This window comes from Chiloscyllium punctatum, chromosome 27 (genome assembly GCF_047496795.1).
Source record: "Chiloscyllium punctatum isolate Juve2018m chromosome 27, sChiPun1.3, whole genome shotgun sequence".
NCBI lineage: Eukaryota > Metazoa > Chordata > Chondrichthyes > Orectolobiformes > Hemiscylliidae > Chiloscyllium > Chiloscyllium punctatum.
Window position 1 is genome coordinate 51,827,184 of NC_092765.1, and position 144,179 is coordinate 51,971,362.

Consider the following 144,179-nt stretch of genomic DNA (forward strand, 5'->3'; position numbering starts at 1 on the left):
GTTGTACATGATGCCACTGAGCCCAGATGTGCTGTGGGGGTCAGAGAAAGATCAATCGTGGTTTGGCATTTATGTGGGTTCAAGAAGAATGTGAAGTCCCTGCCAGTAGGGTGAAGGTGCCTCCAAACATCTACCAACCCCAATTCAGCACACAAATCCATTAATTTTTTAGATCATGGGCCTTTGGACAATCTGTCCACTGTAAGGTCTATGAGATAACTCAAATCCCCTCCTATGATGATAGGTTGAGGTACAATGTAAACCAGTCTAGAAAGTGCATCTGTCAAGAATTTAAGGGAGTGGGCCAGGGGACAGTAAACATTTAATTTCCCATATTCTTCACCATGTATCAAAGTTTTAAGGATTACAAATCTCCCATGTGTGTCTTTAATGCACTCGAATAACTTAAGTGGAAAATGTTTCTAACTAAAATGGCCACCCCTCTACTCTTATTCAAAGATGAAAAATAAACCTGGTCATACCCATTCTGTTTTGGATGCAGGTTTGCTCGCTGAACTGGAAGGTTCACTTCCAGATGTTTCGTCACCCTACTAGGTAACATCTTCAGTGGGCCTCAGGCAAAGCCTGAGGTAACATTTTCGCCTGAGGCCCACTGAAGATGTTACCTAGTAGGGTGACAAAACGTCTGGAAATGAACCTTCCAGCTCAGCGAGCAAACCTACATCTAGAACCTCAACCTGAACTACAAATCTTCTCAAAAACTCGCTGATACCCATTCTGTTGCAAACCCGAACAGCTCTGTCCTCTACACCTATTCAGCCATTCGACTTAAATCAGCGCGCCCACAAAGTCCTACCCTTTCTCTGACGAGTTGAACAAATGTACGGATCCATTAGGATTGATCTAAAGCACTGCTGGATATCTTAAAGAATACTGGATCCCAACCTCTCTCAATCTCCTTTTGATGCCATCATAGGACTTCCTTTTCCAGACTACTGCTGCCAAGTAGTCTTGAAAAATCATTACCCTGGAGCCACCACATACCAATGCCTTCGGCCCCCTCCCCTGGGGTCTAGAGGCTTCCATGACCCTCTGCTTGTCTTTATAATGATGGAACCTGATCAGGACACGTCATGGGCACTGATCCTCACCTAGGTTCTGTGCCACAATCTGATGGCCTCTTTCAGTTGTTATCCTTCCCTTCTCAACCTTCAAACCAAGGAATTCCAGGAACCACTTCTCGAAGAACTCTACCAGCTGTTCACCTTCCATCCTCTCCAGTATGCCAACAATGCAGAGGTTCTTTCTTCTGCCCCTGTTTTCGAGATTGTCTACCAGGTCCAACAGACCATGGACGTGTGTTTCCAGGGATTCTGTCTGGCTCTTGGAGGAGTCAGTCTCTTCCTCTAACCCAGCAGCCCAGGGCTCAAGCTCATCGGTCCTTTATCCCAGGTCTTGCAGCAATGCAGATGCAGGAGCCAACTTCTCTTCAATTTTTTCCCTGATCTGCTTCCCCAGGACCTCCCAAGATTTGGCCAGCTCTTTAACCAGGGTTTGGTGAGTAAACAAGCCAGCTGCTTCAGTGGGCTGGGCTGTGGCCCCGGCCCCAGGCGAGCTTCCTCCTTTCTTCAGCATTCTCCAGCTGCAAGGACAAAGGTAAGTTGATTTTTTTCAGCTTTCTAGCTCCTTTACTGTGTTTTTATGCAGAGTAAAGTGTTTGGGAGGGATTTTGGCTCTTTCGGGTCGATGTTGTAGCGTGGAGTCCAGCAAACGCGATCCTACCAGGACACCGCCATCTTGGATCCTCCCCCCCCCAAACTCCATTTAAATTTAATCTTTTACCCTATCCTTTCTTCTGTTGTTTGTCATTCATTAAATGTTTAATTAGTGACACGGTGATTAGGTGGAGCTTTACTTCAAATAAAATTGAAATGCATGAGGGCTCTTGTGCAGTGGTAGTGTCCCCACCTCTGAGCCATGAGACCCAGGTTCAAAAGATATACAATATTACCTCTAAACTGGATGATTAGAAAATATTTCTTAAAATTAAACCAAAGTACTCCATCGCCTCAGCTGAACTGCTGCGATCAATGTGACTCTGGTAATCCAGTGGCTCACCTCTTTCCACTGGGTGAACCTGTTAGTTTGAATCTGATCTGTCAGCATCAATGGAGTTTCATTCATCCTACATGACTTTAATTAAAGAGATAATGGTTTCACTGGTGTTTTTCTGTAATGAGTTTCTTTGCTGCCACAGATCAGTGATTATATTTCTTCGAGCCTGAGGAAGCAGTACACAGGGGCACAGCTCCAGTTAGCTTATCCCATTGAGATACATCATGTATCAGACAAGCATCAAAGCCAATTCTCAGTTCAGTATACACTATTTCTGCATGTCAGGATGAATTTTAAGACATTAAAACTTCAGAATCTTACCTGGCTTCTTGAAAAAAAACTAAGCTTAAAAGTTAACAAGAAAGAAAGATTTGCATTTATACCAAATCTTTTGTGACTTCTCAATGCCCCAAAGCCTTTCACAGACAATGAATTATCCATGTCCCTTACAATTTTATAAACCTTTATAAGCTCACATCTCAACCTCTGTCACTCTAGAGGAAACAGCTCCAGCCTATTCAGCCTCTCCCTATAACTCAAACTCTCCTGTCCTGGCAATATCCTTGTAAATCTTTTCTGCACTCTCAAGATCTTTCCCATAGAAGGGCAACCAGGACTGTACACAGTATACTAAAAGTGGCCTCGCCAAAATCTGATACAGCTGCAACATGACATCCCAAATCCTATCGTCAATGGTCTGACCAATGAAGGAAAATGTATAGAACACCTTCTTCATCACACTGTCTACCTGTGACTCCATTTTCATGGAATTATGCATCTGCACCTCTAGATTTGTTTCTTTGGCAACACTCCACAGGCATCTACCATTAACTGTACAAGTCCTGACTTGGTTTGCCTTATTAAAATGCAACACCTCATATTTATCTAAATTAAATTTCATTTGCATCTCCTGAGCTCATTGGCCCATCTGATCAAGGTCCTGTTGTATTCTTGAGATACTCTTCTTATTGTCCACTACACCACCTATTTTGGTGTCATCTGCAAACTTACTAACCATCCCTCCTATAATGACATCCAAATCATTTATACACCTGACAAAAAGCACTGGACCAATCCTTGTCACAGACCTCTAGTTGGAAAAAACCCTCTGCCACCACCCTCTAGTTCCTACCTTCAAACCAAATTTATATCCAATTGGCTAACTCCCCTTGGACCTCATGTGATCTAACCTTATTAACCAGAGTACCATGTGGAACCTTGTTGAAAGCTTTGCTGAAGGCCATATAGGCAAGGACTATTGCTCTGCCTTCATTATTCTTCTTTGTCACCGCTTTAAAAAACTCAATCAAGTTTGTGAGACATGATATTCTAAGCACAAAGCCATGTTGACAACCTTAATCAGTCCTTGTCTTTCCAAATGCATGTAAAAAATCCTTTTCCTCAGAGTTCCCTCCAAAAATGTACCCATCACTGATGTAAGGCTCACCAGTCTATAGTTTCCTGGGTCTTCCTTCTTTTTGTTACAATGTGGAATAAACTCTTCTGCTAATTTGAACTAGACCCACAGAAATGCTCATCTTGCCTTGTAACCTGTCAAAGTATGAGTGACCCAAAACTACAAAAAGCCCTCTATTTAAAGACAAAGTTTAATAATTTATTCTTTAACACCAAGAGACACAGGAACATGAAGCAACAACTACCTATACGGGAATCCTCCTTTGTCTGATCAATTTCTCTACCTCCCACTCTACAATAATATACTGATCTGACAAAACCCCCGATTAAGTTTAACAAAAAAAATTAAATTTCAAAACCATCCAGTTGTCGTGGATCCCTTGGTATCTTTATCTGTATTTTGCTGGCTCTTTTCTATAGTCTTCTGCTTCACAAATTTAATCTGAAAAGGTACCTTTCGGAGAGGAATTCCGTAAGCCGTCTGTGTTTGTTGGTGCTCTTTGCTGCTCTGGCTAACTTTTCAAAATACCCAATTTTATATACTCCAAAACATTGGACTGTCTTATTGGTTTGTTGTCATCCAAAACAGTCAAACTCAAATTTGATTGGATTTTGGTATCTTGGGGCATAATTTGAACTGATCGGCCTAATTTGAATTTGTTGTGTACTATGGCAACGCATCTCCAGCTATTTGTTTCACAACCAAATGTTACATTTTTGAATTGTTCAGCACACTCTGTGCTTTCAGTCAACCCTTGCCAGCTTTCACTCTCTCTTAACGGAACAGAACACACATCCACCTTCATAACACTTCCTTAAATAATGGCACCACATTAGCAAATCTCAAGTCTTCTGGCACCTCACCAGTGGCTATCAATAATACAAATATCTCAGCAAAATAGCCAGCAATCTCTTCCCCAGTTTCCCACAAAGTTCTTGGAAATACCTGATCAGGTCCTGGGATTTATCTATGTTTAAGACCTCCAGCATCTCTTCTTCTGTAATATGAAACTCTTTTCAAAATTGGAATGGTGTGGAACATAGGAAATGCAGCAACCAATTTGTTCACAACAAACTTCTACAAACAGTGTTGAGATAAATGGGCAGATTAGTAGTGTTTGTGATGTTGGTTAAGGGAAAATATGAGCTAGAGCAGCAAGGAGAACTCCCTGTCTCTTTCTTGATATAATGTCATTGAATCCTTTACATCCACCTGAGAGGTCAGCTGGGACTCAGTTCAGTTCTTCTGAAAAGACAATCATATCGCAGTTCTACACCAGAGAGATGCTAGTGTGAGACTTGAAGCCACAACTGTCTAACTCAGGGTGCAGTGTATTACTTGGCTGCAAAATCAAATCAAATTATGAACAAAATTAGATTGGACTTTATTAAATTTATTAAACATTATTGCTATTCTTGTTAATACTTTCCTTAAAACTAAAAAGTTAAAAATCACACAACACCAGGTCATAGTCCAACAGGTTTAATTGGAAGCACACTAGCTTTTGGAGTGCCGCTCCTTCATCAGGTGTTGTGGAGGACAAAATTGTAAGACACAGAATTTATAGCAAATGTTTACAGTGTGATGGAACTGAAATTATATATCGAAAAATACCTTGATTGTTTGTTAAGTCTCTCATCTGTTAGAATGACCATTATAATTTCACTTCTTTCATATGTAAATCACAAGGCTTTTTTTAAAAGTTACATTCTCAGGTTAACTGTAACAATTGGTGTTAGCCTGGATAAGATGTTAAGATGTTGAAGGTGTTAGCCCCCTGTGTTCCCTGTCTGTGCCATAATGTTTAGACTGATTCTAATCTAAAAAGCGAGTTAACAGAGTCTTACATGGATTCATCTAGTTTTTGAGCAAAGTACAATGTAACTCTGCAAGTACAAATTCACCCCACAAACGTATATGTGTATGTGGGTTTTGTGTGTGTGTGTGTGAGAATGGGGTGGGGGGTTGTGAGTGCCTGTGAGACAGAGTGTATATGTGTGTGCGTGTGTGTATAAAGGGGTCTAAGTCTGTGAGAGAGTGCATTTGTGAGTGTGGAAGTGTGTATGTCTGTAGGAGTGTGTGTGTGTGTGTGTCTGGGGTGAGGGATTGTGAGTGTCTGTGAGAGAGTTTATATGTTGTGTGAATAGAAAGGGGTTTAAGTCTGTGAGAGGGTGCATGTGTGAGCATGGGAGTGTGTGTGTCTGGAGGAGTGTTTTTGTGTGTCTGTGTGCATGTCTGTGTATGTGTATGTATAGGAGTGCCTGTGTGTGTGTGTATTTGTGTGTGTGTGCATTTGTGTGTGTGTGCGTGTGTGTGTAGGAGTGTCTGTGTGTGTGTATAGTGCAATGGTGGTCACCTGTAGTGTGACATGAACCCACCAATGATCTGTTTGAGATTTGGCAGTTGTTTAAAGGCGAACAGTGGAGGTGTGGGGAAGGTCTTGGTGAGGTGCTCATCCTCATTGATCATGTGTTGCAGGTCATGAAGAACATGGCATAGTTTTTCGGCTCCTGGGAAGTACTGGACAACGAAGGGTACCCTGACAGTTGCAGCACGTGTCTGACTCCTGAGGAGGTGATTACAGTTCCTCGATGTGGCACGTTGGAACAAGCGGTCGATGAGTTGAGCATCGTACCCCGTTCTTATGAGGGCATCCCTGAGTAGTTCCAGGTGTCCGTCAGGTTCCTGTTTTAACATGTTTTGGGTGGAAGCTGGAGAAGTGTAACATTGTGAGGTTGTCTGTGGGTTTGTGGGGTGAATTTGTACCTGCAGAGTTACATTGTACTTTGCTCAAAAACTGCATGCATCCATGTAAGACTCTGTTAACTCACTTTTTAGATTAGAATCAGTCTAAACATTATGGCACAGACAGGGAATATGGGGGTTAACGCCTTCAATTACATCTTATCTGGGCTGACACCAATTGTTACAGTTAACCTGAGAATGTAACTTTTAAAAAAAGCCTTGTGATTTACATATGAAAGAAGTGAAATTATAATGGTCATTCTAACAGATGAGAGACTTAACAAACAATCAAAGTATTTTTCAATGTATAATTTCAGTTCCATCACACTGTAAACTTTTGCTATAAATTCTGTGACTTACAATTGTGTCCTCCACAACCACCTGAAGGAGCAGTGCTCCAAAAGCTAGTGCTTCCAATTAAACCTGTTGGACTATAACCTGGTGTTGTGTGATTTTTTACTTTGTACACCCCAGTCTAACAACGGCATCTCCAAATCATTCCTTAAAACTGTTTGAGCTCTGTTGGTTCCTTTGGTCTGTGCAATTTCCCTTTGAAGGTAGAAGGTTCAAATCGGCAAAATCTTTACCTGAGCTTGAGTGTTGGCCCAGGTGCCCATTTCAGGAATGCGAGCTGAGATGTTAACTATCAGAATGAGGTTGCAAACTCCATTGTCATTCTGTTTTCTAACTTCAACTTTGTTCCAGTTTCCTGATTGCTTGTGTACCTTTGGGTGGCACGGTGGCACAGTGGTTAGCACTGCTGCCTCACAGCGCCAGAGACCTGGGTTCAATTCCCGCCTCAGGCGACTGACTGTGTGGAGTTTGCACGTTCTCCCCGTGTCTGCGTGGGTTTCCTCCGGGTGCTCCGGTTTCCTCCCACAGTCCAAAGATGTGCAGGTTAGGTGAATTGGCCATGCTAAATTGCTCGTAGTGTTAGGTAAGGGGTAAATGTAGGGGAATGGGTGGGTTGTGCTTCGGCGGGTCGGTGTGGACTTGTTGGGCCGAAGGGCCTGTTTCCACACTGTAAGTAATCTAATCTAATCTAACAACTTCATCTGTGTGAGAATTTAGAACCACAGAGTGGGTAGAACACAGAGGGTGGTCATTCTGCCCATTGTATCTGTGCTGGCCCTCTGAAGGAGCAACACCACTCATCTACCTTGTCCCAGTAGCCCTGTAATTTTTTTTTCCCTTTCAGATAATGATTTTGTTCCATCTTGAAACACTGGATTAAATCTGCCTCCACCACAATCTCAGGCAGCACATTTCAGACGTGGAATTGGCTTCTTTTGCTGTGGCCTCTGAACCTTCTCACCCTGACTGTGCCTCATTCTGAGCTCTGTTTTAGTCTTACTTCATATCTGCTTTGGTAACTGACACAGGAAGTAGACATTGCACAGTCTGGAATTACTCAGTAGCACTCAGATTGATCGTTACTTACTGCTGCACATGCTCAATTCAACTTCTTCTCACTTCCCCTTCCCTACACTTGAAGTGATCTGATCACAAGTTTCTGGTTTACCAGAATAAATCCTGCTTCTGCCAAGTAAGTACTTAATTTGTTTTGCATTTCAAAGATCATTTAATTATGTACTTCATATGTTCAGCTTTGTTTAATTGTGATTACCTCCCTTCTATTTCCTGACCATAAAGGATAAACAAGAAGTTTTCCAAACAGTAAAAAGCAGGAAAAGTACAAATACAATGAGCCTTGGGTATCCAGGTGCATAGATTATTAAAAATTATGAATAGGTATAAAAGAGAATCCCAAAGTTGGTTGGAATGTTGCTCTTCATACTGAGAGAACTGGAAAACAGGGGAGTAAAAAGCTTGTTTCAGATAAACACAGTATTGGGAGATCCTGTGAACCATTCTGGATACTGCTCTTTAGGATGGTATTAGCCTTGGAGGGAGTGCAGTACAGACTTACCAGAATGACACTTAGACTTGAAGTGTTTAATTGTGCAGAAAGTTTACTTGAAGAGCACTGGAGTTTCGATGGTTTAAAGAGTAACTTGATCAAAGTGTACAGTATGTTAGTGGACTGTTGTGCAGAGAGAAACTGTTCCTTCTACAAATAGCAATTGATGCTAGATTTGAAATCTGAGATTCATGGAGTCTTAGCTAAAAGTATTAAGGCTTGTGGGGCAAAAATGATTTATTTAGTTAGTTTGCAGACCAGAAATCTGGAATTTCCCTTACTATCTTACCATTGGGAGCCCCAAAACTCAGCCATCTCTGTGTCAGAGTGATTTACAAAGAACTCTTCCTCAGCTTACTATAAAATTAGCTTAACTTGAAAAAAATCAAAGTTGCTGCAGGATTAAAATACCATATACCTATGTGGAAACGTCCTCATGATTGAAAGATGACATGTTCTTAATGGAGTGAAACTGGTTCAGGAACTGAAATGCTTTTCCTGGTTAATGATTTGGTAAAAGACATTGAACCTTTGCTGGAATCTACTTTCCCCAACTTAGTGCTGACTATTAGAACATACAAGGTATCACAGCTGAGCTCCTTCTTTGTGTCTGATCTATGAGGTCTGTGAGCAGCCATGGATTGGCGCTGGGTCCACTGCTTTTTGTCATTTATTCAAATGTTTCAATGTGAATATAGGAGGTGTGGTTCGTAAGTTTGCACATGACACCAAAATAGTTGGTGGAGAACAGTGATGAAAGTTATCACAGAGTACAATGAGATCTTGATCAGAATAGGTCAATGGATCGAGGTGTGGCAAGTAGAGTTTAATTTAGACAGATGTAAGGCAAACCAGCGCAGGACTTATACAGTTAACGGTCTAGCCTTGGGGTGTGCTGCCGAACAGAGAGATCTTTTGGGATGGGGTGGGGGGAGGTTGGTGTAGATGCGTAATTCCTTGAAAAGTGGAATTGTAGATAGACAGGGTTTTGCACGCTTGCCTTCATTGGTCAGAGTAATAAGTATAGGCGTTGGGTTGTCACATTTTACCTGTACAGGACATCAGTGAGGGCACTTTTAGAATACTGCGTACAATTCTGGTCACCCTTCTGTCGCAAAGGTGTTGTTAATCTTGAGAGGGTGCAACTTGTCACGGCTGGAGTGTTTGAATTATAGAGAGAGGCTGAATAAGCTGGGGCTGTTTTGTCTGGAGCATTGGAGGCTGAGGCGTGACTTTATAGAGTTTATAAAATCATAAGGAAATTGGAGAGGTTGAATATTAAAGGTCTTTTTCCTAGGGTGGGGGAGTCCAAAACTAGAGGGCATAGGTTTAAGGTAATAGGGGAAAGAATCAAAAAGGTCCTAAGGGGTAACTTTTTCACACAAAGCGTGGTCCTCATGTGGAACAAGCTGCCATGAAGTGGTGGAGGCTGGCACAATCACAACATTTAAAAGACATCTGGAGGGGTCTATGAATAGGAAGGATTTAGAGGGCTGTGGGCCTAATGCTGGCAAATTGGACTAGGCCAGACTGGAATGTCTGGTTGGTGTGGACAAATTGGACCAAAGAGTCTGTTTCCATACTCGATTACCCTATGACTCTTACACCTGAAGGCAAGATCATTGTGGGAGCATTATTGCAAAGGGTTCTGTATTCTCTGTTTTCTGACAATTCTTGAGCAGACCTCAGCCTAGCAGAATGATGCAATAAGGTAGGGAGAGCTGATTAAATCAAAAGGTGATTGTTGTGGGCCTAACATTCCAGCCTAGAAGAGCAGTTCCACCAGTGTTCATCATCAATGCAACATCTAGTCCCACCAAACCCAATTAAGGGAGCAGCATGGTGGCTCAGTGGTTAGCACTGCTGCCTCACAGCACCAGGGACCCGGATTCAATTCCCACCTTGGGTGACTCTCTGTGTGGAGTTTGCACGTTCTCCCTGTGTCTGCGTGGGTTTCCTCTGGGTGCTCCGGTCTCCTCCCACAATCCAAAGATGTGCAGGTCAGGTGAATTGGCCATGCTAAATTGCCCATAGTGTTAGGTGCATTAGTCAGGGGTAAATATAAGGCAGGGAAATGGATCTGAATGGGTTACTCTCCGGAGGGTCAGTGTGGACTTGTTGAGCTGATGGGCCTGTTTCCATACTATAGGGAATCTAAAATAAAAAAGCGCCAGGAAGGGGTTAATCTGAATATTCTTCCTGGTATCTATCAAGCAAATCACGAGTTTTGTTCTCATTTCTACTGTGGTTCCAAATGCTCTCCTCTTCCTTTGCTGCCTTTCACTGACGACATGGCTTTGCCCTTCTTTTCAGAGGTCATGGGAAGCTATTCAAAATTAACCATTCCCATAGCAACAAGCTGCTGTAAGGACAGTATTGTGCAATTGTCCATTTGTTTTAAAACTGGTTTTGGGATTGGACTGGCTCAAATCCAGCAGAGTGCCAGGCTAATCGATGCTTTAGATGACAATTGTCCCACTGGGGTTGATGCATGTGCTTAGAAGCAGATGTTGCTGCAGCAAGATCAGAATGGAAACCCCCAGCTCACTGAATTCCTGTTCAGTGGATAGCAACATTCACACTGAAAATATTATCAACATGTTAAGAATCTAATATAAATAAGTACTTTCTCAAATGAAGACAGTTGGAAATCTGAATCGGTCTCCTTCAAGAAGTGTAGATGCAGATAAAAACTAAGGTTAATTACATTTTGATTGGTATGGGTAATAATCCAGGTGGATAGAGAGAGGGAAGATACACAGCAGCAATGATCTAGCTGAGTGTCAGTACTAGCTGAAGAGATTGACAGGCCTCTTGATCCTACAGAGTCAAAAAGTGTGGTGCTGGAAAAGCACATCAGGTCAGGCAGCATCCGGGGAGCAGGAGGATTGACGTTTTGGGCAAAAGCCCTTCATCAGGAATGTTCTGCTCCACAGATGCTGCCTGACTTGCTGTTCTTTTCTAACACCACACTTTTCAACTCTAATCTCCAGCATCTGCAGTCGTCACTTTCTCCTACTCCTACGTTAAACGGAGTGGCGTATTTGACTTTGGAATGTGGAATTATTCAACAACATAGAGTGTTACATATTATCATGAAATCAATAAATGGAATTAAGGTCCAGCTAGTGGAGGTGTGATTAGCTTCTGTATTTCCAGCCTTGTTATTTTTTATTTTTCTGTATTATTTTAATACTCATGTCACAGCCAATGTTTATTCATCAAGCAACAACCAAAACAGATTCACAAAACTAAAATATTGCAGATGCTGGAGATCCGAAATAAAAACAGAAAGCACTGGAAACTCTCAGCAACTCTGAGAGCACCTTTGGAGAGAAAAAAATGAATTAATGTTTCAAATCCTATATGGCACCTTTTTGGAACTGAAGATTTAAACCATGCTGTTATCTCTTTGCTGTTTGTGTGAACTTGCTGAACATAAACCAGCCACTGCATTCTCTACACGATATTACAACGGTGATCTCAGTTCAAAATGACTCCAGTGGCTGTAAAATACTTCAGGGCTTCCTGGTTTTTGTGAAAGCCTTCACAGAAATGCAAATATGTTTTCAGAAAGCTTTTGGGGAAAGTTATGGTAGAAATTTCAATCTACTCCCAATCCCCCAACACATCTTATTACATTTCAGTCTTTGATCAGTGTTAATGTATATCCTCTTTCTGATGGTTGGTTGGGGTACATATTGCTTTACTTCCTGTAATCTGTGGTTTGGTGGTTTGGCTTTATGTTGTTTATCCCTTCCTCTTGCAAATCTCTTTACCAAAATACGAGATAGCTGACTGATTGCTGCAATTGATATGGATTTGAGAGTTGAGCTTGTATTCCCCCTGGCTTTAGGATCAGAACTAGATTTTCTGAGGAATTGCAATCTTACACACATTGCCACTCTTCTTGTTTTTTTTTTGTGTAATGAAAGAGCCCCTTCTGAAAGGAGATTGTGCTCAGGCTTCCTTCAGAAATGGGGAGCCATACTTCCATCCTGACAAGTCCCTGGTTGGGGGAAGGTGAGTTAACCTAATCCCTAACGCTAACCATATCCCCTTTTTCAAAGCGGAATCATATTCTGTGATTTAAATGTCCAGCATTATAATCAACCACTTTGACAGCAGCTGTCAAATGGTACATATAGAAGGCAGGTGTGAGGGTGTGATGCTGACAGGGTAGGATATCCAATGGGAAGGGGGTAGGGGTGCAGTGTGTGTCGAGGGTAGAGTGCCAGGTTAGAAGAGTACCTGGTGGGTAGAATGCCCAGTGGGTGGGAGTAAGATGCCAAGTGGGTAGAGTGCCAGGCACATAGGTTGCTAGGAGGGTCAGGTAAGTGATAGATTGTTAAGATGGGTGGGATATTTGGTCAGGTGCAAATCTGGCAGCGGGGCAGTTCAACTCTGAGGTTGGGGGATGGGGTGGGTAAGCCTTAAAATGGTAGAAGTCAGCTATTCAGCCCCTCATAGCTGCTCAGCCATTCAATATGAACATGGCTGACCTGACAATCCTCAACTCTATTTTCCTGGCTTTTTCCCAGATCCCTTGCTTCCCATACTGGTTAAAAATCTGTCCATCACAGCCTTGAATTTACTTAATGAATTCCAAAGATTCACTCCCCTCTGAGAGAAGAAATTCCTCCTCATCTCTGTCTTCAATGCATGGCCCTTTACAATGAGATGATGCCCTCTGATCTTAGACTCCCACAGGGGAACCAATTCTTCTGTATCTACACCATGAAGTCCCCGAAGAATCTTGTCTGTTTCAATAAGGTCCTGTCTCATTCTTTGACATTCCAATGCATTCAAGCCCAGCCTACTCAACATCTCCTCATAACACAATCCATCCATACCCAGGGTCAATCTGGATGAATCTTCTCTGGCCAGTTTATCTTTCCTTAGATAAAGAGACCAAAACTGTTCACAATGTTTTCGTTCTGGTTTGACTAGTGCCACCTGCAGATTTGCAAGACCACCCTCCTTTTATACAGTACTCCATTCCCTTTGAAATAAAGGTCAACACTCAATTTATCTTCCCAATTTCAGTATATGTGGAATTTGGATTCTATCTTTTTAATGTCTTAAAGAAGGGTTATACCCAAAACACTGACTTCTCCACCTCCTGATGGTCTCTTGCTGTGCTCTTCCAGTCTCCTGTTTGTCTACTTTTGTGATTCATGAATGAGTACTTCCAAGTCCCTCTGTACTGCAGATTTCTGTAGTCTTTCTCTTTTTAAATAATCACAGAATCATAAAATCATACAGTACAGGCCATTGAATCTGCATCAACAAAAATCTACTGTAAGTCTCCCCTAAAACCACTTTCCAGCATTTGATCCTTAGCTTGAATGTTATGACATTCCAAATACTTTTTCAGGAGTTGTGGTGTTTTCTATTTTTACTACCCTCCCAGGCACTGCATTCCAGATCCCCACTACCCTCAAGATGAAAACAATTTCCTCAAATCCTCTCTAAACCTCTTGGCCTTTTGCCTTAAAATTATGCCCCCTCATTATTATTTACCTAAGAGAAACACCCCATCCACACCCCTCATAATCTCATACACCTTATTCAGATCCACTGCCCCTCTGCTTCAAAGAAAGCTTATCCAGCATCTCTACAGAGCTAAACTGCTCCACTCCAGGCAAGATCCTAGTGAATCTCTGCAACTCCTCCAGTGTAATCACATCCTTCCTCCAGTCTGGAGGCCAGAACTGCACACAATACTCCAGTTGTGGTCTAGCCAAAGTCCTCAGTAGAGTTCTGACACAACCACCTGCTCTTTTAATCTACAGAGGGTGGTTCATTTGTCAAATGAACTTCCTGGGGAAGTGGTAGATGCAGGCACAGTCAAGTTGCCAGGGTTGGAGAGTTTGAGTTATAGGAGATGATTAATAGGTTGGGGCTATTTTCCCTGGAGTGTCAGAGGCTGAGGGGTGACCTTAGACAAGTTTATAAAATCATGAGGAGCATGGACAGAGTGAACAGCCAAGGGAATCCAAACCTAGAGGGCATAGGCTTACGGTGAAGGGAAAGATTTAAAAGGGACAAGATTTAAGGGGCAACTTTTACACGCAGAGTGTGGTCCTTGTATGGAACAAACTGGCTGAAGAAATGGTGGAAGCTGGAACAATTACAACATTAAAAAGACACCTAGATGGGTATATAAATAGGAAGGGTTTAGAAGGATATGGGCCAAATGCTGGAAAATGAGGCGATATTAGTTTATAACATCAGGTCGACATGGACAAGTTGGACTGAAGGGTCTGTTTCCATGCTGTACATCTCCGAAAGATATGGTCCAAACACAGGTAAGTGGGACTAGTGTAGGTCGGGAAATTTGGTCGGCATGAATGAGTTAGACCAAAGGATCTGTTTCCATGCAGTATGACTCATGGTTTCATGGTGTCCTGCCATCATTGAGTACCGTCGAGAGTGTGGTGCTGGAAAAGCACAGCAGGTCAGGCAGCATCCGAGGAACAGGAGAATTGATGTTTCAGGCAAAAGCCCTTCATCAGCCTTTCATTCATCGAGTACTCTCTTGTCTTATTAATAATATTCAGCTTTTCTATTTTTCCTTGCTAAAATATACAACCTCACATTTTCCCACATTACATTCCATTTGCCGAGATTTTGTCCACACAGTTAACCTCTGCAGACTCTTTATGTCATCCTCACCACTTGCCTTTCCAACTGCTATTGTGTCATGCACAAACATAAGCTGATGTCAGGTCAGGTCAGACCTGGGGCTGCAACAGGTCTGGGGAAGGTGTAGTTAAGGGTATATGTAGTTAATGTTGTCTCAGTTGAATAGTTATGAGTTAGGCCAGGTATTCAATAGTTTAAGTAAGTAACTGTTTATTTAACTCCAGGGGAACTGTCTGAATTCTCCAATTTAAATGGATAGTGCTAATCAAAATGGATTTTCAAGATTTTCGATAATAGAGTTCTTATGTTGAAAGACAGAGACAGTGAGAGTTAGGAACTCATTGAATTGTGCAACATACAGCTGAAGGAATTAGAGCAGAAAACTGCAGCCAAAGCAATGGTCCTTATCTGTCTCATCATTTTCCTTTTGATTTTCCATGCTCTTCCAACTAGCCATCTCCATGCTCTTCCAACAAGTCATCGACCTACCTCCCAGTAAACCATCTACTCACCACCCCCAATACACAATCGACCCACTCCCCCAATACACCATTGACCTACCCCCCCATACACCATCAACCTATCTCCCAACAAACTATTATCCCAACCCCAAATAAACCATCAACCCACCCTCCCAACAAACCTAATGCACTCACATGTGAGCCATTCTATCCCTTTAAATCTCTGACCCAGATTGCGATGATCTCTGCTTGGTTCATTCACACTCTTATTGTATTTTTCACTTTATCCTGTTGTATCAAACTTCCTGATGACTCTGTGAAACTGCGTCTGACTGTGATAGTTTGTACAGGAGTGTGTGTTGTGAGTGGGTTTTCTGTCAGTGTGGTTCAGCCGGTGTTGATGTGTGTTCTTTCCACAGCCAGACCATTCGCAGTACTATCCTAGCCATACTTCAGCAGCTGTCAGCAGTATGAGCTTGCCAGGTGTCATCACCCAGCAACCTATTACTGAACGTAACCCACTGATTGGAAAAGGCTCATGGCGCTCAGGACTCTGCGATCTGGCTGACAACATACCTGTCTGTAAGTATTAGCAACAGGGGCAGGGCAAAGGAAGTGGCAAGGGGTTACGATAGAGGGAGGGAGGAGGTCAGAGTAATGGCTGGAGGTGCAGGTCATTGAGATGGTGTCACAGTGAACTGTGGAATGAAGGCAGCCCTGAACAGTGTCAGGATGAGGAACAAGGCAGGGGTTCAACTGGGGTTTAGAAGGTGAGACAAGCATTAGAAGTCAAAGCAGGGCAAGGCATTTTGTTGGCATGGAGTAGTTAGGCCAAAGGGCCTGTCTCTGTGCTATAGAACTTGATGATTCTATGGGTCTATGACCCTCAAGGCCTGTTCATCCATTCATTAGGATTTGATCTGTTTGTGGCCTTACCTGTCTGCACACCCTGTCCCCATAATAATCCAGTATGCCATATCAATTAGAAAGATCTGTTGAACTCACCCTTGAATACATTCACCTTCCCAATCTTGAATAGTCTCTGGGGAAGAGATTTCCAAAGGCAAACAATCCTCAAAGAGAAGAAATTCTTCCTCATCTCCAAAACAAGAGACCCATTATTCCTAAACTTTATGCTTGGCTTGAGCCCCTCACTCTTTAACAACTGTCAAACCCCTTAAAGGGGGATTGTCTTCTGTTGCTATGTCGACAATGTCTGTAACTGGGTACATATATCATGTACTTCTACACATCTCCATAAAACCAGGAAGTCAGCATCTCAGTGTGCCAGTAGCTAGGTAAAGCCAGAGAGTTTTTCAGAGTTCCTGCATTTTCCGCAGTGCCAGGAGCAATCAAAAAGACCTCACTGTGAACTCAGAGAAAAAACTGCTTCCTAGACAGAGCATCCCATCCAGTGTTGAGGAGTGTAAATCAGGGCCCAATAACTAGAGCCCAGAGCACTCGGGGGGGGGGGGGGGGGGGATGCTGTTCCCAATTCAGGGAGCACTGGGTGGGTGGGTGGCACTGGTGGAAATCCAGGGGGAGCACAGTGCTGGGGTGGGGAGGAGGAGCAGCTTCAGGCCCTGGAGTTTTGAGGAAGGGTCACTGGACTCGAAATGTTAACTCTGATTTCTCTTCACAGAAGCTGCCAGACCCGCTGAGCTTTTCCAGCAATGTCTGCTTTTGAAGACAATGTTAAGCTTTGGTCATGATGCCTACTAAATATTGGATTGTGTAACCCACAGGTGTCCTGGGTGCTTTGTGCCCCCAAATCCTGAGCTGTCACTTGGCCCACAGTTATGGAGAGAATTGTTGCCTGCCACTGGTACCGGGGGGTATGATTGCCCTGAGAACTCACATGAGACTTTCCTACAATATTGAGGTAAGCTCTTCACACTCTTCCCCCGTCTTTCAGTCTAGCCTACACTAATTCTGAGACCACTTAAAATATTTAGATTAGATTCCTACAGTGTGGAAAAAGGCCCTTTGCCCAACAAGTCCACACCAACCCTCCAAAGAGCAACCCATCCAGACCCCCACACTCACCCCTTCACCTAACACTATGGGCAATTTAGCATGGCCAATTCACCTGACCTGCACATCTTTGGACTGTGGGAGGAAACTCACACAGACACTGGGAGAATGTGCAAACTCCACACAGACAGTTACCTGAGGCAGGAATTGAACCTGGGTCTCTGGCGCTGTGAGGCAGCAGTGCTAACCACTGTGCCACCGTACCACCCAAATTTTAGAGTCAACTACTGGTTACACTCTCCTTTCATCTCCACACCTAGACCACCTCTGACCCCCAATAACTTCTGACTCCCAACCACTTCTGGATCAACAATTGGCAAATAAAATCTGCCAGTGGAATGCTGAGGACCAGAATAAGGTCTTCATTTACAACAAAAGCATCTAGTCCTAACCCACCAATCATTGAAAAAAGCTTTCTTCACCAATCCCTGAAGAAATATTTTCCACCAATCACTGAACTGGCTTTCTCCACTGATTCTTGAGCAAGTTTTCTCCACCAATCATTGAACAGGTTTTCTTCATCAATTATCAAACAGATTTTCTCCACAATTCCTGAATTTCTGTCAATCTCAAAACAGGTCCCTGTGTCCCAGTTCCTTTCCCAAATTCTGAAGAAAGATCCTTGATTTTAAAATGTGCTTCTCTCTCCACAGGTACTGCCAGACTTGCTGAGCTTCTCCAGCAATGTCTGTTTTTGTTACTTTCAGCATCTGCAGGCCTTTGATTTATCCCAACAATTGTACTTTTTAAATTGTCAATTGTCTTTTTAAACTTGGTTTAAATTGTCATCCTTGCTCTGATGGGGTTTTCAGCAATGTCTTAAAGAGCCTAATATGCTGAAGTTGTTCACTGTATCACAAAACTAATCAGAATCATCTGACAGGTCAGCTCCATCGCCTCTCTCACACACACCACATCCATAGTGTTTTTGCAAGGTTTGTGAAGGTTTGTAGCTCAGGTTCAGGTTTAGGGTGGTTTGCTCGCTGAGCTATAGGTTTGATATCCAGACATTTCATTACCTGGCCAGGTAACGTCACTTGGAGCTTCACTTGGAGGTTCCCACTGATGATGTTACCTAGCCAGGTAATGAAACGTCTGGATATCAAACCCACAGCTCAGTGAGCAAACCTACACCCTAAACATCCATAGTGTCTGCATCCCATGTTACTCCTTCCAGTATCACTGGGAAGATAAGCTCTCCACATACCCTCTAGTTGACCTTTGAAGCCTTTACTGTAGCAAACAGTTGCTATGATTCACTTTAATTGTAATGTTTTAAGTAACTTGGTTAATTTCTTTAGCAGAGGTGAAAGCCTGATTTAGGGTTTTAGTTTGAGTGTGAAGAGAATGGGAGGGTGATACTAACCTTAACACTAGAGGGTAAAGAAGGTATGGAATAAGCTACCCACATCTAGAGGGACAGAGAGGTCAGATGAGATCTATTTATTTGATTGATTTATTGAAATGTTTATTGTTACAAAACACTAGTGAAAAGTGTTGTACAGTGGCCCGACTCTCTGGCGCCATCTTAAAACATAGAAAACTAAACCAAACAACCAAATATAAAGGCAGAAGAATGAGGAAAAACGTTGAGCGACAGGGTAAGAGGCTTCATGTTACAGGCTGAAATTCCAACAACAGCTTGATGAAACATATGGGCCAGTTTGTCATTATGTTTTGGCCATACAATCAGTTGTTTCACTCAGGGATTAAGGGTCTGGGCACAGAGAGGCTGGGGGGTGGTCTGGGTTCCTGATGCTGTGAGGTGCCAGTGCCTACCACTGAGCCACCGTGCTGTTTGAGAGACACTGAGGATCTCCATAACAAAGAGTTCCCATCATCAACGCCTCATCTTCCGCCTCGGAACACTTCAACCCCAGGGCATCAATGTGGACTTCAACAGTTTCCTCATTTCCCCTTCCCCCTAGTTCCAAACTTCCAGCTCAGCACTGTCCCCATGACTTGTCCAGACTTGTCCTACCTGCCTATCTCCTTTTCCACCTATCCACTCCACACTCTCCTCCCTGACCTGTCACCTTCATCCACTCACCCACTCACCCATTGTACTCTATGCTACTTTCTCCCCACCCCCACCCTCCTCTAGCTTATCTCTCCACGCTTCAGGCTCACTGCCTTTACTCCTGATGAAGGGATTTTGCCCGAAACGTCGATTTCGAAGCTACTTGGATGCTGCCTGAACTGCTGTACTCTTCCAGCACCACTAATCCAGAATCAGTATTCCCCTATCTCCTGCAGAATCTCTCAGCCATACATGTGCCACCTACATAATCAACTATTTCTATTTTCTCATTCCCTGCTCTGTGTAAACTTGTGTTCACTCGGACTCCTGTTGCTTCTATCAAGTCCTACTCACTCACAATCATTTCTTTGTCATCTGCAAGGTCCCAAACCTCACCATTGCATTTCACTCTCTTTGTGGCTACACCTCTCTATTTTAGAATATCCTCTTGCTTAACAATCCCTCCTCCAGTAAACTTCACGCTTCCGTTTCACCAGCCTTTTGTGTAATCCTTTCTCCCTTTGTGCTCTGATTGTGAGCCATGGCTGGAGTCCCAGTGTCTAGATTACACTGGGGATGGAAAAGCACAGCAGGTCAGGCAGTATCCGAGGAGCAGGAAAATTGGCATTTTGGGCAAAAGCACTTCATCAGGAATGAAGCCCTTCCTGATGAAGGGCTTTTGCCGAAACATTGATTTTCCTGCTCCTTGGATGCTGCCTGACCTGCTGTGCTTTTCCAGCAGCACTCCAATCTAGACTCTGATCTCCAGCATCTGCAGTCCTCACTTTCACCTGGAGTCCCATGGCCCAGTATCAGGAATTCCCTCCCATAACCTTGCTGTCTTCACTCATTCACTCCTTTATGAACAAGAAAAAGACAAAAATGAACAAGGAACAGGATGTTGCCAGGGTTGGAGAATTTAAGCTATAGGGAGAGGTTGAATAGGCTGGGGCTGTTTTCCCTGGAGCATTGGAGGCTGAGGGGTGATCTTTTATAGGTTTATAAAATCATGAAGGGCATGGATAGGGAAAATAAGCAAGGTCTTTTACCCAGGCTTGGAGAGTTCAAAACTAGTGGCCTTCGGTTTAAGGTGAGAGGGGAAAGATTTAAAAAGGATCTGAGGGGTAATTTTTCCGCACAGTGGTTGGTGCATATATAGAATGAGCTGCCAAAGGAAATAGTGGAGGTGGGTAAAGTTACAACATTCAAAAGGCATCTGGATGGGTTTAAGAATAGGAAGGGTTTAGAGAGTTATGGGCCAAGTGGTGGCAAAAGAGAGCAGGTTAGTTTGGGATATCTGATCAGCATAGACGTGTTTGACTGAAGGGTCTGTTTCTGTGCTGTGTGACTCTATGACTCTGGACACTGTGGGTTTACACAACAGCCAGAAACAGCTTTAAATGATGGAAACAGAGTCACATTGGATTTAGAACATTCAGTCTGGTTCTCTTTGCAGATGCTGCCAAATCTGATGAGCCACTCTAATGTTTTCTGTTTTTATTGAAAATGGGGATTGTGATGGCCCCTCCAGTTGAAAGCCCACTAACAGTAACTGTCCAAGAGACTGTTGAAGAATTGCCTATAATTGAAATGTTGGTGAATGTGGAGTATCCTCTACATTTTAAGTTTTCAATGTGTTTTTAGTAGGAAAGATTTCTTAAGTCTATGTAATATCTGTTGTGTTACAGGGAACGATTTGTGATGATGCCGTGATGTTGATGTTCTGTGGTCCATGTGAGATTTGTCGAATGACTCGTGAGCTGCGGACCCGCAATGGGTAGCACTGGTAAGAGGAGCAGCTACTTCCTCCTTAAGGGAAAACTCCTCCCTCTCTCCCACTCAATGTGTTCCTGTTGACCAAGGATTCATCAGCACAGACTGAAACTCTGAACCCTTCCCTATGATTTCCCCTGCTCTCCTTTTTTCCAGGTCTCTTTTTGGTAATTATGGATGTTCTTAATAGATCTAATTGCACTAATCTTACAGGCATCACAACAGCTCATTGTGCAGATGAGCTCCACTCCTCCTCTCCCCATTTCATTTTTTAAATCTGTGACCTGTTTTTGTTTTGTTCCTGAAAACAATTAATGCTTAATTTCTCTCTCAAAAACCCTTTATAATTTAAACACCAGCATTAAACCTCCCCTTAGCCTTCTCATTGTTAATGAGAGCCATTGCAGTTTTTTTTCCCTGTCTCTGTACCCTTTCCTGCAAGATTCACTAAGATTAATCAGGATGTTCTTTCACTCACTTAGTCAGGTTGCATTTTAAAATGAATAAATAACAGAATGAATAACAACATCCTGATTAATCTCACTGAATCTTGCAGGAAAGAGTACAAAGGGTACAATGGGGAAAAGGAGACAGGAATTGCTGTGATACTATTGTTATGAAGGAATGAGTCTGCTACAGTCAATGTTCTGACTACAATCCTGCAACCCATTGCTGAGACCAGACCTGGATCACTTTGTTACAGTTTGGGTCCCTTACCCACGATGCCCAAAAGGAAGTGTAAGGGTTCATTAGACTGATTCAATGAATGATAAGTTTAGATTACTTACAGTGCGGAAACAGGCCCTTCGGCCCAACAAGTCCACACCGACCCTACAAAGAGCAACACACCCAGACCCATTCCCCTACATTTACTCTTTCACCTAACACTACAGGCAATTTAGCATGGCCAATTCACCTAACCTGCACGTTTTTGGACTGTGGGAGGAAACCCACACAGACACGGGGAGAATGTGTAAACTCCACACAGGCAGTTGCCCAAGGTGGGAATCGAACCCAGGTCTCTGGCACTGTGAGGCAGCAATGCGAACCACTGTGCCACCGTGCCACCCATAATGATAAGATCATTCTTGCAACTTTCAAAGGTCAACGCACAAGAAGCCCCCAGAACCTCTGTTTCTGCATACTTTTCACACGTGTTTCTGAGGCTATATTACCTGAATGTAGCCCGACTGCCAAAATGCATCACCTCACACTTCACTGTATCAAATTCCATTTGTCACTTGCCTTCCCCCATTCTGAAACTTGATTGCTGTCCTGTTGTAGCCAAATTGAATGTATTGAGTAAATTAAAAATTCAGTATCAAAGGTTTTTGGGAGAGGGCAGGTGAACGGGGTTGATACACATATCAGAGTTGAGAATGTGGTGCTGGAAAAGCACTGCAGGTCAGGCAGCATCTGAGGAGGAGAATCAATGTTTCGAGCAAAAGCCCTTCATCAGGAATTACGCTTATGTCTGAAACATCGATTCTCCTGCTCCTCGGACGCTGCCTGACCTGCTGTCTTTTTCCAGTACCACACTCTCGACTGGGTGGGGGAGGGGGGGGGGGGGGGGGGGGGGGTGACCCAGGGAGATAGTGAGGAAAGAGATCAATCTGAGACTGGTAAAGTTGAGAAAAGAAGCGACTCAAACAGTCAGGGCAGGCAGGGATAAAGCAAAGAACAAGATAGGACTAATAAATTAAACTGCATTTATTTCACTCCAAGAGGCCTAACAGGGAAGACAGATGAACTCAGGGCATGGTTAGAAACATGGGACTGATGTATCATAGCATTTACAGAAACATGGCTCAGGGATGGGCAGGACCGGCAGCTTAACGTTTTAGGATACAAATGCGACAGGAAGGACAGAAAGGGAGGTAAGAGAGGAGGGGGAGTGGCATTTTTGATAAGGGATAGCGTTACAGCTGTACTTAGTGAGGACATTCCCGGAAATACATCCAGGGAAGTTATTTATGTGGAACAGAGAAATAAGAAAGGGATGATCACCTTTTTAGGATTGTATTACTGACCCTCTAATAGTCAAAGGGAAATTCAGAAAGAAATTTGTCAGAAGATTTCAGTTATCTGTAAGAGTAATACAGTGATTGTGGTAGGGGATTTTAACTTTCCAAACATAGACTGGGACTGCCATAGTGTTTAGGATTTAGATGGTCAGGAATTTGATAAATGTGTGGAAGGAAATTTTCTGATTCGGTATGTGGATGTACCTACTAGAGAAGGTGCAAAACTTGACCTGCTCTTGGGAAATAACGCAGGGCAGGTGACTGAGATGTCACTGGGGGAGCACTTTGGGGCCAGCGACCATAATTCTATTAATTTTAAAATAGTGATGGAAAAGGATAGACCAGATCTAAAAGTTGAAGTTCTAAATTGGAGAAAGGCTAATTTTGACAGTATTAGGTAAGAACTTTCAAAAACTGATTGGGGGCAGATGTTCGCAGGTAAAGGACAGCTAGAAAATGGAAGCCTTCAGGAATGAGAGAACGGGAGTCCAGAGACAGTATATTATTGTTAGGGTGAAAGGAAAGGTTGGTGGGTATAGGGAATGCTGGATGATGAGAGAAATTGAAGGTTTGGTTAAGGAAAAGAAGGAAGCATATGCCAGTATAGACAGGATAGATCGAGTGAATCCTTAGATGAGTATAAAGGCAGTAGGAGTATACTTAAGGGGGAAATCAGGAAGGCAAAAAGGGGACATGAGATAGCGTTGGCAAATAGGGTTGAGGAGAATCGAAAGGGTTTTAATAAATACATTCAGGACCAAAGGGTAACTAGGGAGGGAATAGGGCCCCTCAAAGATCAGCAAAGTGACCTTCATGTGGAGCCGCAGGAGATGGGGGAGATACTAAACAAGTATTTTGCTTCAGTGTTTACTGTGGAGAAGGACATGGAAGATATAGAATGTAAGGAAACAGATGGTGACATCTTGAAAAATGTCTATATTACAGAGGAGTAATTGCTGGATGACATGAAATGGATAAAAGTGGATAAATCCCTAGATGTACCCTAGAACACTGTGGGAAGCTAGGCAAGTGATTGCTGGGCCCCTTGCTGAGATATTTGTATCATCGATAGTCATGGGTGAGGTGCTGGAAGACTGGAGGTTGGCTAATGTGGTACCACTACTTAAGAAAGGTGGTAAGGTCAAGCCAGGGAACTATAGACCAGTGAGCCTGTTGTTGGTGGTGGGTGAGTTGTTGGAGAGAATCATGAGAGATAGGATTTATATGTATTTGGAAAGGCGAAGACTGTTTCAGGATAGTCAACATGGCTTTGTGCATGGGAAATAATGTCTCACAAACTTGATTGAGTTTTTTGAAGAAGTATCAAAGAGGATTGATGAGGGCAGAGGGGTAGAAGTGATCTACATGGACTTCATACTGGATTAGTGGTGCTGGAAGAGCACAGCAGTTCAGGCAGCATCCAAGGAGCAGCGAAATCGACGTTTCGGGCAAAAGCTCTTCATCCTTTTTATTCCTGATGAAGGGCTTTTGCCTGAAACATCGATTTCGCTGCTCCTTGGATGCTGCCTGAACTGCTGTGCTCTTCCAGCACCACTAATCCAGTATTTGGTTTTCAGCATCTGCAGTTATTGTTTTTACCTACATGGACTTCAGTCAGGCGTTTGACAAGGTTCCCCATGGGAGACTGGTTAGCAAGTTAGATCTCATGGAATACAGGGAGAACTAGCCATTTGGATACAGAACTAGCTCAAAGGTAGAAGACAGAGGGTGGTGGTGGAGGGTTGTTTTTCAGACTGGAGGCCTGTGACCACACAATGATCAGGGCAGGTCGACTACTTTTCTTCATTTATGTAAATTATTTGGATGTGAACTTAGGACATATACTTAGTAAGTTTACAGATGACATCAAAATTGGATATGTAGTGGACAGAGAAGAAGATTACCTCAGATTGCAACAGGATCTTGATTAGATTGGCCAATGGGCTGAGAGGTGGAAGATGGAGTTTAATTAAGATAAATACGAGGTGCTGCATTTTGGCAAAGCAAATCTTAGCAGGACTTATACACTTAATGGTAAGGTCCTAGGGAGTGTTCTGAACAAAGAGACCTTGGAGTGCAGGTTCATAGCTCCTTGAAAGTAGAGTCGCAGATTGATAGGATAGTGAAGAAGGCATTTGGTATGCTTTCCTTTATTGGTCAGAGTATTGAATACAGGAGTTGAGAGGTCATGTTGCGGCTGTACAGGACATTAGTTAGGCCACTTTTGGAACATTGTGTGCGATTCTGGTCTCCTTCCTATCAGAAGGATGTTGTGAAACTTGAAAGGGTTCAGAAAAGATTTTAGCTTTGACAAAGTGTCAGTTAGACTCGAAACGTCAGCTCTTCTAGATTAGATTAGATTACTTACAATGTGGAAACAGGCCCTTCGGCCCAACAAGTCCACACCGCCTCGCCGAAGCGTAACCCACCCATACCCCTACATCTACCCCTTACCTAACACTACGGGCAATTTAGCATGGCAAATTCACCTGACCTGCACATCTTTTGGACTGTGGGAGGAAACCGGAGCACCCGGAGGAAACCCACGCAGACACTGGGAGAACGTACAAACTCCACACAGTCAGTCGCCTGAGGTGGGAACTGAACCCGGGTCTCTGGCGCTGTGAGGCAGCAGTGCTAACCACTGTGCCACCGTGCCGCCCACTTTTCTCTCCTTACAGATGCTGCCAGACCTGCTGAGATTGTCCAGCATTTTCTCTTTTGGTTTTAGATTCCAGCATCCGCAGTAATTTGCTTTTTTACAAGGGTGTTGCCAGGGTTGGAGGATTTGAGCTAAAGGGAGAGGCTGAACAGGCTGGGGCTGTTTTCCCCGCAGCACTGGAGGCTGAGGGGTGACCTTGCAGAGGTTAATTAAATCATGAGGGGCGTGGATAGGATAAATAGAACAAGTCTATTCCCGAGGTGGGGGAGTCCAGAACCAGAGGCCATAGGTTTAGCATGAGAGGGGAAAGATATAAAAGAGACCTAAAGGGCAACATGTCCATGCAGAGGGTGGTATGTATATGGAATGAGTTGTGAGGGGAAGTGGTGGAGGCTGGTACAATTGCAACATTTAAAAGGCATTTGGATGGGTATATAAATAGGAAGTGTTTAGAGGGATATGGCCAAGTGCTGGCAAATGGGACTAGATTTGGTTGGAATATCTGGTCAGCGTGGACACGTTGGACTAAAGGGTCTGTTTCCATGCTGTACATCTCTGACTCTATGATAGTCATCAAACCATTCTTCATTTTTGGGAGAAGCCCATCCAGTTCCCTAATGCCCTTCAGGGAAGAAAACTGGCATCCTTACCTGGTCTGGCCTGCACGTGACTCCAGACCCACAGCTGTCCTCTGGGGGGAGGAGGGATGGGCAATAAATGCTGGCCTAGCCAAAGTGCATTAAAATAAGGCTTAATTCTGCTCCTATATCTTTTGATCTTATTAAAGAAACTGGAAGAAGATAAAGTCCTAGATAGTTCACATTCATATATTTTTTAAAATCTAAAATGATGGCACAGGTATCACTATTCATATTTAATGATGCACTGGAAAAAAAAGAGAATGCCAGAGAATGTGATAGCTAATGTAATTCCTGTAGTTAAAAAAACGTGGGCAGGAAAAACAATGGAATACTTACAAAAGGAAAGATTGAAAAACACCCAGAATTAGAAAATATATTTATGAATAGTTAGCATAGATTTCAAAAGGAGAATTTTTCTTTTCTATTTGTTCCTCAAACATGGGTGTCACTGCCTGGGCAGTATCTGTGAGGTGAAAACAGAGTTAACATTTTGAGTCTGGTGACTCTACATCAGAACTGTTTCCCCCACAGCGCCAGGGACCCTAGTTCAATTCCAGCCTTGGATGACTGTTCGTGTGGAGTTTGCACATTCTCCCCATGTCTGCGTGGGTTTCCTCCGGGTGCTCCGGTTTCTTCCCACAGTCCAAAGATGTGCAGATTAGGTGAATTGGCCATGCTAAATTGCCCGTAGTGTTAGGTGTATTAGTCAGGGGTAAATGTAGGGGAATGGGTCTGGGTGGGTTGCTCTTTAATGGGTCGGTGTGGACTTGTTGGGCCGAAGGGCCTGTTTCCACACTGTAGGGAATCTAATATAAAATATATATTAAAAAAATTCAGATCCTAGAGACACAGGGGAATGCTGGAGAGCTGGCAACCTTGCAGCCATGTGGGAAGAGCTATTGCAGTCCCATGACAAAGATGGAAACCTGATTGGACTGGTTCAATCATATCATTCCAGGAAAGCTGAACCTGGATTTGGGAAATGATAACACATTCAAGGTCTTTGGACAGGAAAGAGAAGTTGGAGGTTGGGTGATATCGCCAATGGCGGGAATTTTTGAGGATAGGGCTGATGATAGCAGATATAAATGGAGAGAGTGAGAACAATTAACAATATCAGCTAACATGTTGAGGGCAGTTTGGGTGGTAAGCAGGCTAGGGAGAGAAAGGTGCAAGAAGCAGGTGTGAGTGATGGTCAAGGTGAGCTCAGAGAGCATGCAATGGTAGATGGACTCGAATTGAGTGGAGGGTGAGAGTTCAGGACTCAGAGTGGGGGTGTACTGAAGGACATCGGTGAAGCAGATACATATTTACAACAGTTTCATGCCCATTTGTATTTGTATAAATATCTTTCATCCAGGTTTCTTAAAATTAAGGTGAATTCAAATTTTCAAACTTTGATGCTAGCACATGTGCCATGGGCTGAATGGGTTCCTGCTGTACGATGAACTCCATCCTGGAATTTCAGGTTGCAGTCTCTAACATTATAGTTTCACAGTCAGAGACAACTAATGTTCCTGACTATTAGGGGTGGCACGGTGGCTCAGTGATTAGCACTGCTGCCTCACTGCGCCAGGGACCTGGGTTCGACTCCAGCCTCAGGCAACTGTGTGCAGTTTGCACATTCTCCCCGTGTCTGTGTGGGCTTCCTCTAGGTGCTCCGACTTTCTCCCATGATCTAAAGATGTGCAGGTTAGGTGAACTGGCCATACTACATTGCCTATAGTGTTCAGGGATGTGTAGGTTAGGTGCATTGTTCAGGCGTAAATATAGGATAATAGGGTAGGGGAATAGGTCTGGATGGGTTACTCTTTGGAGGGTCAGTGTGGACTTGTTGGGGTGAAGGGCCTGTTTCTACACAGTAGAGATTCTATGATATTTGATGTTTCACTTCTTGAATTTGCAGCAGTTGGGGTAGTGGCCTGCAGGATTGCAAAACCAATCAAAGTTCAAACCTCCAACTGAAGTTTAGGAAAGAGAATGTTCGTAGGTAAAGGGCATTGAATGAGACCCTCAACGCAACCCACCAGAATTTGAAGGAACAAGTTGCAGATGATGACATTCATTTTTTGTTTGTTGCAGATGCTGCACAGAGGATCCAGGTCTCCTCGCAGAGATCAGCCTACACTCAGATACAGACTCACACAATGATGTGGATCAATGTATACCCTAATAAAGATGATGCAGAGCTGATACAAATACCTGTGTGCTAAACCTTAATCAAAATTTCCCCAACCTGGGCTGTCTACACCTCTGACTGTCAACCAGCTCCAAATATTGCCAGCTGTATTGCTCCCTCAGCAGTGACCCCACCGACAAAGCAGCACTCCCTCAGGACTGATCCCCCGACAGTGCAACTCCTTTCGTACTGACACCCCCCCCCCCCCCCCCCCCCCCCCAAACAATGCAAGTCTCGTCATTCAAAAAGCAGGAGGCTGGAGAAATCGACATTTCAGGAATAATTCTTCTTCAGGAATGGAATGTCAGTCCTGAAGAAGAGTTACACCCGAAACATTGACTTCTTCACCACCTGACTTGCTGTGTTCTCCAGCCTCCTGCTTGTCCCCTTTTGGATTCCAGCATCTGCAGTTTCTTTTGTCTCTGTTCAGAAACAAGAGACAGGAAAACTGAATGTGACATGCGTAACCTTAACTATGCGACCAACATAAAGAGGAATATCAATGCAATGAGATGGGGCCACATGTTACAACTGAGCCACACGCTCTAACCCTGAAACAGTTTGCTCGAGATCTTTTAGCATCAATCTCAGCAGAACAATGTCATACTCTGGATAGGACAGAGGAGTCATTGAGAGCTACAGCCCAACGTCCTCCAGGAACATCTGTGGGTCTATGTGCACTAGTCTCTGAAGCTGAAGCAAGTGGTAAGGAAGGCACAGCGAATCCTGGGGATTATGAACAGCGGCAAGAATACAAACAAACAGGAGATCTGGATCAGCCTCAACTGGAGAATGGTGCCCAGTTCTGGGTTCTGCAATAATCTTTCTGTCAGCCATCATCTAACTCACATATTTGCCACGGCAATGCCTCTACCAACCAGAGTCCACTTGCCAACCCATCAGCACTGTTGTACAGTATTACTCTGATCATTCCGGTTCAGTTTGGATCACATTATTTACACTATAAGTGGGTTTAGTGGCCTCTGCCTAAACTACTAGGCCATTCAAATATCGAAGGTCTGTTCACAGTAATGTCAAATAATGTCTGAGATTCACCTTGACTGTAATAATTGATCGGACCTTGAACATAGAACAGTACACCACAGAAACAGGCCCTTTGGCCCTTTTGCACCAAAAATGACCTCAAATTAATCTAATCCCTTCTGCCTGCTCATGGTTCATATCCCTCATTCCTTGTACATTCTAAAAGTATCTTAAACGTCCCTATTGAACCAACCCCTGGCAGTGTGTTCCAGACTCCTACCACCCTCTGTGTGAAAAAGCTTGCCCCTCACATCTCCTTTGAACTATTCCCCTCTCACCTTAAATACACTCCCCCAAGTTTTTCAGATTTCAACTCGGGGGGTAAAGATTCTGACCATCAACCCTACTTATGCATCTCATAATTCTAAAGACTTCTATCAAGTCTTCCCTCAGCCTCTCCTGCTCCAGAGAAAATAGCCTGAATTTTTCTAGCCTCTCGTTCATACCTTCTAATCCAGGCAGCGTCCTTTAAAACTCTTCTGCATCCTCTCCAAAGCCTCCACATCCTTCCTGTAATGTGGTGATCAAAATAGAATGTAATACTCTAAATGTGGCCCAATCAAAGTCTTATAAAGCTGCAACATGACATCCTGATTCTTGTACTCAATTCCCCGACCAATAAAGGCAAGCATTTACATCCTAACTACTTGCGTGGCCCCTTTCAGGGAGCTATGGTCTTGAACCCCAAGATCACTCTGTATATCAATGCTGTTCAGCATCCTGCAATTAACTAGATATTTATTCTTAACATTTGATTTTCCAAAGTGCGTGCCTTATACTTAACCAGATTAAACTCTATCTGCCAGTTTTCTTCCTATATCTGCAAGTGACCTACATCCTGCTGTATCCCTTGACAACCCCCTACACTATCCACAACTCCACTCATCATATATATATATCACAAATAGCAGAGATCCCAGTGCAGATCCCTACGGAACACAATAGTCACAGACCTGTAGCCAGAAAAACACCCTTCTGCCACCACCCTCTGTTTTCTATGGGCAGGCCAATTTTGAATTCAAGTGGCCAAGTCATTGTGGATCCCATGCATGTTAAGCTTCTGGATGAGCCTACCAAGAGGGACCTTTTTGAAAGCCTTATCAAAATCCACGTAGACAACATACACTGCTCTACCCAAATTGAACATCTTTGTCACCTACACAAAAAATTCAATCAGGTCAGTAAGACATGACCTGCCCTGCATAATGCCGTGCTGACAGATCCTGACGCTTTTCCGAATGCATGTAAATTTTATCCCCAAGAATTCTGTCCAATAGCTTCAAAATGACTGGTGTGAGACTCACCAGTCTATAGTTTCCTGGATTATCTCAATTTCCTTTCTTGAACAGAGGAACAAATTAACTACTCACCAGTTCTCCAGGACTTCTCCAGTGGCTAGTGACGGCCTCGTGGTAGTATTGTTGGACTCTTAATCCAGAGACCCAGGTAACATTCTGGGGACTCAAGTTTGAATCCTGCCATGGCAGCTGTTAAATATCTGGAATGCAGAGTCAATCATGACCAGGAATCCATTGTCGATTATTGGAAAAACCCATTTGGTTCACAAATGCCCTTTCGGAAAGAAACTACTGTCTTTACCTGGTCTGGCCTGTAAGTAACTCTGGCCAAGCCAGTGACACTCTCATCCCATGAATGGATTAAAAAAAACTCTCTTGCCTCTCTCATTAACCTGGGATAGATACCATTGGGCCCTGTGGGGTTATCTACCTTAATGCTCTTCAAGAGACCCAATATCACTCCTTTCTTGATCTCAAAATGCCCTAGCAAATTAGCATGTTTCACACTAATCTCACTGTCTTTCATATCCTTCTCTTGGGTGAATATCTATGCAGAGTACCTGTATTCATTTAGAATCGTGCCCACATCCTTTGCCACCAAGCACAAGTTCCCTCTTTTAGCCCCGAATGGTTATACCTTGAAGGTCTTACCTAGTTCTTGCTGTCAGAGGATGTCTTTAAGTAACTGAAAATTAGGAATCACCAGCAATAGGGCAAGATAAGTTAAGGCAAAGTGAAATAAAGTAATGAGTAAATTAATATATGTGAAGATTTGGTCAGCAATGCAGCTCAGTCATGTGGAAGTTCTGCCTTGTAATATGTGGGAACTCATGGATACCATGTGACCTACAGAATCACGTGCAGGAAGCATCATGAGCTGCAGAGGCTTAATCTCCAGGTTTCAGATCATGACCAATGGCTGGAGTCACTGATGCATCTATGAGGCTAAGAGCCACATGCATAGATTGCTCAGAGAGATGGTCATGCCACACTTTAGGAACATGGAGGAAGAAAGGGAATGGACAATTGTCAAGCAGTTCAAGATCCAGACAGATAGTGTAGGATTCCCTTGAAGTTCACTCATTAACAGGCTGTTCTGCTATAATGCGCATTTCATCAACGCGAATTCACTGTAACGCGGTGATATTGATGAATTGGGGACACTGTTTCTGAAGAACAAACTTTTAAAATGTGTGTTGGCTGTAACGCGGTTACATTGCCAACACTTTAAGCGTTATTTCTAAAGTGCAATTTTTTTATAATGCAGCATTGCACAAGAATTGCAACCATCGCATTATGGAAGAAATAACTGTATTGTTTTCCAATTGGATTGAATTGAATTGAATTTATTGTCATGTGTACTGAGGCACAGTGAAAAGCTTTGTCTTTTGAGCAATACAGGCAGATCTCAGAGTTAAGGAGCACAGATAGTAAATAATAGGTAAATAGCAGCAAAAACAAAAACACAGGTGCAGACAAATGCTAAGAGTTTGTGAGTCCATTCAGTATTCCAACAACAGTAGTGTAGAAACTGTTGTGAAACCGGCTGGTGCATGTTCAGGCTTCTGTATCTTCTCCCCGATGGTAGAGGTTGTAGATAAACATTGCCAGGGTGGGATGGACCTTTTAGAATGCTGGCTGCTTTCCTTGACAGCGGGCCTGGTGGATGGATTCTTTGGATGGGATTTGTGATTGTCCTGGCTGAGTTCACCATTCTCTGTAACTGTCTCCGATCTTGAATGGTACAGTTGCCGTACCAGGTAATGATACATCCAGACAGATGGTGCACTTATAAAAGTCGGCAAGGGTATTCAACGTCATGCCAAATTTGTTGGGCCTTTGTAACCAGTGCGTTCACATGAAGAGTCCAAGAAAGTTTGTTGTGATAGTGGCGATGAAATACTGTCCCCAATCTTCACTGTTTGTGGCCTGTGGGTCAGGAAACTGAGAATCCAGTTGCAGAGAGTGGGGCATAGTCCTGAGATCACTAAGTTTAGTAATCAGTCTCAAGGGAATAATAGTGTTGAAGGCCGAACTGTAGTCAATAAGTAGGATTCTTACGTAGCTGTTCTAGTGATATGGCATCTGACGTGGATCTGTTGGTCCGATGGGCAAATTGGAGTGGGTCAAGAGTAGGGGAGGCTGGAGTTGATTAATATAGATAAATCATTAATATAGATTAATATAGACGATGCTATGAATATTCTGATTGGGTGTGCTAGTAGTGCTGTTGAAGAGGACTTAAATTAAATTAACAGGGGAATGTGAACCTGAGGGCAAAGTCATACAGGACAAACTTTGAGCTGGGAATGGGAAACGTAGCAAGTGACTCTGCCACATGTATGATCACAGGATTAGGAACAAAGGAGGCCATTCAACCCATACAAGGTGCTCCACCTTGCAGTGAGATTGTGGTTGACTGATAATCCTTAACAACTTTTCTGCTAGTCCCCCATTACCCTTGATTCCCTTACTGATTAAAAATCTATCTCAATCTTGAGTATACATAATGACCCAACCTCAACAGCAGTCTGTGATAAAGGGTGTTCAGTTTCACTGTGAGAGGAGAAACTCTGAGCTTGACAATTGGCGTTGGAGTCACTGATGTGCATGGGCCTCAGAGGTCCGTGTTGGCAGTAAGAAAACTAAAGGAATGCTTCTGACATGCATGGAATAAAAACAGAAACTCAACAGGGCAGGCAACATCTGTGAAGAGAAACAGAGTTAACATTTGAAACTGCTTCATCCCATGAATGAATAAACAAAAAAAATCCTCAGTTTTAGTTTGGGCTGACTGCTTGCTTAAGTTCAAATCTGCATTCTGATTGACAACTAAATATCTCAGGATATTGATGCTTCAGGCAGAGGAGTTGCATTAGTGGTCAGAGATGTGCTGAAAGAGGACACTATGGAGGACTCGAGCAGCAAGGCAATATAGACAGAGTTCAGAAATAGGAAGGATGCAGTAACAATGTTGTGGCTGTACTACAAGCCTCCCAACAGCGAGCGTGAGATAGAGCTACACATATGTAGAGAGATCATAGAAAGATGTAGGAGCAACAGGGTGGTGGTGATAGGAGAGTTTAATTTTCCCAACATTGACTGGAATTTACTTAGTGTTAGAGGTCAAGATAGAGCAGAATTTGTGAGGAGCATCCAGGAGGGTTTTCTACAGCAGTGTGTAAATAGTTTAACTCGGGAAAGGGCCATACTGGACCTGGTGTTAGGGAATGAGCCTGACCAGGTGGTTGAAGTTTCAGTGGGGGATTACTTTGGTTATAGTAAGCTTTAAAACACTCATGGACAAAGACGACAGTGGTCCTAAAGGAAGAGTGCCAACTATAGCAAAATTCAGCAGGAGCTGGGGAATGTGGATTGGGATCAGCTGTTTGAGAGTAAATCCACATTTGATATGTGGGAGGCCTTTAAAGAGAGGTTGATTAAAATGCAGGTTGATTAAAATTATCCTTGCTACCCTTCTTAAATAAGGGGACAACATTAGCAAGACAATCTAAGAGGAAAAAGGAAGCATACATAAAGGCGACTGAAAACAGACAAAACTTTGGAAGAATATTAGGAGAAAAGGACCAATCTGAAACAAGGAATTAAGAAGGCTAAAAGGGGTCATGAAGTATCTTCAGCAAATGTGTTTAGGGAAAATCGCAAAGTCATTTGTTCATAAATAAGGAGCAAGAGGGTAACAAGAGAAAGGTTGGCCTACTCAAGGACAAAGGAGCAAAGTTATGCATGGGGTCAGAGAAAATGGGCGAGATCTTTAATGAGTGCAAGGTGTTCACTGAGGAGAGGGACATGACTGATGTTGAGGTTAGGGATAGATGTTTGATTACTCTAGGTCAAGTCGGCATAAGGAGGGAAGAAGTGTTGGGTTTTCTAAAAGTCTTTAAGGTGGACAAGTCCCCAGGTCCAGATGAGATCTAACCCAGGTTACTGAGGGAAGCAAGAGAGGAAATAGCTGGGACTTTAACAGATATATTTAACAGCATCCTTTAATATGGGTGAGGTCCCGGAGGACTGAAAAAATTGCTAATGTTGTCCCCTTATTTAAGGAGGGTAGCAAGGATAATCCAGGTAATTATAGACTGGTGAGCCTGACATCAGAGATAGGGAAGCTGGTAGAGAAAATACTGAGGGATAGGATCTATTCCCATTTGGAAAAAAATGGACGTATCGGTGATAGGCAGCATGGTTTTGTGCAGGGAAGGTCATGTCTTACCAACTTAACAAAATTCTTTGAGGAACTGACAACATTGATTGATGAGAGAAGGGCTGTAGATGTCATATACGTGGACTTCAGTAAGGCGTTTGATAAGGTTCCCAATGGTAGGGTGATGGAGAAAGTGAAGTCGCATGGGGTCCAGGGTGTACTAGCTAGATGGATAGAGAACTGGCTGGGCAACAGGAGACAGAGTAGTAGTTGAAGGGAGTTTCTCAAAATGGAGAACTGTGGCCAGTCGTGTTCCACAGGGATCTGTGTTGGTACCATTGTTGCTCGTGATATGCATAAATGATCTGGAGGAAGGTATGGGTGGTCTGATTAGCAAGTTTGCAGGTGACACTAAGATTGGTGGAGTAGCAGATAGTGAAGGGGACTGTCAGGGAATGCAGCAGAATATAGATAGATTGGAGAGTTGGGCAGAGAAATGGCAGATGGAGTTCAATCTGGGCAAATGTGAGATTATGTATTTTGGAAGATTCAATTCTAGAGCGAAGTATACAGTACATGGAAAAGTCCTGGGAAAATGGATGTACAGAGAGATCTGGTGGTCAGGTCAATTGTATCCTGAAGGTGGCGATGTAGGTCAATAGAGTGGTCAAGAAGGCAGACAGCATGCTTTCCTTCATCGGTTGGGGTATTGAGTACAAGAGTTGGCAGGTCATGTTACAGTTGCAGAGGACTTACTAAGGAAATGGTGGATATGGGCACAGTTACAACATTTGCCACTCAGGTGGATAGAGTTTGTAAGAAGGCCTACGGAGTATTATCGTTCATTAGCAGAGGGATTGACTTCAAGAGTCATGAAGTGATGTTGCAGCTGTACAGGACTTTGGTTAGGCCACAGTTGGAGTACTGTGTGCAGTTCTGGTCGCCTCACTTTAGGAAAGATGTGGAAGCTTTGGAGAGGGTGCAGAGGAGATTTACCAGGATGTTGCCTGGAATGAAGAATAGGTCGTATGAGAATAGGTTGAGAGTTCTCGGCCTTTTCTCGTTGGAACGGCGAAGGATGAGGGGTGACTTGATAGAGGTTTATATGATGATCAGAGGAATAGATAGAGTAGACAGTCAGAAACTTTTTCCCCGGGTACAACAGAGTGTTACAAGGGGACATAAATTTAAGGTGAAGGGTGGAAGGTATAGGGGAGATGTCAGGGGTGGGTTCTTTACCCAGAGAGTGGTGGGGGCATGGAATGCGCTGCCCGTGGGAGTGGTAGAGTCAGAATCATTGGCGACCATTAAGCGGCATTTGGATGGGTACATGGATGGGTGCTTAATCTAGGTTAGAAGTTCGGCACAACATCGTGGGCCGAAGGGCCTGTTCTGTGCTGTATTGTTCTATGTTCTATGTTCTATTTAAAATACACTTAGACAAGTACATGAATAGGAGGGAGGTGGGCAAGGAGCAGGCAGGTGGGCCTAAATTCATTTGGGATTATGTTCAGCATGGACTGGTTGGACTGAACAGTCTGTTTCCCTGCTGAATGACTCTGTAACTCTATGATTCACTACATTCCCTTCTGATCTGAGAAGGAAACCTTTGGGCATTCCATCTTTACCACTCTTTACCCTGGTTTCTTGCATTCCTTTCACTTTCCCATTTCCCATTTCTTTAGAACTTACAGGGATAAAAGATAAAATGTCCATTTATGGATTAATTCAGAATCATCAGCATTATTGTTCTGTGTCTATATTTATAACATGGGTTTCTATTACAGAACAAAGTGAGTTTTTAAACTTCTGCTAAGAGAACAATTTCTCTACAACCAAAATTGGTGGTATAGTGGGCAGTGACACAGGTTATCTAAGATTATAAAGAGTTCTTGATCAATTGAGACAATGGGCTGAACAGTGCCAGATAGAGCTTAATTTGGATAAATGCAAGATATTGCATTTTGGAAAAGCAAACGAGGGCAGGACTTATACAATTAAACATAGGGCCCTGGGTAGTGTTGTAGACCTAGGGGTTCAGGTACATAACTCTTTGATGTTTGTGTCACATATAGACAGTGTAGTTAAGAAAGCATTTAGTATGCCTGCCCTCATCACTCAGACCTTTGAGTATAGGAGTTGGGATATTATGTTAAGTTGAACAATGTGGCGCTGGAAAAGCACAAACGGTCAGGCAGCATCCGAGGAGCAGGAGATTTGATGTTTTGAGCATAAACTCTTCATCAGGAATGAGGCTTGTGGGCCAAGGGGGCTGAGAGATAAATGGGAGGACGTGGGGCTGGGGGGAAGGTAACTGGGAATGCAATAAATAGATGAAGGTGAGGGTAAAAGTGATAGGTAAGAGAGGAGTTGGTGTGGATAGGTGGGAAGGAAGATGGACAGGTAGGACGGGTCAAGGGGATGGTGCCGAGTTGGAAGGTTGGATCTAGGATAAGGTGGGGGAAGGGGAAATGAGGAAACTGGTGAATTCCACATTGATCCCATGTGGCTGGAGGGTTCCAAAGCGGAAAATGAGGCGTTCCTCCTCCAAGGGTCAGGTGGTTAGGGTGTAGCGATGGAAGAAGCCTAGGATCTACATGTCCTTGGTGGAGTGGGAGGGGGAGTTAATGTGTTCAGCCATGGGGCAGTGGGGTTGGTTAGTGCAGGTGTACCAGAGATGTTCTCTGAAACAATCCGCAAGTAGAGAAGACCACATCGGGTGCAACGGATACAGTAAATGATGTGTGTAGAAGTGCAGGTAAATTTCTGTCGGATGTGGAAGGAGCCTTTGGGGACTTGGACAGAAGTGAGGAGGGAAATGTGGGCGCAGGTTTTGCACTTCTTGTGGTGGCAGGGGAAGGTGCCAAGAGTGAAGGATGAGCTGGTGGGGGGCTGGGATGTAGACCTAACAAGGGAGTCACGGAGGGAATGGTCTCTCGCAAACGCAGATGGGGTGGGGAGGGTGGTGGAAACGGTAGAGGGTGATGCGGCGTATATGGAAGTTGGTCAGGTGGAAGGTGAGGACCAGAGGGTTCTGTCCTTGTTGTGATTGGAGGGGTGGGGTTCGAGGGTGGAGCTGCAGGAAATGGATGAAATGCGCTGGAGGGTATGTGGGAGGGGAAATTGCGATCTTTGAAGAAGGAGGCCATCTGCTGTGTCCTGGGAGCAGATGCAATGCAGGCAGAAGAATTGGGAATAAGGAATAGCATTTTTGCAGGAGGCAGGGTGGGAAGAGGTGTAGCCTGGGTAGCTGTGGAAGTCGGTGGGTTTGTCAGTGATGTCATGTTGAGGTTGTACAAAATGTTGATGAGGCCTCTTCTAGAACATTGTGTCCAGTTCTGGTCACCCTGTTAGGCAAAGGATATAATTAAGTTGGAGAGGGTTCAGAACAGATTTATCAGGAATGGAGAGTTTGAGTTATAAGGAGAGGCTGGATAGGCTGGGACCTTTTTCACTGGAGCATAGGAGGTTGAGTCATAACCTTATAGCGGTTTATAAAATCATGAGGGATATAGATAAGTGAATGTCAGGTATCCTTTCTGTAGAATGGGGGATTTCAAGATGAAGGGTATATTTCTATGGTGACAGGAGAAGGATTGAGAAAAAGACACAAAAGGCAATTTTCTTACAGAGAGAGTGCTTCGTGTGTGGAATTAACTTTCTGAAGAAATGGTGGATGGGGGTACAGTTACAGCGTTTAAAAGATATTAGATAAGTACATGAATAAAAAATGTTTGGATATGGGTCAAGGGCAGGAAGGTGGGACTAGTTAAGTTTGGTATCAACTGGTTGGACTGAAGGGTCTGTTTCTGTGCTGTATGACTCCATGACTGCACACATGGCTTTAGTTTCTAACACACATGTCCACCTGTCAAAATTGCTTTGCTTAATACTTTTACCCAGCTGTTTCCTTAAATTCTGGAACCTTTGCTTATATGCCTCAGACAGCCAACATGGCTTTTGTTATTGTCCTAATCCCTTGAATTCGTACAGCAAATAATACCATGCTTTGACTGTCAAATTACTCTCCAACAGTGATGTCCAATCCTCCTGTAGTAAATATTCTGAAGAACAGTCACACTAGCCTTGAAATGTTAACTCTGTTTCTCTCTCTCCAGATGCTGCCAGACCTGCTGAGTTTCTCCAGCAGTGTATGTGTTTTTTTGCCTGACTCAACTGTCTCGCTATTTTCTCAAATTACCTAACGAATGCCTCCACATCCCTTTCCTCAAAGTTTGGTAGGGCCTGTGCAAACTTAAACATTTTCTTACTAGACTTTAGATTGTGTCTCAGATTTCCCCATCAGAGACTACATCAGTACCTGACAACTCCTGTTTCAATGACATCATTTTAAGCCAACATTCATGTTCTCCCTCTTCTCTTCCCCTTTGCAATTCTTATTCTAGTTTTCTGATGTCCATTTGTCTTTTCTTTTTCCACTTTTTGGAATTCCATCTCCAGCATTTTCATCTTGCGCTCATGCTCAAGCTGGTTTAGCTGTAACCGAACTTCGCCTGATTCCAATGTTTCACTACCGCAATGTGGTCTCTCTTGTATATCGTGTAGGGGATGTGTCATGCTAGTACCACCATTATTTTTGCATTCCCAGCTCTGGTCAGGCAATGCTACCTCCAGTTTACTTGCCAATTCAATCAACCTGGGTTTTACAAGTTCATTTATGAGTATCAAAGACAACAGCTCCACCTGCAGGAATTCCTTTGTTGTTTCCAGTACCATTTCTGAATGTATTACAGAATGCATTTTTTTCACCTGTTATTTACTAATACCATACCCAAATCCTTATTGTCACTGTTTCAAAATTGATTCCCGTTGATCCCACAAATTTTAGCAAGCTTCATTGGAATGCCATACTGAAAACCAGATACCATTGACAAAAATTAAAGATTTTATAAAAGTATACAAAAGTCCCCAATTTACTGATGTCTTTACTGATTCAGATTGATAGAAAGCATGGACTAGCTTTCTGTACATAACAAGAATTACTAATCATTACAAAGAAATAGATTTTAGTTACAGGTGAACAATCTTGTAGCAGTCAATACGTAATATACATACTAGTGAAAACCTTAACACTCTTAGAAAACTCCTTATGCACAAACATACACAGAGAAAAGAAAGAATGGAGGGAAAACTGGAAAGACAGTTCAATACTTCCTACCCACAGAGTTCACTGGAATGATCCTCTTGGCTTGTCAGGGCCTCCTCAAGCTCTGTTCTCCAAGTAGTTTTCACTGGCTTGCAGGAGGCACAGAATGACTAGTTCACAAATTTTTAAGTCTTTCAGTAAATGATTAGAAACCACAGCTTACACAATGACATGAGGGAAAATAAAGCAGCTCAATTCATGCTTAAGGTTCTTTTTAACTGATGAGAAAAAGATGTCACTGCACTCCCTGGAGGTCCAAAGGTTCGTGATCATATTATTCATAATCACAAAAGCTGTTCAGCTACCTGGAAGCAAATCATATTGTTGTTGACAGGTCGAACATCATCATCATCAACAACTGTTACCACTCCACAGACCAGTCAACTACTTGTTACAAGCCAAATCTGTCGTCGCATGTACATCCTGGTTCCATCTGCAGTAATCTTCTTCACTGTTTGAATAAACAGCTGTTGATTTTTGATTTTTGAAAGATTAGTAATCCTTTCTGCTGTCCTTGGCTTTTAAAACAGCCTTTTTTCCATTTCAGTTGATAATCAAAAATACAGAAAAAACCCCACAGTATTTACACCTTTAAGTTTAGAGTACATTGTCACTCTGATATTGTCAACATTAGCTGCACTAGTATGTTAATTATCTTTGCCTTTTCAGGAAACCCCATCTTTAACTCCTTTGCCAATTCTATAACTATAGCCTTCGTTAAGTCTTATGAAACAGTCATGAGTCTACATTAGAATGGTGCTGAAAAAGCACAGCAGGTCAGGCAGCATCTGAGGAACAGGAAAATCGACATTTCGGGCAAAAGCCCTTCATCATGAAACTGACCCTAATCCCATGTGATGTAATGCATGGGGTTTCTGTGAGGTGCACATCTCCCTGCTGATATATTGCTGACCACTTCATTCGGCACCAAAATTTTTGCACAGGTGCCAGGGAAAGAATATTTGTTCAAGAAGGGCAATGGTGTCAGCAGGACCCTTTGCTCCATATGCACTTTGTTCCTCTTGTTTTCAGATGCCACTGGAGACTCTCAGCATAGACATCCTGCATAGACATGAAGTCAGATATCATGCTGGCACAGTTACATTTGGAGCTACACAGAGGTTCAAATAAACATGTGGTGTAAAACCTATAGAATTTGTGCAAATGTGAGACTTAACATACAGTGGGCTATCAGCTGTGCCATCAGTGTTCTCAAAATGTGTGTGTGTGCGTGTGCGCGTGTAGTCCCTGGTTCTGCAGCTGTGGTGGAGGGAGCTTGCTTGACACTGGTGTCTGTTAATCCTGGAGGTTTGTTTGGGTAATCCAGGGTTGTTTGTGTCTGGATGAGCCCAACATGTTGAACGTCTGGACCCTCCTTAGCTTGAACTGCCAAGGGTCTGTAAGGGAAGCAGACAGGTGGAAGGAGGGTCTGACCACCACTGTAGTGACCTGAGAGGAGACATGTGAAGGGCCTGTGTGGGGCTGGGTGACTCCTTCCCACCTCTGTCTTTGTGAGGGACGGTCACCTATAGTGTGTGGTAGTTTTTCTATTCCTTTGTTGCTGTACCTCTGGCATGAGGACCAATGACCAGTTGGAGTACAGGTGTCTGTGCCTGAGATTGCTGGACATGTCTCTCCATGGGATCACCCAACTTCTGGTGGAGTTTCTGATATGGGATCCTGGGGATGGCTCAAGAAACAGAGTGAGGGAAGAGGTTTATAGCAATAATGATCCTTGGTTAAGGTGGGTGAACAAGCAGAGATAGAGTGAGATTGCAGATGAGTTTGTGGTATTTAAATTGGAGGACAGGAGACAGCTCAAGGCACTGCTTGCCATTCCTCCAGACCTTGGAAACAGCACTCACCCAGGTAGTCACCTCAGACCAGGCTACTAGAGCCTGTGATATGGTCTCCAGGGAAAGGATGCTGCCGCCCTGAAGCATGGCAGGCCATATGGTATAGGTACACTCTTCACAAAACTTGAGCACAGCCGCTGACTCCTCACTTCTTATTCCTTTAATCACTGTTTCCATCGGAGACTTGTCTCCATGATCAGGATCCTCATATAGAGATGGATCTCTTATTGTGCAGGAGCGCGACTGTCACAGTCTCTGTTTGCTGCTGGAGACAAGTCTGTGCTGTGCTGACCTGATCAGAATGGGACCCTGATTCTAGAAATAACCCCTCCACTACCAGATGAGTGAATCTGAACTGATGCAGAACGTGGGAGAGGTAGGTGCCAGCGCACTTTTTGAGTCATTGCCAAGTGATGTGAAAACTTAATATCCAAATGACTGGGGCCTGGGTTCTATCAGGTTCCAGGAGTACAACAGAATTCTTCATCTGATGCTGGTTGTCTACTAGAACAGCTTTCTCACTGTTGGCTTTTTCACTCTAGCATCCCCTCAACTACCCAATTCCTAGTAACCTTGTGACATTTTCCTCAGCAATTCTGGAGGTCTTGTCTGTCTGGCCTTCATCTTTTCCTTCTGGTTCTGGGACTGTTTATCAATGTATTCAGTTGTATCCACTGAAGCCAAGTTGTCACAGTTTAGCCTCAAGTGCCATGCAGTGCTGAGACTGATCACACATTCACTCACTGGACCACACATACATATATGCAGCCTGACACTCAACTTACAGACAGTTCCATACCACCAAGCTCCTTTGTTCAGTAGATCAGAGGAGATCATTGACTCTCTTCCAGCACTGTCTCCAAGATGGTGGTAGGCCACATGGTAGCGGACCACCTCAATAATGTTGGTCCAGGCCATCATAGTCAGGCTAGTCTCTATTATTCAGTTTGGGTAGTATTGAATAATGGTATGAGTCTATGGTCTTTGATAGAATTGTGAATTGAGGAAAGTGCATTAGATTTCAATGAGATGTCAAGTGATGGAAGGTTACAAAGGACTGCAAAAGTAAATTGGCTCGACCAATCTACATAGCGTAAGGCCATGAAAGCCCTAATGAAGAGGCTTCCTGCTTACCTCAGTAAATATGTTAAAGCCTGCACCAAGCTGCTGGATTGTTAATGCAAATCCTCCAATGGAAACCCACCAGAGCCTCAATCCCACATTGTGTTTCAAGAACACAGTGCTGGCTGTTTAAATGGGTGTATAAATTTCTGAGAGTGTGTGCGTGGGTGTGTGTGCACGCTCATACACAAGTTCTCTCTCATATGCTTACACATTCACTCCCACATGCACCATCCACACACACACACACACACACACTTCAGGTCAGGCAACAACACAAGTGGCCGAGCAGAGGCTGATAGCCAAGTTCGGTATCCATGGGGATGGCCTCAGTTGGGACCTTGGATCTCCCATCCACCACCTCCAACCTCATCGTCCCACAACCCCACACCACCCATTTCTACCTCCTGCCCAAAATCCACAAACCTAACTACCCTGGCCGATCCATTGTCTCAACCTGCTCCTGCCCCACTGAACTTATCTCTGCATACCTCGACACTGTCCTGTCCCCCTTAGTCCAAGAACTCCCCACCTACGTTCGGGACACCCATGCCCTCCACCTCCTCCATGATTTTTGCTTCACTGGCCCCCAATGTCTTATCTTCACCATGGACATCCAGTCCCTATACACCTCCATCCCCCATCATGAAGGCCTCAAAGCCCTCCGCTTCTTCCTTTCCCACCGACCCAGCCAGTACCCTTCCATTGACACCCTCCTTCGATTGACTGAACTGGTCCTCACTCTTAACAACTTCTCCTTCCAATCCTCCCACTTCCTCCAAACCAAAGGAGTAGCCATGGGCACCCACATGGGCCCCAGCTATGCCTGCTCTTCGTCAGATATGTGGAACAGTCCATCTTCCGCAGCTACACTGGCACCACCCCCCCCCCCCCCCCTTTTCCTCCGCTACATCAATGACTGTATTGGTGCTACCTCATGTTCCCACGAGAAGGTTGAACAGTTCATCCACTTTAACACCTTCCACCCCGACCTCAAATTTACCTGGACCGTCTCAGACTCCTCCCTCCCCTTCCTAGACCTCTCCATTTCTATCTCGGGCGACCGACTCAACAGATATTCACTATAAACCGACCGACTCCCACAGCTACCTAGATTATACCTCCTCCCACCCTGCCCCCTGTAAAAACGCCATCCCATATTCCCAATTCCTTCACCTCCGTTGCATCTGCTCCCAGGAGAACCAATTCCAACACCGAACAATGCAGATGGCCTCCTTCTTCAAAGACTGCAATTTCCCCTCAGACGTGGTTGACAATGCTCTCCACCGCATCTCCTCCACTTCCTGCCCCTCCGCCCTTGAACCCTGCCCCTCCAATCACCACCAGGACAGAACCCCACTGATCCTCACCTACCACCCCACCAACCTCCAGATACATTGGTATCATCCTTTGTCATTTCCACCAACTCCAAACAGACCCCACCACCAAGGATATATTTCCCTTCCCTCCCCTATCAGCGTTCTAGAAAGACCACTCCCTCCACGACTCCCTCATCAGGTCCACATTCCCCACCAACTTAACCTCCAATCCCGGCTTCCCCTGCAACTGCAGAAAATGCAAAACCTCCCCCCTCACTTCCCTCCAAAGCCCCAAGGGATCCTTCCATATCCATCACAAATTCACCTGCACCTCCACACACATCATTTACTGCATCCGCTGCACCCGATGTGGCCTCCTCTACATTGGGGAGACAGGCCGCTCACTTGCAGAACGTTTCAGAGAACACCTCTGGGACACACCCGCACCAACCAACCCAACCGCACCACCCTGTGGCTGAATACTTTAACTCCCCCTCCCACTTTGCCAAGGACATGCAGGTCCTTGGCTTCCTCCATCGCCAGACCATGGTAACACGATGCCTGGAGGAAGAGCGGCTCATCTTCTGTCTAGGAACTCTCCAACCACAAGGGATGAATGCAGATTTCTCCAGCTTCCTCATTTCCCCTCCCCCCACCTTATCTCAGTCCCAACCCTCAGACTCAGCACCGCCTTCTTGACCTGCAATCTTCTTCCCGACCTCTTCCCCCCCACCCCCTCTCTGGTCTGTCACCCTCACCTTAACCTCCTTCCACCTATCGCATTCCCAACGCCCCTCCCCCAAGTCCCTCCTCCCTACCTTTTATCTTAGCCTGCTTGGCACACCCTCCTCATTCCTGAAGGGCTTATGCCAGTAACGTCGATTCTCCTGCTCCTTGGATGCTGCCTGACCTGGTGCACTTTTCCAGCAACACATTTTTCAGCTCACAGCACCAGGGACCCATGTTCGATTCCCACCCATTAGTTTAGTTTGGGATTATGTTCAGAATAGACTTGTTGGACAAGCAGGTGTTTCCATGCTGTATGACTGACTAAATGTCAATGTAGTAGACTCCTGTCAGACCCCATGGTTACTGCACATCAAAACAGTAAAGCTCACTTCATCTGGAGCCTGAGATCAAAATCATAGTCTCCCAGACAAAGCGATTTTTGCCATGAGGACTGAATGTGTCACCTGCCTCTGTCCTATCGATTTCCACTAAATTAATTAGAATACAAACTGTAGGAATGGCTTTTTGTAATTCAAAACATGAAACTGGTATCTAAACAAGTTCAGCTGAAATGAGCATTGTTACACAAGGCCAGTATGTTTCAATCACCTCTATGGATTCTGCCAAACAGCCAACTTCTTCGATGAACCTTCAAAGAAATTACTGCTCTTGTGCTCTACCTATTAATGAAAAGCAGATTAGGATTTGCAGCAGAGACTTGAAATGATCAGTGAGATTGCCAATTTCAGAGGCTAGGATTAATCCCCATTGAGAGGTTTTCAAATTCAATACACTTGTTCAAAGAAAAAGTCCGAGTGTCATACACTGAGTAAAGTAAAAGTGAATAGCTTTTATTTAAAACCTACTCTGTTGTCTTCCAAATGTTTCAAAAGTACAAACTGTGAGTTTTTCCATTCAGTTATAACTTAATATAAGTAAACAATGCAAAAGATGTGAAGCCAGTAAATAGCTATTATTTGTATTTTTAAAATGAACTTTACCTCAATGTATTGCTTGAATGGTAAGGTTTACTTAAATGAATTATACATTACAAAACATTGTATAAAAATATTAACTGAAACTGGAGAAATATGTGACAGTACTAAGTAGTGCTCCTTAAGCATTCTGGAGATCCAGACACGTGGCTAGAATGCAGTGTTACAGATTTTTGTACAACATCGAATACGGGCTTAGGCCTTCCAGAGAAGCTGAACTTCCTGACAAAATAGGATAAGTCCAAAACAACCCAATAAATATACTTCAAATAGTTATTGCATAATATACATTTTACAGCTCAACTATATAGCTTATTCATACAACACAAATTTCAGTTGGAGAAATTAATTTGATGCTATTGTATCTTGAAAATGTTTCACAGGATGTTACAACAACACGAACTGATAAATTAAACAAAGATTAGCAAGTCTCAAACTCCATTCCATAGGGTGATCTGTACTTGCCCATCATTTTGCTGTTAAAGTCACTGTTGTTTACAAGTTTCTATGTGGCCTGTTTAAAATCCAATACCTTACATGCATACTAAAAGTGCAATAATGGAACTATTCAAAAAAATACAACCACACATTTGTGGCCAGTGAATCCAATGAACCACTATTACAACCCATTCCATTTTAGAAGTTTGTCAAAGGGTACTGCGGGATATAGATCAGTTGTGGAAATGGGCGCAGAAATGGCAGATGGATTTTAATCAGGTTAATATAAGGTACTGCACTTTGAGAGACAAAAATGTTAAGGGTTTTGGATAAGGGATAGCATTACAGCTGTGCTGAGGGAGGATATTTCTGGAAATACATTCAGGGAAGTTATTTGGGTGGATCTGAGAAATAAGAAAGGGATGATCACCTTATGGGGATTTTATTATAGACCCCTAATAGTCAGAGGGAAATTGAGAAACAAACTTGTAAGGAGACCTCAGCTATCTGTAAAAATAATAGGGTGGTTATGATAGGGGATTTTAACTTTCCAAACATAGACATGGGACTGCGATCATGTTAAGGGTTTAGATGGAGAGGAATTTGTTAAGTGTATACAAGAAAATTTTCTGATTCAGTATGTGGATGTAGAGAAGGTGCACAACTTGACCTACTCTTGGGACATAAAGCAGGGCAGGTGACTGAGGTGTCAGTGGGGGAGCACCTTAGGGTCAGTGACCATAATTCTACTAGATTTAAAATAATGATGGAAAAGGATAGACCAGATCTAAAAGTTGAAGTTCTAAATTGGAGAAAGGCTAATTTATTAGGCAAGAACTTTCACAAGTTGATTGGGGCCAGATTTTGGCAGGTAAAGGGACGACTGGAAAATGGGAAGCCTTCAGGAATGAGATAACGAGAATCCAGAGAAAGTATATTCCTGTCAGGGTGAAAGGAAAGGCTGGTAGATATAGGGAATGCTGGATGACTAAAGAAAGCGAGGGTTTGGTTAAGAAAAAGAAGGAAGCAGATGCAAAGTATAGACTGGATAGATCGAATGGATCCTTAGAAGAGTATAAGGGCAGTAGGAGTATACTGAAGAGAGACATCAGGAGGGCAAAACGGGGACATGAGATAGCGTTGGCAAACAGAATGAAGGAGAATCCAAAGGGTTTTTACAAATACATTAAGGACAAAAGGGTAACTAGGGAGAGAATAGGGCCGCTCAAAGATCAGCAAGGCGGCCTTTGTGTGGAGCCTCAGAAAATGGGGGAGATACTAAACGAGTACTTTGCACAGCATTTACTGTGGAAAAGGATATGGAAGATACAGAATGGAGGGAGATAGATGGTGACATCTTGCAAAATGTCCACAGTACAGAGGAGCAAATGCTGGATGTCATGAAATGCATAAGAGAGTGAATAAATTGAGAGGGGAAAGATATGAGAGAGACAGAAGGGGCAACATTTTCACGCAGAGGGTGGTATGTGTATGGAATGAGCTGCCAGAGGATGTGGTGGAGGCTAGTACAATTGCAACATTTAAGAGGCATTTGGATGGGTATAGGAATAGGAAGGGTTTGGAGGGATATGGGGCAAGTGCTGGCAAATGGGACTAGATTTGGTTGGAATATCTGGTCAGCGTGGACGCGTTGGACTAAAGGGTCTGTTTCCATGCTGTACATCTCTGACTCTATGATAGTCATCAAACCATTCTTCATTGTTGGGAGAAGCCCATCCAGTTCCCTAATGCCCTTCAGGGAAGAAAACTGCCATCCTTACCTGGTCTGGCCTGCATGTGACTCCAGACCCACAGCTGTCCTCTGGGGGGAGGAGGGATGGGCAATAAATGCTGGCCTAGCCAAAGTGCATTAAAATAAGGCTTAATTCTGCTCCTATATCTTTTGATCTTATTAAAGAAACTGGAAGAAGATAAAGTCCTAGATAGTTCACATTCATATATTTTTTAAAATCTAAAATGATGGCACAGGTATCACTATTCATATTTAATGATGCACTGGGAAAAAAAAAGAGAATGCCAGAGAATGTGATAGCTAATGTAATTCCTGTAGTTAAAAAAACGTGGGCAGGAAAAACAATGGAATACTTACAAAAGGAAAGATTGAAAAACACCCAGAATTAGAAAATATATTTATGAATAGATTAGATTACTTAGTGTGGAAACAGGCCCTTCAGCCCAACAAGCGTATACCACCCGGACCCATATACCCATTTACCACTTCACCTAACACTACGGGCAATTTAGCATGGCCAATTCACCTAACTTGCACATTTTTGGATTGCGGGAGGAAACCGGAGCACCCGAAGGAAATAGCATAGATTTCAAAAGGAGAATTTTTCTTTTCTATTTGTTCCTCAAACATCGGTGTCACTGCCTGGGCAGTATCTGTGAGGTGAAAACAAAGTTAACATTTCGAGTCTGGTGACTCTACATCAGAACTGTTTCCCCCACAGCGCCAGGGACCCTGGTTCAATTCCAGCCTTGGATGACTGTCCGTGTGGAGTTTGCACATTCTCCCCATGTCTGCGTGGGTTTCCTCCGGGTGTTCCGGTTTCTTCCCACAGTCCAAAGATGTGCAGATTAGGTGAATTGGCCATGCTAAATTGCCCGTAGTGTTAGGTGTATTAGTCAGGGGTAAATGTAGGGGAATGGGTCTGGGTGGGTTGCTCTTCAATGGGTCGGTGTGGACTTATTGGGCCGAAGGGCCTGTTTCCACACTGTAGGGAATCTAATATAAAATATATATTAAAAAAATTCAGTTCCCAGAGACACAGGGGAATGCTGGAGAGCTGGCAACTTTGCAGTCATGTGGGAAGAGCTATTGCAGTCCCATGACAAAGATGGAAACCTGATTGGACTGGTTCAATCATATCGTTCCAGGAAAGCTGAACCTGGATTTGGGAAATGATAACACATTCAAGGACTTTGGACAGGAAAGAGAAGTTGGAGGTTGGGTGATATCGCCAATGGCGGGAATTTTTGAGGATAGGGCTGATGATAGCAGATATAAATGGAGAGAGTGAGAACAATTAACAATATCAGCTAACATGTTGAAGGGAGTTTGGGTGGTAAGCAGGCTAGGGAGAGAAAGGTGTGAGTGATGGTCAAGGTGAGCTCAGAGAGCATGCAATGGTAGATGGACTCGAATTGAGTGGAGGGTGAGAGTTCAGGACTCAGAGTGGGGGTGTACTGAAGGACATCGGTGAAGGAGGCAGGTGGGACAAGATTGGGTTGGGATATCTGGTCAGCATGGATGGGTTGGACCGAAGGGTCTGTTTTCATGCTGTACATCTCTATGACTCTATAACTGGTTAAAGGTAGAAGAGGGTGGTGGCGGAGGGTTGTTTTTCAAACTGGAGGCCTGTGACCATGGACTGCCACAAGGATTGGTGCTGTGTCCTCTACTTTTTGTGATTTACAGAAATGATTTGGATGCGAGCATAAGAGATACAGTTAAAGTTTGCAGATGACACCAAAATTGGAGGTGTGGTGGACAGTGAAGACGATTACCTCAGATTACAACAGGATCTTGACCAGATGGGCAATGGGCTGAGAAGTGGAAGATGGAGTTTAATTCAGATAAATGCGAGGGGCCACATTTTGGGAAAGCAAATCTTAGCAGGATTTATACACTTAATGGTAAGGTCCTAGGGAGTGTTGCTGAACAAAGAGACCTTGGAGTGTAGGCTTATAGCTCCTTGAAAGTGGAGTCACAGGTAGATAGAATAGTGAAGACGGCGTTTAGCATGCTTTCTTTTATTGGTCAGAGTATTAAGTACAAGAGTTGGGAAGCCATTTTGCGGCTGTACAGGACATTGGTTAGGCCACTGTTGGAATATTGCATGCAATTCTGGTCTCCTTCCTATCGGAAAGATGTTGTGAAAGGGCTCAGAAAAGGGTTGGAGAATTTGAGCTATAGGGAGAGGCTGAACAGGCTGGGGCTGTTTTCCCTGGAGCGTCGGAGGTTGAGGGGTGACCTTATAGAGGTTTACAAAATCATGAAGAGCATGGATAGGATAAGTAGACAAAGTCTTTTCCCTAGGGTCGGGGAGTCCAGAACCAGAGGCTTAGGATGAGAGGGGAAAGATATAAGAGAGACCTAAGGGGCAACCTTTTCACGCAGAGGGTGGTACATGTATGGAATGAGCTGCAAGAGGAAGTGGTGGAGGCTCATACAATTGCAACATCTAAAAGGCATTTGGATGGGAATAAGAATAGGAAGGGTTTGGAGGGATATGGGCATGGGGCTGGCAAGTGGGACTAGGTTGGGTTGGGATATCCGGTCTGCATGGACGTGTTGGACCGAAGGGTCCGTTTCCATGCTATACATCACTATGACTCTAATGAGAAATATACAGTTTATGGCAGGACACTGAACATCATTGACATACAAAGGAATCTTGGGGTTCAAGTCCCTACCTCCTGACAGGGTCCACGGAGGTAGACAGGGTGGTAAAGGTAGTGTATGGCATGCTTGTCTTTATTGGTTGGGGAATTGAGTACAAGAGTCAGGATGTCATGTTGCAGCTTTGTAAGTTAGAGCACTGTATTCAATTCTGGATGTGGATGGTTTGGAGAGGGTGCAGAAGTGGTTTACCAAGGTGCTGTCTTGATTAGAGGGAATGAACTATAGAGAGGTTAGAAAATCTTGGGTTATTTTCTCTGGAGCAGCACAGGCTGAGGGGAGACTTAAAAGAAGTTTACAAAATTCTGAAATGTACAGATAAAAGTTGACAGTCAGAATCTTTTCCCCCCACCAAGAGTTGAAGTGTGTAAAACTAGGGGGCATGCATTTAAGGTGAGATGGGAAAAGTTGAGGGGGGCAAGTTTTTTTTTAAAACAGAGTGGTATGAGTCTGGAACATACTGCCAGAAGTGGTGGTGGAGGCAAATATGATAGAGATGTTTAAAGGAACTTTTAGATAAGCACATGATTATGCAAGGAATGGAGGAAAATGGACGAAGTGCAGGCAGAAGGGATTACTTTAATTTAGCATTGAGGATCAAAGGGCATCTTCCTGTGCTGTACAGTTCTATGTTGTTTGTAAAATACACCAGTCTTTCTAAACCAACTGTACAACCGAATCACTGACCACAAATTGAAGTGACCCTTCACTTGTGGGAATCACTCCCTACATTGCAACAAATATTAAAACAACCCAAACACTTAGAACTGTATAGAACAGGAGATGGCCATTTAGCCCATCATGTCTGCACAGAATCTCCAAATTTTTCTTTCATTTATTGCCATCTGCCTGTTTTCTCCGTCTAACCTTGCACACATTCTTTCTTTTCAAATGATCTAATTCACTTTCAAATGTTTTAATTGTACTTGCTTCTACCACACTCTCCCACTCCTTTTATACTTCAAACTGATATTGAACTGTCCCTCTGTATCCCCACCCCCACCTCACATTGCGCACACCTGAAACTTCCCATGTGACACTGCCTCTTATACGGCACTTTGCACAACACCTGAAAATCCCCAGTGTAAAAGAATACTAAAATTTCCAACGTCACTCAAAGCTTCTGGCAAGACTGCACGCAATTTTTTAAAAATTATTTTCTGGAAAAGTTGAGTCATTGTTTTCAGAATCCTGCAACTTCAGTTACACAGGCCTTAAATGGATTTAGTCGCAGTCATCGGGAGTACAAATAAAAGATTTTAGGGATTCTTTGCCACAGTCTGTTCTTTCCAAATAGATTTCTATTTTCTTTGCATTATTTTGAACAATCAACGCTTAATTACAGCTGACCAATCAGAAGGAAGTATGGTAGACAAAACATTTGCTCCACAGTCCCAATTATGATATTAACTCCAGGTAACCACTGAGCATGTTAACACATGCCAGATCAGTGATACTTCAAACTTTCAGCTGGTTATGCTTAAAAAAAAAGTTGCCTCAATTTAGCCTTCCTTCACAAGTAATGTTTTAGCAAACGTTCACATCAGCATTTCAAAAACATTATAGGCACCTATACTTCATTGCTGTCTCTGAACATTTATTCTTACAGAATAAATGCCATCTTTAATACTTGTTCCATACTGGGACTGGGCAGCTTGGAACTTGAGAATTCGGTGCCAAATTTAGTGGAGGACTGCTTACCAAATCTTTTGAGCTCTGAAATGATACAATAACCAAAGAAAGAGAGTTACTGTAAAAGTCTATATAAACACCTGGGATAAATATATCAAGTCCTCTCAAAGATGGGACTACTGAAAATCAGTCTTTGAAAAACCTTTTAATGAACCATGGGTTTCCAGAGGAATTGAAGTTTAAGCGAGAGTTAGGTTCCTTCAGACTTTCCTCACCTGGAAAATACAATATTGATTGGAATACTGTATCATACATGGACAGTATTGAATTCTTAGCTGAAATAACTTGCAAAATTAAAATTATAGAAGATACAACATGCAATAAAAACTTCACCGGACAGTACTTTTAGATTGACTGTGCTTTATCCAGTGGCAGAGGCTGATTGCTGTAGTTATCAGTTGAAGCCCCAGGACTACCTGCATGGAACAGGTGGTGGAGTAATGGTAAATGGTACACTAGTAATCCAGAACTACTACTCCCAACATGGCAGATGAAATCTGAATTCAATAAAAAATTTGGAATACAAAAGATAACCTAATGGAGACAATGCACCCATTGCCGACTGATGCAAAAGTATCTGATTCATTAATGTCCTTAAGGGGAGAAAATTTGCTCTCCTTATCTGATCTAGCTTATGACTCAGCATATGGTTGACTCGTAACAATTAGGGATACACAATAAACACTGGCCTGGCTTGTGATGGCCATATACCACAAATGCAGTTTTTTAAAAAAGAACTTCTGCACTGAATGGGGCCCAGGGCATCAATGCAATTTCAGAACAGAGAAACCAGCAGTTAAAAACAGAATACAGAGGAACCGCGATTATCCGAAGGACACAGGCGTTGAGAATTTTGTCTGGTTAATTGAATGCCATATAACAGTTAGCCACACATCGGGACCTTGCGATCTTTTTGGATCATGCAAACTTTGATTGATCAAATGCTAGATAACCGAGGTTCCTCTGTAGATACCTGGACCGAAGACAGAGCTTCTCACATTGGGAGGCAGGAATCCAAGAATTGAGAATATCTAGACAATGGCTACCGCAGAGCTCCACTTCCTTCCGTCACTGGTTTTTACCTTCCCTGCCCTGCTTTCTCAGAAGGGTGGTAACAACTATCAAGTTATGAAATGGGTCACATGGAATAATATTTGAGAAGAACGGACCTAAATTAAGAAGATAGGAGGCAGGGTGGCAAGCATAAGGATTGAAGAGCAAGGTGAGATTGGAGAGAGGTAGCTGTCAGAGGGAAAGGGCAACTGCACATTTCTGGGGCAAGATCATAACAGTATGCAGACTACAGACGTCAGAGGTCAATGCCTGTGGCAAGTGACATTTAAGAAACCTGCACAGCCTACAGCAAAGGGGAAAATCAAAGGTGCTCTGGGCAGTCTGGACAGTTACATCTGCACGCACTGCCATAGGTTAAATAAGCATGAATGTCAGACTGTGTGCTTGAGCTTCAGTTGAAAGAACAGTGATTCTGTGAGGCTAAGAGTTAATGTTTTTGGACATGGTCACCCTGCAAAGGGAATGCAGCCAAGGAAGAAATGGGTGACCAGTCAGAAGAAAGAGGAACAGCAGACAATTCGCAACTGTCAGGATGCATTTCACTCAAGAGGTTTTCTTGTGATGAAAACAACAATTCCGCTGGGAACTGCGATCAAGATGTCAGCTGCACAAGGTGGGAGAAGACAGGGAGGAAGAGCTATAGTGCTAGGAGATTCAGTAAGGAGTACAGACAGGTGTGTGTTGCTTTAAGACTCTATTCCTCCAGGGTGTGGCTACCCTGGGCACAGGATAAAGAATGTCACTGAATGGCTACAGGATATGCTTAAAGGGGAAGGCCAACATAGGTCATGGCTCACATTTCTAAGAGTGATAAGTCCTGTAACAAACAATTCCAAATCTGGAGAACAAATTGAAAAGCAGGCCCTCAAAAGTTGCAATCTTTGTATTACTCCACATGCCATGTGCTGGGTATACAAAAAAAAGATGAATGATTTTGTGGCTGAAGAGTTGCTGCAGGAGGCAGATTTTTAGATTGGATGATCTAAAAGCATTTTGCAAGTATATTAAGGGTTATCCAAGAGGGTAACCAGGTAAACAGTGGACCCTATTCGGAGCTGAATAGGCAAAATGTTGGAGCCAAACAGGCTTCAGTGGGTACTTTACATCTACTCACGATGGAGAAGATCAGTGTAGGTACACTGGAGCACTGCATACAATTCTAGTCACTCTGCTACAAGGATGTTATTGAACTGGCACAAAAAACATTTACAAGGATGTTTTAAAGAGACGCTGGAAAGCCTGGAACCTTTTTTCCCAAGGAGCATAGGAGTGACCTTATAGAGATTTATAAAATCACGACAGATATAGAGAAGGTGAATAACCAAATTCTTTTTCTCAGAGTAGGGGATTTAAAACCAGTGAGCATAGGTTTAAGGTGAGAAGTGAAAGATTGAAAAGGGACCTATGGAGCAATTTTTTCCAGAGGGTGGTGAGTATATGGAATAGCTGCCAGAGGATGTGTGGAGGGAAATACAATTACAACATTTAAGACATTTGGACAGGTAAGATTAATAGGAAAGGTTTAGAGGGATATTGGCCAAATGCAGGCAAATGGGACTAGTTCAGTTTACAAAACTTAGATGACATGGTCAAATTGGACATAATGGTCTTCTTCCACGCTATATGACTCTTAGGTATAGAAAGGTTATTGGACATACTTGAACAAATTACAGTTGGTGGTTCAGTTTTTATAGCTTTAGCAGGTTGAAACTGGATAAGTTCCCACTCCCAGATGAGATGGACCCCAGTCTGCTGTAGGAGTAAGGGAGGAAATCACATGGTCTTGACAATTTTCAAATCCTCTCACTACCATAGGAGAGATGCCAGAAGACTGGATGACAGCTGGTGCTACACCATTATTCAAGAAATGCTCCAGCATTCTGCCTGAAATACAGTATTTCAGCTATGGGGACAGACTTAATTTCCATTTGGAGGGGCAAGAATTAATCAAGGACATCAGGGAAAATAATGTTTGACAGGCCATGATTGAGTATTTCAAAGTGTCAACTAGATGTGTAAAATGAATGGGAGGACCCTAAGTAGTATAGAGGATAAGCCAAATACTGGTGGGTTTGTTGACATGATCTTGAAAGGAATAAGGCAAGTTGATAAGGTGGATCTGAAGTCTACGGGATACTTGCAGTTAATCGATAAGGCATTAAATACATCAGCAATGAGGTTTTGATGGAGTTGTACATTAGTTGGGCCTCAGCTGAGTACTGCATGCAATTCGGTTTGTCACAGTAGATGGGTGCGACTGCAGGAGAGTGCACAGGGGAGATTCACCAGCATGTTGCCTACACTGCAGTATTTCAGAGAGTGAGTGAATGTGAGAGAGAGGTTACCCAAGATTTGTGTCTGCTCTGAGGTGTACAAAATTACGAGGGGCATAGTCAAGGTAGAGAAAGAAATGCTTCTTATTTAAAGGGACAAATAACCAGGGGTCACAAATTATAAAGTAAAGGCTAGGAACTTTTCAGCAGATACGAGGAAGAGCTTTTCACCCACAGGGTAGTTGGTTATTGGAACTTACTGCCTGAAAGGATGCTAGAGACAGGAATCACATCATTTAGAATATGACTTATATGATCCTGACATACAAGACAATGAGGAAAGTGTGTCCAGCAGGCTAAGAAAAAAAGATAGGGAGGAGGGACTTGGGGGAGGGGCGTTGGAAATGCGACAGGTGGAAGGAGGTCAAGGTGAGGGTGATAGGCCGGAGTGGGGTGGGGGTGGAGAGGTCAAGAAGATGATTGCAGGTTAGGAAGGCGGTGCCGAGTTCAAGGGATTTGACTGAGACAAGGTGGGGGGGGGGGGGGGGAAAATGAGGAAACTGGAGAAATCTGAGGTCATCAACTCAGGGTGGGGAGGCTGCAGAAGGATCTAGACAGTTTGGGAGAGTGGTCCAGGAAATGGCTGATGGAATTCAACGTGAACAAATGCGAGGTCTTGCACTTTGGCAAGAAGAATAAAAGCATGGACTACTTCTAAATGGTGAGAAAATTCGTAAAGCCAAAGTACAAAGGGATCTGGGAGTGCTAGTCGAGGATTCTCTAAAGGTCAACATGCAGGGTGAGTCCGTGATTAAGAAAGCGAATGCAATGTTGTCACTTATCTCAAGAGGGTTGGCGTATAAAAGCACCGTTGTGCTACTGAGACTTTATAAAGCTCTGGTTAGGCCCCATTTGGAGTACTGTGTCCAGTTTTGGTCCCCACACCTCAGGAAGGACATACTGGCACTGGAATGTGTCCAGCGGAGATTCACATGGATGATCCCTGGAATGGTAGGTCTAACATATGAGGAACAGTTGAGGATCCTGGGATTGTATTCATTGGAGTTAAGATGATTAAGGGGAGATTTAATAGAGACGCACAAGATAATACATGGCTTGGAAAGGGTGGACGCTAGGAAATTGTTTCCACTGGGTGAGGAGACTAGGACCCGTGGACACAGCCTTAGAATTAGAGGGGGTAAATTCAGTACAGAAATGCGGAGACATTTCTTCAGCCAGAGTGGTGGGCCGGTGGAATTCATTGCTGGAGAGTGCAGTGCAGGCCGGGATGCTAAATGTCTTCAAGGCAGAGATTGATAGATTCTTGTCGTCTCGAGGAATTAAGGGCTACGGGGAGAATGCGGGTAAGTGGAGTTGAAATGCCCATCAGCCATGATTGAATGGCGGAGTGGACTCGATGGGCCGAATAGCCTTACTTCCCCTCGTATGTCTTATGGTCTAAACTCTCAGGTTTGCCCACTTTAATCCCTTGTTGCTGTGTTGATTATTTCCCCTATTGATTTAAAGCTCTCTCTTTAGCCCCAGTTATGTCAATCACCAAAAGCACTGACCTTGCTTGGTTTAGGTGAAGAAAAAAAATTTAAAACAAAGATTTCTTCCAGTCAGACATCATGGAAATTAGAATGAGGGACAAAACATGGCAGAAGTAGTAAACACATTTTGTCCTGTCTTCACAAAGAGGATACAAATAATCCTCCTATATGTTGGAGAATCAAGGGTCTCGAAGAGGGAGGAATTGAAGGAAATCAGAACGGTAAGTAAATAATGCAGGGGAAATTTGAGGTTAAATGTTATCAGATCACCAGGGCCTGAGAGTCTAGAGTACAAAAGGAAGTGGATGCGGAAACCTTTCGTAAGACAGAAATGGTGTAAAGCAAAGGTGCATGGGAAAAAGTACCACCATTTTTCATAAAAGCAAACTTCTCTTCAGATCTGCATAAAGAGAACAGTCGAGAAGTGGGGGATACCTGCACATTATAAATGACTTGATAACAATACTTGAAAAGCATAACAAGTCAGTCCTCACTATCCACAACTCCACCTATCTTCATATCGTCTGCAAATATACTGACCCACCCTTCGACTCCCTCTTCCAAGTCATTAATAAAAATTACAAACAGCAGAGGACCCAGAACTGATCCCTGCGGAACTCCACTTGTAACTGGGCTCCAGGCTGAATATTTACCATCTGCCACCACTCTGACTTCGACCGGTTAGCCAGTTCTCTATCCAAATGGCCAAATTTCCCACTATCCCATGCCTCCTGACTTTCCGCATAAGCCTACCATGGGGAACCTTATCAAATGCCTTACTAAAATCCATGTACACTACATTCATTGCTCTACCCTCATCCACATGCTTGGTCACCTCCTCAAAGAATTCAATCAGACTTGTAAGGCAAGACCCACCCCTCTCAAATCCGTGCTGGCTGTCCCTAATCAAGCAGTGTCTTTCCAGATACTCATAAATCCTATCCCTCAGTACCCTTTCCATTACTTTGCATACCACCGAAGAAAGACGAACTGGCCTGTCATTCCCTGGGTTATCCCTATTCCCTTTTTTGAACAGGGGCACAACATTCGCCACTCTCCTGTCCCCTGGTACCACCCCCGTTGACAGTGAAGACGAAAAGATCATTGCCAACGGCTCTGCAATTTCCTCTCTTGCTTCCCACATAATCCTAGGATATATCCCGTCAGGCCTGGGAGACTTGTCTATCATCAAGTTTTTCAAAATGCCCAACACATCATCTTTAAAAGAGAAAAAGTATAACATAGCAAAGATAAGTGGGAAAACGGAGGACTGGGAAGCTTTTAAAGAGCAACAGAGGATTACTAAGAAGGAAATACACAGAGGGAAAATGAGGTATGAAGGTAAACTGGCCAATAATATAAAGGAGGATAGTAAAAGCTTGTTTAGGTATGTGCAAGGCAAAAAAAATGGTTAGGACTAAAATTGGGCCCTTGAAGACAGAAACAGGGGACTATATTACGGGGAACAAAGAAATGGCAGAAGAATTGAATGGGTACTTCAGATCTGTGTTCACTGGGGAAGACACAAGCAATCTCCCTGAGGTAACAGTGGCTGAAGGACCTGAACTTAAGGGAATTTATATTTGCCAGGAGTTGGTGTTGGAGAGACTGTTAGGTCTGAAGGTTGATAAGTCTCCGGGGCCTGATGGTCTACATCCCAGGGTACTGAAGGAAGGTGGCTCGGGAAATCGTGGATGCGTTGGTGACTATTTTCCAGAGTTCGATAGATTCGGGGTCGGTTCCTGAGGATTGGAGGGTGGCTAATGTTATGCCACTTTTTAAGAAAGGTGGGAGAGAGAAAGCAGGAAATTATAAACCAGTTAGTCTGACCTCAGTGGTGGGAAAGATGCTGGAGTCTATTATAAAGGATGATATTACTGGATAGTAGTAACAGGATAGGAGAGTCAGCATGGATTTATGATCATGCTTGACTAACCTTCTTGAATTTTTTGAGGATGTAACCCTGAAGATAGACGAGGGAGATCCAGTAGATGTAGTATGCCTGGACTTTCAGAAAGCTTTTGATAAAGTCCCACACAGGAGGTCAGTGAGTAAAATTAGGGCGCATGGTATTGGGGGCAAAGTATTAGATTGGATTGAAAATTGGTTGGCTGATAGGAAACAAAGGGTAGTGATAAACGGCTCCATTTTGGAATGGCAGGCAGTGACCAGTGGGGTACCGCAAGGATCCGTGCTGGGTCCGCTGCTTTTTACGAAAAATGTTAATGATATAGAAGATGGTATCAGCAATAACATTCGCAAATTTGCTGATGATACAAAGCTGGGTGGCAAGGTGAAATGTGATGAGGATGTTAGGAGATTACATGGTGACCTGGACAAGTTAGGTGAGTGGTCAGATGCAGTTTAATGTGGATAAATGTATGGTTATCCACTTTGGTGGCAAGAACAGGAAGGCAGATTACTCCCTCAATGGAATCAATTTAGGTAAAGGGGCAGTACAGAGAGATCTGGGTGTTCTTGTACACCAGTCAATGAAGGCAAGCATGCAGGTACAGCAGGCTAATAGCATGCTGGCCTTCATAACAAGAGGGATTGAGTATAGAAGCAAAAAGGTGCTTCTGCAGCTGTACAGGGCCCTGGTGAGACCAAACCTGGAATGCTGTGTGCAGTTCTGGTCTCCAAATTTGAGGAAAGACATTCTGGCTATTGAAGGAGTGCAGTGTAGGTTCACTAGGTCAATTCCTGGAATGGCGGGATTACCTTACACTGAAAGACTGGAGCGACTGGGCTTGTATACCCTTGAGTTTAGAAGACTGAGGGGGGATCTGATTGAGACATATAAGATTATGAAAGGATTGGACACTAGCAGCAGGAAACATGTTTCCACTGATGGCTGAGTGCCGAACCAGAGGACACAGCTTAAAAATACGGGGTAGACCATTTAGGACAGAGATGAGGAGAAACTTCTTCACCCAGAGAGTGGTGGCTGTGTGGAATGCTCTGCCCCAGAGGGCAGTGGAGGCCCAGTCTCTGGATTCATTTAAGAAAGAATTGGATAGAGCTCTTAAAGATATTGGAATCAAGGGTTATGGAGATAAGGCAGGAAGAGGATACTGATTAGGAATGATCAGCCATGATCATATTGAATGGTGGTGCAGGCTCCAAGGGCTGAATGGCCTACTCCTGCACCTATTGTCTATTGTCTTCCCAACAAGTATCTCCTCTAGCTTACCAGTCAGTTTCATACTCCTCTTCAACAATATGGTCCCTCTCATCTGTAAATACTGAAAAGTACTCATTCAAGACCTCTCCTATCTCTTCCGACTCAATACAAAGTCTCCCACTACTATTCTTGATCGGACCTGCCCTCGTTCTCGTCATTCTCATGTTTCTCACATACGCATAAAAGGCCTTGAGGTTATCCTTGATCCTACCCGCCAAAAGATTTTTCATGCCCTCTCTTAGCTCTCCTAATCCCTTTCTTCAGCTCCCTCCTGGCTATCCTGTATCCCTCCAACGCTCTGTCTGAACCTTGCTTCCTCAACCCTATGTAAGCCTCCTTCTTCCTCTTTACTAGACATTCAACCTCCCTAGTCAACCAAGGCTCCCTCACACGACCATCTCTTTCCTGCCTGACAGGTACATATATATCAAGGACACGTCGTATCTGTTCCTTGAAAAAGTTCCACATTTCAACGACATCCTCCCCTGACAGCCTATGCTTTCAACTTATGCTCCTCAGATTCTGTCTTGCAACATCGTATTTACCCTTCCCCCAATTGTAAAACCTACCCTGTTGCACGCACCTATCTCTCTCCATAACCAAGGTGAAAGTCACAGAATTGTGCTCACCATCACCAAAATGCTCATCCACTAACAAGCCCATCAATTGTCCCGGTTCGTTACCAAGTACCAAATCCAATATGGCCTCCCCTCTGGTCGGACAATCTACATACTGAGTTAGAAAAGCTTCCTGGACACACTGCACAAACACCGCCCCATCCAATCTACTTGATCTAAAGAGCTTCCAATCAATATTTGGGAAGTTGAAATCGCCCATGACTACTACCCTGTGGCTTCTGCACCTTTCCAAAATCTGTTTCCCCACATCTCTGCTGCTATTGGGGGGCCTATAGTAAACACCCAACAAGGTGACTGCTCCTTTCCTATTTCTGACTTCAGCCCATACTACCTCCAAAGGCAGATCCCCCTCGAACTGCCTTTCTGCAGCCATTATACCATTTCTAATTAGCAACGCCACACCCCCCTCCTTTTTTACCACCCTCCCTAATCTTACTGAAACATCTATAACCAGGAACCTCCAACAACCATACCGGTCCCTCTTCTATCCACATTTCCGTGATGGCCACAACATTGTAGTCCCAAGTACCGATCCACGCCTTAAGTTCACCCACCTTTATTTCTGATACTCCTTGCGTTGAAGTATACACACTTGAGCCCATCTCTGTGTCCGCAAGTATTCCCTGTCAGTGCTACCTTCTCCACAGCCTTCCTACATTCTTGTACGTCCTGAAAAACAGCTAACCTACTTGCTGGACTACAAGTCCGGATCCCATCCCCCTGCCAAATTAGCTTAAACCCCCCCCCCCCCCGGAGTGCTAGCAAACCTACCTCCCAGGATATTGGTGCCCTTCTGGTTCAGCTGCAACCCCGTCCTGCTTGTACAGGTCCCACCTTCCCCAGAATGCAGTCCAATTGTCCAAATACCTGAATCCCTTCCTCCTACACCATCCTTGCAGCCACGTGTTCAACTGCACTCTCTCCCTATTCCTTGCCTCACTGTCACGTTGCACCGGCAACAACCCAGAGATGACGACTGTCTGTCTGTCCTAGCTTTTAGCTTCCAGCCTAACTCCGAGGTCCTGAATGACCTCCCCACCCCTCTTCCTACCTATGTCATTGGTGCCAATGTGCACACCCTCCCCCTTAAGGATTCTGAAGACACGGTCCGAGATGTTTCGGACCCTGGCACCCAGGAGGCAACAAACCAACCGAGTGTCTCACCCATGTCCACAGAACCGCCTGTCTGTCCCTCTAACTATAGAGTCTCCCATAACTAGCGCTCTCCTCCTCTCCCCCTTTCCCTTCTGAGCCTCAGAGCCAGACCTCGTGCCAGAGACCCGGTCACTGCAGCTTACCCCTGCTACATCGTTTCCACCCCCCCACCCCACACCCAACAGTATCCAAAGCGGTATACGTATTGTTGAGGGGAACGACCACAGGGGATCCCTGCACTGCCTGCTTCCTCCCCTTCCCACCTCTGTTACTCAGCTACCTCTGTCCTCTGGCGTAACTATGTCCCTGTAGCTTCTATCACCCTCTCAAATAATTCTCAGTTCATCCAACTCCAGCTCCATTTCCCTAACGCAGTGTGAGAGGAGCTGTAGTTGGCTGCACTTCCTGCAGGTGAAGTCGGCAGGAGCATCGGTGGTCACCCCTACCTCAAACATCCTGCAGGAGGAACATTCCACTGCCTGCGCTGCCATAACTCTACACTTAATCTCCAAAACAAGAACACTAAGTAGCTTACCTTTTTTTTTTTAAAAAGTTAGAGGAGGAGGGAGGGTGGGAGACACTACACGTGTAGTGTCGCGGGTTCCTTCTCCAGTCAAATAACAATCACTTACCTTCCCGACCGGCTTTGTGCTCCGACTTCACTTCTTCCCAGCTCCCGCCACTCTCTACTGCAAAAAAGCCTATTCTGAACTGAAAGAACCTTAAACCATAAAGGAGGGGCTAGGATATTTTTCCACTGGAGTGTACGAGGTTGAAGGAAGAGAAGGTTTGAGATATAAGAACAGACTGAAAATATAATTCACTGCAGTACAGTAGATTGAGGGGTGACCTTGTAGATGTTTATAAAATCATGAACAGCATAGATAAGGGTGAATAGCAAAAGTGTTTGCCCCAGGGTGGGGGGGTGGTATAATATTAAAGCGAAAGGAGAAAGATTTAAAGAAAGACCAGAAGGATAGCTTTTTCATAGAGAAGGTGGTGTATATATGGAATGAAGTGTCAGATGCAGAACTGGTAGATGCAGGTAGGCACAACATTTAAGACATTTTGATAGGTACATGAATAGGCAAGATTTAGAAGGATGTGGCCCAAATGCAGAATTTGGGAAACTTGGTCGACATGGATGCGGTGAACCTAAGAGTCTGCTTTCAAGCTGTATGACTATGACAAATGCAAGGACTGAGCTTCTCTACTTACAGCTTTTGCATACATATCTGCTTCACTGCCAGTCACTCCCTCCTGTCTAAGCACCAGCCCAAATTGGGAGACTACATCCTAAAGGCTGTGACTGTCCCTAATCAGGAAGGCCAGGCAGTTTCTATGATAAGAGGGTGGAAGACTGGAAATATTGAATAATAGTATAGCTAATCTTACAATGCCAAAGGAAATGGTATTAATATATCAAAATTCCTTTCTGGCCACAGGGAAAAATGCCAGAGGACTGGAAAAAAACCTACGTGGTACTTTCATTCAAGGGAGAAACCAGGAAACTGGTAACAGAAACTATTGGAAGCAATTCAGAGGGACAGAATTAACCTGCATTTGGACACGCAGGGATTAATCAAGAGTATGTGCGCTCCTGATGAAGGGCTTTTGCTCGAAATGTCAGTTTTCCTGGTCCTCGGATGCTGCCTGACCTGCTGTGCTTTCCCAGCACTACACTCGACTCTCATCTCCAGCATCTGCAGTCCTCATTTTCACCTAGGGATTAATCAAGAACAAATCAGCTTAACTTGTTAAGAGAAAGTTATATCTGACCAACCCAACAATTTTTCAGGTGGGTGAATGAGTCTATTTGGACTGCAACAAGGCTTTTGATAAGGTCCTGCATGGGAGATGGATAGTAAAGCTAACAGCCCATAGGATCCAAAGAAATTTGGCAAATTGGAACCATAATTGGCTGAGTGGTAGGAAGCAGAAGATGATGGCTGAGGGCTGTACTTATAGATGAAAGTGAGGACTCGGTCAGATCTGGGCACTTGCTGTTTGTGGTATGTGTAAGTGAGTTAAACTTGAATTTAGGAGTTTTAATTTGAATTTAGCAGGCAACACATACAATTGGTGGGGTGCTAAACAGTAAAGAGGATAGCCTTAGATTACAAGATGACACAACAGGCTGGTCAAATGGCCTACTTAGTGACAGATGGAATTCAATCTGGACAAGTGTAACATGGGCAGGACAAAGAAGGGGAAACAAGATAAAGCACAAAGGACTGGGGAAAGCACAGCGCGCACGTACACTTACGTCAATGTATCAAGACAGTTGGATAACGTGGTTCAGAAAACATATGGTAAACATTCTCTTGTCAGTTGAAGCAGAGAGTTTAAGAGCAGAGAAATTATGCTGAAACCGTGTAAAACATTGGTTAAGGCAACTGCTAGAGCATTGTGTGCAGTTATGGAATCCACATTATAGAAGAGATTTAACATTGGAAAAATGCAGTAGAGATGGACTAATGTTTTAGTTATGAAGATAGATTGAATAGATTGGGGTTATTTTCCTTAGAACAGAGAAGATAACATGGAATATGAGAGATGTATTAAGTTAGGAAGGAAATAGTGTGACAGGAAGAAACATTTCCCCTTGATCAATGGAACAAGCAGGCGCCTTAGATTGGAAATGCAGAAGATTGAGGAAATGCGAGGAAAAGTGATTTTACTCAAAGGGTGGTAGGAGTCTGGAACTCACTGCCTCTAAAAGGGTGATAGAGGCAGAAACTTTCATAACATTCAAGCTGTTTTTAGATGTGTACCTGTGATGTCAAGGCTTATAAGGCTATGTACCAAATGCTGAAAAATAGGATTAAGTCAGGCGGCTGGTACAGGTGTGATGGGCTGAAGAGCCTTTTTTTCTGTGCTGTATATCTCTATGACTCTATAAGAGAGAGTTGAATGGTCCTCTAAAGCAGTAACGCAGCTTGAGTTTAGTCTTAATTATGCAGAGGAGACCACTTTGAGAGTCCTGAACAGACAGTAAATTGTAGAAATAAATTGTTGATTCACTTGGAATATGCATTTAGGATCTTGGACAATAAAGGGGAGGTTAAAAAGAAAGGCATTACATTTCCTTTGTTTACACAGGAAGGTACACAAAAATGTGGCAACTGATAGAACAACTAAATTATGTCCTTCTATAGGCATTCATATTACAAAGTGCAGCTATGGAAGCAGTCAACTTTACTTGGGGAGATGGGGGGGCGGGTTAAAATAATTCAGGAGTTCAGAATTTAAAAAAGGAGGTGAGATACAGTATATGGAACTCCACAAATTAGATGATCTAAGTGGACGATGCATAATACTAGCTATTACATGGTGACAGAGTCAATGGGGGAGAGGAGGCGATAGCGTAATGTTAATAGTTCAGCTATAATACCTTGAAATTCAGCTAATAGTCTGGAGATCAGGGTTTGAATTCAACAAGGCTAATGGCATAATTTGAATAATTGCGAAACCAGGTAATTATCAGAAAAACCCATCTGACTCACCAATTCGTTCCCTAAAGGCCAATTTGCCAACCTCACCCAGTGACTCCAAAACCACAGCATTGTAGTTGAGTCACAACTGCACTTTGAAAAGCCTAGCAAGCTACTCAGTTGTAACAACTGCTCCAAAATCTTGACAAAGAAATGAAACCAGAGGGACCAACTGGCATCAACCTTGGCACCAGAAACAATAATGGCAAAAAAAAGTCCTGTTCACGCTGCAAACCCCTCCTTAACAACATCTGGGAGTTTGTGCCAAAAATGGGAGCCATCTCCCAGACAGATCAAGCAAAATTTCCTCCGCTATGTTGACGACTGTATCAACGTCACCTCATGCTCCCATGAGGAGGCTGAACAGTTCATCAACTTCACTAAAACTTTCCACCATGAGCTTACATTCACCTGGACCATTTCAGACACCTCCCTCCCCTTCCTGGACCTCTCCTCTCTATCTCCAGCAACGGACTCAACACTGACATCTACTTCATAGGCACCAACTCCCACGGCTACCTGGATTACACCTTTGCACATCACCCTTCCTATAAAAAAGTGATCCCTTTACTCCCAATTCCTCTATCTTATCTGCTCCAAGAGTAGCAATTCCACTCCAGGATGTCCCAGATGGCCTATTTCAGGGACTGCAATTTCCCCTCCCACATGATCAACAATGCTGTCCAGCACATCTCTTCCATTTCCTGCACCTTCACTTGTGAACCCCACCCCTCCAACCACAAGAGTAGAATGCCCCAGTCCTCACCTTCCACTCCACTAATCTCTGGACACTGTGCATCATCTCCCACCATTTCCACCTACAATTAGAGTCCACCACCAGAGATATTTCCCACCCAATGCCTATCTGCATTCTGCAGAGTCCATTCCCTCAATGTCCGCGCTCCCTACCAACCCACCCTCCACTGCCAGCACCTTCCCTTGCTGCCTCAAGACGTATAAAACTTTACCCCCACCCCCTCACCACCTCTGTCCAAGGCGCCCAAAGGGGATCTTTTCATATCCAGCAGAGATCTTCCTGCACAGCCGAACAACTCAACTACAGTGTCTGTTGCTCTCGATGTGGTCTCTACATTAGAGAGACAGGATGCCAACTCATGGAATATTTCAGGGAACATCTCTGGGACACACGCATCAAACGACCCCAGCCCTCTGTGGCCAACCACTTCAACTTCCCCTCCAAGGGCATGTGAGTCCTGAGCCTCCTCCACTGCCAAATCCAAGCTACCCAATGAACGTCTCATCATCTGCTTTGGGACCCTTCAACTGCAAAGCATCAACATAGACATCACTAGTTTCCAAATCACCCCTCCCCCCCCACCTCAACCCAGATCCAACCCTTCAAATTGGCAACGCCCTCCTGACATGTCCCACCTTTCAATCTTTGTTCTCAACTATCCGCTCCACCCTCCCCACTGACATATCACAATCACCCCCCAACTGCATCCACACATCCCTTTTCCAACTTCTTCCTCCCGCGCCCCCACCCCACCCACCTCCAGCCCTACCCTATTTATCTCTCAGCCCCCTTCCCTGCTTGCCCCCATTCCTGGTGAAGGGCTTATGCCCAAAATGTCGACTCCCTTGCTCCTCAGATGCTGCCTGACCTGCTGCCCCTTTCCAAAGCTACATCTTTCAACTCTGATCTCCAGCATCTGCTCTTTCCTAGTCAAGCAACAGTCTGAGTGATATCTTGCTGATAACTGACGACGCCCCAGACACTATCACCCATGACACCACCACCGTCATGTGTACTGACCCACCAGCAGGGCTGACCCAGCACATGTGGCAGCACAATGGCATACAGTTGCCCTGGGAGCCCTCAGCATTTTACTTCAGACCCCATGAAGTCTCATGGCATCAGGTTAATCTTGGGTATGGAAATTACCTACTGTTTACCAAGCACTGAGCTTCGGATGAATCATTATGACCAACACTTGGAGGAAGCAACAGGGTGGGGATTTTAATATCCATCACCAAGAGTAGCTCAGTAGCACTTACTCTTGGAGAGCTGGTCAGTTCCTAAAGAACATTGATAGACTGGGTCCACAGCAGATGGAAAGGGAACAAGGGGGGGAAAAAAACATACTTTATCTTTATCAGTCTGCCACCTGTATGTGCCCATGAGTGTTTCCCTCCCTTCCTGACACCTTCCATTTGGATTGTATGGCAGCATCACCATGCTCAATGGGGCAGACTTCAAACAGATCTAGCATCTGAAGACTAGGCTATCATGTGGCAGTGTGGGCCAACAGCAGAAATGTACTCCAACACAACCTGCAACCTCATGACCTGGCACAACCCTGACTCAATCATTACCATCAATCCAGGGGAATCAGCCCTACTTCTTGAAGAGTGCAGTAAGGCACTATATAACAAAAAAAGTTAGGTGTGAATCTGCTGAAGCTACCAAACAGCATAAGCAGCAAGTGACAGACAGAGCTAAGCAATCAAACCACTAATCAATCAGGTCTAAGTCCTACAATTCTGCCACATCCAATCAAACAATATCCGCATTTTTAATAACAGGAGTTCAGCACATCAATGCAAAGACAAGGTTGAAGTTTTCACAGCAACTTTCAACAGTTGCCAAGTGACTGATTCACCTCAGCTCCTCCAGAAGTGCCCAGCATCACTGATGCCAGTCTTCAGCCAATTTGATTAACTCCATGTGAAATCAACGAACAGTTGGAGTGTGGATACTGCGATAGCATTGGGCCCAGACAACACTATAGCAATAGCACTGAAAATTGTACTCCATAACACGCCACGCTAATCCAAAATCTTCCAGCTGTTACAACATTGGCATCTACCAGACATGGAAAATTGCCCAGGTATGTTTAGAAAAAGCAGGACAAATCCAATCCAGACAATTACTGCTATATCACTCTCCTTCCAATCATTAGTAAAGTGATGGAAGAGGTCATCAACAGTGCTATCAAGCAGAACCAGGCATTTAGTTTGGCCACATAGGCCACTCAACTCCTGACGTCATTACAGCCTTGGTTCAAACACAGACAACAGAACTGAATCCCAGAAGTGAGGTGAGCCCATGACATAAGCATTTGACGCAGTAGGGAATCGAGAAGCCATGGCAAAACTGGGATTAATGGGAATCGGAGGGCAAACTCTCCACTGGTCAGAGAAATGGTGTATAGAAATATAGTTATGGTTTTTGGACAGTCATCTCAGCTCCAAGACATCTCTGTAGCATTTCCTCAGGGTATTGCCCTCAGCCCAACCATCTTCAACTGCTTTAATGACATCTCACCCTGTCAGAAGTGAGAATCCTGACTGCACAATATTCAGCACCATTTGAGACTCCTCAGATACTGAAGCATTCTATGTTCAAATGTAACAAGAATTAAACAATATCAAAGTTTAGTTTGAGTGTGGCAACTAACATTTGTGGTAAACTAAAGCTACACCAATAACTATCTGCAATAAGAGATAGTCTAACGAATGGCAAGGGGCAGTCAAGTGTTGTCATGGGACAGGCTTCACCTGCATTATAGGAGGATCAGAATGTTGCAAATTGCAAGATGAGATCTGTAGATAGGTCTTCAAACTTGGGGGTGGAGGCGTGGTTTCAGTTGCATGGAAAATTAACAAGTTAAAAGTTAAAGTTCTTTGAGCAAGTAAAAGGACAGAGTATGGAAAGAGTCAGCAATCTAAATTCAGGTACAGCAGATAAAAGGACAACTTTGAGAGGAGGTCAGAGGATGGAGGTTGTTGTACTTAAATACACAGAATATGAAAAATAAAAATATAAATGGCTTTGCAATGCAAATTTAAGTTGATAGGTATGTTGCTGTGGGTATCTCAAATATATAGCTACAGGGGGATCAGTGCTGAGAATGAAATATCCAAAGGATTTGTGTCTTATCAAAAAAGGACAGGCAGAGGGGGCAGGGGTACCACGTTAGTGACAAATGAAATTAAAATCAATAGCAAAAAGTAGCATCAAGTCAGAAGACTCATGGATAGAGTTGAGGAACTGCAAAGGGAAAGAGGGAAAAAGATCACATGCAAGACCTCCTAGCAGTAAACAGATAGTGGGGAATAAAATAAATCAGGAGTTAGAAGAGGCATGCACAAAAAACTATTACAATAATCATGGATGGGGACTTAATAGGCAGGTGGACTGAAAAAAACCATACTGTTTGCAGATTTCAAGAAAAGGAATTTGTGGAATGCCCACAAGATGTTTTTTTGGAGCAGCTTATGATGTGACCCAGTAGGGATTAGGCAAATCTGGATTTGGCGAAGTGTTATGAGACAGGCTTGATAGGGAAGTTAAGATTAAGGAAATAAACCATGTTAAATTGCTCAATGTTCAGGGATGTATAGGCCAGGTGGACTTGCCACATGAAATGCCGCATTATTGTTGTGGGGGTGGGGGGGGGGGGGGGGGGGTGAAGAGATAAGACAGAGGAGGTCTTCCCAGGTTAAGTGTGGACACGATAGGCAGCGTGGCCTGCTTCCCCATGTAGGGATTCGAAGTACCCCTAGGGAAGACACTTGAATCAGATATAACTATTAATTGATAACGGTAATGGAGGGAATAGCTGGGCAGCATTGACTGGAAGGGAAGCCAAGCATGGAAGGCGGTGAAGTAATTCAGAAGGTCCAGCAGAAATTCATCCCAAGGTAGAAGAAACATACTAAGGCGAAGATGAAGCAACCATGACAAGGGAAGTCAGGGATAGCATGAAAGCATAGAAAAAGCATATGATGTACAAACATTAGTGGGAGGTCAGAGGATTGGGAAGCCTTTAAAAACTTGATTTGGAGATGCTGGTGTTGGACTGGGGTGTACAAAGTTAGAAATCACAACACCAGGTTATAGTCCAACACGTTTGTTTGTAAGCACTAGCTTTCGGACCGCTGCTCCTTAACAGGTGATTGTGTCGATCGATGAAGGAGCAGGGCTCCGAAAGCTAGTGCTTACAAATAAACCTGGTGTTGTGTGATTTCTCACTTTAAAAATTTGTACAGGATAAACGCAAAATTCAACCAAAAGGAGAGAGGAGGAGATAAGACAGTAAGCTAGTTAGTAATAAATAAACTCTTGCAATATTATAAGTTATTGAGAAAGGTAAAAAAGCAGCAAGAATGGACATTGGACAGCTAGAAAATGAGACAGTAGTAGTAGTATGATAAACGACTGAATAGATACTTTGTATTATCCTTCAGTGAAAGACACCTGCTACATACCAGAGTTGAAAGCTGTCGAGCAGAAGTGATATGGTGGGCATCACTAATTAGGTGGTGCTGGGGAAGCTGGAAAATGGATAAATCACAAACCGAATGGACTACACCCCTGAGTTCTGAAGATAGTGAGGAGACTGTAGAGGCGCTGATGATCTTTCAGGAATCACTGGAAGGTGACTAATGAAACATACTTGTTTAGAGGGGAGAGAGGCAGTACACAGGAAACTATAGATGTGTAAGCCTGATCTCGATCTTTGATAAATTTTTACAGCCCTTTGTTAGGGACAACACTGAGGAGTACTTGGAAATGCATAATAAAATAGATTAGAGTCAACACAGCTTTGTCAAGGATAGGTCATGCCTGATAATCTACTGGAATTCTCTGAAAAGGTAAAGCAAGTTAGACAAAAGGGAACCAGTGGACAGAATCGATTTGGGTTTTCAAAAGGCCATTGATGATATACCCCACAGGAAGCTGCTAAACGAGATAAGAGCCCATGGTGGTATGGGTATGGTACTGGGATTGGACAGAGGATTGGTTTACTGGCAGAAATTGGGTCTTTTTCAGAATGGCAGATGACAAATAGAGTTCCACAGGGGTTAGCATTGATACAACTACTCACATTATACAGTGATCTGAAAGAGGAACTAAGGGTATTGTAGCTAAGCTTGCAGATGGCACAGAAACAGGAAGGAGGGAGGTTGCAGAAGGACTTGGACATGCCAGGCAAGTGGGCAACAGTGGTGGTAGGTAGAATACAATGTGGAGAAAGTGAGGACTGCAGATGCTGGAGATCAGAGCTGAAAAATATGTGTTGCTGGAAAAGCACAGGTCAGGCAGCATCCAAGGAGCAGGAGAATCTACCTGAAGAGCTTATGCCCGAAACGTCGATACTCCTGCTCCTTGGATGTTGCCTGACCTGCTGCGCTTTTCCTGCAACACATTTTTCAGAATACAGTGGGGCAAAGTGTAGGGTTACACATTTGGAAAGTAGTAGTATAAACTATTTTCTAAATGGGGAAAGGCTTCAGAAACCTGAAGCACAAAAGGAATTTGCAAGCTCTAGTTCAGGATTCTCTTCAGGTAAGCATGCAGGTTCAGTTGGCAGATAGAAAGGCAAATGGAATTATGGCATTCATTTCAAGAGGATTAGAAAACAAGATCAAAAATGTACTGCTGAAACTGTATAAGGCTCTGGTCAGACTGCATCTGGAATATCACAAATGGTTCTGGGCCCCATAGATAAGGAAATGTGTTGTTCTTGGGAGGTTTATAAGAATGATCAGAGGGATGATAAAGGTCTTGTCATGAGGTACAGAGGGCTTTTGGTCAGTATACGATGAAAGTTTACAAGGACGGAGGAGGTTTGGAGAGTGCTGGACCCAGCCTCAATGATAGGATGACATACTAGAATTTCTTCAGCAACAGGTTGGTACTGGTCAAAGATAACCAGAATGTAGGAGAATGGAGTTGATTGACTCTGACTTGCCAAATAAACAGTGGCTACAACAGCCAAAAGGGTAAGAATACGAAAGGGAGTAACTCACTTAACTCGCCAAAAGCCTCTCTACCACTTATACAAATCAGGAGCGTGATGGAATACTCCCTACTTGTTTGGAAGCTGAAGCTTGAACACTCAAGAAGCTCGACATCAATCAGGAGAAAAGCAGCCTGTTTATTTGGCATCACATCCACAAGTACCCACTCATTCTGCCACTGACGCTCAGTCGCAGCAGTATGGACTGCAGAAATTCAGAAGATCTTGAAGCAGCACCTTCCAAAGCCATGATCATTTCCATTAAGAAGAACTAGGGCAGCAGATATCCTCCAAGCCACTCACAATGCTGACTTGAATATATATAGACGCTCCTTCATGGCCGTTGGGTCAAAATAATTAAATTCCCTCCTTAGGATATTGTGCATCTACCCACAGCATATGGACTGCAGAAGTTCAAGAAGACAGCTCACTATCAACACCTTCAAGGACAAATAGGGTCAGAGAATAAATGCTGGCCAGCCAGTGTTCCCATCTCATGACTCAAGAAAAGGTCATACAGTGCCAATGAGGCCCATTAACTGACAACTTAGTCATACAAATCCCACTTTCCAGATCTTGGCTCATAGCTTTCAATACTTGGAAGTTTCAAGTCATCATCCACTCGAGGTTCATATTTCCCACCTCTACTGCCCCTCTGGAGGACATTCCGACTCCCACCATCTGCTGTGTGAAAACATTCTTTTAGGTTCCCTCCAAAAATTCTGGCTTTCACCTTAACCTTATGCCCTCTCGTTATTATTCAAGAGGAACAACTGCTTCCTATCCACCTTATCTATATCCTCCAACCTTGACGGTTCTCCTGAAGCAGTGGTAATGTCCCTGCATCTGAGATAGGAGGCCCAGGTTAGAGTCACACCTGCTCTGGAGGTGTGTAGTAACATCTCGGAAGAGTTTGATTAGAAAATATTTCCTTCAATTTTATACACCTAATCAGGTTCCCCATCAGCATTCTCTAATCATCCCAGTGCGTGCAAAACACATGAAAAATCTGCTCCAGGAAACAAACGCAAGTATAGAACTGAAATATACTGTAACTCTAAACAGATAGTTAGTGTTGGATGGGACTGAGGTCTACAGTACACCGTGGAAGTTTTTTTAAAAACTAACCACATTTCGTTTTATTTCAAACAACCTCATTGCGTACTGAAATATCGGACATAAAAGGTAGAGTAATGAAGAGACAGATGGCATAGGCTGTCATTTTATTAAAATGGCACAAAAATCCTAATGTGACTGGGAAGTACGTTCAGACACTCTCAAATTCCTGTCAATTTTGCATAACAGTATCAATCATTACCAGATATTCACTTTGGAAAGAGTAAAAAGAATGCAGAGTACTGGGCTAATGGTAAGGTTCTTGGTAGTGGAGATGAGCAGAGAGATCTCAGTGTCCAGGTACATAGATCCCTGAAAGTTGCCACCCAGGTTGATAAGGTTGTGAACAAGGCATACAGTGTGTTCGTTATTATTGGTAGAGGGATTGAGTTTTGCAGCCATGGAGTCATGCCGCAGCAGCGCAAAACTCTGCTGTGGCCACATTTGAAGTATTGCCTACAGTTCTGGTCATCGCATTATAGGAAGAATGTGGAAGCTTTGGAAAGGTTTCAGAGGAGATTTACTAAGATGCTGCTTGCTATGGAGAGAAGGTCTTATGGAGGAAAGGTTGAGGGGACTTGAGGCTGTTTTCATTCGAGAGAAAGTTGTTGAGAGATGACTTAATTGAGACATACAAGATAATCAGAGGGTTAGCTAGGGTGGACAATGAGAGGCTTTTTTCCTCTGATGGTGACACATAGCACAAGGGGACAGAGCTTTAAAATGAGGGGTGACAGATATAGCACAGACGTCAGAGGTAGCTTCTTTACTCCGTAGTAGGGGCATGGAACGCACTGCCTGCAACAGTCGTGGACTCACCAACCTTAAGGGCATTTAAATGGTCATTGGATAGGCACGTGGACGATAATGGAATGGTGTAGGTTCAATGGCTTCAGATTGGTTTCACAGGTCAGCACAACATCAAAGGGCCAAACGGACTGTGCGGCCCTGTAATGTTCTATATTCTATATTGGAGAAAGGTAACACGAAAGTAGTTGGTATATTTTGTTGCAAACAGAAATGCAAATGAAATGTTTTCAACCAACAACTTCCTCCTGGGATCTTACTGCATTAAGAACTGAAATTTAGTGCACTTGGAGGCAATACCTTTCAACCAACTAAATTTAGTACCTCTAAGAAATCCAACACAGATTTATCAGCAATTGTAGTTTTATACTGATTTTAACAAAAGGTCTAAGCTTACAGAAGTCTTATCTCTTGGCTGCAGAAGATAGATTATTCTAACTAAGAACTGTCTGCAATCTTCCCAGCACTGTAAATTTGTTGAAAATTTTTAACTCCATGAGAGGACAGAATTTAAATAAAGATATATCTTCCGTAATAAAAGGCAATTCTTGCCTTTTTTTGGTGTAGTGCACATAATAGAACAAAAGTAATGCAACCCACCACATAGATCAAATGCTGATCTTCTGAAAACCAGAATGCCTGCACATCCAAGAAATCTCCTGGAACGTAACAGGACACTGACTGCTCATTCAGTAGCATTTTGCTCTTAGTATTTTACACTTCTTACAGTAATATCAAAACAATCTTAGATTTGGAATTTTTTTCAAAAGGAGCACTGGAGATTGAAGAAACTACATCACCCCTTATTGTTACAAATCTTTACATATCAATCATGGATGCCCATCTCATTCTGTTTAGGGGCCAACCTATCACATGGAATTGGAGAGTCACACTTCGTTTAATCAGGAATTAGTTGGGCTTTTGCGGTTTTTTAACAATCAAGAAGATAGAGATTGTTTTTGGGGGGCCAACCAACTAAACATCAGATTTTTCTCAAATTCACTCACAGGATGCAGGCTAAGCCAGCATTCATTACTCATTCAAGTTACCCAGTGGGGAATCGAGAGTTAATCACATTGATGTGGGTAGAGTCATATGTAAGCCAGACCAGCTAAGGATGACAATTTCCTTCACTAAAAAGGCAGTGAACCAGATGGATTTTTCCTGATAATCGACAACAGTTCATGGTCACCATTAGACTCAGTTTGTTTTTATTGAATCCAACCTCAAAACTTGCTACTGTGGAATTTGAATTCAATACTAGCTCAGTAACAATAACTATCCAGATTACTGCACTGCACCTAACCAAAAAATGCCTCAGATCATAAATGCTAAATTTTGACAATGTTATTTTTTTATTCCCTCATGGACAATGTTGGCTAGCTGTCAGGACTTATTGCCCATCCCTAGTTGCTCAAGATGGGTGCTAGTGAGCAGTCTTTTTAACCACAGCCAACAAGCGGTCGGTGATTGAAGTCCAGGATTCTGACTCAGCAGTGAGGGAACGTGACGTATTTCCAAGTCACAACGGCAACTGGCTTGGAGGGGGAATTGCAGATAGATGGCAATGTTCTGGCCTTGGTCTTCTAGATGGAATTAAGTTGTGGATTTGAAGTTGCTGTCTCAGGATTGTCAGTGATTTTCTGCAGGGCATCTTGTGCATAGTACATACTGTTGCAACTGAACATCAGTGGAGGAGCAACTAGATGTTTGCAGATGTAGTGCCAATCAAGTGGACTGCTTTATCCTGGAAAGTGTAAAGCTGCTCGAGTATTGTTAAAGCCACACCCTCCAAGAAGTGGAGAGGATTCTATCACAACCCTGATCTGTGCCTTTTAGACATTGGACAGGCTTTGGGGAGTCAGGAGTCATAGTTGCCATATTATGCTTTGCCTCTAACCCTCTCTTATAACTATTGTTCAGTCATCAACAAACACCTGACAGCAGCATAGACACCGTTCTGGCTCCTGCTGCCTGCACACTACACAGCACCAGGCCAGCTGCATTCCTTTTTCCCTTTTCAACTTCACCCTCATCTTTTTATTCTGTTGGGTGCTGTTTCGGCAGAATTAGATGACTCTGGACACTTGGCACAAGAATAGGAACAGGCAACCCAGGGCCTTTGTGAGGAGAGAGCATGGCTAGCCATTTATGGACTGTTAACTATGTTTCTTTGTTTGTTTTCTACTTTTTAGCAAGGACGATACTCTTTGAAACTTTGCTTTTCTTATTTTTCTGCTTTATAACCAAGATTCTATACCTAAGTACCATTGCATCCAGTAGATACTAAGTGGCAACTTGCAAACTTTTCACTCTACTTATAAGCGTAGATGTAACAATACACCTAAATCAATTATAACCTGATGAAGAGTATATCATTGAGGACGGTTGGGCCCAGGCCACTAGCCTGAGGAACTGCTACAGAGATGTCCCACAACTGAGATGACTGACCTCCAATAAGTACAATCATGCCAGATACGACTCCAACCAGCAATGAGAGAGCTTGCCGTGATATCTACTGATTTAAGTTTTGCCAGAGCTCTCTTCATTATCACACTCCAAAGAACCTCAATTGTTACACTCATCTCACCTCTGGAGTGCAGTTGTTTTGTCCATGTTTGAAGCAAGACTGTAGTGAGATCAAGAGCTGAGTGGCCATGGCAAAATCCAAACTGGGAATCATTGAGCAGATTCTCGCTGAACAGATGCTGCCATATAGCACAGTTGATGACACTTATCACTGCTTTACTGATGGATGGGATTAAGACTGGACTGAAGGAGTGGTAACTGGCCAATTTGGACTTGTCCTGCTTTTCAAATAATGGACATACCTGGCAATTTTTCATGTTGTCTGATATATTCTACTAAGTATAGCTGTACCTGAGCAGCTGGGTTAGGAGAATCATAGAATCCTTACAACACGGAAACAGATCCTTCCGCCCAACAGGTCCACACCAACCCTCCAAAGAGTAACTTGCCCACACCCATTGCCCACCCTATTACCCCTGACTCGTGCACCTAACCTACACATCCCTGGACACAAGGGACAATTTACCATGGCCACTTCACCTAACCTGCACATCTTTGGACTGTCAGAAGAAACCCACGCAGATGCAGGAGAACTTGCAAACTCCACAAAGACGGTCACCAAAGGCTGGAATCAAATCAGAGTCCTGGCGCTGAGAGACAGTAGTGCTACCCACCGGGCCATCATGCTGCCCCAAAATGGCAAGTTCTGGAGAAAAGAATCTTCATTGCTATTACTGGAACATTACCAAGGCCCATAGCTTTTGCAGCATCCAGTGTCTCCAAGCATTTCTTAATACCACAAAGAATAGAATAAAATTGAATTGGCTCAAATATGGGGCCAATGCAACATTTCTGTAACACTGGGAACATTACAAGTGGCTAAGATGGATCTACTTGTCACTTCTGGCTGAAGATTGCAGTGAGTGCTAATCTTCTGCACTGATGTGCTGAGCTCTTCCATTATTAAGGATGGCGATATCTGTGGTGCAGCCTCCTCCACGGAGTTATTTCACTGTCATTCAGGACATGATCTGCAGAACGTAGATCTGACCCATTGGTGTGGAATCACTTAGCTCTGTTATACTGCCTAGCAGGCTAACGGTCGTGTTTGGTAGCTTCACACTTTGTATTTAGCTATACAGGGTTTGCTTCTGGACCCCATAACTTGATTATAATGGTTGAGTGGAAGAGATGCTGGGCCATGAGGTTGCAGATTGGCTTGGAGTACAATTCTGCTGCCGTGATGGCCCACAGGAACTCAGGGATGCCCAATCTTCAGTCGGTAGATCTATTTTAAAATCTGTCACATTTAGTATTGTGATAGAACAAAGGACAATACAGCACAAGAACAGGCCCTTCACCCCTCCAGGCTTGCGCCAACACATTTTTCCCTTCTATATTAAAACTGTTGTCATTTACAGAGTCCATATCCCTCTAATCCCTTCATTTTTATTATTTGTCCAGGTGCTTCTTGAATGCTGTTATTGTGTCTGCTTCTACCACCTTCTCTGGCAATGTGTTCCAGGCACTCACCACACTTTGTGCGAAAAACTTGCCTTGCACATCTTTGAAGCGTCCCCTCTCGCACATGGAACCTGTGCCCTCTAGAAAGTGACCCCACCACTCTGGAAAAAAGTTTCATACTTTCAGTCTGTCCATGCCATTCAACGATGAAGGGTATTTTCAACATAAAGGTGGGACTTGATCACCACAAGGACTGTGCGGTGGTCACTCTTGCTGACAGAGTCATGGTCAGATCAATCTGCAGCTGGCAGATCAGTAAGGCTGAGGTCAAGTATGTTTTTCCTTCTTATTGGTTCCCTCACCATAGCTGCTAGATTGACTCTGCAGCAATGTTCTTTAGGATCTGACCAACCCAATCAGTAATGCTGCTGCACTACACGTCCGCACTGATGTTATACAGGTTGACAATGAGACCCAATTTGAATAGGGGTCCATGGCAGAACTAGGCTGCGTCTTGCATCCTTGAACCACAATATGGATCCTTAATCCAATACATTAAAGTCAGAGATCATTTGCAGGACTGTTAAAACACATTGTGATCAATTCTGTAGCAGCAAAATGAAATATCCATTGAATGTTCAGTGGCATCTGCAAGGACATCAAGTCCCTGTTCATTAAATCTTGGTGCTACCTACATGTTTCTCATTTAATATAGCCATGAATAGTTAATCCTTATATCAGTTCTTTCCCCTGAAACAGTCTTGTTCACTGAGAAATGCCCCTTTCGCTAATATCAGTTTAGAGCACTAGATTTGTTGAGCAACAACACAGCATGCAATGCCCACAGTGAAAACCTGGGAGACATTTCCAAAACAGCAGCACGCATCATATGTACATACATACCCAGTAAGACATCCCAGCTCTCCAAGAATACAAACTTCAGCAGGGGTTACTACCCTGTGCCTGCAAAAAGGGAAAAATAAAATTGTTGAGCCCTGACCAGTTTAAATGTGTGCAAAGTAAAAACTGATCGTAAAATCAGCTTGAATACTTCCATGCAAACTAAACTTACATTACACAGAGGGGCAGCATGCAACTCAAGCTTTTATTTAAATTGAAACAAACTTCAGAATTAAAGTTTGAAAAATAGATACAGTAAAAATAAATTAGTTTTAAAATTGGCAAAATCTAAATATATTTTATTAGTAGTTGAGGACAGACCAATTTGCTTTTAAAGCTTTACCTGGACTGATCTATTTTTGTGTGTTGTGTTTTAAATTTAAAGCATTCAGCGTTTAGCAAGAGTTGCATTACATTCATATTATAATGGGCAAATTTAGACTCTTTAATCAAGACAGGGTTAAAACAGAACAAGTTTATCACTAGTTAACACTAATTAGAAATTTATTTGGCTGTTTTCCTATTTTAATGTTTGGAAGTTTACATTTTTAACCATTTATAACTATAATAGTTACCAAGAAAGGTTGTATATACACATCAGTGCCTTAAAATTACAGATTTAGCATTACGGTTACCTTGTGCATTTTGCGAGGTGGTTAAGGTTTAGTCATCCGTCCTGCGATATATTCCTTTAAAAAAATCAGCCATCATCTTTCATTTCATCATAAAGACATTGAGCCCTGTAAACTGACTGGGATTGCCGAGACTTAGTCACATTAACACTGAAAATTGCAAATACATTTTAAAACTCAATATAGAAAGACATTAACGTTTTGTATGCGTTAACCTTGAGGTTTTTTTTTTGGTTTTTGTTGTTAACTGTTACACTCAAGTATTCAGGACTCCTCTGGTTGGGCCCCACATGGGGTAGTGTCAGACGTATAATTTAACGGTGTTAGTCACAATATAGAATCTACAAGGAATATTTTGTATTTTATTATGGTGAAGCAGTGGTCTTACCTCTATCTTCTTTACGTTTTGTTCACGGATAACATGCCGGCATAAACAAGTCCGTTATATTTATTTTAGCAAGTTGAAACCATCTGTTTGTTTATTTCACCATTTCTGTACATATTAACCAAGATTTCCCAAAATCCATGCAACAGGGTTAACAGATTTGCTTTTAACTTTCAACTCATCCCAAGGACTTTAACCAAAGCTAGTTTTTTTGGTAAAATGAAATAATTAGAACAGAGGTCTTTAAATTTTATATAGTGAGAATGTTTATTGTACTGCAGAAAAAGAAGAGTTTATATTTCTAAGGAAAAAAGGGAATTCAGTTTAGTTCTATACAAAAGAATTGAACTTTATTGACAAACTGTTGCAAACGTGTTTGACAAATGTTTAGCTACCTATTTAGGCCAGCTCACACAGGAGTGCAAAGCATATTTATGTCCAGGCACAGATTTCAAGGACAACAGACAATTGTGGTTATAAATTTCCAACTACATACATGAACTGATTTTAGCTGCAGTGTCCCTTTTTGCTTCAGCAGACAGAACATCTAGAATTGCCAGAAACATAACGCCCAAAATAAAACCATGAAACTAGGGAGATTGGGAGGGAGAAATGAAAAGAAATAAACCTCCAACTTCAATAATTATTTTTGATCTTGGTGAATTATAATTACGCTGTTCAAAGTCCACTGTTAAAAGAAAATTCATCTACACTTTAACATCAGGATCCTGGTTATCCAAGCATGTGAACCACAGAAAACTTTTGTGCTGCAAAATGGCAGTGGAGGCAGAACTGGAGATATTCTCCTGCTATTCCAGGTTAACAAGTTCTCTCAACACCAGTAAACACAGCTTCCAAGTATAAAAGAGAAAAAAAATCAAAAGCTGCTAAAGCCCCAGTACTGTCAAAACAGGAGGCATATTTATGGGCAACTATGACTGCTAAAACACAAACCAACTTCCAGTTGAACAGATGCAGTGTTGGGAAAAAAAAATCTGCTCCTTCATACTTCATTGTTTACATCACACAAGCTCAGTACATCCAGTGAGAACAGCTATACTGCTGAGGCCAGATGAGTGGTAAATGAAGCTGCTAGCAAAGAAAATAAACCCCTTCCCACACCAAGAAAAACACTCACTGATGCTGCAGCTTTTGGAAGCAACACCAGAATCATATGGAGGTCACATGCTTATGGCAGCACAATAAAACATGGTGAGGCTCAGCCAGCAATCTGAATTTAATGAAAACTGTAAGGAAACACATGGGTCCAGTGGCTAACAGCAGGGAGCAAGTGCCAGTTGTTCTGTGCAAGTAAACCTGCCTGCTGAAAATACTAAACAATTTAGAGAAGCCCAAATCCCAGTGCACATTTACATAATTTCCATAATCCACCATCCTCAACCCAGAAAACAAAGGCATTCCCCATTGGGAGAACATGATCAGCTCATCTTTGTACCAATTTACAAGGATTGCTGTGGTTTGTGTTTATTTTGCAAATCATTAGCAAGGCTTAAAAATGCTTTTTACAATCATGGCAAAGCTGCTTGCAAAAGCGCTTCAAAAGTAAAACCAATGTCAACTTTGGAGGGGGCTTTAAATAAAACAAATCAAACTCAAATGTATACACAATTCCTTCGTAAAAATCCTGAACATTGACTCCTCTGGTTTGGAAGTACTTCAAGAGACAACAAACATTGTCCAATTGAGTTAAAAACACTGGATTTACACTGAGCCCCCAAAAAACAAAAACACCCCCAAACACTTCAATATAAATCGATGTGTGAAGGAAACCAAGGACAAACGGAATGTGAAGATTTAATTTGACAGATTTAAAATGCAGCTCATGTGATCCAAATGGGATTCTGCAACGCTGAAGATTATTTAAACATTGTACGTAATCAACAGAAGTAAGTCATGGTAAACAAGTCTAAAAATACCTACACAGCAGAATTGAAATTCAAATGGCAAATAGAAGCCATCTTTACAGGTACATGTAAAGTGACAGCTGCGTCAACAGTATAAAAACAAAAACAAAGCATTCTAATTGTATGGGTTTAGCTGGAATTTGCTGCCCTCTCATTTATTGAAACATATCATGCCAGACTTGCACTACCATGAGTTTTAATTATCTAAACATGTACATAAACCAGTCTCCCCAATAAATGTCCAGAGTAGAAAACAAATGGACTATTACTTGTCTCACAGTTGATAACAAGATGGTGACCACAGAAGATTGAAGCAATTTATAAGGATGTACACATGGTGAGAGCCAGCTTTAGTATCTCCCATAAGGATGATCTCTGTACATTCCCTTCAATGATCTTGCTGGTGCCTTCAGGCTTGCGCGCCCTGTACTCCAATCCTCCTGCCCTGCAACACAAGAAAAAATATTTGCACTACACATAAGCGCAGACCTTTTGGTATACACTCCACCAGTGTCTGATGTGACAAGTACATACACACACCTCGATTATCTGAATGACACAGGAGGGGAGTATTTTGTTCAGATAATCAAATCCCAGATAACACATTTTAGCCAAGCATCGGGACCTTGTTCGGATAATTCACAAGTCGGGGATAATCAAATGCCAGATAATTGAGGTTCCCTGTATTAACATTAACTTGAACTTTAACACCGCAGACTGCAAAGCAACATCTTTTCTGGGCCCCAACCAGCAGCAACTCAGTAGCTGGTAATAAAGGTGATGCACATTAGAATGCAACCACTGAACAAGAATCCTACTGTGTGGACCATCTTTTAACCTAAGACAAGTAGTTCACCAAAATAGAAAAGAAAAATATCCCAGAAATTCTTATAGGATACATACTGGACAGTCATCCTGGGAAAGGCAACAGCTCTCACAAATGTAGTGAATGGAAACAAAAATCAACACAGCCAGTCAAATTGCATGAGCACAAAAAAATCTTCACAGGTTTAGGTCAATGACCTTGGAACATTCAGGGAAAGGTGTTTGCAGACAAGCAACAATACCAGAAACCAGTCAGTAAAGAGAGGGGCATAACTAAATTCCAATTCACTCCAATCAAACCTAATGGTTCCTGATCATCCTTGCTGCAGAAAGATCAATCTATTGAAATAGGCCAGGTGAATACTGTCGTTATGTGATCATACTGTACATGCAGACATCCGTGTAAGCAACAGTTTGGATTGCATGCAGGTAGTGTTGTGCCCACATACAGTGAGTGAAAAAGGGTAGTTAACCACAGGATCTTAGGCTACATGCATCTTTGATCTTCACAGCTCAGTTACTCAGAGACGGAGAGAAGTGAAAAGCAAACATTGAGCAAAACAACAAAAACCACACTGGGTTATAAACCCTCAAGGGCCTACCAAAAGCATATACTATACTGCTTTAATTCTTACTATTGTTAAACACATTTGAAATCCGGACTAACATTTTCAAGTCAAGTTTGTCTACCAAAATTAAAATGCTATTATAATTACACTCTCACATACTGGAGCCCATTTATCATTGCTTATATCCTGTTTCAGAAATACCAGCACTGCATTCATCTGAGCGGAGGTCAACCGTGAAATGTGGAAAAAACAGCACAGGTAGTTCCAAATAATTGGTTAAATGCATTCTGGCTGTTACATTACAGCCAAAAAACACAAACACTGTACTTCACAGGCTACAAAGCACTTTGTAACATCTGGTTGTCATGAAGAGCACTATACAAATCTTTTCCTTAGGCTAACTAAGCCAAAGCAACATAGAGTGGCCCGATTACCATAGTTTCACTTACCCGCAGTTTACCATGGCCTTAGCATGTAAATGGGAACACTCTAACCAGGAAGCTGCTGGGAAAGTACGTTTCCCATTTAAAATGAATGGGTTCACTCCTATCCGCAGTTTCAGCCTTTTGCAGTAGGTTCTGGAACATAACCCCCGCTGATATAGAGGGACTATTGTACTCCTAGGCTGCTAGAGATGGAATAATCACTTGATAGAAGGGTTCAATTCACTGCATTTCAAGAACCCAGTTTGGGTTCCATCAAGATCACTCTGCTGTCTTCGTTCAAACATGGACAAAATAACTGAATTCCAGAAGTGAAATGAGTGACTGGTCTTGACATCATTGCTCTATTCGACTAAGTGTGGTATCAAGGAGCCATAACAAAATTGGATTCAATGAGTATCAGTGCAAACTCTCCACTGTTGGAGTCATACCTAACACATAGCAAGATGGTTGTGGTTGTTGGAGGTCAGTCATCTCAGCTCTCTGTAGGAGTTCCTCTGGATAGTATCCTACGCCAACCATCTTTAGCCTGCACACACACACCTCTCTCCCCCCCCCCCCACTAGGAAGGACACCACATCCATCCTAGGACAAGCCAAACAGAGACAGACGAGAATTCCTAGAAGCACGGCATTTCAACTAGAACACTCAACAAACACATTGAGGTGGACCCCATTTACCCAGGGAAAAAGAAGAAATGACCACAGAAGTACCACAGAAGTAACATCACCAACCCAAGAAAGCGGGCTACACCAGCAGTGTAGCCCGCTTTCATTTGAAGGCTCACTGAAGATGTTATCTAGTATGGTTACAAAACGTCTAAAAATGAACCTTCCAGCTCAGCGAGCAAACCGACATACAGGATTTATCGAGAAAGGAATAATTTGATTAGGGACAGTCAACACGATTTTGTGAAGGGTACATCTTGCCTCACAAACCCTTATTGAATTCTTTGAGATGGTGACCATACAGTTGGATGAGGGTAAATCAGCTGATATGGTGTTTGTGGGTTTCAGTAAAAGTGTTTGATAAGGCTCCCCAAGGTAGCCTATTGCAGAAAATACAGAGGCATGGGATTCAGGGTGGTTTAGCAGTTTGGATCAGAAATTGGCTAGCTGAAACATGGTAGAGGTAGGTGTTTGTTGATGGAAATGTTCACCCTGAGTTCAGTTACTAGTGGTGTACCGTAAGTATCTGTTTTGGGACCACTGCTGTTTGTCATTTTTATAAATAACCTGTATGAGGGCGTAAAAGGTTTGTCTAGTAAATCTGCAAATGACACAAGTCAGTGGAGTTGTGGACAGTGCAGAAGGATGCTGCAGGTTACAGAGGGACATAGATAAGCTGGACAGCTGGGCTGAAGGGTGGTAAGTGGGCAGCATGGTGGTTAGCACTGCTGCCTCACAGCGCCAGAGACCCGGGTTCAATTCCCACCTCAGGTGACTGTGTGGAGTTTGCACGTTCTCCCAGTGTCTGCTTGGGTTTCCTCCCACAGTCCAAAAATGCGCAGGTTAGGTGAATTGGCCAAGTTAAATTGCCCATAGTGTTAGGTGAAGGGGTAAATGTAGGGGAATGGGTCTGGGTGGGTTGCACTTTGGCGGGTCGGTGTGGACTTGTTGGGCCTTGTAAGTAATCTAATCTAAAATGGAATTTAATGCGGAAAAACTTGACGTGATTCATTTGGAAGGAGTAACAGGAATACACAGGACTGGGATAATGGTAAGATTCTTGGTAACATAGATGAGCAAAGAGATCTGTGTCCACATGTATAGCCCCTGAAAAGGTGCCACCCAGGTTGACAGGGTTGTTAAAGTGGCTTACGATATGTTAGTTTTTATTGGTAGAGGGATTGAGCTTCGGAGTCACAAGGTCATGTTGCAGCTGTACAAAATTCTGATGCCACTGCACTCGAGTATTGCATACAGTTCTGATCGCCACATTGCATTGATGTGGAAGCATTGGAAAGGGTGCAAAGGAGATTTACTAGGATGTTGCCTGATATGGAGGGAAAGTCTTATGAGAAAAGGCTGAGGGACCTGAGGCTGCTTTCATCAGAGAGAAAGTTGAGAGGTAACTTAGAGGCATACAAGATGATCAGAGAATTAAATAGGGTGGACAGTGAGAGCCTTTTTCTTCAGATGGAGATGGCTAGCACAAGGGGACAAAGCTTTAAATTGAGGAGTGATCGATATAGGACAGATGTCAGAGGTGGGTTTATTACTCAGATTAATAAGGGCATGGAATGCCCTGCTTGCAACAGCAGTGGACTTGCCAACTTCAAGGACATTTAAGTGGTCATTGGGTAAACGTGTGGATGAAAATGGAATGGTGTGTGTAGGTTAGTTGGGCTTCAGATTGGTTTCACAGGTCAGCGCAGAGAGCCAACGGGTCTGAACTGCGCTGTAATGTTCGATGTTAACATCCTGCTCCATCGGGAGAAAGTGAGGACCGCAGCGGATGGAGATCAGAGTTGAAGAGTGTGGAAGCTACCTGACCAGCTGTGCTTTTCCAGCACCATAATCTTCAATCCTGCCCCATCAGCGTGAATGTCTGCGGGTCACTGACATGGTTTTCATGTCAGTGGACAGGACACTGGCTGAAACAGGTGACCCAGAGTAGACAAAATCTTTAAAATTTTCAAACAGATTTACAGCAAACAATGAGACAGTAGCCACACCTACAGCTTGTAATAAACCCACAGTGATGACAAAACTATCAACTTCAGTTTCCTGGCAATCATACAGCTTGTTTTTACATTAATGTAGGAAGAAAAAAAAACCAATGGCTCACTTTCAAAGGCATATTAATGCATTAATGGATCAGCTTAAAAAGGAGATAACTGTTATTCACTCACCATAATCTTCATAGGTTTCCTGCACTTCTCCATGTCCATAGTCAAAATATTCAGCGTCGCTGAAGCAAATAGAAATATACAAAAAAATTGTCACTGTGTTTAAACCTTTGAGTAGCATTAATCTGTCAGTTCTTTAAGACAAAAAATGTTTAATTTGTTGCACATGATGAGGCCTATGTTTAAATATCTTGTAATGATGACTGGAATATCAAAATGCTGCAAATATTGCAGACCACAAAAATGTAGATCTAATCACATTCAGAACTTAAATCCCACAGATGCATTCTTCAAGTGTACCCATGCAATAATGAATACCTCCACTGAGACTGGCTTTCAGTATCAAATTGCAAATCTACTGCAATCTGGATCGTAGTCTCAACAAAGGAAGTCTCAGGACTGAGTCAAACTCTGCAGCAATAGGGTGCGACACCATTTGAGCAGAAAAATGGTGTAGGAATTTGATGGAAGATATGTGCCTGCAGGAGTCAGTCCTAGGATAGCCTGTATCATTTCAACACAAATGACTGAACTCTTAAATAATTATTTCAAACTACGAGTTCATGCATCCCAGTGACAAGTCAAATTTCTGTAAGACAGTTTGAACTCTACAACCCGGAAAAACTTTTTTTAAAATATATAATGCATGTAGTTATAGGCTGAATTATTTAATTATCGAAAACATTCCAATGAAGGCATTACCTCTTCAAAAAAAAAACCCAACTCTACTCACCCCTGGGCTTGGTCATAATAGTTTTCATAACTGTCATAACTCTGCTCTGCATAACCATCATCATAACCCTGTAATGTTGAAAAAAAGTTGTTACCTCCACCATCACACCTCATTCACAACATTGATCATTATAATTTGAGTAATCTGCTTTCAGAATAAAACACCACCAAAAACTCCAGGTCACAGCAGATTCTTTCATAATTAAACATCTGAAATGCTGACATGTGAAGTTATTCTATATTACACAAAAGGATGAGGCTCAACCACAATATTTAAAACTACAAAATACACCAAGCAGAATTAAAAATAAAATATTCTAATCAAGCAACATCTGAAGCTCCTGCCTGTATCAGACTCTGACAGAAACCAAGGCACATCCAATACTAAATTTTGGTTTAATAGACTGGCTGTAGATATGCCATCATTACATCTTTAAAATATCTGTTTATGATATGCTAACAAACAAATCCTTAATTTGAAAAAAAACCAGCTCTTACCCAATCTTTAACAGTCATTAAAGGCAAAAATAACATATTTGTGCAACATTTTGATGAGATCAATTACATCAGATGCACAGCAGCACCAGATGCCAGGCAAAACCTGGGAGAGTTCACTCTCTTCATAGAAATACAGCTTCCATTTAAGCACTATTTAAACATGCAATCCAATACAATACAGAACAGTGATTAAACCCATGCTGACATGGTAATACTTTGAATTTTAGCACAAAAGCAAAACATATTGAAAATCTGAATTAACAGCAAAACAAAACTGGAAAAACTCACCTTGTCAGGCAACACCTGTGGGAGAAAATATTAACATTTCAAGTCAACAGAACTGATAAAAGACATGAAATGTTAATTGTTTCTCCTCACAGTTTCTTCTCCATTGGACAATAGACAAAAAAAAACTAGTTACAAAGGGTAATGTGAAAACAAAAGATCTATCCAAGGCTTTCTAATAACAATTAAATTCAACACCAAGATCACCAATTCACCTCTGAAATATCTGAAAGTGCTACAAGAGGCCCAAAACTTTAATACACGAGATAACCCAACCCTTGCATTAGAATTCATATTTATGGTCTTACATATTCATCATAGCTTTCCTGAGCAGGTGGAGGGTGCAGTGCCGGTCTGTATGCTGCAGGTGCACCACGGGTGCGAGGGGCTGGGGCACCCCTCTGGACTGGTGTGGCACCACGTCCACTTGCTACTTCCCTGCGTCCTCCAGGTGCTCCTCTCACGGCTGCCCCACGTGTTATTGCACCTCGTGGTCCATACTGAGATGTAGAAAGTGGTGGTGCTGCACCACGGCCCCTAAAAAGAAAAACCTTACACTGAGAATCATGCTGGTAAGTAACTGGCAATGTGCAAGACAGCCTGCTGTTTAACCAAAACTCCAGAAAAACAGATGCTTTTGAAACTTTCACAAGCAGAATTCAAGTAGTTAGCAATTCGGACTTGAAACAAATTTACAAATTACTGATATTCATCAGCTAGAGCTTCAGATATCATTGCACCCCCTCTCAGATGGCTGCTCTTTGCACAAATACTACTGTGGGACATCGAGTGACTCTTAACCAATGCTTTTATTCATATAAAGCTTGTAGACAGAATCAGGACTGGCTTTTTAACTGCTCAGTGCTACTTTACATTCAAAACAAAATTTCTAGTGTGGTAACATACAGGCCCAGATGGAGGACTGGACAAAAAAAAATTCACGCTAAAGAGGGTAGAGTGACAGAAAATTCACTGCCAAGCAACATGCATGAAATTTACATCACTTTAATGAGTGGGTGACAGTGGTTAACATTGCTACCTCAGCACTAGGGACCCAGTTTTGATATCACTCTCTCCGGAATAATGAAACTCTTAACGTCGAGCAGCCAGTCCTGCCCCTCTCTCAATGTTTCCATAATGGCCACAACATCATGGCCCCATATACTGATCCAGGTTCTAAGCTCACTGCCTTACCTATATGGAGTCTGAGTAGAAATAAACACTTCAGCCCATTTGTATCATCACACTCATTTGCTGGTCCTTTCTTTCTGGTCCTAACACACCTTCCCCTCGACACCTCCACTTGCTGCACTGGTTCCCAGCCTCATCACTCTAGTTTAAACCCTCCCAAGTTGCACTACTCAGGAGGGTATAATGAATAAAACCTACTAGTTAATCCTGATCATGGTGATGGTAAAATTATCAGCATCATTAAAAACCCACTAATACCTTTTACTAGTCCTTACCTGGTCTACACGGCTCCAGATTCTTAACTATCCACTAAAATTGCCTAATAAGCCACTGAACTCAAAAAGAGTTAAGAACTGCACATCCCATTCAAGAATAAAGGGAGGTTATTCTTAGTATAATTGATGTGGAGCTGCCAGTGGTATATCGGTCTGGAGCAAGTCAAATGTCACATGACACCAGGATATCGCCCAACAGGCTTATTTAAAAATCATGAGGTTTTGAAGCACTGCTCCTTTGAGGTCCTGACAGTAATTGCTGAAAACCCAATTTGTCACACCTGACAAATCAGCAGTGCTCCAAAGCTTGTGATTGCAAATAAACCTGTTGGACGATAGCCTGGTGCTGTGTAATTTCCAACTTTGTATCACTGAGCACACCATCAGTTTGCAACCCTTGAAAATCAGATTGGAAAACAGGAAATTAATTCCTCTAGCTCCCCAGCTCTAACCTCAAAAATCATTCTCAAATCACTACCAAAACTTCCCATCAGAATAAAATATACTGCAGGGAAGAATATTCAAAAAGGATTCATCTGATTCTCCACAACACGTTTTATTTTCTGTCACTGTTGTGATATGCAGGATGAAAGCAATGGGACAGTTTCCAGAATGTGAGAATGCAGTGTTTGAAATGATTGGTGTGGTACTAAGCAAACCAAAACCATGGAGGTCTCAAAGGCAATTCCATTCTACTCCACCCTCCTGTGTCAGTTTAGCCGATTTAACTGAGCCAGCTGTTGAAATGGTACAATTTACTTCAATAAGCTGATAGTAAGGAATGAATATTGGGTGGGGGTGGGGGTGGAATTGCTATGATTTTATTTACATCTTATCATGAGATCTTATGGGTTGCTGATCTGTATTTCAAGTGCTAAGCAGTAACTTTTTCTAAACCCAGTAATTCCTGAACCTTTACCTTGTAAGTGGTACAGGCAGAGCTCCACGGCCACGTACACCTCTCCCACGAGATGCTTCTTGCCCACCATTCAAGTATGCCAGCTCAGTTAACTGCTCCTGTCTTATTTCATCATTGTAATCCTGTCAAATGATGAAACATTATAAACCAAATATACATAAATAATTGTCGAAAACTATAGCTCGAATTTAAAATTCTTGTTCTTTGCCAATTTTTCATCTATTTGAGCTCTCAGAAACCAAACCAATGTGATATTTTATCCATTTTTCTTTACTGCCTCCATTACAGTAGTTATGTACTAGGCCAGAGAAACAGCAAGCTTCAATGATCCAGTGGGTTTACAGTTAATGTCCTCTTAATGAGCTTTGCTTGATAACATTAGTCTTCCCCAGGTCAGAAAGTTAAATGCAAGCAATTAAGGAAAACAAAAGCTACATTAGCCTTTATTACAGTGGAGCATGAAAGCAAGACTGCTTACCTGCAATTAAAAAGGGCTTTTGTTTTGGTCTCTATTTTAAAGAGGATAGAAGAAATACAACAAAGGCTCGCCAGATTAATTCCAAAGTTGATTAATAAAGAGACATTGAATAGCTTAGAAATATTACCTAGAGTTCACAAGATTGACAAGTGAACACGTTGTCAAATCTGTGTGTATTTTATGTTTCAAAGTACTGAAATCTAGAACATGGTCAGTCTCAATGCAGACTCAACCATTTTGTATTGCCATCAGGGGATCTTTTTCACTCAAAATCTTTGGTATTACCACAGTATATAAAACTAGGGACTAGCAGACTTTTAGAAATCAGGGAAACTAAAGCATTATGGACATAACTCAAAAGGTGCACCTGAATCAGAGAACATCCACAATATTACTGAATGCTGGCCGGGGTCCTGCTTCTACATTCTTATAATTCATAACACAATTCCCAATAAATGTGTATACAGATTTTGTCCCACACCTGAAATTAGTATGTTGTAATACAAAAGCTTGATGAAAGAAGGTTAAGAGTGCAAGTAATTGAGGCAGTATCAAGCTTGATCTTTATAAAAGGTATCTAAGTGCAGAATGAACAGAACCGAAGGGCAAATTTGCACAGATAAGAAGGGAGTTTGAGCAGAAGACTTAAGTCTGAAATCCAGCAATGATATTTTAAGCACAATTTCTCATCTTTCTTGCTTTTTCACTGCACGTTGTATAATTCTTCCATTATTCGTGACATGATTTTAATAATAAAACTCCCATTAGGTCTGACAGACCAATAAAGAATGGACTCCTCAACAACTGCTGTTTCACAGCACCAGGGACCCAGGGTCAATTCCCACATTGGATGATTGTCTGTGTGGAATTTGCACGTTCTCCCCATGTCTGCATGAGTTTCCTCCAACAGTCCAAAGATGTGTAGATCAGGTGAATTGGCCATGCTAAATTGCCCATAGTGTTAGGTGCGTTAGTCAGCAGTAAATATAGGATCAGGGAATGGGGCTGTAAAGGTTAATCTTCGGAGGGTTGGTGTAGACTTGTTGAGCCGAAGGGCCTGTTTCCATACTGTAGGGAATCTCATCTAAAACTAGGAAACATGTGAATGCCATCCTTGCTCTTCATGTACACTAAACTTGATGGACATTCAGTATTGCATTTTACAAAACTAAACAATCAGTACAGTGTGGAAGCAGAGTACTCGGGCCACTGAGTCCAGACTGACCCTCCAAAGAGCATCCCTCCTAAACTGACAACCCCCCACCCAATCCCTGTAACCCTGTTATCACTTGTCAATAAAAACAACATGCACTCACACTAGAGACACTGTTCAGTCCAATGATAACCTTTCACTTTTTTCTTTACTGCAGGTTTTGCCAAAGCAGTGGGAGAATGAGGACAGACCACTTTACACAGCTGCACAGACATTTATCCATGCTACACCCAAGAGCAAGCCACATTTCTTGCTCATGTTTGCCCTTTGAGGCCTGTGTGTAGAAAGTAAATGAAGGAGAGAAAACAGGCACACACAGCACCCTCCTGATGACAAAAATAGAGTTTTCCCGAGATACAAGTAATGCAATCGTAAGGACTGCACTGAAATTTTGTGCATGTTTATAACTAAGCTAGCAATTCAATTACACATTTACTGAATCTTCCTTGAAATTATGTATTTTGCTCAATTTGAGGCTGACTGATGGGATAAAATTCTTCTCCCTGCTTCAATAAAACACGATTGGACACTCTAATGGCACTGTTGGGGAATATTCTAAATTGCACATAACTGACAAGTAAGGGGAAACAGATGTGGGAATTCACTATCTCCTTCTCAGGTTTAAACCACACAATAAAGACAGAAATTGTTCTGGTGTGAGCATGTAGGCCTAAAGCTAAAAGGTGTGTGAAATGGAAGGAAGTGTTTCATTTCAAATGATTATCCAATGTACTAAACAGAAGCACAAGTTTTAAAAAGCTAGCATGTCAAAGTTGTTCAATTTTATAAATGGTTTGAAAATCAGGGGGAGTTCTTCATAGAAAGATTCCAACAGGAATAACCTGATTTACAATGAAGTCTATTTAAATTGATCTCCTTCAAAAATCTTGCTTCTGTGCACATTAATGTTGGCAAAATATAATTACTGTTGTACAAGGATCAAGTTAATGAGAATTTATAACTTTTCACATCTTGTTATAACAAATATTACCAGAAAATCATCGAGTGAGGAAACAGCACCCATCTCAACGGTTCCTGTTCACAGAATGGGAGAGACACACCTACATAACGTACATAATGCCTTAAGCTTTTCTGCATTTACCTTGTTTAGGTAAATCTGTCTTGATTCACAGCTAATTCAAGCCATCTTGTGTGCAAAAATCAAACTCAAATAGATGCAGTTGAGAAGTCCACTGCACTCGATCCACATATATAATGTAATCCTAAGCTATAATGATCAATCAGCGAAAAGACAACAATTCTTTCCTTTCAACAACTGCATTTTGGGGTAGTCAAGTGCAATAAGCAAGGGGAGTAAAGTTGACACTTGGAAATACACAATAGTCTGAGCTATCAAGATGAAAAGTGGAACTCACAGGAATAAGGAATTTTTTGAGCTCTTCCATGGCATGGTACATTCGTGAATAGGCCTCGGTTGGGGGTGCAAAGACTTCAACAAGAACGTGCAGATCAGTGTTCAAGTGTGCATACTTAGCTTCTCCTCCTTTACGAAGCTCATCTTCCTAATAAGATGGAAGAAGCACGATTAATCTGTAATAATATCATACATATCTGAGCACCAACCAGTTACCAGACTCCTATGATTTGTTGCTAATCTTATCAATGGCAAGTTTCATAGATTTTCCTACTCTGCATCAGGTTAGGGTACAAGTTCACTGATGACAGCCAACCTCAACCACAATCAGCAATTACTGTACTTCACCACACAATGCACTCATTAAAATGCAACAGAGTTCAATCCTGCCCTCATTAGAACTGGGCATGTGCGGCATAAATCAACATCCTTCTCACATATGAAACAATCATATACATTCTTACCAGTTTCTCACTCATTGCTAGCTTATCAACCACTTGTCATCTGCTCACGAAACAGAGGAACAGAAGTTATAACTGTTCTCTTGCCCAAATCTTTCAGAATTGGCTCATGTCATTGCAACTTTGAGTTTGTGGAGTTTTGTTTGCAGAATGATCACATTCATATGCATAGAAATGAACTCCACAAACTTGCATAAATTCTACAGAACTGTGATCAGTGAAACCATTTTAACAGAGGCACAATCTTTTGATCCTACTTGCCATTCTATTCAGATTGTACAATTATCAAGTTATTCCTTTTTAAGTTTTCATACCTTGGACTTATCTCGCATTGACCCTTTCCCAAGGATGGACATTTTTGTGCCAGTATCTTCTTGCAGTCTCTTCAATGAATTTCCTCTAGGTCCAAGCAGCTTCCCTACAAAGTTGAACTACAAAAGCATTTCAAATTACATGAAGAACTGCATTATAAATAAATATTACATTAAAAAGTATTTAATTAGTTGTAAAACATTCTGGAACATCTTGAGAGCATGAAGCGTGGTCCGTTTTTTAATTCTACCCAACTTGAGAAAATAATTCACAACCTTTCCTGTGAAGTACACATCTCAGATCAACTGAAAATGAGTGGTTTATACATCAAGCCATCCCCACCCTACTCAGATCGAAGCATCTGACAAAGTGGAGGACAAAACAAAAGATTCATCAAACTTCAATCTAGATACAGCAAGTCTGCCAAAACTATCTACGGTCTGTGTTTGGATGAGACATGACCAAAGGTATATTAAGCAAGTTCTTCACAATTACACTTGAAGTCCACATTTGAGATTAATGTATATTGATCAGCAATAAATAGTTTCTCCCTTACCAAAAATCAAGTACATATGCTATGCAAGTTCAACATGCCACCAGTGGATACTGAACAGACCTCTGATTTACAGCATCCGCAATTCTTTAAGATCTTACACAATGTTGAAATGCCATTTCAGGGACAAAAACAAATTGCTAGAAAAGCTCAGCAGGTGCTGCAATATCTGTGGAGAGAAATCAGAGTTAACGTCAAAAAGCTGCTGTGCTCTTCCAGCAATTTCTGCTTTTATTTCTGATTTCCAGCATCTGCAACTCTTTTGGTTTTATTGCCACTTCAGGGTTTACATTAAAGTACAGCACCACCAAGGCAGGACTTTACTGGAATCAGGTCAACTACACAGAAAAAGGCTCATTGGTCATTACTCCATGCCAATCAAAAACAACCACCTGACTATTCCAATATGACCCATAGCCTTGGAATAGCTAGTGCACATCTCAACACCTCTCCAATATTTTAGGGGTTCTGCCCCTATACTCTTATAGGCAGTGAGCTCCAAATTCTCACAAGAGGTGCTGCATTTTGGGAAAGCAAATCTTAGCAGGACTTGTACACTTAATGATAAGGTCCTAGGGAGTGTTGATGAACAAAGAGACCATGGAGTGCAGGATCATCATTCCTTGAAAGTGGAACCGCAGGTAGATAGGATAGTGAAGAGAGCATTTGATATGCTTTCCTTTATTGGTCAGAGTATTGAATACAGGAGCTGGGAGGTCATGTTGCAGTTGTACAGGACATTGGTTAGGCCACTGTTGGAATATTGTGTGTAATTCTGGTCTCCTTCCTATCAGAAATATGTTGCGAAACTTGAAAGGGTTCAGAAAAGATTTACATGTTGCCAGGATTGGAAGAATTGAGCTATCATGAGGCGCTGATCAGGCTGGGGCTGTTTTCCCTGGAGCGGAGGCTGAGGGGTGACTTTATAGAAGTTTACAAAATCATGAGGGGCATAGATAGGACAAATGGACAAAGTCTTTTCCCTGAGGTGGAGGAGTCCAGACTTAGACAGCATAGGGAGGGGGGGGGGGGGGAAGAGTGATGATATAAAAAGGGACCTAAGGGGCAACTTTTTCGCACAGAGGGTGGTACATGCATGGAATCAGCTGCCAGAGGAAGTGGTGGGGGCTAGTACAATTGCAACATTGACAAGGCATTTGAATGGGTATATGAATAGGAAGGGTTTGGAGGGATACGGGCCAAGTGCTGGCAGGTGGGACTAGATTGGGTTGGGATATTGGTCAGCATGGACAGGTTGGACCGAAGGGTCTGTTTCCATGCTATACATTTCTATGACTCGATATCCTCTAAACCTTCTGCCCTTTCACCTAAATCTGTGCCTCCTGGTTAATGATTCTCCCTCATCAAGGGGAAGTGTTTCTTCCCATCTATGCTCTTCAATTTTATACATCTCAATCATGTCCTCTTCAATCTTCTATACTATAAGGATAACTCCAATCTTCCTTCATAAGTGAAACTCTCAGGTTGGGCAACATCCTGTAAATCTCCTCTGCACCATCTCCAATGCTATCATATCCCCACTTCTGGATTCCAGAATGGCACACAATACACTAGTTGTGGTCTAATCAACATTAAAATTTCCACAAAACTCCAGGCACTTAAAACTCTGTGCCTCAGTTAAGAGGCTGATATATCTTGTCAACTGCTTTATCCACTTGTCCTAATACCTTCAGTAACCATGTACATCCATACCAAGGACTCTGATCCTCTGTGCTTCCCATAGTCCTACCATTCATCATGTATCCCATTGCCTTGTTTGCCGTGCTCAAATGCATCATCTTGCATTTATCCAAATTGAATTTCACTTGCCACTAATTAGTCCATTTGACCAGCTTGTCTATATCCCCCTTACTATTTTCCACACAACTGTTCTTTATTATCCACAAACTTACTTTCTTGTTATCATTTCAGGTCAGAAACTTGCCATTGTTTGAACATTAAGTTCCTTAAAGTACTCTCCTGGAGAAAACATGTAGTTCCAAGATGCAATTCTCAAACCCAAACTGGTCAGGGTTCCTGCAGTCATAGCCAGGTGAGATTTGGAAGTACAAAATTTATTATAGAATCCCTATAGTGTGGAAACAGGCCCTTCCACCCAACAAGTCCACACCAACCCTCCAAAGAGTATCCCATCCAAACCCATTCCCCTACCCTATTACCCAACATTTTATCCGACTAATGCACCTAATCTACACAATCCCTGAACGCTATTGGCAATTTAGCATGGCCAATTCACGTAACGTGTACATCATTAGATTGTGGGAGGAAACTGGAGCACCCAGATGAAACCCAAACAGACGGGGGAGAATGTGCAAACTCCACACAGACAGTTGCCTGAGGCTGGAACTGAACTCAGGTCCCTGGCACTGAGAGGCATCAGTGCTAACCACTGAGCCACCCTTTAGACATCTCTGGGATACTCTCAGCTTAGGGGAGATTGAAATCCATGATGAAAAGCTGAGAGAATGTTTATTTGGGAAGGTGTTTTCTGCCCAGTTGTCCTCTAGATTTCGACAGTGTTACGCAGTCAACCTGAGGAGGTTTTGTAGAACTTATGGGACTTATCCAGATTGAACATTAGAGTTTTCCCCAAACCTTTGAGTCCTGATATCTGTCACCCGTCCAGAAGAATTGGAGGAGGTTGGGGGTCACAAGATAAATTTAAGTAGCAGTCAATTCAAAGTCATAGAAATTTCACTCTTTCCAAAGGATCTTATTCTGCTTACCATTTGTGCTCCACACTCACCCAGACACTAGTCATAGACAGAGTAAAGTACAAATCTTCCCACAGTCATAAAATTAGAATGTTGTTCAGCAGCATTGTAGCTTAACAGACAGGGAAACAAAGAATAAATAGTGGAGCGTCCTCCTAGGTAGTGCGCCCTGGCGATGTATTTTTTCCACCAGGTGCGTAACCACAACTATGACACGCAGCTCCTGTTCGTCAACCATGACAGTTTGGACGTCGCCCTCAAGACACTGCCGGTCATTTACCAGGACCTGATCACTGTTTGGAACATGGTCGAATCGCGTCACGCCTCCCCTCCAGCTGGAGTAGCGGCTGTCATCAGGGAGCCGTTACTCCGGAATCTGCACCTCCCTACTCGCAGGTTTGAGTGGCTGTCGGAGGGAAGGGCCGTAGCAGCGAGCATGACCAAGGTCGGGGACGTGCTGGATGGTGGGGGCCTGGGCCGGACGCTGCCACAGGACATAACAAGCAGGGCAGCAGTAGACGTCCGGAATGTGGCCACCGCCATCCGATGCCTTAAAACGGCGGTGCTCGGACCCGACGTAGTGCACCAGTTGGAGGACGCTCAGGTGTGTGGTGGAATCCCGCCCACGCTCACCCCTGCCCGGACAGAATTTCACATTGGCCCCAAGGTCCCGTACTTCCCATGGGAGCCTGTGCCCCACAACCTGAGCCGCCTCCGGAATTTTAATCTTGTCTCTTTTAAGGACGTAAAAAGGCGGGTCCTGTATCAACTGCTGCTGCACACCGTCCACCTCTTCTCCCTCATCCACCGTCTGGACACGCCTTGATGTGCCCATTGCTGCCGAGCGGTGGGGATCCCCAGTGGAGGGCTCTCTACGCGGGAGTCCTCCCCCTTTCTCTCGGGGATCTGGGGTGGAGGGTGCTGCACGCAACGGTCCCCTGCAACCGCAGATTGCGGTGGTTCACGGACTCCCAGCCCAACTGCTTGTTCTGTGGCGCTGTGGACCATGTATATATTGGGTGTGGGCATTTGCACTCCCTTTTTGATTTTCTTAAAAACCTCCTCCCCTGCTTTTGGTTGCACTTCAGTCCCACGCTCCTGATCTTCAGGCACCCGGTATGGAGGAGGGAGGGCAGGTCTGAAGACCTCCTCGTAGGTCTGCTCCTGGGCCTGGCCAAACAAGCCATAAACAGGTCCAGGCAGAGGGCCATGGAGGGGTCCTGCCTGCCCATCTTCCACGGTTATGTTAGAGCCCGGATGGCTCTGGAGAGGGAGCACATGGTGGCCACCAACACCCTGGAGTTATTCAGGGAGAGGTGGGCACCTCGGAGTGGAGTGCATTATTTCCCCATCCAACTCTATTTTGATTTAATCCCTGCCCTCCCCTTCACTGTGTGATCACACAGCATTGCCCCTTGATGTGAAGGGCACTGCTTGTTACAGGCCACTCGGGTGTTTCCTTTCCTCCTGGTGGTGGAAACTGAATAAAGATTCAAGCACCTTGAGTCTTTCACTGTGTCTCACACCTGCACACACACAACATGGGTGCTGGGGAAAAAAATAAGCACTACCGCAGTTAGGCAGTAGTGTGGGGGCGCGGTTAAGGAAAAAAAGAAAAAAAATAAACAGGAGTGTCAAACTTTCTGTAAAAAACAAAATAGTCACAGTAACAAGAACGAATCTCACCTCCACTATGAAAACTGAATCTTTCCGCCAAAGCATAAGCATTGTAAAGCACTGCTCTAATTCAACTGAGACACACACAGTATATCAGAAGCCTTACCTTTGGGAATTGTGCAACTGGTATCAGACAACGTTCAGAAAGCTTTATGCTCTTCTGTGTCAAGACATCAAGGAATCTTTTTTCCTCCTCTTTTTTCTCTCCCTTCTGAACCTTTTCTATTTCTACAAGGAGAAAAGTTAAAATTAAAATTCCTCTACATGCCACAGTGGTGATGAAACAGCATGTAAGTTGAGTTGTAATTAGTTAATTTGCAGGAAAGTACATATGAATGGTCGTGGAACTGCTGCTGAAATTCCAATTCCCAAATCTCTGAATGCATTGCAATTTGTGAGCAGCAAGCCGCTGGGATGGCAACAGTGCAGGTTGCAGACAACAGGGCAGGTGTTTGTCAGTGCTGAATGTATCTTAGCAAATGTATCCAGGCTTGCAGTATCTTGGCAAAGTGTGATCTGGGCAGTTCACAGTGGGCTACTGCTCGACTCAGTGATGGCACCACAACGGTTCACAAGCTACATCAATAGCTTAGATTGAGAGACAAAATATATTAATTACAAATGTGATGACCCAAAAACTCGGTCGTAATACAATTTGTGAAGACAAGGATACTTCAGTCTACTGGGATAGGCTAAGTGAATAGACAAGAATATAGCAGTTGTAATATAACACTAATATAAGTGAAACAACTTACTTTGGCGCCAAATAATATGTCAGTATTTCTTAGAGAGAGATTGGGAAATGATGTCCAAAGGGATGTGGGTGTTCTTATTTATAGGTCTGAATGCCAGCACGCAGATGCAGCAAGCAATAAGGAAGATTAATGGTGTTTTGGCCTTCATTCTAAAGGGACAGGAATGCAGGAGTAAAGATGTCTTGCTGTAACTGCATAGCGCTCTGGTGAGTCCACATCTGGAGTATTGTCTTCAGTTTTGTTCTTTTACGAAGGAAGAAATGCTTGCTAAATGGAGGGTGATCGAGTCCACCGAACTAATCCCTGAAACTAAAGGCTGATTTGCAAGAGAAGATTAAGGAAATCGGGTCCACGTTCTCTAGAGTTTCGAAAAGTGGCGATCTCATTTAAACTTATATTATTTATAGGATGGACGTAGATAGGCTGTTTCCAACCATTTGAGGGTTTAGAACCAGAGACAAAATTTTGGGATAGATTGCATATTATTGATATGAAGAGGAATTTTGTTATTTAGAGAGAGGAGAGTTTTACCTCAGTGGAAGGTCAAGTATTGAACAGGTTCAAAAAAAAGATAGAATTCAGAATGCTGATATTAACAGATGTAGAATATCTGGGAAAATTACACTGCAAAATGATCAGCCATCATCTAGTTGAACGGCAGAGCAGGTTTGACAGGCTGAGTTGTCTACTTCTGCCACTATGCCAGACGAGTAACAAGGAAAATGGAATCTAACTTCCATAGTTCTTTGCAATCCTTGCTCAAACTTCAAATCAACAGGCAGAAAAATCATATGCCAAGACTATAAAATCTCCTAGCAACTTTTAGGTCCTCTAGAAATACAGATAAGGAAAATGTAATGTTTAGTGCAGTACTGAAGAGTTTGCTTACTCAATGTTTAACAATGTATCCAATTCCCATGGAACAATCAAGGTGCTCGCTTATGCAATTCCCAAATCTCATTAAAAATCCCATTTGCCTCAAAAATGGGTAAAGATAACTTTATAAAGTTTAATTACTTATGATGATCAGAGTCAAGAGTGTGGTGCTGGAAAAGCACAGCAGGTCAGGCAGCATCAGAAGATAATTATCAGAAGAGCAGGAGAATCTACATTTCGGGCAAAAGCTCTTCATCAGGTGAATGATTCCTGATGAAGGGCTTAAGCCCGAAACATAGATCCTCCTGCTCCTCAGATGCTGCCTGACATGTGCTTTTCCAGCATCACACTCTCCACTCTGATCTCCAGTCCTCACTTTCTTCTACTTGTGCTGATTAGTATTGGTTCTTTATGAACACATTAATACTTTCCATAACCTCCCTATGAAAGACGTGGTATATTCATTTAAAATTTCTTCAAAGTTATTTGTGACTTAGAACTGCAGGACCGATGTGGCAGAACATGGATGATACATAATTCTAACTGTTTATTGTTTACCTTGCATTGTACAGTGGTTATTTTGGTATATATGCCATGCATATCAGTGGGGAAGCTCCAGCCAGCAACTTAAAACACTGTGCTTCAATCCCAATACAGGGCAACCGTTTTCAGTGGAATTGTTTTCCACGGTTTCCGTCACCTGCAGCCCAAACACATTATAAGAAACCTCCGGGACCAGGGGCTGCCGGGAAGGTAAACTTACTATTTAAATAGATGGGTTCACTACTATCCGCAGTAGGTCTTGGAATATAGCCCCTGTGGGTACTTGGTGGGGGGGGGGGGGGGGGGGGGGGAGAACTACTGTACCAGCTTTCAAGAACTGTTTATCAGAAGCTTAAGAAATGTTGAGGAACCCTACTTAAATCCAAGAATGGGTATCATTATCTTTTAACAATTACGGATGTTTGGACAAGGTTTCCTAAAACAGTGCCATTAAGAAAAATGGTTGCAAAATGGTAGTGCAAAAAAGTTTGTTCAATTTTCTTTTGCACGTTATGGATTATCCAAAGAAATGTAGGTTCAAATTTTGCTTCACAAATACTGAATGGACTGGAAGCTTGTGATTGGTGCTGTTCCACAGGAATCTGTACTGGGTCCACATCTGTTTATCTGAGGAGGCACAGTTAATAAGTTTGCAGATGACACCAAAATTGGTAGTATAGTGGACAGTGGTGGTGGTTATCCAAGACTACAAAAAGATCTTGATCAATCAGGTCAATAAGCTGAAGAATAATGGGAATTTGGATAATGGGAGATATGGCATGTTGGTAATAAAAAACAAGGACAGGACTTGTATAATTAATGTTAGGGCCCTAGATAGTGTTATGGCAGACAGACTTTGGGGTTCAGGTATATAATTCTTTGAAATTTGCAGCACAGGTAGACGAGCATTTATGAAGGCATTTAGCACGATTGCCTTCATTACTCAGATCTTTGAATATAGGATTTGGAACATTGGTGAGGCCTCTTCTGGAGCACTGTGTGCAGGTATGTCTGCCCCGTTAGATGAAGGAAAAGATTTATCACAATGTTACAAAAATGGGAGGGTCACCAGTTCCAAAACAATTAACTGATTTGTCTTCACAGATGCTGCCAGAACCGCTGAACTTTGCCAACAACTTCTATAATTGTTTCTGATTTACAGCATCCGCAGCTCTTTCGGTTTTTACCAGGATGTTGCTGGGAATGGAGGATTTAAGATATAAAAATAGACTGGAAAGACTTGGACTTTTATCACTGGAGTACAGGAAGTTGAGGGGTGACCTTGAGGTTTATAAAATCACAAGGGGCAAAGATAAGGTGAGTGACAAGAGTCTTTCCCTAGTAGAGGGCAGCCAAATGCAGGCAAGAATAGTTTAGAGTTTGGGTACATGGTCAGTGTGGACTGATTGGACCTGATGGTCTATTTCCATACTGTAAGACGATGACCCTCTGCTCCTCCACCCCCTTAATTATCATATCGTCACAGAATCCCTAGTGTGGAATCAGGCATCTGGCCCAACAAGTCCACACCAACCCTCAAAACAGTTGCCCACCCTTCCCCACCTTATTACTCTCCATTTACCCCTGACTAATGCACTTAACCTATGCATCCTTGAACATTATGGGCAATTTAGCATGGCCAATCCACCTAACCTACGCATCTTTGGACTGTGGAAGGAAACTGGATGCTTTTTTATAAAGATTGTCTTTCCCTATTAATCCTACTGACTACAGTTGCAGAATAATGTAGCTTTGCACCGTTGTATTCACAGGCAGCTAAGTATAAGAGATAGGTATAACATTGAAATAAGCAATAATGTGGTTTAACAAACTGCAGCAGACGAAAACAAATCCACACCCCAGGAAACAAAAGCATTTGTGACTCAATGTCAGAAATTTGAAATATAAATAAATTTGGCACAAATCGTGCAAGAACCGGAAGCATTACTACCCTAGATGACATGACTACTAGGACAGACAGAAGATCAATACCTGGTTACAAGAGTAAAATGGTTTCCAGATTACGTTGACTATATGTTTACAATTAGAAAATAAGTCAATGTAGCTGAAAACCTATGTTGGTCTGCAACACAGCATGAAATCATATCACTAAGGTTTCATGTGACATAAAATTAATGACACTCCCAAAAGAAAGCAAAATAGTGCACTGATTGTTTTAATCTTGCAATGGATCTTTACTTCACCATTGTATAAAAACTTGTCCTTTCTCCGAGAGATCTGTTTTTATATTTATAATCTAGCTTTGATGATTTATCCACTTTAAATTCTGAAGGCACAAACTCACACTGAAGCTTGGAAAAGTGCCAAGGTCACCACTCACCAAGTCTTTGAAAAAACCGCAAATGCTGTGTATTATTCATTGTTCCTACATGATAGCTACTGCACATTGCTTCAGACCTCACAAATTCCCACTGTTTTAGGCACTATTAGAACTAGATGTTAAGTTAAATGATATATCTTCACCCAAGTTTATTACGCATGCCTGCTGCACGAATGCACCAGTCAACTCTCTGAACCGACTGCAAATTAATGCAACCTAAAGCAATAACTGAAAATAAAATAAAATCTCATTTAACGTAGGGTTTCTGCTAATTCTGTTAAAAAAATTCTAGTGAACATTTGAATTCAAATCCCAGTCAGTCTCACCAGAATGACAGGTTTACGTTTCTATAGTAGACTGTACAACCTCAATTCCAAAAGAGCTTCACTGCCAATTTGCATATCAACTCCACAAACAGCAATATGATTAAGTGTTGATTGACCATTTGATACATTAATAGAAGGTTACATATTGACCGTAGCCCAACAACATCCCTGCTCTTAAAAATAATCAAACTAGCATCCACCTGAGTGGCCAGGAGCCTGAGTTTAACAACTGAGACTCCAGTACCGCACTGCAATGTTAGTCTACTTCGTTGAGTCAGACCTAGAGAGGGATTTGAATTCAACCGGAGTCAAACAGAGAGTGGCAAACACTAAAGCAACAACTAAATCCTTCTAATTAGCCAGATAAATAAAACCACTGTCAAAGAAAAACTTCATACAGCTAAGTCATTAAAAAATCTTTTCGATTATATGAAAAAGTAAACCTTATGAAGTAAGCTTAATGGAACATGAACACTGATTTACTTTTGTATAGTCTCCAGTAAAGCTAAAGCCAGTACTCATGTTTCAACAGGAAAGCAGCATAACTTTCCATTAATACAAATGCTGTCAGCTGATAATTTAGTACATATCTTCAGACTTAATTTGCTAAGATAGGATGTGTAACAAATAACTACAGGAAGTGTCACATGACTCAAAACAGTGACAGATACTGCCAGACCTCCAACAATTTGTGTTTTTGTTTGCTTCAAACCATCACAGCATTGGTTATGTATTGTCATCTATACCACAGTCAGTTTTATAGTCTCAGACAATTGTACCCCACAGGCCACATGACATTTCTAGACAGGAAGACACAGCCATGTTGCCCTGGCGCTACGAATGAGAACTTAACTGTGCCCATTTCAGCTTCTCCACATAACCCTGGTCACTGTTTCAAATAATACTTCAATTAGATTAGATTAGATTACTTAGTGTGGAAACAGACCCTTCGGCCCAACAAGTCACACCAACCCACCGAAGCACAACCCACCCAGACCCAATCCCCTACATTTACTCCTTCACCTAACACTATGGGCAATTTAGCATGGCCGATTCACCTAACCTGCACATTTTTGGATTGTGGGAGGAAACCGGAGCACCCAGAGGAAACCCACGCAGACACAGGGAGAATGTGTAAACTCCACACAGAGTCGCCTGAAGTGGGAATTGAACCCGCGTCTCTGGCGCTGTGAGGCAGCAGTGCTAACCACTGTGCCAAACATGCCTGAGCCACAGACAGTACTTTCCATATCAAAACCACTTGCTAAGTGGAAAGGTTTTTCTCCAGATGCCTTCACTTTTCAAACAAGAAAAATATTTAACTCTAAGCCTTCTCATTCTTGATCCTTTGAGTGCCAACAGTCACTCCCTATCTCTGCTATCCAGAGTTCTCATGATTTAGAATGTTCTCAATCTTCTTTCCTTCAAGATAAACAGTCCTAATTTCTTAAATATATTTACAGAGAAAAGTGCTGTTCTTTGGAACAATTTTCCTTAATCTTTTCTGCACTCTTGCCAGTTTCTTTGCATAAGCAAAAGTGAGGTCTGCAGATGCTGGAAACCAGAGTTTAGATTAGAGTGGTGCTGGAAAAGCACAGCAGGTCAGGCAGCATCTGAGGGGCAGCGCCCCCCCCACCCCCCCAAACAACTTATCTCTCCACCCTGGAGGCTCTCTGCCTCCATTCCTGATAAAGGGCTTTTGCCTGAAATGTCATTTCCTGCTCCTCAGTTTCTTTGCATGCCTCAAAGCGTAGCACTGGACACATGTCCAGCTGGGAGGCCAAGCTTGTGCCCCAAGTTCAACTACACACTGCTCCTCAATTATATGCCGCTATAATAATGCCTAGGATATTATCAATTCCTTACTAAACAAAGTTAAAAATCACACAACACCAGGTTATAGTCCAACAGGTTTAATTGGAAGCACAATTGTGTACTCCACAACCAACTGAAGGAGCGGCACTCCGAAATCTAATGTGCTTCCAATTTAAACCTGTTGGACTATAACCTGGTGTTGTGATTTTTAGCTTTGTACACCACAGTCCAACACCGGCATCTCCAAATCATGCTTATTAAACAAGCTCTCAACGTGCCTGCCACCATTAAGGCCCTATGCCAATATATATAGAAGTCCCTCTGTTCCTGCTCCACTCTAAATGATTGTCCTTCATTTTACACTCTCACTACAGGGCCTTCAACAAAAACAAAACTCCTCACTTTTCTCCACACTGAACTTCACCTGCCACCTGCCCATCCGCTCCACCACTTGTCCCCATCCTTTTGAAGTTCTACAACACCATGCTTTAAAATTTTATTTCACCTGCAAATGTTGCCCTGTACGCCAAAGTCTAAGTCATTAATATATATCAGGAAACGCAAGGAGAGTGCAGTGCTGGGGGGAGGGGGGGGTGTAAGCGGGGATTGGGGAGGGGGGGGGTGTAAGCGGGGATTGGGGAGGGGGGGGTGTAAGCGGGGATTGGGGAGGGGGTGTGTAAGCGGGGATTGGGGAGGGGAGAGATTGGAGAGGGGGGGGTGTAAGCGGGGATTGGGGAGGGGGGGGTGTAAGCGGGGATTGGGGAGGGGGGGGTGTAAGCGGGGATTGGGGAGGGGGGGGTGTAAGCGGGGATTGGGGAGGGGGGGGTGTAAGCGGGGATTGGGGAGGGGGGGGTGTAAGCGGGGATTGGGGAGGGGGGGGTGTAAGCGGGGATTGGGGAGGGGGGGGTGTAAGCGGGGATTGGGGAGGGGGGGGTGTAAGCGGGGATTGGGGAGGGGGGGGTGTAAGCGGGGATTGGGGAGGGGGGGGTGTAAGCGGGGATTGGGGAGGGGGGGTGTAAGCGGGGATTGGGGAGGGGGGGGGTGTAAGCGGGGATTGGGGAGTGTAAGAGGGGATTGGGGAGGGGGGGGTGTAAGCGGGGATTGGGGGGGGGGGTGTAAGCGGGGATTGGGGAGGGGGGGGGTGTAAGCGGGGATTGGGGAGGGGGGGGGTGTAAGCGGGGATTGGGGAGGGGGGGGTGTAAGCGGGGATTGGGGAGGGGGGGTGTAAGCGGGGATTGGGGAGGGGGGGTGTAAGCGGGGATTGGGGAGGGGGGGGTGTAAGCGGGGATTGGGGAGGGGGGGGTGTAAGCGGGGATTGGGGAGGGGGGGGTGTAAGCGGGGATTGGGGAGGGGGGGGTGTAAGCGGGGATTGGGGAGGGGGGGGTGTAAGCGGGGATTGGGGAGGGGGGGGGTGTAAGCGGGGATTGGGGAGGGGGGGGGTGTAAGCGGGGATTGGGGAGGGGGGGTGTAAGCGGGGATTGGGGAGGGGGGGTGTAAGCGGGGATTGGGGAGGGGGGGGTGTAAGCGGGGATTGGGGAGGGGGGGGTGTAAGCGGGGATTGGGGAGGGGGGGGTGTAAGCGGGGATTGGGGAGGGGGGGGTGTAAGCGGGGATTGGGGAGGGGGGGGTGTAAGCGGGGATTGGGGAGGGGGGGTGTAAGCGGGGATTGGGGAGGGGGGGGTGTAAGCGGGGATTGGGGAGGGGGGGGGTGTAAGCGGGGATTGGGGAGGGGGGGGTGTAAGCGGGGATTGGGGAGGGGGGGGTGTAAGCGGGGATTGGGGAGGGGGGGGTGTAAGCGGGGATTGGGGAGGGGGGGGTGTAAGCGGGGATTGGGGAGGGGGGGGTGTAAGCGGGGATTGGGGAGGGGGGGGTGTAAGCGGGGATTGGGGAGGGGGGGGTGTAAGCGGGGATTGGGGAGGGGGGGGTGTAAGCGGGGATTGGGGAGGGGGGGGTGTAAGCGGGGATTGGGGAGGGGGGGGTGTAAGCGGGGATTGGGGAGGGGGGGGTGTAAGCGGGGATTGGGGAGGGGGGGGTGTAAGCGGGGATTGGGGAGGGGGGGTGTAAGCGGGGATTGGGGAGGGGGGGGGTGTAAGCGGGGATTGGGGAGGGGGGGGTGTAAGCGGGGATTGGGGAGGGGGGGGTGTAAGCGGGGATTGGGGAGGGGGGGGTGTAAGCGGGGATTGGGGAGGGGGGGGTGTAAGCGGGGATTGGGGAGGGGGGGGTGTAAGCGGGGATTGGGGAGGGGGGGTGTAAGCGGGGATTGGGGAGGGGGGGTGTAAGCGGGGATTGGGGAGGGGGGGGTGTAAGCGGGGATTGGGGGGGGGTGTAAGCGGGGATTGGGGAGGGGGGGGTGTAAGCGGGGATTGGGGAGGGGGGGGTGTAAACGGGGATTGGGAAGGGGGGGGTGTAAGCGGGGATTGGGGAGGGGGGGGTGTAAGCGGGGATTGGGGAGTGTAAGCGGGGATTGGGGGGGGGTGTAAACGGGGATTGGGGAGGGGGGGGTGTAAACGGGGATTGGGGAGGGGGGGGTGTAAACGGGGATTGGGGAGGGGGGGGTGTAAACGGGGATTGGGGGGGGTGTAAACGGGGATTGGGGAGGGGGGGGTGTAAGCGGGGATTGGGGAGGGGGGGGGTGTAAACGGGGATTGGGGAGGGGGGGGTGTAAACGGGGATTGGGGGTGGGGGTGGGGAGGGGGGTGGTAGCGGCCATGGGACACCATGGGTTGGCGGGGTTAGCCGGGGATTTCAGGATCGGTTTCGAACCCCTCCCCCACGCTCCACCCTTTGTTCTCCACGGGGCCGGGGCCGGGGCCGAGGCCATCGCGGCTCCGAGACTTAAAATCCTAATCCTGCCCGCCCACAAGGCGCCAGCCACCGCCCCGCTCTTCACCTGCAGCCAGCAACCTGCTGGCGTGAACAAAGGACGGATCCAGGCTGTCCTTCTCCGCCATGAGCTCGGGCAGGTATTTCTCATTCGCCATTGCCGCTCACTCCGCTTCCTCGCACCGCGATAATGCGCCTGCGCACCAACTGCCGCCCGCCTAGTGGCGCGGGTCCCACCTCTACATGCCCATTGGACAACTAGTTGTCCATCAGAGGTGTTCTACATACCTATTCGTTTACATATCTGCCAATCACATAGTACACCGCCCATTTCCATGACATAACCTCCCGCTCTAACTTCCCGATACCTAAATGGCTAGCTGAACTGTCAATCAAGAGCTTCCTCACCAGCAGTCAACCAACTGACATCAACTGCAACTCCACACGATCTACTGGAGGCCAATTAGTTTACAGCTTCACCACCTTGTGTCGCCCCTCACCGACCATTGTGGGGGAGGGGAAGAGGAAGACAGCGAGACCGCGCGGCAGGGACAGGGGGACACGGGGACACGGGGACTGGGACTGTGCCATGAGTTGCATAAGGAATGGTCCGAAAATAAGACTTTCTTTAAGCCTCCCTTTAATGTTTTTATTGCCAGAGCATTGGAGAATGGATGGTATGGAGCAGTCCTTTATATGCCAAATGATATTCGACTTTAGGAAATATTTGAATTCCCAGCTTGTTTGTGACCAACACCTCCTGGAATCCACGTATTATAAAAGATGCTCTCAACTTTTCAGTTGTTGTCCCAGTCTGACGAATGAACTCTATCCATTTCCAACCACTTTGGTCATCCACAATCACTAAAAACAGCCATGAAAGGACCAGCATGGCCGACATAATCGAATTCAGGGTTTATCTGGCCATTCCCACGAATGGGGAGTTGCTGGCAGTAATTTTTGTCCTTGACACACTAGGCACTGACCTACCTTGCATCTATGTCTGTATCCGTTCCTGGCCAACAGGCTTAACTTCTTGCCAACATCTCCATTTTAGATACTCCAGGTTGGCACTGGTGGATTTCAGCCGACCTTTGCTGGCTTCCCAGCATAATATGCTGTATGGTGGTCTGGTCTAGCCAGGTCAGCAGGTTTCAATTCTGGTTGTGATGGCCCTTTTGTTTCCCTTTCACCTCCAGCTATTTTAGTTTTGCCAGGATGGAATCTTTGTGTCCACAGTTGGAAGGGTGTCCAGAAAGTTTAAAATCAGAATGGACTCTTCCAGTGGTGCCCTTATGAGTTGTCAGTCTGCCAGTGGGAGGCAGCCCAAGGCATCCGTATTTGCTACTTGATCTCCCAGATGGTGTTCCAATTTATAATTCTATATATTTAGAATGAGAGCCTACTGCTGAATTCAACCTAAAGCCTTATCCTCTTTGAGAAGCCCCACCAGGGGTTCGTGGTCTGATACTATTACAAATTTACATCTGTTAAAGGTATTGGAACTTTCTCATATCAAAGATAACTGCCAAGCCTTTCTTTCCTGTCTGAGTGTATTTGCATTCTGCATCAGCCAAAGTTTGGGAAGCATAGATTATTAGGTATTCGGCCAGCTGTGGGCCAGCACTACCCCAATACTGTACAGGGAAGCATTATATGCCAGCACCACATCTCGCTTGGTATCACAGTGTGGCAACACCTTAGATGATGACAGCTGCTGCTGCACTTCCCTAAGGCTACACCTTGACTCAGAGACTATTTCTAAGGCTGACCCCTTTTAGAATAGCAGGTATAAGGGTGCCAGGATGGAGGCCAGGTTATGCATGAATTTTCTGTCATAATTATCAACACAAAGAAAGACCTAAGCTCCGTTACAGATGTGGTAGCCCTCACTTTATCTTACAACTATGGAACCTGATCTTGATGATTCTGTAGCCCAAGGAGGTCACTTGGGTACTTGGAACACCCATTTTCCCCTCGTATGGAATATAACTGCCTTGGAAAAACATTTAAGCACAATGTTTTTATTAGTTTTCCCAGTTATTAGCACATCATCCAGATAAGTAATGACCTGAGATTCCTAAGGGGCTTGACAGGTTAAATGCTGAAAGGATTTCTCCCCTTGTGGGCGAGTCTAGGACGAGAGGACAGTCTCAGATTACATGGGCCTGAATTTAGGACTGAGATGAGGAGGGATTTCTTCTGTCGGAAGTTTTAAAACAGTCTGGAATTCAACTGTAACTCATAGTTTCAAACTAAAATTGAAAAAGAGTAAAAGAAAAATAAGTTGATCTCAGCCATATGCTGATCACTGCTATCCATTACAAACCCAATTACTCCCACAGTTACTTTCACTATCCACATCCTCGCCTCCTTTAATGACTCCATTCTCCCAGTTTCATCATCTGTTTCGATGATGCCACCTTCTGCTGGGGCAGTAGGCACGTCTCAGACATCCAACATTTTCCCCAACCAAGGATCCCCTGCCACTATGGTCAACAGAGCCCTCAGCCATGTCCGACCCATTTCTGCACTTCTGCCCTCACTACTTCCTTCCCACAAATCAATATGGTCCTCTGGCTCTTAATTACAGCTCTATCAGCATCCACATCCAAATGATCAAAAACCATTATTTAAACCACCTTCGGCGTGGTGCCACCTGTAGACACAAATTTCCCTCCCATCCTTTGACAGCCTTCTAGGACACCCTGGTCCACTCCTCCTCCACTCCCAAAACCTCTTCACACTCCCATAGTGCCTTCCCATGCAATCGCAGAAAGTGGAACACTTAGCTGTTTACCTTCTCACTATCCAAGGATCCCAGACATATCTTCCTGGTGAAGCAGCAAGTTACCTGCTCTTCATTCAATCTAGTATACTGCATTTGCTGCTCATAATGTGCTCTCCCATATACAGGAAAGACTGAAAGCAGACTTTGCAGAACACCTTGATTTCAGAGTTGCTGCATTGCTTCAGTGAAGTTCAGTGCAAACCTCATCGTCCACCTTACAGCCTTCAGGAGTCAACACTGAACGTAACAATTTCAGACTATGAACACCTTCCACGTTCGTTACCAACTCACAGATCCTGTTCTATATGGGTTGCTCCAAGCACAAGTATTTTCAACAGTTTGCATATTCCATTAGCACTCATATAGCATTTAATTTTCTCTGGGCCCACTATCCCTTTTCTGGCCTTTCTCTTTCCTCTTTATGAGCACTGCCTCGTTCTATTTGACTCACTAAACCCCAAACCACCCAGCTCCATCATAAGTATTATTAACATTATTTTGTAGTTGTCTTCAGTTCTGAAGAAAGGTCAATGGGCTCAAAACATTAACTGTTTTCCCTTCCACAGATGCTGCCAGCCCTGCTGAATTATTCCATAATGTCTGTTTTGTTTCAAATCTCCAATACCCGTAGTTCTTTGTTTTATCCTCAGAACATCAGCCTGGCATTCTGCATTATCAATCCTGTGACACTGCCACCACACCACAATCTTCCCAATACCAACGCTGTTCAACTAGTATACAAAGAACCTGTCAAAAATCATATGGATGGCCAGAGATCCATGATCCAATGTAATAGCGAATAGATGATCGAGAATAAATCAATCAACAGATTGCTGTGAACTGCTATAGAGCTGTAAATAACATTGTCAGGTTAATGAGATATTATTTGAGTGTGTCCCCAAATCCTTTGAAGATTGTACTGCCGAACAAAGCCATGTGTCAAGGCAGAACTTTCTCTGTCAAAATACGCTCATCTATTAATGAAGTATTCATGAACAATCGCTATGAGATTGTTACATTATGGGAAACTGCAAAATCAAAACCAAAAGCTTTGCAGCAACCATCATCATAGGTTTGGATTTATAATTGATTAGTAATGTGTGCTCAGAGGGAGTAATGCACATTATGGACTTCTCGTAAAATACTTATTAGATTAACTAAAATGGGATGGCTAAGATAGAGATATTTAGGAAGCAACATTCCTTCAAGAAGTCACAGCTTCAGTGTAGTTCAGAAATTAGGGCAATAGTGATTTTAAATTAAATATGAAAATCGAGAAACATAGAAAATAGGAGCAAGAGTGGGCCAGTCAGCCCTTCGAGTCTGCTCCACCATTCAATATGATCATGGCTGATCATCCAACATGAGTTAAAAATCACACAGGTTATAGTCCAACAGGTTTATTTGGAAGCACTAACTTTCAGAGCGCTGTCCTTCAGGTAGTTGTGAAGCAGGACCCATAAGACACAGAATTTATAGCAACAGATTACAGTGTCATGCAGCTGAAATTATATATTTAACAAACTTAGATTGTTGTTGTAATACAACTACAGTAGCTTGTTGTAGCTGATTAATGTGAACGTGAGCATCTTAACCATGGTGCAATTGAATCTGCTGATTGCTCAGCTACTTCGTAAATGGCCGCTGTGTGCTCTCTGTAGTTGCCTGGATGGAAAGTCTTAAATGGGGAATTGTGTAATGGGGCCTCCAGCAGGATGTGGAGATGGTAAATGAGGGCACAAAGCATGGAGTTCGAGCATCCTGTGACATTGCCACCACATCACAATCTTCCCCAGACCAACAATGTTCAACTAATATACAAAGGACCTGTCGAAAGTCATATGAATGGCCAGAGAATAAGCATGATTTGATGTAATAGCCATAGAATCCTATCTGGAGGAAAGAATGTCTTTATCAGAGAGAGGCCTCACAGAGAATGGGATAGATGGACAAAGGATTACTTCAACCAGACGTAAAATACAGGGTTAGTTTCATATAAATATCTTCTTCTTAATTGAACCTTTTACGCTTTAATTTCTCTTCAGGCTTATCATGACATGATGCCAATGGAAAAAAGAAACCTTGCTTCATGATCTTCAGTCTGTTGTGAACTTAAACCTCAAATCATACCTCAAGTTCAGTGACCAGAACTGTACACAGTATTCCAAATCTACTCTTATTTGTGTTTTATAGTGTTTCAGCATATCCTTTCTGCTCTTGTAAAACTTTGTGTAATAAAAGCATGTGTCCCATGTCCCTTCTTAACCACACTTTTTGATCTACCTAATTCAGACTCCTTCAGTGATCTGTGGATATACATTCCAATGTTCCTTCTGCTCCTCCACACTCATCAATGTGTTAATATATACTGTATATTGTTATCTTTCCCTAAATGAATTATCTCAAATTTCTTTGAAGTGAACTCCATTCATCATTGACTAGTTCATTGATTACTTTCTTCTGTTTACAGCTTTCTTCCTCATTATCAAGCATACAGATGAAATTTATCATCTACAAACTTCCTAATCAGATCCCAAAATCTAAGTCCTAGTTTGTGAACATGTGCAACCTTTTAAACAAGGGATCCAGTATCGACGCCTAAAGAGCCCCAGTCAAAATAGCTTTCCAATCATAAAAACACCTTTACTCCTTGCTTTCCTGCCTCTGAACCAATTTTGGTTCCAAATTGCCTTAGATCGTATGGGTTTTCATCACTATATACAATTTGCCGTCTTGAGATCTTGTACCAAGATCCACATAGATCATATGCACTACTCTCATCAACCTTCCTTGTTAACTCCTCAAAATTCACTCATATTAGACAAGACTTCTCTTAATAAATTTGTGTAATTGATTAATTCATGTCGTTCCGAATTAAAATGTATCCAATCTTCTAGAAATGTTTCCAATAATTTTTCACCACTAAGGTTAGGCTGCCTGGCCAATTTACTTTGTCAATCTCCTTCTGTCCTTCTAAGAAATCTGAACAGTGCTTTGGTACCATAATTTGTAACTGGGATTGAAAAATGATATGTAAAGGTTCAGTAATTTGTTCTTGCTTCTGTTAACTGCTGAATAATTTATCCAATTTAAAAGATGCTCAAGCTATCATTCTGTTAATCTTATTTGGACATTTACACACTTTTTCTGGACTATCACTTTCTCATTCACTGATCTGGCACTGATTTACTTTGAAGCTGACTGGAAACAATTACCATTGCTGAAACACATCTCCACTTAATAAAATTGGTCTTTTTCCCAACTGAAAACTACATTTGACTTCTTCTGCAACTATGCCAAATTTAATTGAATTATAAGCACTTCCAGCACACTATCCCCTACTGATGCACCTGCCACCTAACCAGCTTAACTTTCCAAGACAAAGTCCAGAGCTACCCACTCTCTTGGACTTGTTACATATTGAGTAAAAATGTTCGCTTGAGTATGTTTTAAGAATCCTGTTTCTTCTATGTTTTGCACACTAATTCTACCTCTGTTAAAATTAGGATAGTTGCAATCCCCAGGAAGGTGGTATTATTGCTGGAATCTTGAGCCAGAGACCCAGGTAATGGTATGGGGACTGGGGGTCAAACCCTGCCATGACCATGAAACCATTGTCGATTGTTGGAAAAAACAACCTACTATTCTACCAAAACAAATATATCTACTTAAACTAAGCTACAAACAATTTAAGTAAATACTAACTTAAACTAAATTCAAATAACTTAAATTAAATAATATCTCACTACTTTATTCTATCTCACTTGTCACACCTCCCCCGAGGCTCCCATCCCTGGGAGCATCATCTACAGTACCCATATTTTTTTTCCCCCAGTCTCCTTCTCCCGGGGCTCCACGGGCACCCATACTGATTCCCACAGCTATACCATGGCCCTAATTAATATTGATGATAAGTCTGTGTCAATATAATTTAAAAGGGGCTATCATGTCTTGTAAAACTGCTTCATTTTGTGGTGTACCATATTTGTAATGTAGTCTTGGGGGAGATGCCCCATCACCAGCCTGTGCCACCCCATAAGATCTGGTGGTTTCTCTGACGTCCAGTTTACCAAAATATTCTTCCTTGCAAAATATTCTTATTACACAATCTCTTCCCATGTTCCCCCAGAGAGGGCAAATTTGGCAACCCCAGAAGAAGAAATACCGGATCCACGTTAATTTCAATTCCCAGGATAACCTTTAGCTCCCTTACTGTAGCATTCCAGTATCTGTGGATCTTACAACAGGACCAGTAATAGTGTGTGAGTGCTTATGCTAATGTTACATTATGCCTCTGTAACACTTGTCTAGGTAACAACAATGGTAGCATTCTCAAGGGGTACAATGGTCGATAATACTCCTCTCTTGAATTTAGCTAGCCTCTCTGGCGCCATAGGAGCCCTGTGTAAGATCTTGAATTGCATGGCCTGTGCTCTGTTACATACTGAGATTTTCCTTACATTCCCCTAGATGTCTTCCCATACCTCCGATGGGATATCCTCTCCTAACTCTTGATTCCATATCCTACAGATTCCTTCCATGTTCCCAGGGCATGACCTTTCTGTAAATGATATTAAGTACTGAGTGAAAGAGCACCAGTACACTGGAGTATTCTTTGCTCCACGTCTGATTTGTAACACTGACCCAGGAGTGTGGTCTTCCTCTGTATATAGTCCCCTATCTGGAAATATTGGAAAAGGTCCCTATTAAACAATCCATATTTCTGACTTAACTGACGAAGTGACATCAGGACCTTGCCCTCAAATACGTCTCCCAGACAGAAGATTCCCTTATTCTCCCATGCCTTAAAGCCGGAGTCCATTGTCCCAGGTTTAAATCTTTGGGCTCCCACCAACAGGGTAAATGGCGAAGTCTTAGACCAATTGCCCTCGTCTTGCCTCATTATTCCCCAGGCTTTTACCGTATTTAAAATAGTTGGACTTTTACACTGCTGGGTCACAGATTCCATCTTGTCCATGAATAATAAATTAATTAAACGATATCTCGACTGCAAGGCTTCAATATCAAGCCAGATTGATTCCAAATTCCCCCGTACCCAGTCACCAACGTATGTTAACAGAGCACTTATTTGGTATTTCTTCCAATCCGAAAGATCCACTCCTCCCTCAGCCTGCGAAAGCTGCAATTAGTGAATTTAATTAGAGGACGCTTGTTGCACCAGATGAAGGACCCTAGCCAACTATTATGCCTCTGTAACACTTGTCTAGGTAACAACAATGGTAGCATTCTCAAGGGGTACAATGGTCGAGGAAGAACATTCATCTTTATCAGGGCTATTCGGCCCAACCATGATAACGGTAACCCCTCCTACCCCTGCAAATCCTGTTTTATCCTCTCTAGTAGTTGTACATAGTTAGCTTTATACAGCTGGTGGAAGGAATGGGTAATAAAAATTCCCAAATGCAAAAAACCTTTTGGCGACCATCTAAACGGGAATTGCATTCCATCCTTCAGATTAGGTACCACCACTAATCCCCCCCATCGGCATGGCTTCCGATTTTGTAAAATTGCTCCTGTAACCTGAGAAACCACTGTATGAATTAATTGTTTGGATCAGTAAAGGGACAGATTTCTCTGGATTGGCCAAAAATAAAAGGACGTCGTTCAGTATATAGGGTGATCTTATGCTCCCCCATTCCCACCTTTTATTTCAGGATCCCTCCTGATAGTTTTGGCTAGCGGCTTAATCACCAAGGTAAATAACAGTGGTGATAAAGGACACCCCTGTCCACTACCTCTTCCAATATTAAAGTTATTTGACTCAATACCATTTGTAATGACTGCCACCTTAGGATCATTATACAGTACTACTACCCATCCAGCAAAGGATCCCCCCAAACCAAAACGCTCTAGAACCTCAAATAGATATGGCCATTCTATCCAATCAAATGCCTTTTCTGCATCTAGGGAGACCACCAAACCCAGAATCAATCTTTGCTGGCATAACTGTACTGTGTTCAGTACTGTCCTGATATCGTTGGAGGAGCTACAGCCCTTAACAAAACCTGTCTGATCTTCTTTTATAATATAGGGCAGGACCTTCGCCAACCTCAGAGCCAGCATCTTGGATAAAATTTTGAAATCTACATTCAACAGTGAAATTGGTCTATATGAAGCACATTCCTTGGGATCCTTCCCTTTCTTTAAAATAAGGGAGATATTAGCTTCCCTAAGAGTAGGCGGCAAACAATCCTGTGTATAAGAATATTTGTACATCCCCAGAAGTGGCTTCACTAACATGTTTATGAATTCCTTATAGAATTCAATTGGGAAGCCATCTGGCCCTGGTGCTTTGCCTTATTGCTTCCTGCATTTTCTGTACCATTAAAGATTAGATTACTTACAGTCGTGGAAACAGGCCCTTCGGCCCGACAAGTCCACACCAATCCTCTGAAGAGCAGCCCACCCAGACCTATTCCCCTACATTTACCCCTTCACCTAACACTACGGGTAATTTAGCATGGCCAATTCACCGAATCTGCACATCTTTGGACTGTGGGAGGAAACCGGAGCACCCGGAGGAAACCCACGCAGACATGGGGAGAATGTGCAAACTCCACACAGACAGTCGCCTGAGGCGGGAATTGAACCCGGGTCTCTGGTGCTGTGAGGCAGCAGTGCTAACCACTGTGCTACCATGCCACCCATAGGCGCATTCAAAAGGGAAGCCTGCTCCGTACTTATATTGCGGAGGTCCAGATTTTCAAAAAAGGACTGCCTTCCCATTGTACCATGTTTGCCTCCCTCTGACTGATATAGCTCTGCAAAGTATTCCCTAAACCTAACATTGATCCTTTTCAATTCGTGGGTAATCGTAACAACCTTCTCCCAAACATGAGTAACAGATTGGGAAGCTTTTTTCCTCCTAGTCAAATAAGCCAGATATCTACCAGGCTTGTCTCTAAATTCAGTCTTTGTTTGGCAAAGGAGACTTTTTTTTAGCCACTTGTGACTAACAAAAAATGGATCCATGTGCAGTGACGTGCATCCGTTCCACTATCCTTGAGTTTGACATCTAAATACATTGGCGCATGATCCGAAACTGCAATATTCCCAATTCTGCATGCCAATGTTCTGTCCAAACCGTCAGTTGGCATAAAAGACATGTTAATTCATGAATGGCACTTGTGTGGGTTGGAATACAACATAAAGTCTCTTCCATTGGGTTGGAGGTACATCCACACATCCACTAGTCCCAACTCATCACATATGTCCACCAACTGTTTAGACTGTGCGGGTGTACCTGCCAGGCCCTTTGGCACCCTGTCAATCTCTGGATCTATTCAGTGATTAAAATCCTCTCCTATAATATACGGTGAACCCCAAAATTTATTAATTTAGCTATTGCATCAATTAGAAATTTAAGAGGATGTACTGGAGGACAATATACATTCAAAACACTGTATTCTTCTCCATGTATTAGGGCTTTAAGAATGATAAACTATCCATGTTCATCCTTAATCTGCTTTGCTACCTGGAAAAGGAGATTCCTTATTATCAGTATAGCCACTCCTCTACTCTGAGAGCTGAAGGATGAGAAAAATACCCTGTCATACCCCCCTGCTGCAGTTTCAGATGTTCCTTGTCTCCTGCAGTAAAGCAATGTTCACCCTTTCCTTCCTGAGGCTTGATAAGATATTCTTTCTTTTAATAGGAGAATGGCTCCCTTTTATATTCCAGGTTCACCACCTGAACAAATCACTAGCCATGGTCATCTAAGGCAGCCCGTGGTTTCCCAGGAGGAAGGAACTTATCTGAAGCATGACGAGTTACAAAAATATTAATTCTATGAGATCTAAAAACTATTCCTGTTAAAACAACTACAACAAAAAAACACTACATTTAAATGAAACAGACATGCAAATGACCCCCAGTTTGCCCCCCCATAGGGGGCACCCCTCCCAATCCTTACTACTAACTCCCTCTAGCTGAGGCTGTGCCCTAGCCCCAGACAATTAACAAATGAAGAAAACCTGTTATTTACATTCTGAAAGTTAACAATGGATACCTGACCCCCCCCCCCTCCGCCCCCCCCCCCCCCCACTCATCTTAGCCACAGATATAGCCACCCCCAACACAAAATCAAGAGGACATCAGTAAAAAAAAAAGGAACTCTAGATAATAGCTGAAAAATGTGTTGCTGGAAAAGCGCAGCAGGTCAGGCAGCATCCAAGGAGCAGGAGAATCAATGTTTCGGGCATAAGCCCTTCTTCCTGCTCCTTGGATGCTGCCTGACCTGCTTCGCTGTTCCAGCAACACATTTTTCAGCTCTGATCTCCAGCATCTGCAGTCCCCACTTTCTCCAACTCGAGATAATACCCAACTGACTGATATATAAAATAATTCCAATTTTACAACAGAACTGTCCATATAAAACCAATAACCACACAAAAAAAGGAAAGGGAAGTAGAAAGGAGGGTAATAAAAAAAATCCCAAACCATTGTCCACAGTGATGCCCCCTCCCCTCCCACCCTGGTTCAGGTCCTTCATTTCAAAGATTTCACAAAGTCCTTTGCCTTTTCTGCAGAATCAAAGTTATACTGCCCCCCCCCCCCACTGGGCGAAACTCAACATGGCCAGGTACCTCAAAGAGTATTGAATGTTCAGGTTCCTTAATTCTTTTTTGACATCATCAAATGTCCTTCTCTTCTTAATTGGGGCTCCTGAAAAGTCCTGAAAGAACATTATCTTTGAGCCTTTATACATTAAAGCTTGTGAATTCCTTCCCAATCTTCTTGCTGTTTTCACTATTAACTATTTTTCTGGTGGTGCAGGCTCGAAGGGCAGAATGGCCTACTCCTGCACCTATTGTCTATTCTTTATAATACAGGAGCTGCACTGGTCCGACCCGGACCTGCACATTGTGATCTGGTGGGCCCGCTCCACACTTACCAGGCCCAACTCCAACTCCAACCCCAGGAACTTCGGGAGCCATCCCTGCAGAAAGCCAACGAGGTCCGCACCTTCCTCGTGTTCCAGCAGACCTACAATCTGTAAGTTTTTCCTTTTATGTTTGTTTTCCAGGTCATCGACATGATCCTGAAGGATCCAAACCTGGTCTTCCAACGTTCGGATTCTTCCTCCCAAGACATCTGCTACAGTGTCCAACAGCTGGATTTCCTGCTCATGCTTTTTTAGCATGGCAGACAGTGGCTCAACTGTTGTTTGAATCCTACTCTCGGAGTTTGCCAAATTCCGAGAGTAAGTGCTGCCGTCCTGCTGGATCCAAAGGGCCTGTCCCGGGAGACTGAGTACTGGCTGCAGGCACCCCTGATGCAGTAGGGGAGTGCCTTATCTGGTGTCTTCCTTTAGGCCCCTTCCTTTACCAGACTTCATCCTGGCCTTAAAGCTGTCCAGGCGACTTCAGCAACTCCAAATAATCAGTAAATTTAAATTAAGTTGGGGGGGGGGGGGGGGAGGCAGTAAAGGTTCACCTTGCCCGGGTGTATGGCACAGAGCCCAGCACATCAGACCACTCAGTTTGTTATTAAAGTGACAAAGCAGTCAAGAATGTTGTGTGTGCTATCATATCCTCTTTAGGGGCTTAGAGTGTGTGAGGTCTTCTGGACTAATGAGAAGAGTCTTATAGAATAAACAGGTTGTAGATGTTTGCATCTCTGCAAGTATTAGCAGGTTATAAGATTCAGCTCGACCTTACTAAAAAAAAGGATCTGAACCTAGGTTTGTTGTCCACTTCACTCTCCCATCAAGTCCGCATGATATCATCATAATGGGTTGTAACTATTGTGCACAAACAAATATTTATCTTTTTAGACCTTTCCAAACCCATATACAAGAAAGAGTTAGGAGGTATTTGGTGTGATTCCCATTGTTCGCATCTCTGCCAAACTCAGCACAGTTTGCTTTCAGTAGTTCTGTGGGAGTTCACTGCCACCAATCTTGCTTTGTTTAGACTGTGAATAGGGCTGTCAACTGATCAGTGTGAGAGGGTAGACCACTGCAGAGTCAAAACAGAACAGACACCTGTCTTAGTTAACAAGATGTTTTATTGCATTATAGTAATAAAGAGTTTACATTAGTGGTCAGGCATAAGAACTCTTGGGAACTCTACAGAGTACATCCACTCCCTATGAAGGCAGGTGTAGAATTTCCGGTTTTTGTCCAAAGACAGTGTGTGCCATTGTCAGCTTGGCTGAGTTAGTGCAACTTCAAGATTAACTCTTTCAGAACCATTATCTTAAACAACAGGTAGGAGCAGACAGGAAAATTGAGTTGAGCAGATGTAGGCCAGATGCAGGCCATTGGCCTACATCTGAAAATGTACTTGAAAACATATCACCTTTCCTTCACTATTGCTGGGTCAAAATCCTAGACTTCCATCCCTAACAGCATTGCAGGTCTACTAGGTGAACTGCACCGGTTCAAGAAGACAGTTCACTACCACATCCTCAAAAGCAACTAGGGATGGGAAAAATATGCTGGCCCAGCTACGTCCTATATGATCTTACTGAATAGTGGAGTAGGCTCAATGTGCTGAATGGCCTACATCTGTTCCTGATTTCTGTGTTGGTATGTGACAGATAGTTCCTCCTTTATTGCTGCTGAGAATGGGATTCCTTATCCTAAATCTCGGCAATACAATGATTTATATCAGCTAATTATGGAATGGAATATCAAAATATTCCAATGAGCTAACCACATGCAATGAAATATTAAAACATTTAAATGATGTATTTTCACGCACATTCATCTTCTGCATGTTTTCATCTCGGGAGTAGGTTGTTGCTGGAAGGATGGATGTAGTTTACTGCCATTCCATTGCAAACCTGCCAGTTTGTCACACTAGGTGAACATGTGAATAGTATCAGATTGTTTCTGATCAGAGAGCAGTGACTGCATTTTAACCTGAAGGAGAACATTTGGTGTTTTTATTGTCCTGATTTCACTCGTGCTGGAAGAATGGCAAGTGGTGGTGCCAGCCTCAAGCATCAACTGACACTTGTCTCTTGCATGGGTTTCAGGATGACCATGTGAGGGGTCACAGCACAGTAAGGCTCAATGGTTAGAACTGTTGCCTCACAGCACCAGGGACCTGGGTTTGATTCCATCTTTGGGTGACTGTCAATGTGGTGTTTGCACATTCTCCCTGCATCTGTGTGGGTTTCCTGCAGATGTTCTGGTCTCCTTCCACAGTCAAAACAATGTGCAGGCTAGTTGGATTGGCCATGCTAAATTGCCTTGTCGTGTCCAGAAATGTATGGGTTAGCCCTGGGAAATGCAGGATTGCTGGGGTAGGGTGGGATGTTCTTCAGAGAGTCGGTGTGAACATCTTGGGCCAAATGGCCTCCTTCCACGCTGTAAGGGTTCTATATGCACAGCAAGCTCCTGTCCAGTTCACATAGTAACATAACATATTGGCTAACTGCTTCTCTTTAGTTACAGTCTCTATTCCCTCCACTGCTCATTTCTGCAGCAAAGCAGGTCTGCAGAAAGGGGAGCTTGAGGTCATTGCAACAGTCCAGAGCAGTCATGTCAAGAATCTATCTTGAATACTGAAGGAAGAGAGGAGTTTCCGGATAGTTTCATCTGCAATTGAGTCACAAACAGAAGTGAACTGTGGTTCAAATGTGGGAGCCAGGGAGTGGGACTTAGGGCAAGTTGAGACTGCTGGGGAGGACAGGCACAAAGCAGCTGATAGCTCTATGCCTCAGAAGGCCACATGGGAGGAAGGTGAGGAAAAGTGCTGAAAGAAAATGTGGTAACAATGGAAGAGTCCATAATTGCAGAGTTTGGTAATGTCCTCTGTAATCAAGAACAAGAATTCAAAAGGTTAGTTATCTACCCATGCCAGGTAAGGAATTTCTCACAGCAGCTGGCAAGGAATTTGGAAAAGGAGAATTTAAATCCAGCTATTGTGGTTCATGTTGCAACACAGAAGGCAGAAGGTTGTTATGAAAATATATCTGGAATTAGGTCATAAATTAGAAAAACTGTACTTCAAGGCCAGTCATTACTCAGATTCTTGTATCTGGGAATCTTGGAATCTCCTTCTTCAAAAGTAGTGCATGCAGAATTTAAATTTTTTTTTAAAGGCAGAGGAAAATACATCTTAATAACAAGGGAAGCCTAGACTATCATGGATTTACAGGAATATAGAGTTGAGGTTAAAATCAGACTAGCATCAGTCCACCATCAGTCTTATTGGATGGTGGAGCAGACTTGAGGTGCTGAGTGGCTTACTTGGTCCTTGTATATAAGTTTGTAAATTGGCCATGGACCAACAAATCAGAATAATTAATATGTTATTCAATGGCTGCTTTAGGAAAGTTAAAAATCCCACAACACCAGGTTATAATCCAAAAGGTTTATCTGGAAGAACTAGCTTTCGAAGTGCTGCTCCTTCACCAGGTTGCTGTGGAGCAGGATCATAAGACACAGAATTTATATCAAAAGATTACAGTGTAATCCAACTTAAATGATATATTGAACAAAGCTAGATTGCTGTTAAGTCTCTCATCTTTTAGAATGGGTTGCAGGTTTCAGTACATTAATGTGAAAATCCCAGAACTTCTTGTAAGTCACACTCTCGAGATAACTTAAGGTTTTATGAAAAAAAGGTGTCATCTCAGCTCAGACAATGCATTAAAGGTGTGAGGTTCGGATCTGTCTGTATCCTAATCTTGAGTCAGACTGGTTCTATTTCTAAAATAAGAATTTATAAACTGTTATATGGACTGACTGCCTGCATTGAGTGCTTTTTGAGTAAATTAGAATCTGTCTGCAAATACAACTCTGCAAAAGCAAATGCACCCTGTAGACTTATATGTGTGTGTGCATGCATGAGAGAAAGCGAGAGTGTGTGAACATGTGCAAGTGTGAGTGCGTTTGAGAGTGTGTGTGAGTGCGCGTGAGAGAGAGTGTTTGTGTGCATGTGTGTGTGTATAGTGGGGTCACCTGTAGTGTGACATGAACTCAAGGTTTCAGTTGAGGCCATCCTCATGGGTACCAAACTTGGCTATGAGCCTCTGCTCGGTCACTCTGAATTGTTGCGTATCCCGAAGGCAGACTTTGATCTTATTAAAATGGTGGAGCAAGCTTGATGGACTGAATGGTCAACTTCTGCTGCTATTTCATATATTTGTATAAATAGGGAAAAATTAGCAAAGAGTCATAGAGGACTGTAGCATAGAGAAAGGTCCATCAACTCATTGAGTCTATGCCAGTCATAAACAACCACTTAATATTCTAATCTTATCCCATGGCCTTGTGCGCCTTGGCATTACTTCTTAAATTTGGTGAGGATTTCTGCCTATACCACCCCTACAGGTAGTGAATTCCAGATTCCACAACCTGCTACCCACTAGATGAAAATAAGTTTTCGTCACGTTTCCTCACATTTTCTCTGAACTTCTGAGTCAACAGTCCATACTAAAAGGGTAGACTGAAGTGACTTACTCCAGTTCCTTTTGGCTTCTCAACAACTCATGTTGTTGTAGGTGGAAGAATGTTGAAAAACTTTAGAACAGGTGTCAGATCCATGTCAGAAATAGCGAGAAGTAACAGACTACATCAGAAGTTATTGTCAAAATTAAAAGTTCATTATATCGGAGTAACATACTGGCATGGATAGAAGATTGACTGGCTAACATGAAGCAGACAGAAGGAATAAATGGCTCTTTCTCAGGCTGGCAGGATGTCATGAGTGGTGTGTCAGTACTGGGGCTTCAACTCTTTACTCATGTAAATGATTTATGAAGTGACCAAAGGTATGGTTGCTAAATGTGCTGTTGACACAAAGGTAGGTAAAAAAGTGAGTTATGAAGAGGAAATAAAGAGGCTAAAAAGGGATGTAGATAGGTTAAGTAAGTAGGCAAAGAGCTGGCAAATGCAGCACAATACAAACAAAGTAAAGAGAACAGTACAACACAGGAACAGGCCCTTTGGCCCACCAAGAATGCATCAATACATGACGCTTTTCTAAACTAAAATCCTTTTGCCTCTAAGCAGTCCATGTCCTTCTATTCCCTGGTATTCATATATCTGTTAGGATGTCTCTTAAGCGTTGCTATTGTTTCTGCTTCTACTCCCTTGCCTGGCAGTGCATTCCAGGCACTTACCACCCTCTGTGTAAAAAGCTTTTTCCTTTATTTTTGTGAGATGTGGGCAGTCATGGCTGGCCAGCATTTATTGTCTGTCTTTAGTTACTGTTGAGAAGATGGTGGTGAGATGCTTTCTTGAACTGCTGCAGTCCACCTGCTACGGGTTGACCCACAATGCAGTCAGGGAGGGAATTCCACAATTTGGACCCAGCATCAGTGAAGAAATGGTGATATATTTCCAAGACAGGATGGTGAGTGGCTTGGAAAGGAACTTGAAGATGGTGGTGATCCCATATATCTGACCTCCTTGTCCATCTAGATAGGAGTGGTCATGGGTTACGAAGGTGCTGTCTAAGAATCTATGGTGAATTTCTGTCATGCATCTTATGAATAGTACACACTGCTGCTACTCAGCATCATTGGTGGACGGAGTGGATGCTTGTGAATGTAGTGCCAATCAAGCTTTTGTCCTGGATGGGGTCAAGTTTCTTGAGTGTTGTTGGGTCTACAAGGCAAATGGGGAATATTCCATCACACTCCTAACTGGTGCCTTGTAGATGGTGGACAAGCTTTCAGGAGTTAGGAGGTGAGTTACTTGCCCCAGTATTCCTAGCCTCTGAACTGCTCTTGTAGCCATTGCATTTATATGGTGAGTCCAGCTGAGTTTCTGATCAATAATAACTGCCAGGATGTCAACAGTGAGGGTTTCAATGATGGTAACACCATTGAATGTTAAGGGGCAGAGGTTAGATTGTCTCTTATTCGTGATGTCATAGTCTGGCATTTATGTGGCACAAATGTTACTTGCCACTTGTCAGCTCAAACCTGGATATTGTCTAGATCTTATTGCCGCAAGGTTTGTGAAGGTTTGTAGCTCAGGTTGAGGTTTAGGGTGTAGGTTTGCTCGCTGAGCTGTAGGTTTGATATCCAGACATTTCATTACCTGGCTAGGTAACATCATCAGTTGAAGGTTTGTAGCTCATGTAACTGATTATGTTATCTAGCCAGGTAATGAAACGTCTGGATATCAAACCTACAGCTCAGCGAGCAAACCTACACCCTAGATCTTATTGCGTTTGGACATGGACTGCTGAATATGGTGTAATCATTGGCGAACATCCCCACCTCTGAGCTTGTGATGGAGGGAAGGTCATTCATAAAGCAGCTGAAGATGGTTGGGCCGAGGACACTACCCTGAGGAACTCCTGCAGAGATGTCCTGGAGATGAGATGACTGACCCCCAGCAACCACGACCATCTTATATGAGGTATGAATCTAACCACTGGAGAGCTTACCCTGGTTACCCATTGATTCCAGCTTTGCCAGGGCTCATTGATGCCGAGGGCTGTCACTCCCACCTTGCCTCTGGAATTCAGCTGTTTTGTTTATGTTTGAATCAAGGCTGCAATGAACTCAGCAGCTGAGTAGTCCTGGCAGAAACCAAACTGGGCATCACTGAGCAGGTTTTTGGTGAGCAGGTGCTGTTTGCTCACTGTTGATGACACCTCTCACATCCCATTTAAACTTTTCCCCTTTTACCTTAAAACTATGTCCCTTAGAAATTGAAATTTCTCCCCCGGAAAAAAGATTCTGACTATCCATCTGATCCATGCCTCTCATAATTTTGTAAACTTCTATCAAATGAGCTCTGAGTGTAGAGACAGCATTATTCAGGAAAGCTCATAGAATGTATGGAGAAAGTGAGGACTGCAGATGCTGGAGATCAGAGTCACCTCCGCGATCACTACCCAACGGACTGCAGTCACTGCTGACCACACCACCACTGCGATTGCCGCTCAACCAACACAATTTGGACCTGAACAGGATAACCAGTATGTATTACAAATTCAAAACCTTCAGCCACAATTCTCTTTCTGGATCCTCCTCTCCATGCTAGCAGCCATGCACCGCCATCTACTCTGCCTGCAGTCAGCCCTGCCTCAGATCAGGGCCACGCTCTCCCACACCTGCAATGGATCTCTACTGTTCTCAGAAGAATTCACACGCTCAACAAACAATTTTTCACCACCATATCAGACATAAAAGAATATAAGTTTCTCAAACTTACCTCAATACATGGGTTTCCTTGACCATTTCAGAGCCTTCCCCTGGCCTCCGGAGCTGCTCAGACGCCATTAGCCACGCAGCTGCTCCTGCTATCACCACCGCGGTGAATTATGATGTCACTTTCATCCCTGCTGCCGCATGGATCACAGCCACTGCTGACCACACCACCTCCACGATTGCCATCCATTTTTGATGAAGGGCTTAAGTCTGAAATGTCGGTTCTGCTGCTCCTCAGATGCTGCCTGACCTGCTGTGCTTTTCTAGCACCACACTCTCAACTCATAGATTAGATTCTCTACAGTGTGGAAACAGGCCCTTCGGCCCAACTAGTCCACGCCGACCCTCTGAAGAGTAACCCATCCAGATCCATTTCTGTCTGACTAATGCATCTAACACTATGGGCAATTTAGCATGGCCAATTCACCTGACCTTCTCATCTTTAGACTGTGGGAGGAAACCAGAGCACTCAGGGGAAACCCACACAGACACAGGGAGAACGCGCAAACTCCACACAGACAGTTACCCAAGGCTGGAATCAATCTTGGGATCCTGGTGCTGTGAGGCTGCAGTGCTAACCACTGAGCCACCGTGCCGCCCGGAATGTATAGTTTATTGCAAATGGAATTTTAATGCAATGCTCCACATGTACAGGGCATTGGTGAGACTCCATTGGTTATTGTACTAATGGAAGGATGTTAATGTTTTCATAGTAGTTCAGAGAAGGTTTACTGGATTAATACCCAGAATGAGTGGATTGCCTTATGGAGAAAGGTTAGATAGGCTAACCATATATTCACAGGAGTTCTAAAAAGCCAGAGACAACTTATTGAAACATACAGCATCCCTGAAGGGACTAAACAGGATGTAGAAAAGATGTTTCCTCCTGTGGGAGAATCTAGAACTTGGGGTCACAGTTTAAAAACAAGAGATCATCCATTTAAAACAGAGACGAGAGAAAAAAACATTTCTCTCAAAGAGTTGAAAGTCTTTGGAATTCCCTTTTTCAAAAGCCAGTGAATCCAGAATCTTTAAATTACTTTAAGGTATAGGTAGATGGATTCCTAATTAATAATGGGATGAAAAATGACTGGGGGTATGCAGGAAAGTAGTGTTGAGTCTTGAATCAAATCAGCCATGATTTTATTGAATGGTGGAGCAGTCTTGAAGGGCCAAGTAGCTCTCTTATTCCTTGTTTGCATGTCAGTGCTGAGGGAGTGCTGCACTGTTAGAGAGTCAGTACTGAGGGGTGTTACTCTACCAGGGGTCAGTACTGACTGAGCACCATACAGTCACAGGGTCAGCACTGAGGGAATGCTGCACTATCCATGGGTCAGTACTGAGGAAGTGCTGCACTGTCCAGGGATTAGTATTGAGTGCTGCATCTTAAAAGGGTCAGTACTGAGAGAGTGCTGCTTTGTCAGTGATTCAGTGCTGAAGGAGTGATGCATTTTCACTGAAGAAGTCCGACTCATTGTTGGTGTTAGCTTTCTGATAGAACAATAAGTCAAGATGCTGAGTTCCTCTTAGACATATAATATAAAGGATCCTGTATCAGTGTTCACACAAAAGCAATATTCATCTCTAACGATATTACAAAACCAGAATATTTGGCACTTATCACAATGGTAATTGTAGGATCTTTGACATAGCGAATGCTGCATTTCCCCAATTACTCCTTCAAATACAACTTTTCAAAATTACTTCACTGTTTGAAAAGAGATTTGAGATGAGTTCATGGAAGGTACCATATCAGTGCAAATCCTGTCTTCCTTTTTCTGGAAAGTCTCAAATATTAACATGAGAAATAAGAAAGCAATGATCTCCTTATTGAGATTGAATAATATACCCCCTAACAGTCAACAGGAAATTGAGAAACTAATTTGTAAGGAGATCTCAGTTATCTGTAAGAATAATAGGGTGGTTATGGTAGGGGATTCTAACTTTCCAAACATAGACTGGGACTGCCATAGTGTTAAGGGTTGAGATGAAGAGGAATTTGTTAAGTGTGTACAAGAAAATTTTCTGGTTCAGTATGTGGATGTACCTACTAGAAAAGGTGCAAAACTTGACCTACTCTTGGGAAATAAGGCAGGGCAAGTGTCAGTGGAGGAACACTTTGGGGCCAACGACCATAATTCTATTCGTTTTAAAATAGTGATGGAAAAGGATCGACCAGATCAAAAGGTTGAAGTTCTAAATTGGAGGAAGGCCAACTTTGACGGTATTAGGCAAGAACTTTCAAAAGCTGATTGGGGGCAGATGTTCACAGGTAAAGGTTTGGCTGGAAAATGGGAAGCATTCAGAAATCAGATAACGAGAGTCCAGAGACAGTATATTCCTGTTAGGGTGAAAGGAAAGGCTGGAAGGTTGAAAGGGTGAAAGGATGAAAGGGTTAGGGTGAAAGGAAAGGAGAGAATACTGGATGAATAGAGAAATTGAGGGTTTGGTTAAGGAAAAGAAGGAAACATATGTCAGGTATAGATAGGAGAGATTGAATGAATCCTTAGAAGAATATAAAGGCAGGAGTGTACTTAAGACGGAAATCAGGAGGGCAAAAGGGGGTCATGAGATAGCTTTGGCAAATAGGGTTAAGGCGAATCCAAAGTGTTTTTATAAATACATTAAGGACAAAAGGGTAACTAGGGAGAGAATAGAGCCCCTCAAAGATCAGCAAGGCAGACTATGTGTGGAGCCGCAGGAGATGGGGGAAGATACTAAATGAGTATTTTGCATCAGTGTTTACTGTGGAGATAGAGAATGTGGGGAAATAGATGGCGACATCTTGAAAAATGTCCATATTACAGAGGACGAGGTGCTGGATGTCTTGAAATGCATAAAACTGGATAAGTCCCCAGGACCTGATCAGGTGTACCCTAGAACTCTGTGGGAAGCTAGGGAAGTGATTGCTGGGCCCCTTGCTGAGATATTTGTATTATCAATAGTCACAGGTGAGGTGCTGGAAGACTGGAGGTTGGCTAACGTGGTACCAGTATTTAATAAAGGTGGTAAGGAAAAGTCAGCAGACAATAAACCAGTGAGCCTGGCATCAGTGATGGGCAAGTTGTTGGAGGGAATCCTGACAGACAGGATGTACACAAATTTGGAAAGGCAAGGACTGCTTAGGGATAGTCAACATGGCTTTGTGCATGGGAAATCATGTCTCATGACCTTGATTGAGTTTTTTGAAGAAGAAACAAAAAGGATTGATGAGGGCAGAGCAGTGGATGTGATCACTATGGATTTCAATAAGGTGTTCGACAAAGTTCCTCATGCGAGACTGGTTAGCAAGGTTCGATTTCATGGAATACAGGAAGAACGAGCCATTTGGATAAAGAACTGGCTCGAAGGTAGAAGACAGAGGGTGGTGGTGGAGGATTGTTTTTCAAACTGGAGGCCTGTGATCAGTGGAGTGCCACAAGGATTGGCACTGGGTCCACTACTTTTTGTCATTTATATAAATGATTTGGATGTGAACATTGAAGGTATAGTTAGTAAGTTTGCAGATGACACCAAAATTTGAGATGTAGTGGACAGAGAAGCAGGTTACCTCAGATTAAAATGGGATCTTTATCAGATGGGCTGCTGGGCTCAAGAGTGGCAGATGGAGTTTAATTAGACAAATGTGAGGTGCTGCATTTTGGAAAAGCAAATCAGAGCCGGACTTATACACTTAATGGTAAAGTCCTAGGGAGTGTTGCTGAACAAAGAGACTTTGGAGTGCAGGTTCATAGTTCCTTGAAAATAGAGTTACATGTAGACAGGATAGTGAAGAAGGCATTTGGTATGCTTTCCTTCATTGGTCAGAGCATTGAGTATTGGAGCTGGGAGGTCATGCTAAGTCTGTACAGGCCATTGGTTAGGCCACTTTTGGAATACTGCATGCAATTCTGGTCTCCTTCCTATCGGAAGAACGTTGTGATAAATCAAAGGGTTCAAAAAACATTTTCAAGGAGGTTGCCAGGGTTGGAGGATTTGAGCTATAGGTAGAGGCTGGGGGTATTTTCCCTGGAGTGTTGGAGGCTGAGGGATGATCTTATAGAGGCTTATAAAATCATGAGGGACATAGATGGGATAAACAGACAAAGTATTTTCCCTGGGTGGGAGAGTCCAGAACTAGAGGGTATAGGTTCAGGATGAGAGGAGAAAGATACAAAAGGAACCTAAGGGGTAACTTTTTCATGCAGAGGGTGGTGCGTGTATGTAATGAGCTGCCAGAGGAAGTGGTGGGGGCATTTAAAACGCATCTGGATGAATAACGAATAGGAACGTTTTAGCGGGATATGGGCCAAGTGCTGGCAAATGGGACTAGATTAGGTTAGGATATCTGGTCGGCATGGACAAGTTGAACCAAAGGGCCTGTTTCCATGCTGTACGTCTCCATGACACTATACAATTTACATGATATTCACCTAGATTTGCTTTAATGAGATCTGGATCTTGCCTGTTTAATTTATTTTTGATTTAGTTTCTGAACTCTTGGTGTTGGAAAGTTTGTTATCAGAAAGTTTTCAGAATGTTAATTTACAAACACAAAAAAATCCTGGAACCCAGCTCCCATGCATATCTCAATTTTCCTTCTACCTCCCACTTGCAGTTCAGTAACAAGGAGAAGAAAGCTCCCTGCCTGAGCTTTACACTGTCGCTGGGGGTCTCTTTGTGTTCATTTGAAAACTCTTTAACATTCTGAAATCAATAAAAGGAGTCTATCATGAATAATGGAAGTTTTTTTTATTCACAGTTGTGGAAGTAAGAACATTGTAGTGTCTAGGGTCAAGTTATGCATGTGGTATTATAATCTACTCTTATAATACGCAACTCATTGTCCCTGATCAGTTTTCATTTTCAGGAAAACAGTACACAACAACCAAAGGAGAGCTGGCAAGCTGGAAATAGGCTCATTAATCATCAGATAAATTACGTCAGTACTATCCACATTAATCCTGTAAAATGTGTCAGCAGTGTGTAACAGATCTGCTCTGAGAGGGCTCCATGCGCTGCACAAATTATGGACAAACCAGAGAGAATTGAAAAAACTATGTGAAATTGTGATAACTTGGTGTGGGTTTGGGAAATTAGTGATTTCATGGGATACAGTGGAATTGGCAGAAAGTCAGCGAGGAATAGAAGAATGAAGGAGATTGTGAAACAGTTTGAAATCATTGTGGTTACCCTGTTAACACATCCAGGGAGGAAAATGCTACTGTTAACAGTACCATTATCACTCGGTCCTGTCTTATACTCAATGTAATGATGATTTTCGTAATGTTAAATAAATAGTGACATTGTCTGCACTGAATGACAAAGTGATCATTCTTTCCCAGAATTGAACCACAAACTGAATTCATTCAACTCCTTATCTGCTACTTGCAGTCTGTTTCCAGCTGAGGAAAGATTGAATCATGGTCACCCAGTACAGTGAAAACAAACAGCCAAATCAGCTACAATATCTGCAACAGTTTATACCAAATGTTGTGGGGCTCTGAGCTGAACACAGGGCCACAGGATTAATAAGCTGGGCATGATTGGAAAATAAAATTCAAATCACTTACATAGGGCATTCTCAGGGAATTCTGTAAATTTAGTTGCATTTGTTCAATCTCTTCTGTCAGTAGCTGGGAATTGCTAATGATTTATTGCTCATGTTTGTCGAGGATAATGATTGGCACTGACGCCTCCAAGGATTAGTGTTTGCTGCAGGTCAGACACACAGCACATCTGTCATTCAGGGGCTTGTGTGATTGGACACCATGGAGCAGGAAGGTCGCCTGCAGCTAAACCGATAAGAAACACAGTCTTTGATTCTGTGGATGCCAAGCACAGAATTCTTGGCCACATAAATAATTTGTTGAGAAAACATTGCCCTAACTGTAAGTACTCAAAAACATGAAGAAAGTAAATTCAGTTCAGGACAGATCAGTCATTGTGGTGAAGAACATTGACACAGTGATTGCATTTTGTCTCTGGGCAAGTTTCCTGTACCTACTCTTACAATCTATTCATAAGAAGATTTTGAATTGCTCCACCACCAATAACACAAAAAAAATATTTTGAATTTTTCCTTAGATTTCTTAATGACTGTGCTGCATTGCTGGACTTCAGTCATTCTAATTCTCACAAGATGAACCATTCTTTCTGCATAATGTGATATTAATTTACTATTATTTGACAACTTTAGTTCCAGAAGTGGAGGGAAATGGATTTTAGTTTTTGACTACAATAGATTGAGACAGGACTTAGCTAAAGTAGATCAGAAACAAAGATTTTATGTTGGGACAGTTGACTAGCAGTGGAGGACTTTCAAAGCAACTTTTCAAAGTGCTCAGCAGAAGTACATTCCAGTGAAAAGTGAAGAGGAAGGACTGTAAGAAAAGGGGTCTACCCTAGGTGTCTAAGAAAAAAAGGCAGGCTATCAAAGTGAAAGAGAAGGCATACAAAGTAGCAAATATCAGCATGAAACTAGAAGATTGGGAATATGATGAATTGGCTGAGGCACTGAACAGGTATTTTGTATCAGTCTTCACAGTGGAGGACACTATACCATGCCAGTAATTGTCAGGGAGATGAAGGTAGGTGAGGACTTAGAAACAATTATTATGGAAGAGGTAGTGTTGGGCACGCTATTGGAGCTAAGGATAGACAAGTCTCTTGGCTCTGATGAAATGCATCCTAGGGTACAAAAAGAGATGGAGGGAGAAATAGCAAGTGCTCTGATGGTAATTTTCCAAAATTCACTGGAATCTGGGGCAATCCCAGCAGATTGGAAAACAGCAAATGTGGCGCCACTGTTTAAAATGGGAGGTGGACAAAAGATGAGGAATTATAGACCAGTGAGCTTAACCTCTGTAGTGGGGAAGATGCTTGAGTCCATTATCAAGGAAAAGATAGCAAGGCATCTTGATAAAAATTATCCCGTTCCAAACTCTTTTGGAATTCTATGAAGACATTATGAGCAAAGTGGATGTGGTGTACCTAGATTTCCAAATGGCCTTTGACAAGGTGCTGCATAAGAGGCTGCTGTGTAAGATTAGAATGCATGGCATTATGGGTAAAGTATTAGCATGGATAGAGGATTGGTTCACTAACAGGAAGCAAAAAAGTGGGTATACATGAGTGCTATTTTGGCCGGCAATCAGTGCCTCAGGGATCGGTGTTGGGACCGAAATTATTCACAATTTATATAGATGATTTGGAGTTGGGGACCACATGTAGTGTGTCAAAGTTTGCAGAAAGGATGTACTGGCACTGGAGAGTGTGTAGAGGAGGTACATGAGGTTGATTCTAGAATTGAGAGGGTTGGCTTATGAGGAGAGACTGAGTAGACTGGGATTACATTCACTGGAATGCAGAAGAATGAGAGGGGATCTTATAGAAACATATAAAAATTATGAAGGGAATAGGTAAGATAGAAGTAGGGAGGATGTTTCCTCTGGCAGGTGAAACTAGGACAAGTGGGCACAGCCTCAAGATTAGAGGGAGCAGATTTTGAACTGAATTGAGAAGGAACTTCTTCACCCAGAGGGTTGTTAATCTATGGAATTCCTTGCCCAGTGAAGTAGTTGACACTACGTCAGTAAATGTTTTTAAAGCTAAGATAGATTTTTATTAATCAATAGAGGAATTAAGGTATATGGTGAGAGTGCGGGTAAGTTGATGTGAGTCCATGAAATGATCAGCCATGATCTTACTGAATGGTGGAGCAGGCTCGAAGGGCCAGACGGCCTACTCATCTCCTGGTTCTCATGTTCTTAAGATCTGTGCAGATCTGACATTTTTATTTTAAAGATCAGGAAGTACTTTTGAACATTGAATTGAAAACATTATTTATAAGAAATGATGTTACTTCAGCTAAATGATCAGCAAATCACTTGGGAAGATGCTTGCAAATGTATTTATTGGCTTGAACTTTATGACCATCAGAGCGATAGGGAACGAGCCAGAAGCAGATCCATCCAGTGGGAAGAGGTCCATAACAGCAGAGGTGCTGCTATCAGAAGTTTCCAAGCAGTCAGGGCTTGTGAGAAGTCCAGAGGTTTACAGTAAGTTGGAATGAAAATCCACATGCAGAAGGCTGTGAAGGTGTCACAGTGGAAGACACCGACAAGGTAGCTGAAAATATGAGTTTAGGAAACCCATGTTAAGCAGCAATACTGAACTGAATTAGCTGCTTATTTCAAGGTCTGTGAGAGAGCTACTAACTGAAATAAAAAGTGTCTGGTGAATGAATAATAAGTTATTGAAAATAAATTGATGACAGTCATGCCACTCAAGCAACAGGCTTTAGCTTGGAATCCAATGACTCTTCACTGACATTTGAGTATCTGTAAGGTTATTATTGGAGTAAATGGGATGAATCTTTCCTTTTGCTGTTTGCAATGAGTGTGTTTTAATAAAGTTACACAATCACAGAATTGTTTCCGTATAGTATGGGGTCATTCAGAAAATCATGCCTGCACCAGCACAGTAGAGACACAATAGGGTCCTACAGCACAGAGACAAGCCCTTCAGCCCAAACTAGCCCATGCCAACCAAAATGTCCATCCACGCTAACCCCATTTCCCTGGACTTGACCCATATCCTTTTAAAACTTTCCTATCCATTTGTTTGTTTACCTATTCATGTATTTGAGCATTTTAATTTAGCACACACATTCCTAACGAAAGGCTTATACCCAAAAAGTCGAATCTGCTGCTCCTCGGATGCTGCCTGATCTGCTGTACTTTTCCACTGCCACACTTTTCAACCCATTTTAATTTAGTGTCAGTCTGCTACATTTTTCCCATAACCTATTTAAATAACCATCCAATCCCTCTTGAATGCATCAATGGAACCTGCCTCCACCACATTTCAGGCACAGCATTCAAATCTTCTCCATCTCACCTTAAAGCTATACTCTCTAGTTTTGGACTCTGCTACCCGAGCGAAAAGACATAGAACATTGAACAAAGAACAATACAGCACAGAAGTGGGCCCTTTGGCTCAGTATGTAGTACTGAACATGATGTCAAATTAAACTAATCACTTCTGCCTGCTCTTGGTTGTTAAACCTGCACTCCTTGACTATTCATGTGCTTACCTAAAAGTCTTTTAAATGCCCCTATCATATCTGCCTCCACCATCATCCCTGACAGTGTGTTCCAGACTCTTACCATTGAACATAGAACAGTACAGTACAGTATAGGCGTTGTGCTGGCCTTTTATCCTACTCTAGGATCAGACTACCCTACATACCCTTCATTATACTATCATCCATGTGCCTATCCAAGAGTCACTTAAGTGTCTGTAATGTATCTGACTCTCCTACCACTGCTGGAAGTGCATTCCATGCACCAATCACACTGTGTAAAGAAACTACCTCTGACATCTCTCCTAAACATTCCTCCAATCACCTTAAAATTATGCCCACTCGTGATAGCCATTTCTACCTATGCCTCTCATCAACTTGTGCACCTCTATCAAGACACTCCTCACCCTTCTTCACTCCAGTGAGAAAAGCCCTAGCTCCCTCAACTTTCTTCATGTCCTCGAATCCAGACAGCATCCTGGTAATTCTCCTCTATACCCTCTCTAAAGCTTCCACATCTTTCCTATAGTGAGGCAACCAGAACTGAACACAATATTCCAAAGGTGGCTTAACCAGGGCTTTATAGAGCTGCAGCATAACCTCGCGGCTCTTAAAACTCAATCCCCTTGCTAATGAAAGCCAACACACCATACACTTTCTTAACAACCCTATCAACTTTGCGGGATCTATGGTCAGGGACTCCAAGATTCCCTTGTTCCTCCACACTGCCAAAAATCCTGTCTTTAACCCTGTATTCTGCATTCAAATCACTTCACATTTTTCCAGGTTGAACTCCATCTGCCATTTATTAGCTCAGTTCTGCATCCTGTCAATGTTCCATTGTAACCTACAACAGCCTTCATGCCATCGGAACACTTACTAAACTATTCTTCCACTTCCTCATCCAAGTCATTTATAAAAATCATACAGAGCAGAGGTCCCAGAATAGATCCCTGTGGAACATCACTGGTCACCGAGCTCCAGACTGCATACTTTCCATCTACCAAAACTCTTTGTCTTCTCTGGGCCAGCCAATTCTGTAACCAGACAGTCAGATTTCCCTATATCCCATGCCTCCTGACTTTCTGAATGAGCCTACCTTGGGGAATCTTATCAAATGCCTTGCTTGAATCCATGTACACCACATCCACTGCTCTACCTTCATCAACGTATTTTGTCACATTCTCAAAGAGGCATGACCTGCCCTTCACAAAGCCATGCTGACTTTTTCTTATCAAACTATGGTTTTCCAAGTAATTATAAATCATGTCTGTCAGAAGCCTCTCCAGTACTTCGCTCACCACTAGTGTACAATTGACTGGTCTGTAATTGCCCGGACTATCCCTATTCCCTTTCTTGAACAAGGGAATAACATTTGCCACCCTCCAAACATCTGGCACTACTCCAGTGGTCAGTGAGGATGCTAAGATCATTGCCAAAAGAGCAGTAATCTCTTCCCTCACTTCGTGTAGTAACCTAGGGTATATCCTGGCTGGCCCAGGGGATGTATCTATCCTTGTGTTTTTCAAAATTTTTAGCTCATCTTCCTTCCTAACATCAATCTGTCTGTTTCACGCTGCCCTCAGAAACATCAAGGTCCCTCTCAGTAGTGAATACTGAAGCAAAGTATTCATTCAGGATCTCCCCACTTCCTCCGACTCTAGGCACAAGTTCTTTCCACTATCCCTGATCGGCCCTACCCTCACTCTGGCTATCCTCTTGTTCCTCACATAAGTATAGAATGCCTTGAGGTTTTCCTTAATCCTACCTGCTAAAGCTTTATCATGCCCCCTTCTAGCTCTCCTAAGTCCATTCTTCAGTTCATTCCTGGCTACCTTGTAACCCTCAAAAGCCCTGTCTGATCCTTGCCTCCTCAACCTTAAGTAAACTTCCTTCTTCCTCTTGACTAGATGTTCCACATCCCTTGTCAATCAAGGTTCCTTCACTGTGCCATTCTTTTCTTACCTCAGTGGGACAAACTATCCAGCACTCGCAGAAAGTGCTCCCTAAACAACCTCCACATTTCTGTTGTGTTATTCCCTGAGATCATCTATTCCCAATTCAAGCACCCTAATACCAGCCTAAAGCATTTTAATTCCCCCTCCCCCAATTAAATACTTTCCCAAACCATCTGCTCCTATCCCTCTCCATGAATATAGTGAAGGTCAGGAAGTTGTAATTACTATCACCAAAATGCTCTCCCACAGAGAGATCTGCCACCTGACCAGGTTTGTTGCCAAACACCAAATCCAATATGGCCTCCCCTGTAGTCAGCCTATCTACATACTGCATCAGGAATCCTTCCTGACACCTGACAAAAACTGCTCCAACCAAACTATTTGAATTCAGTCTCACTCTGTTGCTTAGAAGGGAAGGGGGGAAGAACAGGACAGCAGTAGTGATAGGAGATTCAAACTTGAGAGGAACATACAGTATATTCTGTGGTCACAAGCGAGACTCCAAGATGATGTGTTGCCTCTCGGTTTCAGGGTCAAGGATATCTCGGATCATAGAACACAGAACAGTACAGCACAGGACAGGCCTTTTGCCCATGATGTTGTGCGAGCATTTATCTTGATCTAAGATCAATCTAACCCACACACTCCTCAAGTTACTGCCGTCCATGTGCTTGTCCAGACGTCGCTTAAATGTTCTACTATCTTTGACTCTACAACTAGCTGTGTCAGTGCATTCCACGCACCCACTACTCTCTGCGTATACTCTCCTCTCCTCCATACCTTCCTCCAATCACCTTAAAATTATGACCCCTTGTGACAGCCATTACTGCCCTGGGGAAAAGTCTCTGGCTATCTACTCTATCCATGCCTCTCATTACCTTGTGCACCTCTATCAAGTTACCTCTTTTCCTTCTCTCCAGTATGAAAAGCCCAAGCTCACTCAACCGCTCTTCATAAGACAAGCTCTCCAATCCAGGCAACGTCCTAGTAAATCTGCTCTGCACCCTCTCTAAACCTTACACATCCTTCCTATAATGAGGGGACCAGAATTGGACACAATATTCCAATGTGATCTAATCAGTGTTTTACAGAGCTGCAGAAAAACTTTGTGGCTCTTCAACTCAATCCTCCTGTTAATGAAAGCCAAAACATCATACGCTTCTTAACAATCCTATCAACTTGAGTGGCAACTTTGAGGGATCTATATACGTAGACCCCAAGGTCTCGCTGTTCCCCCACACTTCCAAGAATCCTGTCTTTAACCCTGTACTCAGCATTCAAACTCAACCTTTCAAAATGAATCACTTTGCATTTATCCAGGTTGATTTCCATCTGCTACTTCTCAGCCCAACTCTGCACCCTATCAATTTCTTGTTGCAACCTGGAACAGCCCTCAACACTATCTACAACACCACCAGCCTTTGTGTCATGGGCAAACTTACTAACCTACCCTTCCACTTCTTCATCCAAGTCATTTATAGTAACTACGAAGAGTAGAAACCCAAGAACAGATCCCTGCAGGACACCACTGGTCACCGAGCTCCAGCCGGAATGCTTTCCATCCACTACTACTCGCTGTCTTCTTTTGCCCAGCCAATTCTGTATCCAGACAGCCAAAATTCCTGTATCCCATACGACTCCTCGACCTTCATCAACTTCTCTTGTCACATCCTCAAAGAACTCAATAAGGCCCCTCACAAAGCCATGCTGACTATCTTTAATCAAACTATGGTTTTCCAAATAGTCATAAATCCTATCTCTCAGAATCCTTTCCAGTAGCTTACTTACCACAGACATAAGACTCACTGGTCTGTAATTCCCAGGGATATCCCTATTCCCTTTCTTGGCCAGAGGAACAACATTCACCTCCCTCCAATCATCAAGTACTACCCGTGGAGAGTGAGGATGCAAAGCTCATCGCCAGAGGTGCAGAAATCTCATTCCTCACTTCCCGTAGTAACCTTGGATATATCTGGTCTGGCCCTGAGGAAGTATCTATCTTGATGCTTCCAGAATTTTCAGCACATCCACTTTCTTCATATTGTTCTTTTCAAGCCTATTAACCTGGTCCACGGTGTTCTCACTATCAGCAAGGTCCCTCTCTCTAGTGAATACTGAAGCAAAAAACTCATTTAGGGCCTTCCCTACCTCTTCAGACTCTAGGTACAAGTTCCCTGATTGGCCTTACCCTCTCTCTAATCATTCTCTTATTCCTTACATAAGTGTAAAATGCCTTCAATCCTTCCCACCAAGGCTTTTGCATGCCTGCTCCGAACTCTCCTCAGTCCATTTTTGAGTTCTTTCCTAGCTACCCTGTAATCCTCTATAGCTATGCTAGATCCTTGCTTTCTTAATCTTAAGTAAGTTTCCTTCTTCCTTTTGATGAGAAGCTCATCTTCTCTTGTCATCTAAGGCTCCTTCGCCTTACCATTCTTTGCCTGTCTCAGTGGAAGGTTATCCAACACTCACAACAAGTGCTCCTTAAATAGCCTCCACATTTCTGTTGTGCATTTTCTGTAGAACAATTGTTCCCAATTTATACAGCATACCTCCTAATAGCAGTACAAGTTCCACCCCCCCCACCAATCCCAATTAAATATTTTACCATACTGTCTGTTCCTAACCCTCTCCATGGCTATGGTAAGGGTGAGGCAGTTGTGGTCACTGTCACCGAAATGCTCTCCCACCGAGAGATCTGACACCTAGCCTGGCTTGTTGCCTCGCACCAAATCCAATATGGCCTCCCCCAGTCAGCCTATTTACATATTGAGTCAGGAATCCTTTCTGGACACATCTGACAAAATCAGCTCCGTCCAGACCATCTGTACTAAGGAGTTTCCAATCAATATTGGGGAAGTTGTAATTACCCATAACAACAACTCTATTATATCTGCATCTTTCCAAGGTCTGCTGTCCAATCTGCTCTTCCATCTCTCTGCTGCTATTGGGTGGTCTATAGAAAACACCCAATAAAGTGACTGCTCCTTTCCTGTTCCTGACTTCCACCCATACTGACTCAGTAAACAAACACTCCTCAGCAACCTCCTTTTCTGCAGCTGTGATGCATTCTCTAATTAACAACCCTCCTCTTTTAGCCCCCTGCCTGTTCTTTTAAAAGATCTAAACTCTGAAACATCCAGCAACCATTCCTACCCTGTGAATGTCTCCATTATAGCCACAACATTTTAGTCCAAGTACTGATCCATGCTCTAAGTTCATCACTCTTATTCCTGACACTACTTGCTTTGAAACAGACACACTTTAACCCACCCCTTTGTCTACCAACTGTGTATCCTTCCTGACAGACTCTTTGCATTCTATTTCTGCCCATTCAACAACCACTCTCTCCTCTGATCTGTAGTCCTGGTTCCCACAGACCATAGACATAGAACAATACGACACAGAACAGGCCCTTCAGCCCTCAATGTTGCGCTGAACTATGAACTAATCTAAGCCTATCCCCCTACACTATCCCATCATCATCCATATGCATATCCAAAAATTGTTTAAATGCCCTAATGTGGCTGAGTTAACTACATTAGCAGGCAGGACATTCCATTTCGGCATTCCATTTCTGCGTAAAGAACCTGCCTCTGACATCTGTCTTAAATCTATCACTCCTCAATTTGCAGCTATGCCCCCTCCTACAAGCCGACGTCATCGTCCTCGGAAAAAGACTTTCACTGTCCACCCTATCTAATCCTCTGATCATCTAGTATGGCTTTATTAAATCCCTCTTAGCCTTCTTCTCTCCAATGAGAACAGACCCAAGTCCCTCAGCCTTTTCTCATAAGACCTTCCCTCCAGACCAGGCAACATCCTGGTAAATCTCCTCTGCACTATCCCCCACTAAACTAATTTAAACTCTCCCGATTGCGTCTACAGGATTATTAAGCAGGGGGGAGAGCAGCCAGAAGTTGTGATACACATCGGTACCAATAGCATAGGTAGGGAAAGGGAGGAGATCCTGAAAAGAGAATATAGAGAGTTAGGTTGGAAGATAGAAGGCAGGATGAGCAGAGTAGTAATCCCAGGATTGCTATTAGTGGTGTGGGCTAATGAGGCTAGGAAAAGAGAGCGAGTGCAGATGAACATGTGGCTGCAGGGCTGGTGTAGGAGGGATTGCTTCAGATATGTTGATCATTGGGATACCTTGTTGGGAAGGTAGGACCTGTACAAGAAGGATGGGTTGCAGCTGAACTGGCAGAGCACCAATATCCTGGGCGGGAGGCTTGCTAGATTTTTTCGGGAGGGTTTAAACTCTAGATGGGCAGGTGAGAACCTGAGCTACGGATCAGATGATGGAGTAGGTAGTGATCAGCCAGATACAGCGGGCAGAGAGTCTGTGAGGAGGGATTGGCACTTGGAAGGGCAAAGGTGCAGCCAATGTGATGGGTTGAACTGTGTCTATTTTAATGCAAGAAAAATCAGGATTTAGGGTGACAAACTCAGAACATGGATCAGTACTTGGAACTATGATGTTGTGGCCATTACAGAGACTTGGATACTACAGGGACAGGAATGGCTGTTCTGGGGTTTAGATGTTTCAAAAGGAATGGGGGGGGAGGGGTAAAAGAGGTGGGGGGTGTGGCATTGCTT

At 43.3% G+C, this 144,179-nt stretch overlaps 2 protein-coding genes across 5 annotated transcripts; one reads left to right on the plus strand and one right to left on the minus strand.

The window, feature by feature from the left end:
* Positions 1–7,625: 7,625 nt before the first annotated feature.
* On the plus strand, positions 7,626–28,621 carry LOC140453697 (cornifelin homolog A-like). Its single transcript, XM_072548645.1, has 5 exons — positions 7,626–7,784; positions 15,688–15,850; positions 17,014–17,150; positions 21,011–21,108; positions 28,505–28,621. Exons 2-4 carry the CDS (start codon positions 15,739–15,741, stop codon positions 21,101–21,103), a joined length of 342 nt encoding a protein of 113 aa, XP_072404746.1. The 5' UTR covers positions 7,626–7,784; positions 15,688–15,738; the 3' UTR covers positions 21,104–21,108; positions 28,505–28,621.
* Positions 28,622–46,131: 17,510 nt separating this feature from the next.
* Positions 46,132–109,834, minus strand: LOC140453698 (KH domain-containing, RNA-binding, signal transduction-associated protein 1-like). 4 transcript variants are annotated; one of them, XM_072548648.1, is made up of 14 exons: positions 109,689–109,834; positions 100,250–100,371; positions 95,181–95,297; positions 94,407–94,553; positions 91,340–91,461; positions 89,263–89,491; positions 88,173–88,240; positions 87,443–87,501; positions 80,445–83,196; positions 79,813–79,872; positions 79,002–79,070; positions 53,196–64,451; positions 52,995–53,067; positions 46,132–52,876 (listed from the first exon to the last, which is right to left on the minus strand). In XM_072548648.1, exons 1-9 carry the CDS (start codon positions 109,777–109,779, stop codon positions 83,102–83,104), a joined length of 1,050 nt encoding a protein of 349 aa, XP_072404749.1. In that variant the 5' UTR covers positions 109,780–109,834; the 3' UTR covers positions 46,132–52,876; positions 52,995–53,067; positions 53,196–64,451; positions 79,002–79,070; positions 79,813–79,872; positions 80,445–83,101. The 4 variants fall into 4 exon arrangements, with proteins under 4 accessions (XP_072404749.1, XP_072404750.1, XP_072404748.1 ...); XM_072548649.1 differs by lacking the exons at positions 53,196–64,451; positions 79,002–79,070; XM_072548647.1 differs by lacking the exons at positions 53,196–64,451; positions 79,002–79,070 and having other exon boundaries at positions 46,132–53,067.
* Positions 109,835–144,179: the final 34,345 nt, after the last annotated feature.

Excerpts from the sequence above, each read along its gene's own strand:
- LOC140453698 (XM_072548649.1), bottom strand. The coding sequence starts at position 109,779 with ATGGCGAATGAGAAATACCTGCCCGAGCTCATGGCGGAGAAGGACAGC. Across the intron at positions 89,492-91,339 it reads CTGCCTGTACCACTTACAAG|GGGCCGTGGTGCAGCACCAC; the intron begins GTAAAGGTTCAG and ends TTTTCTTTTTAG. Across the intron at positions 83,197-87,442 it reads GGAAACCTATGAAGATTATG|GGCAGGAGGATTGGAGTACA; the intron begins GTGAGTGAATAA and ends CTTGTGTTGCAG.
- LOC140453697 (XM_072548645.1), top strand. The coding sequence starts at position 15,739 with ATGAGCTTGCCAGGTGTCATCACCCAGCAACCTATTACTGAACGTAAC. Across the intron at positions 15,851-17,013 it reads GGCTGACAACATACCTGTCT|GTGTCCTGGGTGCTTTGTGC; the intron begins GTAAGTATTAGC and ends TGTAACCCACAG. Across the intron at positions 17,151-21,010 it reads GACTTTCCTACAATATTGAG|GGAACGATTTGTGATGATGC; the intron begins GTAAGCTCTTCA and ends GTTGTGTTACAG.